Below are 136146 nucleotides of genomic sequence, written 5' to 3'. Positions count from 1 at the left end.
GGGTGACCCCGCGACTCTTGACGTATGCAGGACCCTGTGTGTCTTGTTGTCACCTGCCATTTCGGGAGAAGACGACCCCCTAGAAAGTACTGACTCGATGGTGTCCTGCGTCATAATGAAAAGTGGTTCTATCGATTTCCAGCACTGCAAGCAGCCCAGCAAGGCTTGTGTCCTCGGTCAAAAGCCGTTAACCTTCGCTTGCGACCGAGTAGACGCGCTCGGCTCGAGCCACCCGCCGTTATGCAAGCGAATCTTCTTCCATCTGGACTTGAAAGACCCGGCTGGTTCCCGCCTTTGTTCTGACTGCCATGTACGTTAGACCCTTTCAGACCCTCCTAGACCCCTTGAGACCCCAAGTACCTAGGGGACCCACCTCGATTGCCGCCGAGTTTTCTCTTTCGGCCTTACAGGCAGGAAGGGAACTTACGCACGCCCCTGCTTCGACCCGACAGTATGGTAACGGCGTAAACCTTATTACCCACAAGTTTCAGGCTCACGGCCACACCTTGCGGATGACTGGATGCCGAAATGCAGGGGCAGGCACATAATTAAATACGAGCGGAGAATGGCCAAGCACGTTCAGAAACAAGACCAGCGATGGTCGGCTTGGCAAAGAGAGGACTGAAACAAAACGGTTGGAAGTCGGCATGTGCCCTGCTTGTTTCCCTACACGGAGTCTCGGCCTCACAAATCGCCATGCGAAGCGATGTTTCTTTGTTGCACGGGCTTACTGTCGTAATATTTTGGCATTAGGAATTCCTCAACAAAACAATCTTGTACACGCAATACCGCGTCCCAGCTTAAAATACAACGAACGAAGCACCGGTTAGATGCATGCTTTGCTTTTATCGCGCCTGTTGGTCCCATTCAGTCATTCCATCCCAAATTGGCAGGGCTCATCCCAAAGCAATCAGTCAAAATTTGATTGGCTAATGGAAGGGCAGACTCAATTCTGATTGGGCCAAAGATGAGCCCCGCAAATTGGCGTCAGGGTCGCCGCGTCTTCGACGGCAACAGCAAGTGTGGTCAACTTGGATTCCAACTGGTCCAGTCTACGCAAGATGTCAGGCCACGTCATTCTGGCGATGTAATTGCTCAACGTACAGCAATGTAGTGGCTTTGAAATGCTTCTCGTTCGCCTCTTCTATCTCGGCAACAGCACGTTCGACAGCAATTATGTGGCAAAACCAAACGCTGGGAGGCTCTTGGAACGCCGAAGACATTGACACGGAGCTAGAACTGTCAGCCTTCTGTCGGCGTTCAGTGGGAAAGGAGTGCCTAACACGGACGCTTACTCGAAATCCTGATATTCGCGGGGGTCTTGGTCTTGTAGGCCATTGGAATCGTGCAGGCGTTCTGTTGCCGAGGACATCGGTGGTTTTTGGATGATACTCTTCGGCCAGTCGATGCTCTCGGGGGAGAGGCCTTTGTGCCGTTGGAGGGCTTGGACCAGTTGTGTTGTAAGAATGGTTTCACGATGCCGGACCTGATTTGTGGATACTTGGGACCGGCGCTGTGATCGGCCAGGCCGGTGAGAACGTTGCTGAGGTAGATGCATGGTTGTCCCTCTGAAACTTTAAGACAGATCGACGGTGTCAAAATGGATGGCTCATAGTCCGCCGCTAAAAACGATAAAAGTTGGCGTGCACAGTCTTGTCATTCTTCACGCGACCAGGACGACGCTTTCACTCTTTAATACGGCACCAGACGTAGGCGGCACGATATCGTGCCATGATTCAGGAAGCAGAAGCAGATGTCAAGCGTGCCAATTGCATTTGATACCAGTCGGCTGGAACAATGTTGGTCGGGTTTCTTATTGTTTTTTTCTTGGAAAGGAAACGATGTTCCGGCTATGTAGACATCCGTCGCTGTTGGAACAAAATGGTGCAGGTGCATCTTACTTACCATTTGCTCAGTCTACACATCACACTCAGCCGGCAACAACGTCCGCATATGGCCGACTGGGGGCAGATGGGTTAGGCGACAGACTAACCACCGGTCAAACCTCGGAGTTGGCGCCTGTGCAGTTCCCCGCCAGCCCGTGCACCCTGTCAAGATACCCAAGCCTACAGGCACAAGGGCACGGCGGAAAGACGGAAGATATCGCGCGAGCAGGCCAGAAGGGTTCGCTGGTGGGTTCAATAAGAAGCGGGGCCTCAAATACGAGGGCAATTTAAAGTGCTGATCTTGTGTAACCGCCTGATGGTTATATCTCGTTCCAACAGCACCTGTCTTTCTGAAATACGGGGTGGACTGCATCATCGTATTATGGCATTCGTGTCAGCGCACGACCTTGATAGGTTGGTGCATGATGTCATTTCAGAGCCCCAAAGAAGTTCAAAGTGATCGTGGGAACAGGCGATGCCGTCACCTGACGGTGATAGCACGTAAGTCCGTGAACTGCCAAATAAACAAGTGATGGTGCTGTGTGGCGTTAGAACCGCTACCTCGAAGAGAACGGGTAGAACGGGTGTTTTCAGCTCAGGAGTCTACTACATTCCGCCCCTGCCCCTTGCACCGGAAGGACATCCCCACCATCGCATTCAGACGAACTCCTGGCCCTTGCAGCCTCTGACTACACTGGGATGGCCCTGTTCGCCACGGAGATGGACGGATCGAAGCCGAGCAAGGCCTTGGCTCACTTAGACGAGAACCTGGACCCAGCGTTTTCAGGCTCTGTGATTTGATCCACCGGAGTGGCGCTCGGCACAAAGAACTTTTCGAACTGCGTCCGGCCAAACCTTTCAGCCAGACGGAGCAGAGTTCATGTCGCGTTATTACTAGATAAGTCTAGATGACGGAATCACGACAGATGGCGGCAGGTTCGAACAAGAAACAGGATTACGCTGCTTGCGTGCATAACGGGATCTAGTCTACTTGCCACACGCTCTAGCAAGCAACGACCCTATGTGCTTGGTGGTCACTTTGAGAGAGTTGGAACGTTCAGTTTTGATCTGCGTATGACTATGAACATGTTCTATGTCTTAAACCAAGGAAACATCGAGTTTTGACGCAAGGGCATGGGCAGTAATAGACCTAGTCACGTCTGTCGCGCGGGGCTTGCTTGCACGCATTTCTTCTGTTGGGCTTCTGCTCCATGATGCCGTTGCCTTGCATGGCCTGCGTCCTCGTTGTCATCAGCCTTGGTCTTGTTGTAGTTACTTGAGGGTAGAAAAATCATACCAACGTTCTCGCATTGTCTCTTGCGGTCATGGGTGAAGATCCGCTTGTTGTTGCGGTAATAGACGCCCTGGAGGCCTAGCGTCCCACGTTTGTGGCCTTGCTCGGCGTCCCCAGGGAAGATGGAAGCGTACTTTTCCGCAACTTCTTTCCATGATAGGCGGCAGTCGTCGCGAAGGTAGTCGATACAGCCTACTTGTTCCGGGGTATACCTCACGTTACAGTGGGGGCGGCTCGTTGAGCGGCGGGGCCGGCGGGAGGCCGTTGCGCCAGTGCGGAGGATTACGGGAAGGCAGTCAGGAAGAAAGCCTCCGAAAACCAATGGCGAGTCTTGGGCCCCATGCTGATATTCCGAAGTCGCCTTGGAAAGAGGAAGACCGTTGTAATGTCCGTACGCCGTCAATGGCTTGGATATTCGGGTCTCGGAGGAGAGCGTGGCGGATCTGGGAAAGCTTCCACACGATCCGATGGGATGAGGTAAGGAGGGTTTTGAGTTTGACGGGTCAGCCGGAGGATAAACGTCGTCCAATTCGGGCAGGCGTGGGAGATTGACTTGAAAACGCTTGTGCGAGAAGGACGAAGGGCACGGAGACATGCCCGAACGGAAGCCTTGATGCGTGAGTCGTTTCGTCGTTTCCTACCGTCAAGTGTAGAGGCTCCCTTACCTCCTAGCTTGCCGGTGACATTGTCAGGTGCCCAAGGCAGAGAAATTGGGTTGATACCTGAGTAGTCTGTCACGGAAAAGGTGGTCACTGTTTTCGAGCCGTGACGGTGGTCCGTCGAACGTGTTGGCTTTTTGGGATCGTAGCAGACATTGGTGTCCATTGCGTCACCCTCTACCATGAAGGGAGAGGAAACATGAGAGCGCACGAAAAACGTGACAAGGGCACGTTGGAGCAGAATAGCTTGTCGGTAGCGTCTTGTTTATAATGTTCCAAGCCGGTGTTTTGTGAACCAACGGAAATGATGTCTAGCCCTTCTTGCATTTGAGCATGATGTTGGGCGCCGCAATGAACAAGCCAGGAAGTACTACTAGTCAGCAGAAAATCCAGGTGGTTTCTGTCATGTCTCTGTCGTCTCGAGCCTGACCTTACTCCGTTCCGCCCTTCATCGCTCACTCAGATACTCCCAGAAACCAACTACAAGTATGGTACGTAGTCAAGCGAACTTGGGCGTACTAAGGGCAAGCCAATCAGCACGAATTTCTGCGGCGGGGTCGAGAACGGCGTGAGGTATCCTTTCTTTGTTGGTTCTGTGCAATGAATCCTGGAAATCAGGGGTCGCCTGGAGGGTGATGGGCATGCAAAGCCTCCTCAGTTGGCCGGTTGGGCCATTTTTGTGGGAATTGCAGCCCTTCGGAATCATCGCCATCGACCTGGACCAACAGATACATGGTGTGAAGTTGTTGTTCAACGGGCCATCGAAAGTGGATGGCCAATATGGCTCAAATTCGGCTGCGTATGACAAGGGCAGGGATCAAGTCAAACAAGGGCTCCCTGAGGCAGAGTGCGAGCCGTTGTCCAAATCCAGAGCTGCTTTCCCCATTTATCCCTTCGCGGCAAGATCACCGACCAACAGAGAGGCTAGGCGGGTCTCGAATCACGACTCTTGAGAGCGGGTGCTTCTTGAAAGGGTTCCCCTGCTTGAACGATGCTCATGTCCGCCCTTATTCTACTGCTAACTGCCGATTTATCCCCGGCCATATACCCCGCAATGGTTTTCAAAAGACATCCCGGACTTTCCGGCGACGTCGTTTCAATGCATCATATCTTGCTACCAACGACGCAGCGAAGTGAGTACCTGTATGGATGCCTCAGGGTATCTCAAATCTAGAAAAGCCGTGAAACTGAAACAGGATGTGACTGCCGATATCAAGCTGGCTGTCGGGAAAGTACACCCTCGTTGGCAATGAGGTTATGAGTCTACAATTTTGCCTTGGCGACGGAGTGGATCGCGAGACCCATCGTGCTCAGTCTGGCAGTACCGAAAGGATTCCAAGGTGGTTGCGTGGTCAAACACATCTTTTCGAGCCCGTTGCGACATCACACCAGTCTCGTCTTTCCGCTGAATGGAAAACCCTGCCGACCACTCTATAATGCAAGCATGAACAACTCTACTTTTTTGCCGTCTTGCTTTACCAACAGAGAGGCTAGGCGGGTCTCGAATCACGACTCATGAGAGCGGGTACTTCTCGAAAGGGTTCCCCTGCTTGAACGAGGCTCATGTTCGCCCTCATTCCACTGCCAACTCCCGATGCATCCCCGGCCATATACCTCACAATGGCTTTCAAGAGACATTCCAAACATCAAGGCAACGTCGTTTCAATGTGTCATAACTTGCTACCAACCACGCAGTGAAGAGAGTGTCTGTATGGATGCCTCAGGGTATCTCACGCATAGAAAAGCCAGCAAACAGGATGTGACTGCCGGTATCAAGTTGGCTGTCGGGAAAGTACCTCCTCGTCGGCGAAGAGGCTTTAAGTCCGCGATCGCCCCTCGGCGACGGAGTGGATCGCTAGACCATCGTGCTCGGGCTGGCAGTACCGAAAGGATTCTGAGGTACTTGCGCGGCCAAACACGTCTTTTTGAGCCCGTTGCGACATAACACCAGTCTCTTCATTCCCCTGAACGACAGCCTTGCCAGCCACTCCATAATGCAAGCATGAACAACTCTACTTTTTTGCCGTCTTGCTTTCCGCAACGCCGGAGCAGGGCCGCAAGACACTGGACACCTTCCGCCCTAGTGGCTATAAATCCCCTTGAGCCGTCTTAGATCTGTGCTGACCATGTCCGCATCAGACGGCAATCATCTTTACCCCAAGAATCTTCCACAATTTTACAAAATGTCTCAATGTCCGACTCAGCCAACGTGCCAGCTTGCAGAGTACTTGCCATATCAAAGACAACGGGCCCAGGAACAACCGTCCGCCGTAGGCAGTTTCGAACAGGCCGACGTCTCGTCGGACACCCGAAGAACCGACCATCGATGTCTCACCAATAGCTCGCCGAATACGGATACTCAGTTCACCATTTCGGAATTGCAACAGCTCATGCTGCCGTCTGAAATATTTGAAATCGCTGGTCTATCGGCACAATGCGATGAAGATCCAACAGCAGGGCACTCGAGGCAAGTCACATGGGCCTACCTCAGGTCTGCTTGATGACTGACTCGAAACCAGCTATCTGGCGGACCTCAAGGCACCTGATGCACAACCACGTTTTTTGCCCATGTAAGCACGACTGCAAGGGACATAGACAAATACTTATTGACGACAGCGATGATTTTACGGGTCGGTTGAGCGCAGTCGGTGACCGACTGGAACGAGTCACAGAAGTAGCAATACAAGAAACAAGCCGCGGTATAGAGCGGTGAGTCACCTTGGCTAAGGACACTTTCAAGATACGTTCTTACTTTGGTAGAATTGCACGTCTCGACGCTCAAATGGAAAGGATCACGGATTCCATCGACGCTTTGCTATGGGGGACTCTGCCGGGCGGAGAAAGTGTTGGGAATGGGAACAAACGAGCACAGGAGCGCTCGGAAAGATGACAAAGTAGTTCATCTTCTTTCCGTCACTCTTTCCAGCATGATTGCTGAGTTTATCTTTCTGATGGCTATCTCTGTGGCAGATGTCGATGGCGGTCGCCAGTCCTACTGTATGTGGCATGCGCGCTCAGCAGGTAGCACTTGACACAACATAGTCCTAGCCAGCAGCCTACGAAATGCAAGGCACATCCTGCGTGCTTATGCGTCGAACTCGGCTTCACCCTACCCTCATGACTTGGCGTCGAACTAGCGAAGATCCAAACGTTATCCCGATCTTTCGATCCGCGAGGACCATGCAATCCTGTCATGTTGATGATCTTCACGTGTTCTTGGGTAAGACTGCTTTCTGAGAGGAGCGTCTTTAAGAGACCTCGGGAATGAATGTTTGCGTCGTCAGTGACTCGGATGTGATCGTGGTGTACGCTCTGGTTTGGTCCATCCGGTTACAGGCAACTGTTGTCTGATCGGTCACCAACACTTCTTTCTGCCAGCCCATTGGACCTCATTCCAAGAAGGGATCTATGCATGTCAACAACCACTATTCTTCTTGCTATTTGCGCTTGTGAATGCTGTGCGGCCATGTTGGCATTGATGTTTGTGGCTGGCATTCACAGACGCGCCGTCAATGGACAGACAGGTATTCATCAACCTGGCAGAAGTAGTAGCGGCCCTGGAGCATTGTCTTCGCAGGAACCCAATTCATCACACAGGCAGCGACCTTGTTATGCCCCTAGTGTTCCGCAGTCTCGACAAGGCCATAACAAGCTTCGATGGACATTGCCGCTGTAGGTCGCATCCACAAACCGCGAGATCAAGGAGGTACAGGTAAGCGAAAGTAAAACTTTCTTTATGTTTCACACCCTCTTTGAAGACTTCTCTATGGCCTTTGCGTATAACAATCAATCACGGCGAAAGAACCCAGTGCTGCCATCTTCCCATGCGAAACATGTTTCGGAGATAGGAAACCGACGCAGGAACTCGGCCCCTCAAACGTTGATCTAGGGCTGTTTGTATCGCCTTTCGACGGCTCCGCTCCTAGCTGCGTGCACTCCCTCCTTTTCTCCCATCACTTGGAAAACCTACTCTACCGGGAAAACGGGGTAGCTGCACCGCCTTACGCCTCTTGTTTTTCAACCCAGTCGCGTCCTCAACCAAAGACCAAGCCTCGGTCGGTCTCGCCATTGCCCCCAAGCGGCCGACGACAGAGCGCCAATAGTTTTCCACAAGTCTGCCGGCAGCTTCCCGAATATTCGCTTCTGGCTCCCACGATGTATCAGGAGATCCGACCCAAGCAACTTGCAAGTAGACGCTGCCATCGGGCTTCGTCTCGTGGGACATGACTTTGAAAACGTGCCACAACTCTCTGTCCACCATTGCACTTTCCCGTCCGCCCTTCACTCGTCTCCAGTAGGCGAACAAGGTCAGTGCAGCATCTTTCTGGAGATTGCTCTCGGGCTCCCAGGTCTCTTCGTCTCCCTCCCAACGGACATTGATCTCGAAAAGAGTGTCACAGGTAGGGTCACGGCGGTGCCCAAGCAGCTCCTTGATAAGGAAATAATCGGTCTGCAAGTCAGCCGTGGCTTTTTTGACACTCTCCTCGGCCTCTTTGGCGACTGTCGACAAGTTAATATGGAAGTATGCATTAACTAAACAATGTATCATACCTGGCAGTACATCCTCCCAAAAGACGGTGGTAGCTTCAGGCTCAGGGGTAGAGCTGTCTGGTTCCTTTGAACAGTTCATCTCGGCCACCGGGGCATTGGCAGCAGTTGTCAACACATCGAGACGACATGCCGTATTCGGATCGGGGAGGAGATAAGTGATACGCATTCTGTAGGAGAATCTGTGTTTCGTGCGTGAGAGGATGAGAAGCGTCAAATGCAGGGCGTTGGATAAAAATGAAAGGAACAGGCGGCCAGCCCAGCTATTTATCGGGCTGAGCAGCTGTCCAACTAGGCCTTTTGTCAACAGGGATCTGACGCATCCCCGAAAATGGGCTGCTTTTGGAGCGAAGCTCAGAGACTGGTGTGGGGGGGGGGGTGGGGGGAAGGGGGCACGGCCCAATTAGGAACATCGGTTCATTCTCGCGACGGAATTGTTCGTCTTGTGACACTGATTTCCTGCTGAACATAGAATAGCAAAGACACTCATGGCTATGGTGTCAATATCCTGTCTCGCCGCCGCAAAGTGAGCATGGATTGAACACGCGATTTAGTGGCGCAGCCTCCGTGTGTGTCAATTGGCTGAGCTCCGAAGCTCGGCGCCGGTTCTCATCGGCGCCCGGGCTGGTATCTCGGTCAAATGTGGGGCCATCCGTTCCAAGCAGGACCAGTAGGCTTTCCTGATCATGACCAGTTGGCGCACCCCAATTGACGACTCTGCCGCAGGGCTTCCTTATCCCCGATACAAGATGTTTGACTTGCGTCGTGACTTTCATTCTTGCATGCGACATTCAGCGCAGTGAATCCCTTGTTGCTGGTATATATATATGACGATTGCCGGACTCATGTCGTTGACAGATCTGACCTTCAGCTGGTTGGTTGTCGCGGAATGTAGAACATGATATGCCGGAGGCTATTGCCTGGTAACCATCGTATTTCATGGTTGAGCAAGAGCCTCATCTCCGGTGTCTTCATTGTCGCCGAAGGGAGACCATGTCCTAGACATTGTTGGAGTTCATATGATGGCGAACATGATGCTAGCCGGCAGTACTTTCCGACTACTCAAAGCGCTGTTTGTGAAACATCCTCAGATATGCGACGTTGAACCGCCAGATCTGGATTGATGGATTGCAAACACTCAAACACCCCATCTGTCCATGCTGCAGGACCGGTGGGGTTCAGAAACTCGAAGCTCGTGGGCTTGAACTTGATCTCCCGGCCCCCTTACTGGCGCGCTAGATCCTTCGCGGATACAACTACGCGAGCTGCCATCTTATGAAGCATGGGATGTCCAGGTGCTGAGGCAATCGTCCACTGGGCAAATGTAACGGACGAGGTAAGACTTCCCATGGCCTACCATCACGCTGGTCATACTCGGTGCCTATGACCAGGCCGGTGTTGTCTCGCAGATGGGATGGAGTCCATGAGTCAATGGGTTTGAGGGAGATAGTGTTGGTCTCAGTGTAGGCCCCACCTTCGGCTTCGAGCAGAAGATATCGGAGGAAATCAGATCTCAAATCGACGTTGTGTGGGTTGTCGTACACGCGGAAAATGTCGGAGGTATTCCCGAAGCGCCATTTGAGTAACCCGTAGCCTCTCTTGCTGTCTACTAGCGTACAATGATATCTCAGTTCACGTTCTACCGTCGGCCTTCCTTTCAGGCACTAAAGAGTCACCGCGCAGTTTTGTGTGGAGAGAAGAAGTTAACGTACTCTATGTAACCTTTATTGAGTGCCAGCCACGTGCGCGTGTGCTCTAACTCTGTTTTGTGTATATAGTCCTACTCACCTCTGGATTTTAGCGGCATGATCTGCCAGATACGGGAGGGTATGAGATGCTCTGGTTGCATCGGATGCCACCCAAACTACGCACGCTTAGGAGACCACGAGCTCATCGATCGACTGAGTATCTTACAGGAGCTTGCACCCAAGCAGGCGCCGTCAAACCTGTCGCTTGGTCATCATGCGGTCGGGTGATGGTGGTGAAGAAGATGACAGTAATGAAGATGGTTAGTTGTGAGCATACCGCGACCAGCATCGGACTCTGGTTTTGAAGTTTTGGGATTGGATCTGTCGCAACTGTTTATGAATCTGCCTGTGGGACAGAAACGTTACAAACGTAGAACCCCTGCCACAACCAGAGATGGCTGTGTTGCAAGAGCTTCGGATCAGGAACCGGACATCCACTTCGGTCGCGACGCCAACGAGCCGCGTGGAACATATTCAAGGAATCGGATACTGTGCTGTTTGCGGCTGTACAGTGTGCAACCGGGTGTGGAATCGGCTCCCGCTTTTTCAATATTGGGATAGAATTCATCACCGTGGCTTATGGGTCCTCTCGCTAACTGGGTGTATGGCGATACACAGAACCGTTTGCTACGTGGTTGACAAAACAACTACAGAAAGCAGCAATTGGCTCCTGGCATAATCCAACCCAGCAAGCAGGACGGTTCCTTGGTGGTTTCTGGCTTTCCCAAAGAACCGGTGTCAGCCTCTAGTGAGTACAATACTGTACTGCATACTGACCTTCATGTACGATGTCAGAAAATGCAGCCACAACTGGCTGCGCCGAAAGGAACTCTAGATTATGAACCAGAAACTGATTTCGGCCGGAAGCGTACCTTCCTATCCCAATTGTGCGTTGTGTGCGTCTGTTTTCGGAGCTTTGTGGGTCGTGAGCTGGTACCTACTCGCTCGCCCTTGTCATCAAGCACCTTGGCTTCATGGCTCGTCTGGGAGAGGATCAATCACTGCAGCCACGTGAACTTCAAGGAGCACATTAGAACATTTCTGCACGTTCAAACATGGCCAGTACAGTACTTCCTACAGAGGGATTCGAAATCGGTTTCCATGTTCTAAACACAGAAACTCTTCTGGGCACAGGCATTTGTGGATCCGCTTGCTGACCAGACACATGATGGGGCCCAGAGAGTACATTCTGTGATGACCTCTAAAGTCGGAGCCAGAAATGGATTTTACACTGTGTTTGCGGTTTGGACCCCTGTCGCATAGTCCAAGATCCACAAACGGCGGTGATGATTTATGTCTCGGTTTTATGTCAGTTGCTTATGTTCACTGCAATTCATGCATAGCTCATACCTAGTTCTGCATCCACTTGTTGATTGTCCTATGTCCAAAGACAGTCCTCCGATCTGGCTCCAAGCCTGATCACGCTGGGACTATGGCATCGACTATGGCAGCAAAATTTCTTGTTCAACGCCAGAACTTCGGCTTTGCACTCATCCATCAGCTATTCTGGCTTCCATTAGCCAGCTGAATTCCGTACAAATATGCTTCACTCCATGCAAAGTGCCAATGAAGTGTCAAGTGTGACAACGTTCTAGAAGCTTCCATTAGTTGGCGACGTGACAGGGGTTGCAGGTGCACCTGCTGTCACTGCGACAGGCGGAAAACAGGTGTTTCTCCGTTGATTCTTGGGGCTAATAAATGATGGCTTTACCAAGCATTTGATTTTGGGTTTCACTCCCCTCGCTTCCCCACTTCAATCACTCTCGCAGAATTAGTCTTTGTGATCAAGCTTGTGTGATGTTCAGCCATATTGACAGCATCTACGCTAATCTAAATCCTCCGCATCATTCCACTGCCTGAAAATTGGCTATCACTAGCTATTAGTTACTCCGGATTCATTGCTGCCGGTCACAGGCCCCGCAAAACGGTTATGGCCTTCGGCTGACGGCCTTCGCCTGGTGGCTCGAAGATCGTTATCCAATCCCGGCTCTCTGTTGGCTGGGAAGAGAATGCTGTAGCTGCCCTGGAGACCCCACCTCTCCAGTCCCACCGCTTTCGCTGATTTCAGATGACCCCTTCCCGGTAGATTGTGATGCCAATCAATCGTCGGAATCTCCACGTGTCCTCGCCCTGCCTCCTGCGCTCGATCGTCTGAAGGTCATCATCCGAACTCTATGTATTGAACAAAGGCCATCAACAAAACTGGACCGGGCCGAACCGAGACACGCCGTCATGTGGCCATAGCCTCAAGCCCCGTTCCCACCGTTGAGAATCTAGTCATTCGGTCAGAGTCGTTTATCGTGCGACACCCTTGTCGCCCGAACTTAGGTGATAGTGGCATCTGAGGCATCTCCCACAAAGGCCTCGCGCAGGATTCGAAGCAAACACAATACTTACATTTCACCGGCAGAACAGGTTCTAGAAAGTCATGGGACTTGCAATATCTGGACCTTGTATGGGCGGCCACCATGGCAGTAGCGACGGGGTTGCCTTATCCTGCCATAGATCTCGACACCCCAATACCCACACCTGGAGCAACCCGCAGCCAATCACACCAACATCAGTCATTTATTAGTGCTTATTCTGGATGGCGGTTAGTCCTGCAGGCTGCGACAATGCCACGCCACCACGTCTGACCCCTCTCGACAAGGCTGAGATCATAACTCTGTCCGCGCCAGGTCTCGACGAGGGCACAGAAGTCTTCACAACACGAAAATGTTCAACGCCACGTTGGCTGCTACACCTCGCTTCCTCTCGTGGTTTTGTACTGCTGCCCTTTTGCTGGGATCTGACACTGAAACCGATGCGACATGGCCAAGTCCGTCCCTGCCCGCGACTTTACCGTCGGCTGGGTCTGCGCTCTGCCCATCGAGCTGGCCGCCGCGGCCGAGATGATGGACGAGGAATTTGCCGACCTTCCGTCCCAGCCATCTGATACCAACATCTACTCCTTCGGCCGCATCGGCGTGCACAATGTCGTCGCTGCCTGTCTGCCCGCCGGCCAGATGGGCACGAACCAAGCCGCTACGGTCGCCAGCCAGATGAGAACCAGCTTCCCCTCTCTGCGCTTTGGCGTCCTCGTAGGCATCGGCGGTGGCGTCCCAGATCTCAACGACGACATCGACATTCGGCTCGGCGACGTGGTCATCAGCCAGCCGTCAGGGCAGCACGGTGGAGTAATCCAGTATGACTTCGGCAAGACTGGGGCCGGCGGTCGCGTCGCTCGCACCGGTAACCTCAATGCGCCACCAACTGTTCTCCTCAACGCCTTGGCCAAGCTCCGCTCTAATGACCTTCGGCGCAAGACACAAGTCCTCACGCATCTGTCGCAGCTCTCTGGCCAGCCAGAGTTTGCGTCGCCGGGCCCTGATAACGATATTCTCTATGATGCATCATCGGCCCATATTGGCAGAGCTATATGTGCAAAATGCCGTCCAGAAGATGTAGTAGATAGGGATGCACGCGCGACGACGAAACCAATCCTCTTCATCGGCAACATAGCATCGGGGAACCAGGTGATGAAGGATGGTCAGACGCGCGACAGATATAGTCAGGAGCTGGGAGGCGTCTTGTGCTTCGAGATGGAAGCGGCCGGCTTGATGAACAACTTTCCTTGCATTGTCATTCGCGGCATCTGCGACTATGCAGATGCGCATAAGAACAAGCGGTGGCAACCATACGCAGCAGCGACGGCAGCAGCATACGCGAAAGAGCTGCTATGCATCATTCCACCACTAGTTTCGAGCAATCTAGATAGCTCAGAGAATTGTAAGACAAGTGTATGATACATTAGCTAAGATACTAATGCCTACTAGCCTGTCCAAAGCCCCATTTTGTCGTTCCGTTTGGACGAAACGAAAACTTTGTCGGCCGAGACGAGACTTTGACGCAGCTCCTCAAGAGGATCCCACCGAATATCAACAAAGACGCCTGTCAGAGGACTGCAGTCGTGGGCCTCGGAGGGATAGGTAAAACACAGGTTGCCATCGAAGCTGCCTACCGTGTTCGCGATGCACACCCAGACTGCTCCGTTTTCTGGGTACCGGCTGTAAGCACAGCCATGTTCGAGAATGCGTATCGCGAGATCGGCCGGACGCTCCACATCCGAGATATCGAGGATGAACAGGCGGACGTTAAAAGCCTGGTGAAGGCTGGACTAGAACGGGACGATGTTGGCTGCTGGCTTCTTATTGTTGATAACGCTGACGACATGGAGTTGCTGTTTACTGGCCCTAAGTTGACGACGTATCTCCCTTCCAGTAGGAATGGCTCTATCCTACTCACAACCCGAAACCACCAGGCCGCAGCGAAGTTCAGTCGTGGTCACCCTATGCGTCTAACGGAGATGGGTGCGACAGAAGCCACTCAGCTCCTATGCACCGGCTTGGACGAAGGCCAGATGGGCGACAAGGAAAGCACGAAACAGTTGCTCAACCACCTCACCTCTCTGCCCTTAGCTATACGACAGGCATCGGCTTACATGGCTTCTAATAAGAACGTGACTGTATCCAAATACCTTGGATATTGTAAGGCTAGTGATAATAAGCTGGTGAAGCTGTTGAGCAAGGACTTCGATGACCAAGATCGATACGAGGATATTCGGAACCCAGTGGCCACAACGTGGCTGATCTCCTTTGATCACGTCTCACGAGATAACCCACTAGCAGCAAGGTACCTCAGTTTCATGTGTTACCTCGCAGAAAAAGATATTCCAAGAGCTCTTTTGCCCCCTGCGGAGGACGGAATGGATACAGACGACGAAATGGACACCAATGAAGCGATTAGCACGCTGATAGCCTACGCGTTCATCTTGCAGCGTGATGCTGTGGATAGGTTCGATATCCATCGACTGGTGCGCTTGGTGATGCGAAACTGGCTAAGGGAGCAAGGGAAGGAAGAAGAGCAGGTGACGGAGACGATTTACTGGCTTTGCGAGAGGTTCCCTTGGCCAAACCACAGGAATAGAGATGTGTGGATGGCCTACTTACCACATACGCAAGCGGCGCTTCAAGTTAGAGATTGGTGCACAGACGACGAAGCGTTATGGGATCTCCTGTCTAGGGCAGGAGAAAGCAATAATCTGCTTGGGAGGTATGGCGAGGCAGAGCAGATGTATCGACAGACACTGGAGCTGAGGAAGAAAGTGCTGGGACCAGAGAATCCCTCGACACTCGCCAGCATGAACAACCTGGCAGAAGCGCTTCGAAAACAGGGGAAGTACGACGAGGCAGAACAGATGCATCGACAGACACTGGAGCTGAGTGTGAAGGTGCTGGGACCAGAGAATCCCTCGACACTCAGCAGCATGAACAACCTGGCACTCGTGCTTGAAAGCCAGGGGAAGTACGACGAGGCCGAGCAGATGCATCGACAGGAACTGGAGCTATGTAAGAAGGTGCTGGGACCAGAGAATCCCTCGACACTCAGCAGCATGAACAACCTGGCACTCGTGCTTGAAAGCCAGGGGAAGTACGACGAGGCCGAGCAGATGCATCGGCAGACACTGGAGCTGAAGGAGAAGGTGCTGGGACTGGAGAATCCCTCGACACTCGACAGCATGAACAACCTGGCACTCGTGCTTGAAAGCCAGGGGAAGTACGACGAGGCAGAGCAGATGCATCGACAGACACTGGAGCTGAGGGAGAAGGTGCTGGGACCAGAGAATCCCTCCACACTCACCAGCATGAACAACCTGGCAGAAGCGCTTCGAAGCCAGGGGAAGTACGACGAGGCAGAGAAGATGCATCGGCAGGCACTGGAGCTGAGGCAGAAGGTGCTGGGACCAGAGAATCCCTCCACACTCACCAGCATGAACAACCTGGCACGCGTGCTTCGATATCAAGGCAAGCATGAAGAGACAGAGGAGACGCATCGACAGGCACTGGAGCAAAGGGCGAAACATAGAGACATGTTCCACGTCGGCAGGAGCGCGAGCAACTATGGGCCTTCTCAGGACCATGTAGAGTGGAAGAGACCACTGAGTTTTCTCTATACATCCGCACATAATCCAAGGGAGAAGGTTATGGGATCGGCGAATCCTTTAAGACTTAGAACAGAGCATACCCTGTACGCTAGTTTGAAAGTTGGGACGGACTCTAGTTCTACGGCTTCGGTAGACTGAATCTGCTACAGCATTTGTCACGATATCCTTCTGGTGTAAGTCAATTCTGCCTAGATAGACTCCACCAAGCTTTGTCAGTGACCCGTGACTTCATAAGCGGTCTTGCGGTGAAATACACCTGGATAATTCAAGCCACTTTTGACCTTACAACCCTATTGCATACGGCAGGCTCTCAGCAAACATTACAATCTGAGGGTCTATCTAAAATCAGCAAAAGCGGCTGACCCTGTATGACGTGTGATCGATGGGGCTGGAGAGGTGTGTGCAGTCAGGTGGAAATAAGCAAGTAGCATAAAACCGAGACCGCACTGGATTATCACCGCCATTTGTGGATGTTGGATTATGCAACATGGGTCCGACCACGAACACAGTGTAGAGGCAGTTTCTTGCTTTGCTGGGGAGGTCGTTAAGGAAGGTACTGTCGGGGTCCCATTATGTATCCTGTCAGCGAGCGGATCCACAAATGTCTGCGCCCAGAAGAATTTCTGTGTTTAGAACATGGAAACCGATTTCGAATCCCTCTGTACAAGAAAAGCCACATTCTCTTCGAACTGCAACGCCAACCCATCTTTCACTACCTGTCCTTCAAGTGACAACTACGTTTCACTTTCTGCATACACCGACCACCTTTTCACGGCTCCAAACAGCGTCCACCATGGAAAGACAATCAGTCGACCAAAGCAACAGCGATAACGACGCATCCATGACCGAGTGGCAAGTGCAACGTATCCAAAGACATAGCGTTGTTCGTGATGCAATCTACTACCACGTGGTTTGGAAACCAACCTGGGAACCCGAAGATAAACTTCAACACATGCTACCCGAAGTCATTGCTTGGAACACTTGCCACGGCTATCCTGAATCCAGAAGAAGACCGTCGAATCAGTTTGACCCCACTCTGGAGCATTGGTCGGGAAGGGTCATCGGGAGAAAAAAGGTGGACGGCCTGGCTTACTACAAGATCCAGTGGGAAACGACCATGGAGCCGGAAGCCAATCTGGAGAATGCAAAAAGCCTCGTGAGGGAATATTGGGATACATTCTACAAAGCCTAGCCAAGTCTGAAGGATGTGTAGTGGCTCGAACCGTTGTGAAGGTAGTAATCGATCACTTCCATGTCGAAGCATGCATAGATGGGACGTCCGCTTTTGACCGCAAGAAACCGTAAGGGAACTCCCACGGCTGTACAGTATTCAAAGATGATGCTTTGATTCGATCTTGAAACGATATGGACACAGCAGGTTCTTACCTTCCGAGATGGTTGAAGTCATTCGGCTAAATCGGACAAGCCTATCAGTGAGTCTTACCCATAGACAGGTGCAGCTGTGAGCTCAAACCGCGCCCTTTTTCGGCACACTCACCAGATCTCTGGACACCTTCCACGAAATGCCACGACTAGCGCGATTCGATTGCTCAGGGCACTTTGTGTGTATTCTTTGATGCACTTGTGTTCGTTTTTTAGTCCGTCTTGTGATGACCTGTCGCTGTTCTGAATTGCCAAGTTCTTGTTAATCATCACCAAAACCTGTGGGACTATCGAGAGGAACTATGGATGTTTAAGGTCCCCCAGTCACGTATAACGCACCCGTTTCGAAGCAGCATCTTCCTCTTCCATATGCCTCTTCATCGGGCTTTTGCTCTCGGTCTGTGGCGACTCCCTCGCCTCAGCAGCCCGTCCGGTCGTGTCCTCTGCTGCGGTCATTGCCAACGCCAGCAGCGGAGCGAAAACGTCGTCCCTAATGCTTGCGTTCCCATCGTCGGATGCCTGACCATACGTCTCCTTCAGGGCATCCCCGAACGTTTTGTCCACAAGGCCTGCCTGCAAGTCTACAACGGAGTTGGGTGTCTCCGAGCCTTGTAGCGACATTGAAAACGCCGCCGGCGACACGGTACCGCACGACAGCTCCATGGGAGACATCTCGATAGGAAACATCTCGAGCTCCAAGCGTCTGATACGCTCGTCTTGCGCGTGAATGGTCTGACATTGCGCTTCGATGCGTGCCTTGTCTTGTTGGTTCTCTCGGTAAAGTTGCTGAAGCTGGGCATCTTTAGAGGCGGCATACTCGCGCCAGCGTGAGATGCATATAGTCATCTCGTGTATGATGATTGCGACGAGCCTTGCAGTGAGATTGTCGGCTCTGGCGTTAGGTGTAAGCTGAGGCACGTCCATTTTGATGCAAGTTGGTTTTCAAAGCTCAAATCGATTATCTGGTGTCCTAGACACTGCGTCCTTTTCAAGGAAAGCAATATCATTGGAGCATGTTCACGCGAGCACAAAGCTGATGGTGAGAAGTCGTTGTCATTGCGTAGCCAGAATAAGCTGCGCGTTTTGAAAGACGGTTTCACCGCTAACTAGCCCCGCTCACAGCAGTCCGCCTACGTAGGTGTATTCCGGCAATAGATGGCCTCAAACAATCGAGAGTCACTACTGCACTCCAGAAGAGCACATATGTGGTTTTGCGTTTTCTCCTCATTTGTCCTACTTCTTTGGCAGGCGGAGGTCTTGAGGAAGCAGAGCGTTGAAATGGGGTCAAGTCATCGTGATCCATCCTGTCGCAACGACGCGATGCTTGTGCCGCGGCTTAGCCATTCCCGACTTTAGGTTGTTTTCCTTCAGACCATACACAGCAAGTAAAAAGCTGCCGCTTATCCTCGATGTGGTGAAAGTGCACAGCACGCGTACGTACAGACGTATCAATGGATGACTCCAAGCCACATTTGGATACAGCTACAAACTGCTCAACGAGTGAACTCACAACTCGATATTTTCCGCGTTACAGTACAGAAAGGTACAGTGCATACAGCGAAGGGAAGACAGCAAGAAATCAAACTGCATGCTTCCATTCAGCCACGGTTAAACATACAGCCAGCCAGTCATATGCAGGTAGGGTGCTCTATAAGGCACCCCGGTGAGTTGGTTGTGATACTACATCACTTGATTTGGAAAGTGTCACGGGGAGCCATCGTCACTTGGTCAAATCTTGCCTCGGAAATGCTTCTTCCACAAGCGTATCGACTTTTTCCTCATCACTTGCTTCATCCAAGCATGCCATTCCTTGTAGGTGTCTTCCCAGTTGTTGGACTTGAGCCTGAGGGTGTGGATTGCCTAAAACCATGCATCTTCCGAGAAAGCCTGCTGCAGCTCATAGCCCGTCACAGCCAAAGGATAGAAAACGACCAATCGCCTTCCGAGAAGTACCTTGCAACTGTCATGCAACTCGTCATAGTTTTTGCGCTCCATCCTCGTTGTGACAACAGTAGTGATCATTGGCTCATTCATGATTAAACCACTCTCGTTCTGGTATCACTCCAGTCTGCCTGACCCGTGTGGCTAGGACTTGATAGTATAAATTCACGGTTGGACACACAGGCTATCATCTCTGAGTTTGTCTCTCTTGCCGTCTTCTTTCAAAACCACGCAGCCCATTGTCCTTTTACCAGCGCACTTCTCTCATTCTACTCGTGCTAACTACATCACTCCCACAAGGTTGACATACTGCAATGACCGGCCTCCGCTACAAGAACTCGACGACTGCTCCTTGGGTCGATCGGGTCACAGCAACCGTTGGAGTGGTCGCCTCCTGGTTGAAGACTTTACGTGCGTCGAGACCATTGTTCTGTCAGATCGAAAGCATTCTGATCTTTACCACAGTTACCCCACTCAAGAAAGTCACAAAAGGCTTCAAGGCTGCTAATAACAGCCCCAAAGTAAGTGGTAACACTTTACCTTTTGCCATCGGTTCAGGTTTGACAAAGGTCAGGATGTCCCTCCGCAGGAACCCCCCTGGTGGGAACTCAATGGTCCGGCGCCTCCAGGGCTTACCCCTCATGGTACACGTCAGAACTTTCGCTGAAGGAAATATGTCTTCTGTGGCATCCTTGACTAGGACTTCGACTCCTTGTTGTATACAAACTTAACGTATCAGTTATCACGTCCAGTATACGACTGGCAGCGAACATGGAAGACAGTTGATTCGCTTCTCGCGTGGCTTGGCGGCTCGTCCCTTATCGATGCATGCTAAGACTTCCAAAGACCTTCGATCATTGCTTCTCCCTCAACTTTTCTCACCAATTGTACGAGCACCATCGGGATACAGGGTGACGCCGGTGGACTGCGAGTTCTGCGGGGAGACGTGCGTAGAAACCTGGCCATTTCTATGGCTGCGGCTGTCTCATGCCAGTGTCCTTTCGGGGCATGTCAATTTAAGGAGAGGAAAGCCGCGGAAGGTAAACGAAGTGAGTCTGTAAGATATTTGACGCATACTTGGCGCAAAGCCTGTATGGAAGAAAAAGCGTTACAGAGGGGTGAGGGGAATGAGAGGTTGGTTGACCACAAGCCGTCTCAAACCCCTTGATCGTCGGATTCACTGCGGGACTCATCGAGATCTCACAACGTCATATGTGAAGAGTAGACGGTAGACATTAAAAAGTGCCCATTACGGCGAACTCAAGCTTCCCACGCCTTCCAGACCAGACCGCGAAACCCAAACCCAACCCTGGCTACCAGGATACGACAAAACTTGCCCAGTCATCTAGCGAACAACTACACAGATGTCTCCATTGCTGAACCCCACCTAGAAAGACAAGCGGCTCGATGTTCTTGTGCGGGATGTTCGCGCCAGTCCACCACGCAGTGCTGTCGCGAAAAAGAGTCGACTCGAAGGCATCCATTACAAGACTTTTCCACGAGCGGCAAGACTCTTCCGATGGCTCGATCGAACGCAGGCCGTCTTCGCGCATCCGCTCCAGGAGGCTTACCACCCAGTCAACCTGAAGCTCGATGAAGGGCGGTGCGTTGGTTTGCGTTGTCGGCCCTTGCGGCCCGTATAGCACGAATGCGTTTGGCATATCGGGAACCATCATGCCAAGATACGTGCTGATGCCGTTCTTCCAAGCGTCCCGTAGCCGGACGCCGTGCTTGTCGCGGATGTTCATGTCAAGCAGGCTACCCGTCAAAGAGTCGTAGCCGGTGGCCATGATGACGATGTCCATATCGTGGTGTGTGATGGCGTCCGTGGTCTTGGTAACAATCCCCTGCCTGTCGAAAGACTGAATCGGTGTCTTCTTGAGATCGATCAGTTTGACATTCGGTCGATCCAGCATCTCATAGTAGTCCATCTCAAGATTGACGCGTGTCGCTCCGAACCATTCGAACTGATCCAGAGGCGCGACGATGTCCCTCTTCTCGGGATCCGTCATCCGGCTTCTCGTTTTGCGGACCCAGAAGTCGTACAAGCATGCGTTGGCCGTCTTGTCAAACGCGATGTCGCGATAGTTCGATTGTGTGAGACCGAGGCCACCCCTATTCCACAGTCGCTCAAACAGGCCCGCCCGTTCTGCTTCAGTCGTGCAGCGTAGCAAATCCGTATTGTGATTGTAGGGCAGCGCCGAAGACGAGCCGAATTTGGCCTCGGTAAATATGGCGTCGTAGTAGTTTTTCATCTCTTCCGACTCTCGGTTCGACAGCTGTCTTTGGTGCATGGGGATCGCGATGCAGGGGTTCCGAACGAAGACTGTGAGTTGGCAGTCCACTTTAGCAAGCTCCTGTACGATCTGCAGACCGGACGCTCCCTGCCCGATGACGCCAATCTTTTTGCCCGTAAGCTGGAGATCGCTGGGCCATGCGGACGGATGGATGACGGGCCCACCGAACATGTCCTGGTTTGGAAAACGAGGCATGTACGGTTTGTTCATCGGGCCGCATGCGAAGATTGCGTACTTGGAGGTCGCGCACAGACCCTTTGTCGTGCGAAAATGCCAGCGTCTGCCCGCGGGGTCGTACTTGACCTCGTCCACTCGGGCGTCGAAAACCGTATCCTTGCGCAAGCCGAGAGTGGCATCGACGTGATGAAAATATCTGCGGATTTCTTCGTGCCCGGGAAACCGCTCGGTAAAGTGGAAGTCGGACCAGACTTCGGACAGGCTGAACTGGTAGGAGGGCGTGTCGGAATCGACCCTGGCTCCGGGATACCGATTGAAGTGCCAAACGCCCCCAAAGTCGTTTCCACGTTCAAGAATCTTGGCCGAGTACCCCGCCTGTCGAATCTTGAACAGTGAATAACAACCGCTGAAGCCCGCGCCGACAATGATGGCGTCTGTTTCAAGCGTGTCTGCCCTAGTTCTTTCCATTGCAATGAGGAAGCGAGAAATATGGGGTGGCCGATTGCTGTGGTCGCAGGTATCCGAAGCAGTGATAAAAGTTGCATGGGTGGGAACGAACAGTAGTAGGATCTGTAGATCCAATCTGCTTCACTTGACTTTTTTATTTCCTGCCTTTATATACGTGACTTGGTGTATGAACAGCCATGATGTCGTGTGTCACCAACGAAAGCGGCTTCTGGCTCTTTCGTACCGAGCATTCATGGCAAGGCATCCCGTGGGATGTCGCAAGAGAACGGCGGTGGACCTAAGTAGAAGCAGCGACATGCCATTTCGGACCATCACAGGGCTCGCAGCAAGTTGTTGTTGGCCGTATCCCGCCGCTGCGGCAGGAGCAGTCTCCGGCGCATCGGTTTCTGGCGCATCAGTTTCCGGCGCATCAGTTCACTTGCTGCCTCCCGTGCACAAACGTCAGTGCTCGAAGACCCCTACCAACCCAGGAATGATGGGATGCATGGTTGGGCGAAGCCTGGAAAGGGCCAGATCTCAAGCGTCGGAACTGGCGCTAAGAGGGCCTGTTTTCTCGGGTACTGGCGTCATGCCCCCGATAGGCAAAGGTTGGGGCCAAAACAGCGCCAATCTCGTCGCAAGAGAGACGGACATTCTAGAACTCTTCGTAAAAGTGGAGACCCGGTATCTACTGCTGCGAATGCTAATACCGACAAGCAATCAGACACTCGCGAAATTTGGCGCTGCAGCTTTGTGAAGTGCGTGCAATGTCACTATGGTAAAAATCGTCGGCACCTTGTCGGCCGGCGAATGGCCTGCCCGCCTCGCCGCAAAAATCACAATAGGCTTCCCTACCTACAACACACATCGATCCTTATTGATCAATTGCGCGAGACTGGCGTTCTTTGCATCAGGCGTTGTGCTTGGCCAAAAGCCGTGGTTTCGTCAAAGGCAAGCTCCGTAGGCGGTCAGCAGTTTGACTGCTTCTTCGCTGTTGTTCCGATAGGCAAAGAACAGCGGACGCTGTCCCCACTCCCCTGGGATGTTTGGGCCAGCCCCGTGCTGAAGCAGAAGCTCGGCGCAGGCGAGGTTGTTGTATAGAATTGCAACCCCAAGGGGCGTGTGCATGAACGGTTCCGCCGGGGCTCCGTCGGTCATGCAATACCCGTCATTTTGCGAATCGATCATGGACAGACAACAGGACTTCACTGACGACCCGAAACCGTCTGGCCCAATGTCGAAGAGCCGCTGGAGGATGTCGTAACCCTCGGTTTCCGCAGACAAGTTCGGCAACCCAAAATCGCCTGCCAGGGTATGCAGGATCGTGTCACCGATAGAGTCTCGTAGAAATAGGTTCGTAGAACTCGTGAGGGCATGATGTAACGCTTGCGTCTTCCGCCCACAATCGAGCTGATGCTGGTGCCAAGCATCCGTTGACACCTCCCGTCTGAACAAGCGCTCTGGCGTACGCACTAGAACATGGAAGATGAAATCGTTCTACTAGGTATGTCAGAGTACATCCAGTGATGGGTCCTTGCAAGTGGTACCAAATCTGTCCTATCGGCTTCTTGTTGTTCTTGATACCCATGCCAATCTCCCGATGAGGCAAGTGTCAAGTCGGTAGTCTCACTGCTGCCGTCGAGGGCTCTCCAAGCCGAGGGAGACTCGGATGGATCTGGATATTCGTATTCCAGGTAAGAGAGCTCGTCCGTTGGCACATCCCGTGTTGGTGTGACACCCCGCTCGGCGAGACTGTTGCCGCTGGAAGATGGCGTGTTCACGCCGGACGACCATGAATCAGAAGAGACAGTCGTCTCTTCAAAGTCCAAAGAATACGGATTGGAATCGATCAGCAAGTCCAATGAGTGTTGGTCCAGATGCTCCATTGCGTTAGGCGAAGCTGTCGTCCAGCTACGGGCGAAACGAGTAGTCTTGACAAGACAACCTGTCAATGAAGTACGTTCCTGATGCTGGAGCAGAGCGAGAGAGCATTTCATCATGACAGCATGATGTTTAAAAGTGTGTCCGTCGTCGAAGCGTTTATTCAGAAAGCAGCAAATGGCTCTCATATCCAGGGAGTCTCTCCAAAAGGACCTCTCACCCCATCAACCACCATCGGAAAACGCCACAACGCAATTCGCGTCCGGCAACGGAATTTGCGCGCTATACTGTACAGGACCTATCCTAAACCGGCTATCTTGTGGACCCCAAAAGCTTGTTTTGGCCCTGTTTGGCACACCCAGTCAGACTGGCAACAGTGCAGCCATGCAGTGAGAAGGATCGAAGCCAAACTTCGGGTAGTGTTATAAGTACATCCGTTCCACATCAAAACCGTCATAGCAAAGTATACTTGGAAAAGACTCGAAACATTCTGAACCAGAAAATCAGTGACGACCTTTGACGCTGACATCACTATTTCGTGGTGTGTATTGAACATCGCTATTTACGAAACGCATGACCTGCGTGAAGATGCACGACTCTGCGCCGAAGAGTGAGTTTTGATCGCAGCCCAAGCCCTCGTCAGGTTCATGGCAATAACCCCCGAAGCCGAACTGGACCCATGCGACAGATCAGCCAGCCTGGAATCGCCGCCTTCCGCCCGAAACGAGAAAGGAAAACCTCCAGGGCTACGACTACATGGCCCACGGTACGTGTCTGGCGTTACAGTTTCCATAGAATGAGGGACTGATTGCTTGCCAGCCATCAGAGCCTGAGGAAAAGTGGCCGTCGCAATGTCATTCAGTGTGAATCAATCACACCCGGCGCTACGCTCGGCTGGGTGACGAATGGTAGACTTGTCATGGAATTCGTCAATGGTAGGATGGCGTACTATTTTGTGGCCGACGATGGTCGTATGATAGGTGTCTATCCTGGCGTTTGGAGTTGTCCACCTGTGTTTCAGTGGTCGCCGAATTGAAGGTCCGCGAGCCATCGATGTAGACCGTGATTACTACAGTACAAAGCTGTTATGATGTCACTCATGCTGTCACTCATGCTGTCACTCATGCTGTCACTCATGCTGCCACTCATGTCAAAAGCATCATCACGTCTGGCTGTTTAAGCGGCATGTCATAGATAAAGAAGAACAAGGCTATACTGTAGACAAAATACGAAAGCCGATGCTGTCCGCCTTCGAATCGTCACCCGCTTAGCACAATTTTGACTAGTGCACAAGTTACACGGATGCATGGTAGACTATATCAGCTCCCAGGTGGCCCCCGTTTTGTCGACTGACACTATGCATCCGTGATAGCGATGAAGCTGATCGAAAGAACGGCCGAGAGCTTTCGCGGTGTTTCACTCGCTCCGCCAATCCCGCGTCTACTCTGACCTTCGAAAGATTGACCCAGATCCCCTCGTCACCTCCATGTCTCTAAGGCATACTGTTAGGCCTGACGCCGACGACGTAGCCACTGGGGAAAACTTGCTCTCCGGGCGAAACGGCGACCTCGGATCGTTTCTGACGCTGCTAGCCACAAAGCTGTTCGCTTCTTCCAGCCTGAGTTGGAACGCAGCGGTGCTGTGCAGGTTTCGTGGTTGTGCTGCTGAGGAAAAATGGTTTGTCGCACCAGGGGAGAACAAAAGGTCCTCGTAAACGTCAGCCATTGTTCGCCCGAAGTGGAAAGCAAGTGGCTCTTGCGGAAATAATGGTGTCATTTTTGATGTTGCAAGCTCACGATGGCGAAGGGGTCAATATCTCACGACATAAGGGTCGTATATAACAGCATGCCAAAATGAGCCACATCTGGCAGCGCTCTCATCGCCTTCAAATTTTCGAGACAAACGGAAACGTGCTTTTGTGCACCACGAATACAGTCGTAGGTTCAGAGCCATTTTCGGCTTTGGGAAATGAAATACCATATATAACAGGTGAGTTGAAGGGTTACTTTCCAGCCTCACTTGTGTGTTGAACCAAATCGGATTCCGTTGCAATGGAGATCTGGGCGGTTGCCAATGTGTACACTGCTGCTGCTCCAAGAGTCAGTACCTCCCAGCCGCCGCCAGAAACAGTAGCTGAGCTTCCTCGAATATGCACGTGGGCCACCGAGGGCGATACGTCCACCACGACGGCAGCACATACAACCGCACTACCCAACACCTTGGTATCAAGCCATCGGTTCTGGAATGCTAGTTTCGACCACGAAACATCAAACGCTAGCGCAATTACCAGTTTTACGACGATGACGACGTCGACGACGACGACATCTGGTGGCAACGTTGAACCCTCTTGGATATACCACAAACCAACAGTGCACACCACCGCGACTATCCCCGTCAGCGCAACCGCTTCGCATGGCGCTAGCTGTAGTCACTTTGCAATCTTTGTTGCTTTCTTTCTGAGCATCTCGCTTTGGGACCGTCTTCATTAGACCAACCTTGCTCCTCCTGGTGGCCGGGACACGACGATCGGGCGATGCGGGACGGCACGGATGAGACCTGGTTTACGTCCACTGCTGGATTTTCTATTTAGAGAAAGTGGTCGACGTTGTTTAATGGAGCACGTATCATGATTTTGCCCCAACAAAGGACTTGGAACTCTGGCTTTGAGGGCCCAACAGGATATCTGTGTCATATCTGTTTTGTATGGAATTTGTGTCAGAAAAAGATGACGCTTTCAAGATTCGACTTTCCAAAGCCTCACTTGCTTCTTTATTGGCTTCTGGTAGCCACCCAGTTCGGCCTTTTCAGTGATGGAAAGATACCACAACCGTAACACAACAAGTCATACGTGAATAGGAGACAATGCACCACGCCAACCAAACATACAGACGAACCGACCAGATAACACATGTCAAAGGTAGTTCACAAAGCGGTCCCCAGAGACGTTACCTGCCTATTTGCACGTGTGATGAAGAACTGAATGATTGATGATTACAATTTCCTAGAAAGAATCGCTACCGACATTTTGATCGAAAGTTCCCTCACTCTAGCAACTTAATTTACCTGCGGATGGTCCACTGATATCGGTATTGACGTTCTCTTTATTTCTGTGCTTTTGCACTTTTGCCTGTCTTATACTGCATGGTGTTAGACCAGACAAGTTGTAAGGCTTTTGACAGGACTAACCTTGTCTTCTGTTATCTAGGCTTTGGACGGGGTGGCGGCTTTGGAACGCCAGTGGTATCATATGCTCCGCGTCCTTCGTCTTTGTTCTCGATATCAATGCCGGCGATAGACATATTTCTTACTGGGTGATGCTCCGTTCCGCTGTTGGTGTTGATGATCGTTCTGCGAGGCCTCACGTCGATCGGTTCGTGGGCTTCATATATGTGTTCCTTTTCACTAGTTATTCCACGCACACATAATAAGTTACAAGGGTACCTATGTGGAATCGACTGAATCCCTGTGACAAGAGTTGACAATCCCACTCCTGGTTCGTCAATCTTTTAGTCAATGGCATTTACCCCCGAGTGTTGTCACCCCTCAAGCTCCTTCCGGACCATTCACCCCATACATTAGATGGACCAGCTTGCACAGCGTTTCGACTGGCAAGTGTGATCTTCTGGAATAGGTTCAAGTGGTCTTCCTGTACTTCGGAGCGCTGAAGAGGTCGTTTCCACAGCCACCATGTATGTCAAAGGCGTGATGATTTATTGGCGTCACAGTTGTCCAGCTTGCCACTTCAACTTGCTGGGTTTTCTCCCGACGAATCAACTTTGCCTCAGGTGTGGGTTGGCGAAAGCGGTTGACAGGTTTCTGGCCATGTAGCAAGGACTGGACTAGGTTGAAATTGAGAGCAATCTTGGATCCCCACGACCGGCGGGCGCTGTTCTTAGTGACTTGGTTCTCAGGCAAAGCTCGTGCAACGAGCGCTGTGAACCAAGTCGCAAATCAGTACACTATCCATCTGCCCTCGTAAGGAACATTGGTGGAACCGGGTCTGGAACACACTGAGAGTGAATGTACGTTGCTGGCGCTGCACTATGGTATCGCGGGGGCAACAGGGGAACTTTCCCATGCTTTATGCCTCCATTATTCATGCTATGCAACAATGCGCGCCTAGGAAACGGAGCGGGCGAACGACGTCGGCCAAAGCCGAGTAACGTCTTCGCTACTATCTTTATTCTCGTCGTTACTATTGTGTCATGGAAACTTGTTCACGTCGGTCTCCAGTCTCTAATAGAGAGAGGCAGGACGTCGAGGTCGCTAACGCCAGACCTGTAAACAGTCGCGCCCTAGATTATGTGAGGCCTGAAGCTCAGTTCTTACTCAGGGGATATGACGAGCATCGGATGTACCTTAGATACAGGGCTGGTGCGCCTAACTGATGTTCCCTCTCTCCTTGAGCTGTCTCTTATCATTCTTTGGCATGAGTCAACAGCCGAGAGCCACGTGCTAGCGTGGTCTTATTGTGCCCTCCGAAATGCAAACCGTTTCAAGTATTCCGATAAGCCATCGTCTCCTACGCCGAGAGTCGTGCAGCTCTATCATGACAGAGTCTCCGATGGGCCTGTGTCGTTTCGGAGTTGTACTTCTCCATGTGCCTCGTGGACGAGCTTCCTCACCATCCCTTCGGCAATATCGAGCTCGAACTTGTGAATCCCTATTCGTTATTGATCAGGCTAATTGGGCTCATCAGAGGGGTGACATAAGCGGGTTGATATAACGATGGAAATTTGGAAATGGTCGTTTGCAGGCGAATGGGAACTGCTTGCAATTCAGTCATCATCCGTAAGACCACTCGAAGCCTGTCCCATGGGCCAACACATCCGGAAGAATGCGATGGGGTCGCGTTCATCGCGTCGCCTTGCGTAAGCAGAAATGGTTCAGTGACAACCCGAGTAATGAGGCCAATCGAGTGGCCAGCCTCAACATGCAATAGGCCGGAGCAATTGTGGCCGAGACATCTCTACCAGCTTTTGGCATCCGCGCTTCGGTGCTGCATACCGTATCTTCGCTCCCGATGATCTGCTACAATGTAATTGAGTCCAATACCGGATTCTAGTTGTTGACTTAGAAATTTCTCCACCACAGCCACTTGTGGCTGTTCTTGCTGAAAAGGTACGCGAAATTCAGCATGCAAGACAAACGGCTGCGGTGAAGTGATTTCCAGAAGGCAGGAATCGGAAACCGAGTGAGAAGCCGCTTTCAGCCGTTTGGCTTGCGGTTGGCAGAGCAAAAATCGGCTCAACATCAACGAAGCGCTGCGACGTACGAGCTGCAAGGGAAACAAACCGGTGATGAGAGCTCAAACCGGCTCGCATCACGCCGTACCACAGGGCTCGTAATGGCTTTCGCCCGAGAGAAGTCATATTTGAGGGCGATGTAGTCACATCACGGCATGTAGTCTCGGCCGACACTGTGATGGATTAGATCACATTCGTATGTACAGTAGCTAGATTCTGTCAGAAATTCTCAAAGTCGCGAAGCCATGGCCCCTGTGGCGTCGGACGAGATCGTCTTCACATACGACAAAAAGGCGAAAGAGAAGGTCCGAAAATGCGGGGGAAGCGCGAAACGCAAAGCCGTGCAGCTGGGCCTGGGGGCCCAGGTTTTTTCGGCCGTCGTCCATTTCAATCCAACCTATGGAAAATTAGACGGGGCTGTCTACGTCCCGCAAGGCCAAAGTATTCCTGACGTGAACCGGTTTGTAAGTCTTGGCAACAGAGAAGTCTTTTGGGGTTCGGACGGTTTGAACTGACGTAAGTCTGGACCAGCTAGCGGAACTCGCCAACGGCATGCAAGGAATTGGAGGCCAACGTCGGGTCACACGCCGTCGACGGGGCGAGACCACCCCCAAGCCCAGTCAAACTACGGTGGAGGCAGGCGACAACAAAGTGGGGCAGCTTACAGACAGTGCAACAGAAGAGAGCGTTGCCAGCGCAGCCGAAGCCGCAGAAGCGAATGAAGTCGTGACTGAAGACTCGGATGCTCCTCATGAGATCGAGGCCAATGACAATGGTGTCGCTGATATTTGCGGCATCGCGTCGGACACCCAACAAGGCGACGCCCGTTTGGAAGAAGATCACACGAACCCAGCACAACATGAGATACCCACAGAAACAGCGCCGTTCAGCGAAAACCGCGACGACATGACGGAGGACATCGCCGTGGTCGACACCGACACGGCGGCTCAGACTAACGCGGGCAAGGAGGACTCCTTCATCGGGTTCCTTGAGGTTGGCATGCATGATCTGTTTGAGATGGAAGCCGAGACGACCAGTCGCTTTGATCCCTCTGGACCAGTCGACGACAGCCGGCAGGAAGAACAGCCAAACACCACCATGCCTGATTGGGAAAGTGGGGAGGTGGAGAAGACGAGAGGCGACGCGGTGATGGAAAATACAGCGGAAAGCAACGAGGAAGCCCCTGGCCGAGAGACGAAAACCCAGAAGACGCCAACTGCTGCTGTTGCGCCCGTTTTTCGGATTGCAAAGAACACAAAAAAGATTCACCGCTTCTTTTGGCAAGTGTCCAAGCAGATTCGACTTGCAAGACGGCAGGGAGAGTTTGAGATCGGGCATGTCCGCCAAATCCGGCTAGGTGTCAAAGCAGTCAGGGAAGTCCGAGCAACGGTTCAGAGTCGAGGAAACCGAAATGCGAGGCCGGCTTGTGGTGGCAGAAACCCACCGCGACTATGAGTTGGTAGGAAAACAAGTAGCCACCAAGCAAAGAGGAGCAGTCCATATATACAGCAACCAACCGCCTTCACTGGTCCAACGTTGACTTGGTGTCAGAGCGAGAGGATGTTGACATTCTCAACTGACTTAATTGAGCAACGACTACAAGGGGCGACGAGGGTGACAGCGGCAAGCGACAGAGAATGTTTCAAATCTTCCAGCAAGTACGTACACCTGCGACCGTGGCTTACCAGACATGGTCGCCAGTGTTAATTACCGCCGCGTCAAATGCGGACTTCGTAATTACCTTGGGGGTCAGCGCTTGAGACACCCGCGACAGCATGCCCATGCGTGCCGCGTGCCGCGGCCAGCGAACATGGCCGCCACGGAGGCTCTCCCGAGGGCCAGGACGGGGCTCATAACTTCGCCCGAGTCCGTTGACAAAGGACCGGACATTCAACACATGGGAAGTTGATACCGCTGCGGCGACCTGGGGGCGCCGCTAATTATGGATCATCGCCACACATCTTCGCCGTTCATGCCACGGTGAGGCCAGGGTGGTGGACCATGGTCAGCTGAAGTGACGGCCTGGAGGGCGTGGTCGATGGACGTGATGTTGTTTAACCCATCCTGTTGGCTGTGAGAGCGCCGCTAGGTGTTCTGTATACTGAGCGTTTTCCGACACCACGTGCGAAACTCATTGCTCCCATGCGTTGGCCAGTGCCAAGCCAGCGCGAACCACTGATGCATGATTACAACCTTAATCTCTCGAGTGCTCATTAGGAGGCGATTGGCAGACAGGCTCCGCGGAACCTGACTTCACGGCAGAAGTGGCCATTTGGGCAAGTTTTTGAGATATAACGCGAAGTCACCGGCTACTTCGTGGCCGCCAATCGGAGCGTGAGTGTTACTCCTGGCGAGTGCAACTTGTAAACTTTTAAGGCATCGGTATCCCGAGCTCTAGGCCGGCAACATTGGCAGTGAGCGGTGAGCCTTCCTCGTCTCCGAGTCTTGCATGGCATTCCATAACCCAGTTCGTTGTCTCGGCGAAGATACGATCGGCTCTTTGGCTGTGTTCAAGCTACAGCATCTGCAGTGGCGATTCGCCTGGTTAACATTCATCGCGCATTATTGGGAAATCCTTCGTGGCCGAACCAGGCGCACGCCTGCCGGCCGTTTGTATTGAGAGTACATTCAATTTATGTGGATTGATGTAAACCCATCTGGGAAAACATCGGACAGGAAGCGAGCTGGGCACACGCCGCATGTGCCGGGTGATTCGTTCCCGGACCGCACACATACACACACACACAGACACACAGAAATTTTTGATTACGCCCAGCGACGATGTCGGAAGGGCAATTTAAGCTGATTACAAGTGATGTCTCCTTCTCCTGCTTACTTCGCCTTGTCTGCCTTCTCGTTACGGATTTCCGTGCTTTAGTTGTCGATGTGAGGCAGGCGCTCCCACCTCGTGTAGGCGCAAGTTGGGTTCCTCTAGTCTGTTCTCTGATGTTTCTCTGGAGGTCTGCTCCCTGCTTGCCCCTGGCTTGGAACATCCATTTTTGACCCACATATCCAAATCTTGAGAAAGAGCAGCTACATTTGGCTGTACTTAAAAGCGGCCCCATCTACAGGCCACAGATATTGTCGTACATATCTTGAAGCGGCCAAAGAGCAAGAAATGGACGAGCACCATGATGGTGGATTATCAACAGTACAAAGCAGTAGTTAAATAAGGTTGCGCAATCGGCGCATACGTGTAGTCATGAGGTTCATCATCTTTCCTCAGATGCTCTTTATCTTAGGGTGCACATTCTAAATTTCAAACTAAACCGGCAACCTTCCCAGTAATGACTTCCCCAATAGAGACCAAGAACCACGTCTCATCCCATGGCAAGTGCACCACTATGAATGTTTCCGGTCCGTCGGATTGCTAATTCGACGCAGAGATTGCAGAGAGTGACCGTCTGAAGAGTCTGTACCCAACCGTCATCCTCGCATCTGCCGTTTCTGGCAGTGCTTCCATGATTATGTTGCTTGATAGATCGGCAACAACCGCATCAGTTTTAAACAACATCTCAAACTGCCTCCTCGTCAGCTCAGTCATCACGGCAGTCTTTACAGCAATGATAACGATCATGCTTTCGTTCGAGTTCCAGAGCAGCCACAAGCCCACCCGTATGCGTCGAGCAATGGCATGGGTGCCGATCTTCTTTCTCGACTTTATGTTATTCGAGCTGGTTATTGGCCTAGTTTTTTGGTTTACAGCTGGACATGCCTGGCAGTATGCTGCTCTTCTCGGCCTAGTATCCGGATCACTTTTCATGGTAACGGCAGCTGTAGCTGTGTGGATGACAGTAAAGGCCAGCCCGTTGGGTTGCCTGGGGTAGCGATTGTAGACAGAGTCTGAGGTTTGACTCTGTCAATTTTTCAATCAGGGACCTCAACTACCTATCGAACCACCTGATAAAGGACAGCATGCAGCATTGGCCAGAATTGTATTATGCAGTACTACAGACCCCACTAAGAAGCAGATAAGACCTTCTCGTTGGAATTTTCCGCCAGTGCATTTTGATGCCTAACCGCAGTGGATATAGGAGACCGAAAACGCGAAGTTTGTCGTCGTTGGTGGGCGGCCATTCTGAAGCATCAGAGCGCCGCGCCCTGTGAACTCATCAGAAACTTATAGCACCTGCTCTTTCCACTTGCTTACTACTCCTTCTGCAAGCCCTGCTTTGGTCTGGTTCCTCACAGCATTTTGCTCATAGACAATGTGAACAAAGTATTCTCCCCGAGACAGTGTCGGTGGCGTGGCGGCCAGTGGCTTGCAACTTATCAACTGCCGTGTCGGTGGCGAGGAAAACTACGAAGATCTTCCATCGCAAGATCAAGCAATGCAGTTTTCACGACTTTAGCCTATATGCGGCTTTTCATACCTCTCAGCAGGACGCTTTCAGAATTGGAATTCCTCTCCGTATTGGCGCACCTGCAGAGAAGGAAGCGTTAAGCCGGACGAAGGCCAATTCCTTAAACGCCGATACTAGGGCTATAGCGGTACAAGCAGGAGCGGGTGAAGACATGCAGCACATAAGCAGTAGATATTCCTTTATTAAGACTATGTCAGAGAACAAGAATACTCTACGCAGCTACTTGCAGAAAAGAAATCAAGGTTGGAAGCAACTATCAATATATGAATTAGGATACACGTATCGTCATAGGAGACTTGTGGCAAACGTCCTGTTTTCAAGCGTGCCTTTGCAGAAAGATTCCTGTGCAATAGCAAGTCGCCGCTCTAGATCGCGTAATGTTGCCATGGTCCGAGCTTTCCACTCCTTCAATTCCTCCTCTTCGTCATCCAATATCTTCTGGATATGCCTACTCCGTTCCTCTCTTCGTTTCTTCATCAGTCTCCGATTATGATACTCGCTTGTTAAGAACTTTCTTCTTTTTATACTGCCGTCATGATTCTCCAACCGACTGGTAGGAGCCACAAGGCAACTTTTTCCTTTACCACATCTGTAAGGACACATCTTTGCGAGTTCTGGCCCAAGGGGTTGAAGACATTCGGTGTGAAATACGTGACCTTGGAACCAAGTAAGCCTGCAGAACCTTGGTGTCGAGTAACGGGATTAGACTTACCGCACGAAATGGCTTGTAGAGGCTTGTGTAGGCTATCTTCTTGGCAAATGGTGCAGGCCAACTCGTAGATCTTTCGGACCTGCTGACCTCCATGGCGCGAGTGGTTTTGTTTAGAACAGTACACTTCGACGGTCCCGTTGTATTCTCGGTAGTTGTTGCAGCATGTCGGACAAATGACCTGAGCATGTGTTTAGTCAAGCCTTGATTCCGGGCGTGGGGAACAAACGCATGAACAACCAGAAAGCAAGATATTCTCTTGGAGGGTTGCATAACACCAAGAGCAAAAGTACGAAAGCTCCTCGCCCTCGACCTCGATCTCGACCCCGACCTCGTCCTCGCTTTCGTTGGTAAGGTCAATGACAGTCATCTTCGAATTCGGGTTAATGCTGTGAATGATAGAGAAAGAAGAGAAACGCATGAAGTTGTGTGGCGGGTTTTGGCTTTCTTATAGATCTGGAGATTCACCGCCGCTTTGCACATCATCTATGCCGTTCCATCCCTACCGCTTAGCTCAGTGATTACGCGTATTAGGGACCAAACCGTCTTGGTTTGTACCCCGTTAGTCCTGAGACGCGATCGGACGCATGCTCCAGGCCCTGTCGCCGTTGATGCACGATGAGCAAGCAGATGAGCGCGCTGCTGAACATCGTATCAAACGCCACTCCAAGGCTCTGCCCTGATACAAGGTCTTTCATAGGCTAATAGATGCAAGCATGGTCGCTTACGGCAACATGGTACTGCGTGGACAACTAGCCGTGCCGGGTTGTCATGAAGGCGGCCTCCCCTCAGCTCGGCGCTCATGCTGAGACACTGCTAGAATGACCCCAGTGAAAGCCGGTTCTGGATGATAACGGGATGACTGCATTACCAACTTGGCACTCATCTATACCAACACCGTGAGCCACGCAACACGTTTGGGACACATTATCGGCACTGAGTCATTCTACAACCCCCCGGGCTCTGTTACCATGGCTTCGATACAGATGACTCGCTCTATGACAGTAGGAATCACCATATTCAAAATCGTGTCCCTGGTCGTTCCCTCGTCTCATCTTTCGCAGCCATTCCGTATTCCTTAATTAGGAGAACAGACTGGAGATAATCAGCCCGCTGTGTGGGTTTCCTCTTGCATGCAGCTTTATCATTTTGAAGACCTCAATCCTTGTCAAACTGATGGTTTGCTTGAGCATCTCCGTTACAAGACGAACGAATGCCCGTGGCAACTCTCGAAGAAACAAGGAAGCAGTAGAATCACTGCTTTTGAGCGGCGCGTGGAAGCAGTGAGCATACAAAGCTTGGAGTACGGTTAGAAGCTTAGGCTCTCTTGTCAGCACAGTGACCAACCCCCGATAATTGGTGGCCTCGGCCAGGCGTAGTGTCGTGGCTACGACTCTCCGCGAAACTGCCACTTCCAGCTGTGCACCGTGTCGTAGCAACACTGACGCCATGCGAGGATCTCCGTTTATCAGCAAGAGGATCCACAAACATCCGCAGATCTTGAACCCTCAAGTAAAACTTCGAAAACAATCTCGAACCTGTCTATACGCAAGGGCTCACAAATCGGCATATCGACACCCGTGATTTCGACACCAGATTCCCTCTAAGCGTAGGCTTGCTTGCCATAACGCAGTAACTAGGGAAAGAAGGGGGAGAGTGCAACAAATAAGCATACTGAGAGTGTTTGTGAGAGTGGTGGCGCACCGTTATGGGCCATGATCACGGACTGTTTGTCAATGAGCGCTACCTAAGGCTATACACATGTGGGTCTCTATGCGATGGGAACGGACGCCCCTGTACGTCCCAGTGTCGGCCTGGGTGTGCACCATTGCAATTCTCCTCCTGGGTTTTCGATATTCCCAACGTTGGACGAGCCTGCCTGGTCAAAAAGAATCTGGCAGCCACAACCGACTTGGCTGTGTGCTATCTTGAGGATCAGGGCGACAAGCTACTGTACCACATTACCGTCTCCGTTGTAATTCTGGAGGACGAATCTTCGGTACGAATAGGGCGACTTGGCTCATACGAGATAGTCGGTGAGGAATGGTCCGGTTGGGTAACGAACCACGAATACTGCCCACAACCAATGTCCCAAGACCCGTTTTTAGCCATCGCGTTGCTCTCACCGCCCGCATGACCACCTTTTGATAAATGTCAATCATAACATGAGGGGAAAAGATCATATCTTCCGTGGGCTTACAGTGACTCTGAGCTATTTCCTGGTACGTCCTCGAGCAGCTCTTGGAACATGAACCAGAGACAAAACCCTTGTGTGGCGTCCATTTGAGGTCCACTTCGTAGTCTTTGTAGGTATTCGGAGTGACCGGCGGGCTGCGTTCCTCCATTGCTGGCTGCTGTCTGTTGCCGTTGATATCCACCTTCCAACTCAAAGCATTTGCTTCGTCCCGTTCTTGCTGGTTACAGAATTCAGATACAACATTGTAGTCCCGACCGTAAAACACGTCCCATTGAAGACCACTCGGATGTAACAAGTCACAGTCTAGTTGACCAAGCACAGTGTGAACCATCAAGAGAGTGTTGACAACCAACGCGGTGAAGACAGGGTTCCGAAAAGTTGTCATTTTCGCTGAAGATAATGATTATCAAGGTGAGAGCGACGTACGATCCAGACGAGGAGATGTTTACATATATACTGTATAGTAGTAGCCAACGAAGACGCTTTTATCTATCCTGTGTGCTTAAACGGCAAGAATATCTTTTACACTTTCGGGCCTAAACTTGCTTCATACTCATCATTGTGTGGTGCCACGGTCAGATGCTCGATCTCAGGGTCTCCGCTAGTAATGGAGCGCTCATCTCGATACTCAGAACAGCTAGCCGTGCCGGTAATTAGTCGTTAACCTAGGAAGCGATCATGTGTAAGCCAGTTCCGGCGTTGCCTTAACCAGCCAGCGCAACATCTGGCTACGGTCGAACCCCACGTCTGACTTCGAATAGATGTCCCCGGATCAACTGCGATGTGAAGCCGTTTTCTGTTCTCTTAGAAGCCCTGTTTTTAATTCTGTGTGGAGCTGAAGAGACGACACCGCGACGAAGAGACCGTCCAGAGAAACTTATGTCAACCGAAACACATAGCTTGAGCATCATGTGGGCTGTTCTTGGGTGTTACGCCTGGGCTGGTTCTTGAGGCAAAGTTACTGGCGGCCGCTTGCCAGCCATTCTGGCAGCAAATAGAGGTAGAATGAGCGCATCAGCGTTAGGGAACGCGATGTTGTTCAAAGTTCAAAATCGAATCTCAATGGGCCACGAGTTGGTGTTACTGTAGCGAGGCACCGTTCGTCTTACGAATGCGTTGTGATAAGCCTAGTATTGGGCGGCCTTTGTGACTCTTTGGCCCGAGTTTGTCTAGGAGCGGGGTTGGCTGTGCTGCAATTACCCCGCGATTTGTGGCTGTGAGTCTGTGGCTGTGCACTCTTCACATCGCCATGCCCTTCCCCAGATCTGCCCTTTCGAACTGCTGCTTCTTCGCCCCTTGGCCTGCTTTTGATATTGCTTGTTGTGCCCTTTCGATTCCTGTATATATTTTTTTTTACTGATCTTTCGATCTTCTTACTTACTCCCCGTGCCATCGCTCTCGACGAGGTTAGCGGTGCCATATTGACCGTGCTCGGTCAGTCAGACAGAGCATTTTCGGGATCTCTCTTAGTCATCCACATGACACGTACTCCGTACAGGTATTCTTGCCGCCATCGCCGCCGCCGCCCGCGGCCCCGGCCCCGGCTTGGGTTTGACGACGGAACTGCAGAGCGAGAGTCTGGAAAAAGCGGACCTGTTGCCGCATCGGATCGCGAAACCCGGACTTGACTACTGTCGGGCTAGCCATCAACCCCAAGGTGCCTTGCATACCTGCGTCAGGCTGCGGTTTTCGCCTACGGTCGTCGTCCCAATCGTCCCGAGGCGGTCCTAGTGCTGCGATCTCGACTGTACAAACCTGCCTCGCGAGCCAAAGCTGTTTCGACACGCACACGTTCGAAAAACCGACGTTGGCGCGTGCATTCTATCTGCATGCGCTTGAACGTCGATCGCTCTCGCTCTTCATTTTTGCATAACGCTTCGCTACTCGGGGCCTCCTCCGCATCCATTGCGAGCCAATCAGACACGGCCGGCCCGTTGTCTGTTGAACTGGGCGGCTTGAGCTCAGGCCAGCCAAAGTCACTGTCTGTGCTTGTTTGACACTCGATCTCCTCGTCGCCTATCCTTTCCTGACAGAAAGACCCCTGTCAGCTCCGCAGCCCGCTGATTCGTCCAGACCTTTCCTTATTTGTCGCGTTGCATGCTGCAAGGGTCATAATATTCGTCTCTGGGGAACTGGCAGCTTCGGCGTCGTCGAAGTTGTTGGTGTCGTCGATCAGACTGTATACAGAATTTGCGAGGCTTTCGCGCAAGCCTCCTGTGGTTGCGTTTCTTTCGAGATGGTTCGACTCGTGCTGATCTTCTCCCGAGGCCGGTTGCGGATCCGTATCGGCGTCTTCCCTTGTGTCTTCCCCTGCGTCACCTGTGTGCTCTGCATCAAGCCCGTCATCCGCACCAGTCGGCAGCTCCTGGCTTTTTGATATCGCTCATCTCGAAGGTGATTTCGTCTCCAATCGGCCTACCCTCTCTCCACCAGTGACAGGGGGGGGTGGCGGCGGGCTGGGTAGACCGACTGCAACGTCGACGGTTGATGGGCTGCCGGCCGAAGTACAAATCCAGTAGCTGATCTGCGTCGTAGTCTCTCCTATGCGAAAGTAATCCTTTCCTCCGACCCAGTTGGCTTACAAACTGGTTGACTTTCGGGACGCTCTGACCCTCCGGGACATGGATGGCTCCGTCAAGCTGTCCGTAGGTGGAGGGCACAGCGCCAAAAAGTGCCGAAGCCACTCCACTCGGAAGCGGAGGGGCATGAGACATCACCGGGGTCGCAAAAAGGGCTCGGTCGGCGTGATGGGGATGCTGGGACATGACGGAGTGGATTTTGAAGCGCAGCAAAGTGATGGTGTGGGACCGCATGAGTTGCAGCCTTGGCTGACTGGGCCGATGTCGTTATGGATTCTGCGGTCTATTACTTACGTAGTGCGTGGTCTAGAACGAAAGGTGGAAGCCATCGACCAATTTTGATGCTCGGCGCCGGCTGCATATTGTGATGTTTCTAACTCAGCCAACATTTATCTGGAAATTCGCTCTGGCCAGGATATCCTGGCAGACTAAAATTGCCCTCCGCCAGGCAAGTGGAGCAAACGCTCATCCGACGAAGTTGGCCGACAAGGATCTTCATCGTTTTCACCTCACGTGTCATGTCGACTGCACTCATTTACTCGAGTGCTGCATCGAGTGCCTCTTTTGGAGACTCCAAGTCCCGACATTCTTTGAACGTAAAGTAGTGCTAGGAGTGTGGAGCAGAGCGGAATCCCTTGCTGCTGGCCACCGCCTCTGTAGTAGATCATACCGGTAACTACTGATCTCGATATACGGGTTGGGAACTTCATTTTAGTTGTAAAAGATTGCTGAAACTGTCTGTCCTACTGAAAGCCCGCGTTCCGAGGCAACACCAACTTTCATGGTTGGCTCTCTCCTGCCTGATTTGTCTCATCCCTAGCCTGTTTCAAAAACGGAATCAGCAACGTAGCTCCCGTACCGTGGAGTTCCTCCTGGTTGTTGGGCTGTTGCGAAGTCGGTCTCGATGGCAGGATAATGTAACGAGCAACAACGCTCAAGTGCTTGGTTCTCAGCCCAGTCAAGCTTCTTGTAGCTTGCCTGTATGCTCCCCAAAGTTCCTGGTGGTGCTCGTTCCCTTTGGACAAGGCAACGAGGTCGCGGAGATTGGGGAGGTCGGAGAAAAGGCTAAGAAATCGACGATGAGACCCAGGCATGTACTCTCTCATTTCTCGGAAGAAACATTTGGAAGCTTCATCGCGAAAGTCTTTGGAGGCTTTGGTTTGGATTGGGACATGCTGCACCCCCAGGACGATATCAAGAAAGTGAAAAAGGGAGCTTTGCCCGTTGCTCCCACCCTTGAGCTGCCTCCAGCTTCCTTTTCCAGACCCCTCGTCGTAGAAGATCCCATTGGAGAGCCCTGCTGATTCTTGGCCGCCCTGTAGGAAAGGTCGGATTTTGTGGAAAAACACATCAGGATTACAATTTTCGTGTAATCTTCCCAAGATATTGCCAAGATTGTCAATTTCAGCCGCGAGACTGTGCAAAAGTGCCATTGCAGCTGTGTAGTCCCTCTGCAGCATGTGCGAAAGAGCTGAAGTAGCAACAGAGATGATGCGGCCCCCTTGTGCTTCCATGGCCACCGAAACCAGATAAAACCAAGCCTCATCGTCTGTGCCGGTAAAAGTATGCTCTACTGTGAGACCTTCGAGCTGGACCTTGTCGGCTTTGCTACTTCTGCAGTTCCACAAGGTCAAAGCAGCATAAGTGGCAACTGGAGGTACTTCCAGAAAGTCGGAAATTTCGAGTAGTGGGAGAGTGATGGTTGGAGGCAAGACCTAAACTAAAAATCAGCTTTTGAGTCTTCGCAGCGACGAAGAACGAACCTCCGCGGGCGGATTCGAAGCCCATATGTAGCCATGGGCTAAGAAACACAAGATGACATAGGCGCGTCTCCATTCTGCCTTGCCGTGTAACCCCTTCGTACCGAGAGTTGGAAGTTCATTGACTCTAGTCTGAATCTCTGATGACTTATTCAAGTGTGGTAATTGAGAAATTAACTGCTCCCAAGGTTGATATATCGGGTCGGAAAGTTGTTTGCACGGTAGGTCAGGAGGCAAAAACCCGTGTTGCTGAAACGGAAGGCTTAATGAGGAGATTGCCGATAAAGCTTGGAGAGATGACATTGTTTAGACTTTGTGGTACTGTAACTTGGTGCATCACGGGTAACATGTGATACTAGAGAGCGGATCGAAGACAGGAAACGTCTCGGTTCACGACAATGTAATGATGTGTATAAAAGATCATTCTAAAACTTTTGTGTATGTGCGTGGCCTGTCGTTCATTTATGAGGGTTCTACTCCCATTGGTTACTGTATGAATAGCCTGACTCCAAGAAAGACGATTGTGTCATTTGAAATGTGCATCGGGCACTAATCATCAGCATGGAGTCGCTTTGGACTCTTTGGTTTAGCGTCGTGCCAGGAAACACCACGAGTCATAGCAAAGTTGACCACTTCCTGTGTGGCGACGCGCCACTGGCAAACTGTACTGTCGATACCGAAATCAGCCTCAGAGACAAAATTAGAGCCGCATGCTAATGGAGTGCGTGGAGAGACAGATGTGGCACCTTGGGTGCATGCTGATGACCGATGCTGTGAAAGCAGGAACTTGCTCTTTGCACTAAGTTGCTGGGTCGGACAAACACCTTCTCAAAGCGCCAATCGTGGCTTTTGTTATGGGCCCGCCCCTTCAGCTGTTTGCTCATTTTCCACCTGTGTCGTCTTGTGGCTTGTCGTCGCGAGGATCCACAAACATCCGTAGACCTGAACCACTCAAAGCAAAAGCCCGGAAACCGATCCCAAATTCAACTGTAACGCACTTTTCTTTCCTCTTCATCCCGCTATGTATGTACCATTGTACAGTACCGTGCCTCCATCTGACCCTACGGGTCGCCATGATCCATTCAGAGCCCTAAAGCTGCTCTCTAGAATTTGAATCTACAGAATGAAGCTTGATCAAACTGCCGAATGTGGCTATGCCCGGACACACGGGTCTACCCCGTATGAATTGATGCGCATCATATTCGGTAGCCACCTCATCCACTGGCAATGAGCGTCAATTCAAGACATTCTTCGCAATTTCTGGCCGAGATCGTTGAGCCATAATGCCAAAGAGACGCCTTTGACAGCTTGATTACTTTTATCTCTAATACATGCGGAGTGGGCTGTGTAGGATTTGATACTGTACTGCTTTCTTCGTACGAGCTACGGCCTATCCCTCGATTGGGTTCAAGGAATTGTGATGATGCTCATACTGACAGTTGACGTGACAACTACTGGAAAGTATTTCAAGTCTGCTGCGGAAGTTACAGTGCAACACAGCGTCATGCGACACATTCAATCCGGCTAGTTTACACAAACGGATAAAAAAATTTGTTCACCTTCTGAACTGCAACGTGCTGTTGCTCCCGAGGGGCTACGCGCGCAAAAATACGAGTCCTTTGCTGCACACTAGCGGCCTGTTGGTACTCTGTGGTGTCGTTGAGGGCAACGACGGCAATCGCCAACAACAACTACCGCAGATATGTCGGCACTATCCAAGCGTTATGGAGTTTATGGGGGGCAATACGTACCAGAAAGCTTTATGGCATTTCTGTCAGAGCTCGAGACCGCTTTCATCAGAGAAGCCAGCAACCCGAACTTTTGGGAAGAGTACCGAAATCATTACGACTACATTAGCCGGCCGGGCCGTCTTCATCTGGCTGGGCGATTAACGGCATACGCCAACGGCGCAAAAATATGGTTTGCACGAGAGGACCTGAACCATACTGGATCGTCCAAAATTGTCAACGCCTTGGGCCAAATCCTCCTCGCCAGGCGGATGGGGAAGAGAAAAATTGTGACAGAGACGGGATCAGGTGAAAATGGCGTTGCCGCAGCCGCTTTATGTGCGAAGTTCGGCCTGGAATGCATTGTCCATGTTGGAGCAGTGAGCATTCTCAAAACAATCCTTGACTTGACGCTCTATTGATCAATATTTTCAGAAAGACGTATCACGACAATCGACAAATGTGAGGAAGATGATGACATTGGGGGCTGAGCTTGTTATTAGCAAGACAGGAAGCCAGACTCTCCGGGACGCGATGAACGAGGCCATGCGTGCTTGTGTCGTGGATGATACATCATTCTATTTAGCCAGTACACCAGTGGGACCTTATCCAATTCCTCTTATCGTCCGAACATTTCAGTCGCTTATTGGTGCGGAAACAAAAAGGCAAGCCTTAGAGAAGATAGGGCGGCTACCCGACGCGGTTGTCACCTGTGTCGGCACTGGTGTAGATGCCGTTGGACTTTTCCCTCCGTTCCTGGAGGATACTAGAGTCAGGCTGGTAGGCGTTGAAGCTGGAGGATGTGGTGTTCACACCTCCTTACACAGTGCTGCGTTATCAAGAGGGAGAGGGGGTGTCTTCCAGGGCGCTATGACATATGTGTTGCAGGACGATCATGGCCAAGTCAGACACAGCCATTCAATTGCTGCTGGTCTGGATCACCCTGCCGTCGGTCCTGAACTGAGTTTTTGGAAGGATTCCGGGCGCCTTGAAGTTCTTACAGTAACAGATGAGGAAGCTTTGAGTGCCTTCCGGCTAACATGTCAACTTGAAGGTATCCTTCCATCGCTGGAGTCCGCACATGCCATCCATGGTGCTGTTGAAGCGGCGAGTTCAATGGGACATAGTAACAATGTAATTGTTTGCGTCAGTGGAAGTGGTGAAAAGGACATTCAAATAGTTAGCGGGACAATATTTTAGGGTAGCGTTTAAGCAACACTACCAGCCAGTTTTACCAACCAAAACCCAAGTCTCGTTTCAATGTTTAAGATTGACCACGACTATATCAGTAAAAATACCGAACAACTCAGTCTGAGGAAGGAACACCTCAGTATTCTTGGGAAGTTCAGCATGGAAACATTTACCACTAGGAGCTTCGCAAAAGAGATCGCGGCTGAGAGTTCGTCTTTAGTAGCCCACTTAGTTTTTCGTGCCACATCTCTGGTTGCCCTTATCAAGTGGCAATTGCGTTCTGCTGCGGCCCGTCATTTGCAGCCCCGAGGGAAAGGCCAGTCCTCGCTCGATTTCTTGCCACCCAGCTTCACATACCATTAAGCAGACTTGAATTAACGTTTTGAAATATCCTGCCTTGACATTTTGCATAACCGAAAACGCTGGATGTTATCGATATGGTTATGCCTTCTCTTCATCTGGCCCTGAATTGGTTCCATCGTCTACTGGTCCTGCCCGGTAAATAGTCTGTTAGTCTATCGCTGGGGTGCCTTTTGGAGAGAAATTTTACTTCCATGAACATAACAAAAATAGGAGCCCGTCCCCGCCAAGGTCCAGCGTTACTTTTCTAGCTTTCTTCAGTTTCGCAGAGGCGCGTCCTGGCTGAGTGGGTCCGAACCGCGGATGATCTGTAAGGGCTGTTACTTAACCCTTAACACCGCGAGCTCTCCTACAACTACATTTGACGATATTTCTCCCTTTTTTAGGAAGAGGAGGATCTTTTTGAGGTGCTGGAGTCATTCTTAAAAAAGAAAGTTGCATGTGTACGGTTCTGGAAGCCGTAGGTAGAGAATCAATCGCACAAGATACGCATACAAGTTGTCACCATTTCCCTGACCACCTATCACCTTCCTAAAAGCATAACTACGCAACACAATATATCTCAACTACTGCTTTCCCTTCCTCTGTTTTACTTTTGCTCCTGGGTGGTCTGACAGCTCCAGCTGGGCACCGGTTTTGGCCAGGCCCGGCCACTCCCGCGATTGAGGGCTGTTACCTTCACTATCTACACCACTAGAGCCGCCGACGGCTGTCTCAGCTCCCTGGTGTACCAACATATAGCCTTGTTCTAGCGCAACCTCCCAAATGGTATTGAGGAGTCCAATCAAAGCCACGAAGCCATTCCCGACGCAAAGCCCGCCAAAAATCAATACACCCTACCTCAGGACGCCTAGCTCAGGTACACCCTTGACGATGATGAGTTCAACTTCAGCGTCCTTTTCGGCCTTAGTTTCATCATTGATACGGCCAAGTCGGTGAACGGCATGGCAAATAACGCATATCTTAGGAAGGCAGAGAGGCGGCGCGGTTTGGGCCTGTATATGTATACCCTCCGAACTCCTAGTAAAACGAAGCATTGCGCGTGGGGAGACCTAGAGTAGCTGAAGGCAGTAATTTTGAGCGACGAGGGTTCCATCAAGGGTTGACACCATCTAACGGTAGTGACCTTCTTCCCGGCTGGTTGCCCAGATGATACCAACAGTGCCAGCAACTTCCATCTATAGAGAAGAGGTAAGACTATGGGCCAGAAAGAGCCAGTAGATTAGTAGCAAAGGTAGCGCGGCGTTAATTCAATCATCTAGTCGGACAGCAGCGGGTAGTTAGCCAATTGTTCATACGAACCGGGTGCGTCAAAAGCCTAAGTGCTATGATGTCCGCCTGTAATGCCGTCGGTCCGAGCTCGGGAGAGTACGAAAGGAGATAAGCTTGCCTTGTATTTTCCATAGCGGCGTAAGTATAACACACTATAGGATTCTGTCGATTGAGATCGCAAAGTTATGTATTCAAGTCGTCTACTTGTCACGCGTGATGACCCTGCCTTTGTCTTTATCATTGACCAGCCGGTCTGCTACAGAAGCTCGCAAGCGGCTAGGTTCTTGACGTACTCGGGGACGAAGAAAGCCGGGATAACATCGACAGGAGCCCACCCTTGTACGGTGGTGCTCCGGAGCTATCTGCTGAGCTTTCCAAGATCCAGCAGAACGTGGCTGTTGTAGGCGGCGCTACAGTAGAAGCGTAGTATTGCTAAGTTATTGCATTCGAAGTCTTGACTCCCGAGAAGACATAATGGTGAGCATTCGAGATCTCACCCGGATAGACAGGAACAGCAAGGGTCGAAAGGACAGAGATGTCAAATAAACTGATACCAGAAAAGACAGAACCAGCTTTTGATGTTGCGAAATATTCCTTAGATGAAAAGCTAAAATTGCTTCCTCCCGCCCTTTGGTAAACTCGGGACCGGTCCAGGTCGGCTTCAGATTCGGAAGGCGAGACAGACACGAATGGCTGCGCACCGCCTGATGACTAAATTGATGGTCGGGCCGCTGTAAGGGTAGCGATTGAATAAGAGGAGCGGTCGTCTGACATGGAAGAATTTATGCTTAACCTGCTATCGGATGCTCGAGGGTGAGAAGATAGCCAACTCGACTTGGTCAATAAGCCTCTTTGTTGGCGTCGACGTGAGGGGTTGGTGCTGGGAAGCCAACCACGGACGGCGCTTGTCTCATGACATGCATACTGTGGTATTCTTAGTATGAAGCTGCAAAGGATAGTGATGAGCGACTGCGGCGACGATGAACGCTGTCAAATATCCCGGAAGCGGGGCCAGCAGGGCAGATCCCGCACCGACAATACTCGGCAGACCTGATGGAGCACGACTCACAATTACCAGGCGTCACGCCAATGGCTGCCAGAACCTTGGCCGCCCGCCACACTGCGTGCCAATGAACCCATTCTCGCCAAGAGTGAGGTAAACTGTACAGTGTGACCAGGGAGGTGGTCGAGTTGCCACCGTTCCTTTCACGTCCAGTGAAGCAGACCTAATCTCTGTCAAGCTACCTGACGTTATCCAACCTCGCTTCCCATGTCGCCTCTCTCAGTGACTAAGCGCGCTTGTCTTGTTTCATCCAACACCGGGTCAGAAGTGCTGTAGACGGAAGATCGAGCCCGAAGTCTTCCCACAGAGCCGCTTGTGGCAGCGCATGGCGCTCTGGCCATTTTTTCTTACCGCTTGGCCCTTCCAACAGCCAAGGTTGGGCCACAGCGTGCTATGCCGTGTTGCACCCCGGATCACTCATCTAATACTTGTACGCAGGGGTAACAAAGAGTTCTATTCCGGAAGCTTCGTTTAAGTTCAAGCTAGGCTAGGTGTAATGCAGAATCTGTCCTGTCCCCGTACGGGGACATTGTGACCGAGGATTTGCCCAGCGCCGGGTTAAGCCCGACCTCTAACGCCGACCCGTAATGTGACCTACTCGTACGGTCGTATCATGCCACTATTCCCACATCATGAGACTTTCGCAGGCTTCCCTACCCCTGTTCTGTGTCTTACTTCAGCACTGAAACTGGCGACACAGCAAGGGCAATTATTCTTGATCCGTCGAGTAGAGCCATCAAAGAGCGCTTTCCCTGGAGATTCATCGATATCGTTTCGATCTCTTGACCCTGCTTATTGTTCTCGGTGTCGACGAACCCTCGACCGACATCCGGACCCAGGTTATTTACGACGATGTTGACGAACCCTCGACCGTGGAAAGTTGCCGTCAATTGATGTAGCGGCTGCGCCGGTTCAAAGAGCAAATTGGTTCCTTCGCCTCCAATGTATCCAATCGCGACTTCCTCGTGATATCGTTCAAACACGAAGCGAAGGCCAGAAACATACTCTGTCGTACCCTCAATTGAGAACATCGATACCACGACTTCTTTCACATTGCGATCGGGTAGTGCCACGCATCTGTGTTCCAAAGCAGACTGGAGCATACTTCCGAACGCCTCTCGTTGATTGCTCTGGCGAAGCGAAATAACGCATGCCTCTTCCTGCTCCGATATTACGGGGTGGTAGTACCGAACGCCAAAAAGTTTGTACGTGCTGAGTATGTTGACCATGTGGGCAAGCTCATCGGCTTTGCTCTCAGGCTTGACAGGTCGGATCGAGTCGTTGGTAGCGGCAGTCTTCGTCCTAAGAACTCCACGCTGGAGGCACGAGGACCACATTGCCTGCCATAAAGTCGGGATATGTTCGTCAAAGTTAAGGTCCTCCCCTGTAATACGCGGTTGAAGTAAATCGAAACATTTCGAGTGAATCCCGAAACCTCTGATGACTCCGGGAAAGTGCTGCTCCCTGTCGATTGGGACATCGAACACTATTTCAGTTGGGCCAATATGTCGTTTGATGTACCGGACGCGTCCTGGTTCGGAGATACCAAAATAATGTGTATTCCCCCATTCCACGCTATAAAGAAGACGGTAACCTTGCGTGGATTGATCCGAGAACGCGGTATGACAGATGCCACAGACGCTCGATAGAATGCGATCAACGGTGCACTCTCTACGACTGGGTTGCTCCATTGCGCGATGAGTTGTGCGAGGGTTGCAAAAAAGAGCAGATGGAATTGCGAACAGCAGGTCTACATGTTTAGGCGAGGCGATCTATTTATCGGCGGGTGCTTGGTGCGGAGTCAACGTCTTTTGAATGCCCCCACAGCACCTGTTCGGCCACTCGTTGGAGTCGCCTGACACGAAGCCTAGAGTACGACGACCTAGCGCGGTCGCGCGTGTCGCCGTGGCCGCTGTCGCCGCTGGGCCTCGACACGGCTCTGTTGCTTGACCCGAACTCCCAGGACTCTGTCTCGCTCCGTTATTGGCCTTGGCGGAGATGGCTGTAAATTGAATGATGGTCGATCACACAATGGCTGGTAATGAAACAGCGGCACAAGATGCCGGAAGTTCCCCCAAGCGGAAGGCAGAATGCATCACCGGGGTTGCGAAAAGGGCTCTGCCAATGTGATGGCCATGCTGGGAGATATCAGAGCGGATCTCAAAGGGTAAGGATAGCAAGCGACGATGTGGAGCCGTATGCGGTGCGACATTGAGTTATTGACAGTGTGGGTTCTGTGGTCTAGTTTGCGGTCCAGAGGAAAAACTGAAGACATCAATTGATTTCCAACAGTCGGCGTCAGCTAAACCCCATCGCGTTCTGACTCAGAGGTCGTGATCATCGTCCGGGACTCCAGGAGAAAGCCCCGGCTGGGATATCCTTGCGGATGGAGCCGCTCGCCGACGGGTCACCCGGTCGAGTATGGTGTGGCACTGCACGGGTGAGCACTGCAGGCAATCTTGGTGTTAACCAGCGCATGGCGGTATGAGGAAATCGCGGCCAGTCCGCTTAACTTCCGGGACTTGGCTTTGGCATATGGCATGAAGAGGCTTGCAAGCTTGGCGTACCCCGAAGTCTTGGACGGGGGTTGAGCGCGTTTCGGTACTATCAAAGCAAGCAAGGCCACTTGCACCGCTTCGATGAATCGCACTCCAGCGGCACAGAGCCGAAAAAGACTCCGTGTTTGCCCGTTCGAGTCGTAGTGCAGGCGCTAAGCCATGAAAGCGGTGAAGCAGCCGTGCCTTCGGTCGCTGAGCAATGCCCTTCGCCAAGGAGCAGCCGAGCTGCTTCAATGATTGGCCCGGCTCATACCCCAAACGTGGTGCCAGGGGGGACGCGACCGAGGAGAGCAAAGAGAACGCCGCCTGACCCACAAGCCGTACACACACACACAGAGTTTATTACGCCCTGGCTAAGCCATAAAGGGCTCTTGTACATTGCTGCCCTTGTTGAATTATGACCCTGGTCTCGAAATAAGCCCATGTCTACGATCCACTTCCGTCTGCGTCATCTTTGAATACCCCTTCCGACGATTGCGATTTCCCGTGAAGGTTAGTAGCAGGCCCTCTTGGAGCACTTCCTCCAAGTGTTCAGGTCCCTATCTTCGGCGGCTGAAGCGAGTCCTGCTGTCGGTGGCACGAGGGTGCGTGAGGGGTCAATCGGTGGTTGGTGTTGGTGATGTGATGTTGTGTTACTCTTGTCCTGCGTTTGGTTGACCTGCATATCGAGTCGTCCTGTTGCCACAACAGGCGAGCTTTGGCGATGCCTGGCTTAATTTTGTCACAGAGGCCGGCAGTGATTGCCGATCGCAGCAATCAGTCTGCGCAGCACCCATTAGGAACCATAATGTCGATTGTTGACAGTGAGTAGATTCGTCGGTGGTGACAGTCCACCTTACTCCAGAAGTTAACAACGAATGGTCATCCAAGACATAACTATGCCCGCTTCCTCTTGAGGGTTGCAGTCAATGCAGTCAATCTCGCGCACTTTTGCCGATGGCGATGAGCTTAGAACTGGGATGTCAGTGGATGTGCACGGAAGTACTTCACTGTACACTTTGGGTCTTTTGACATTGCCCTACAAACCCCTGGCTAATTAGCCCCGCTTCGCAAGTGATATTGTCAGCATGCACCTCGAACCGCCTTGTGAGGCGCCCCGCCGCTGCCTACGAACAGCGCTTCCGACCGCCTATTAAAGGAAGAAAGGCCGCTGAGGGTAACACGGTAATCGACCCTTCGCCGACAACTCGTTACAGCAGCACTCAACGATGGAGCCTGCTGGTTTCGCTGTTGGCGTCGTCAAGCTCGCTGGTCTCTTCAGTTCCTGTCTAGAGGCCATTACAAGGTGCAATCGTATCGTTCAGCCCGGGCTGATGCAGACGTGCAAGATACCATTTTCAATCCCGCCAGAGCCTGTTTCGAGCAGTGGGGACGAGGTGTAGGGATCGATCAAGGGAGACTGCTGGACGATCATCACCCCGCGCTGGACAACGGAGGCATATCCAGCTGTGCGCGGCCTTTTGCGCTTCATCATCAAATTCATATGCGATCAGGCATGGGCTTCCTGGGGCAAGGAGGAACACGCAGAGAGGATCAGTCTGTTCGAGAACCTAGTACAGGAATTGCACAACCTTGTGCCGCCACGAACTGCACAGGGTGCGCGGCAGATACGCAACCCGGACCTTAGGCTGACAGACACTCACACGGATGTGTTAGGTAAGGTTTCCAAGTATTACTGAGGCTCTTCTCTAACTGGGACAAGGGACTTTCTCAAGCAGCGGGTTGTCTGCCGAGGTGCTGCAGATCCTGGTACGAATCGAAAACGTAGTTAGAGGTAAGGCCGCGCTTGTATCTTCGAGGCCAGGACTAACGCTACCAAGCTGAGACACGACGAGAAATTCACTCGTGGCTTGGTCAACGCCTCCCGAACGACAGCTATCACGACTCCCTTCAACGGAGACTGGTGGGTACCGGCGACTGGATTTTCTCACGACCAGCGTTCACACGATGGCTCTCCCCAGAGCCGGATACAAACGCGAAGCTGCTGTGGATCAATGGGCCGCCGGGATGCGGGAAAACGATCCTCTGCGCCCGCATCGTCGAGCACCTGTCTTCCACACCCCAAACGCCTGTCGCCCACTACTTCTCTGATCTCGAGACCCGTGATAACCCTTTTTCAATCATACGAGCATGGATCTCTCAGATTGTGTCTCGTCATGATGATGCGTTCGAATACGTCCGTCAAAGGTGGGAAGCGGACTCCGATCCCGTTCTGACGCGTGCCACTACCCTGGTGATCTTCAAGCGACTCTTTCACATTGTTCCTGACTGTATCTGCGTGGCTGATGGACTGGATAAGTGTGTCTCTTCGGACAAAGGAAACACCTCGCTCACGGCGTTCTTTCGATTTGTTGCAGATGCCATTTCTGGAACAAACACTAGGATCCTTCTAGTAAGCCGCGACGAGCAAAAGATCCGATCTGCTGTCACAGACAACGCCCTCGACAGCATCACTGAGTACAAGATATCTCCTGACGACGTACGGCCAGACACGACTGCTGTTGCACAGGAGATCGTCGACAGGAAGCTACCTAACAAAGGCGATGATGTGCGGTCAACTCTCTCCAAAGCAATGGCCATTCGATGTGAAGGCCGGTTCCTCTGGCTTATGATGCAAGAGCCCACTCTAAGAAAAGGTATGAACTCCAAACAGCTGCAACAGACCATCAATCACAGCCCGGCCGGACTCAACCATCTCTGATCTCGCCTGGAGCAAAACACGCAATATGGAGAGCTGGAAGAAGCCCGTGCCTTTGCCCTCCTGCGTTTGGCAGCATTCACACTCCGGCCGCTTACTGTCTGCGAGATTACCGACGCTGCCCTCATCGACGATTCTGAAGACCTGCCGTTGGAGGATCTCCACGACGCCCTAGATGTCGACTACATCGAAACCGAGATTGATGGCCTTTGCAGCCCTCTCTTGATGCTTCGAGCGAGTCGCCAGGCTCAGCCGTAGGGCATCAAACAGTGTGTTCAGCGCACTTTACTGTCCGGGAATATCCTCTTCCCAACCTTCCCCCGCCAACCTGGTTAGGGCAAAACCAACGCCTGCAAGTCTCCTACGAAGTATAACAGAACACATCTATTGAAGGCATACCTTCGTTATCTCAGCTCACGAAGAACTTGGGACGGCAACCCCCTCGATTCATAATCCCCCATTGGTGCTGTACACACACACACACACACACACACAATTCATTACGCCCGGCGGCGAAGCCGAAAGGGCACCTACACTGGTTACATATACATTGCTGACCTTGTGTCCTTGTCTCCTCGAAGCCCATAAGTGATGTCTCCATTTCCTGCTTACTCCTCCATGTCTGCCGTCTCGCTTCGGATTCCCGTGGTTTGGTTGTATTTTTGGCATGCCATCTTGAAGCCTGCTATGTGACTTGAGTCGAAGACTTGCCGACTATGAATCGGCCAACTCAACTTCCAACCGACGTTTACCCTGTAGGGTCGGATGCAACATGGCCGATATGCAAAGTACTGGCTCATCGCATGAGCGGTTGATTAAGACCATAGGCCAGGGAGGTGTGTCACAAGGTACAGACCGCCCAGAGCTGGACAGCATGGGCCGCTTCCCGATTATGTCCCGTTCGTGTTATCTCCGTCCTGTTCTCCAGCGCACCCCCATTCATGGTTGGCCGGCATCCCGACTTGATGCCGGAAGTTTGCTCCACCTCCACTGTGATGTGGGGGAGATGCAGCCATCCGCTATCACGTCCATGTTCATCTCTGTGCATGACATAGCGTGGTCTTGTCACGCACTGATGACGCCAGATTGGAACCTGAGAACATGGAAGCATGTTCTGAACCCAACCCGAGGGATTTAAACACTACAGCTGCGCGCTCTTGTTCCAGACATGATTCCTAGTTCTATGTTTCTAAGATAACGCAATGGCCTAAATACAGCCGTATGAGACTGCATATCCCTATGGCGAGTCAGATGGGGATATTAAGCCGACTTTAGGCGCCCGCGTAGCTGCTTTCGCGAAATTCCAAGAACGAACCATTTTGGGGCGGTTACGATGATTGTCAGCACCAGTTACATACCTGGAAAGTCCACATCGAGGCAGCAATCCCCTTTCGGATGCACCTGCAGTATACTGCTCGTGGGAGGGAGCACCTTCGGTTTTTCTCACTAATCTGGTCCCTAATGGAGCGGTGACTTATGTAACATGGAAGACCGGAAACCGTTAAAATCCAGGACTGAGTTGTCCACCTCCTCCCCTGGTTCATGCACGCATGTCACAACCAAGTCAAGTGCAATGTGACCAACCAGCCATTGGTACCCAATCGGATGATCCTCGGGGCTGCACGAGCGCTCTCCTTGTGAGGAAGTGGGGTTTGCTTGACGGCCCCACTCCGGTTTCCTGCCGGTGCCCGACCGATGTCCCCCCGGTGCCCTCCTTCCGGCTCCTGACAAATAGGCCTGAGAAAATAAGAAACAAGGAAGCCAAACAAACAGCAGCAAAGTGCGATGAGAAAACCAAGTACAACAATGCCAAGGCCAAGACTGAAAGCGATAGCGGTTAGGCCCTTGATCCTTTGTGCCCACGGTTTCTCAAAAAAAAATCAAAAAAAAAAAGGCTTTCCTTTTGGCCCACCGAGTTAGCTGGTTGCGGGTATATGTTTCATAGAGGTTTCGGTGCCACTTACATGCAATAACCATCCTGCATAGCAAGAGGCAGCAACAGAAAGAACATCTTCACCTTTGCGAAGAAGGTATTAAAGTTACTGCACCTGGAGTATTCGCATTCGTTGTCGAGAAGAAATCTTTAGTCCTATATTTTGCGGCGCTACATGCGTTCTTGAGCGTCTTGATTGTTTCAATTACGACAGACAGCTCCGAAAGTTCTCCCAAAGCTGCATTGGCTGGACATCAGTCGGCCCCCCTCAATACATAGAGAGCAAATTGGACTTTGGCGGGAAAAAAAAACCTTCTTTGAAGAAGGAGCAAAGAATTTCCTTGCTTTTTTTATAGCGGCTGAGGCGACACGAATTCCTGCCCGAGCAACACTGCATACTGAGGGGAGGGAACCCATCGTCAGCCGCGGCCTTAATGATAGGATTTGGGGTGTTCGGCTGGAACCGACAAGGAGAATTGTCTACTCATCAGAGCAGAAAGCTTAGTTCCAGGGAGAGTGAAGAGTTAAAAATGAGGAAAGCTGAGCAGACTTGAGGTGGGGGGGAGGATATGCAACATTTCGAAGGGTCTACCCTGCTGATATTCGCAGAAAACACCACTGTCAGATACCTGACCGCAACACTGCTCACTCGTCACGTCCAAGGAAGGCCTGCTAGTCCATCGACCAAGTGAAGGACAGCTTGTATCAATTGAATCACGGGCTGCGCCACGACCTCGTTGTAGCATGATTCCCACCATGAATACGGGCGAAATGTACGCCCGATAGCCCTGAGCCCTGGATGACTTCGGCCCGCACTCCATTGCCAACCCGAACCGCAGTTTTGGTGGGTTTATGCATTCGCCATTAACTGCTGCGCTACCTCTCCCGCCCTTCTTGAACACTTGGTGGAAATATTTATTACCACGTTCCCCCCTATTGATTCACGCTCAACCTCTGAGATTTTTCTCACCCTCCCTCCCACCACGTTCCCGACAGTTTCAGCTTTTACCTTCGCCATGGCCCCCAACCTCAACGATGGTAAGAGGCCACCACTCAGATGTATGCATAACGGAAGAGATAGCGATCGCCGCTGTCGCTCTTTATGAGCTCCTGCATCATCCTGACTCAGACCAAGACTTGCTCAGGTCGACGAGACCGCCGATGGACTGCCTAACGACGTCAATACCGTCTATGGCGCTCATTGTCCAATGCCTGTTCCAGCTCATGGACCCAACCCCACTGCTCCCAGCAATGCCATACACCAGGAGAAGACGAAGACACACAAGAAGCCACCAAAAACGTGCAAGATGGTAGGGGCTTCTGGTCTGGATCCTGATGGCAATGAACTCACAGACACTGAAGACTGTATCGATCTCCAAGTCTCAGTCATAGTTGGCAGTTGAACCAGATCAAATGCTGTGCGCAAACTGTTGGCACTAGTTTGAGACAGTCCTGGTGTTGGGTTCCCGATATTGGCAACCCGCACTTCAAGCATCAATTGCTCGCCGAAGCAGACAAGAGCCCTACCGGAAGCATCTATGATCCGAACAACTTTCAAGTGGATTTGGCGCAATCGAGAGTATATGGTGGGCCGAGGAAACACTCAAGGTTGACATCGTTTTCCAGGATAGTGGCGAGCTGAGAGAAGATCTCTTGCTAGAGTTCAGGTGCAAAAACAACAGGGACCTGTTTCTGGGCTTTTGCCGTGCCCAGGCCATCTATCTGTACTGCACTGATGCGTGAGTTTCCTGTCCCTGCACAGATACGTAACGGCGATTCTGACAAGTCATCTTAGGGACATAATTGAGTCTGGTTGGGAAGCATATGAGTCCCGGGAATTTATAAGGGCTACGGGAGTCTGAGGTGCGCCAGTGTGGGATTGAGCCAGGAGCTGGGGATGACGGTGGCGCACATGAGCCTTCACACGAGCCATCACTGATAGAAACAAGAACCATTTCTGGGTCACTACAAATTTATAAAAGACGACAGAATTACGAGACAACACGAACTGAAAGGAGATGCGGTTAGGTTGCGGAGCGCGTAGAGGCTCTGCCAGCTGGGAGGCCTCGAGGTCAGCCCAGGGTACCTCATGGCAATACATATTCGACCCATCAAAACGCAGTCGCCAAATGGGCGAGCTGGTGGTTTGGGTGATTGCTAAGAGGTCTCATTATTGTTCTCGAATTACCATAACCGCTAGGTACTAAGAGGGTTCTTGATGGCTCTTCTTGCCTGTTTAGGGACATAGGGTGGCGGACTATACCAGATTGAAGAAACCAGTCATCTTACTAGAATGCGTTTGCCCATTGACCATTGCTACGCAGGATTTTTCCCTATTCATGTCATGCTTCTAAAGGCGGGCGTCAGGCAAGGCCGACATGGAACGTCCCCGCAGATGGACATGTGATATGAACCCAGAAGTACCGATGTCACTGGGTCAAAATGTCCAGTTGCTTACTGATTGGACAATGATAGTGGTCCCACTAACGTCTTCAGTGCTATGAACAGATGCAGGAGACCAGGTAGTTCATACTGTTCGGGGAACACGTCCCAGCTTTATAGAAGAGCGAGAAGGTGGATGTCTCTTGAGATAACTCTTCAGTGAGACCATTGCCACAATAGACTGTGATATTGACGGGGACAGGTCATTAATCGATGTTTAAGGAGGGCGGGGCCAAATGGCTATCTCGGAACAATATGGCATTTCTTCAAGCGGATCCTCATCGTACCTTCGTCAAAGAATAGGAGGCTTAAGTGTCTCAGTATTGCGCAGGCAGGGGCAGGTCCTTAGGAATTTAGCTTCCATGTTTGACGGACTGCTTCCGACCTCGGCAACCCTCGCCCGGTTAGTAGCACTAAAGACAAATAGCAAGGCAGCAGTCTTGATACATATCCTGGAAGATTTCCCCCATTCTCTTTTCGCGCTCAAAGCTTCGCTCTCCCGGGCGGGATTTCTGTACATTTCCCTTCATTGCCAAAGACGGGCAGACTCAGAACGAAAGTCTTCAAAATTTCGCCGAACGCAAGGATTTGTGGGGGGAAGCCGTAGCATTGACACTTCCGCTTCGATGACCGCCCTATATCGCGGTCAGTATCTTCGGCATCGTCTCGAAAACCTCAATTTCTCACCTGGCCAGAGGACTCGATCGGTCGTATGGATGAGGCAGGCAATTTTTTTTCACCAAAGCTTCTGACGCCAGGCTTGTCCTGTGTATAGCTGAAGAGCGTCATGTGTACAATACTATAGCTACAAATGCTAATGACCAACGTGTTATCCTCTGCAATCTGGGTTTTGGAAAGTGGAGGCCAGCTTGTTGATGTGGCCGGAGGCAAACAAGCCCTGCCATTCGCGTTGCTCTGCAAATTCGACGAGCAAACGAGACGACCACACCACGAGTGCCTTGAAAGCGGGTGCAAGACCTCTGCGGACAATCACAGCGCTTTCGGGGGATTATGAGCTCCATATGGTCCATTGCACATAAGCAAAAAGAACTCTAAAGATATGAGTTTCGAGGATGGGTCGTCGCCGCGTGCTGACGCCCGTGGAGGCACAACTTGACCGAGGTTTCTCACGCCGACCGAGCCGCTAGACACCACCGCGATGCACCCGGCCACCTTTCAGGCAGATATGCCCATTATACACAACGACAGTGTTCTCCCAGAAACGCGCTATGGCCCAAACCATGCCCACTCGTCTTCGGATTCTGTGGAGGAATCAGGCAGCGTTTCGATAAGAAGCCTTACGTTTCTAAACGTCATAATGGAATCTTCCAAAGGCTTTGTGTTGGTAGATGAACTAGGAGTGGGATCGGGCTTCAAAAAAATGAGTCGGAGTCCTGGCGCAGGTTGGACTCTGGAAACTTGGGCAGCATGATGCCGGCGAGGTTCCAGATGCTCTGATGTGTCGACAGGATTTCGATCAAACATCTTTGGTGTTGGAGGACACTGTTGAGTCTTCTCTCCTTTCCACTGACACCCCCAAGTGTCTGCACCAACCACGGCTCGATGGTAGGGCCCAGCACGACGATGACTGACGGGGCTCAGGGGTAAAAGCCGCCGCCGATGCTGATAGAAAAGCATCCAGCGTACTCGGAACCAAGGAACAATACTACCTCATTCTCTAGCTTATTTGGTGAGAGGCGTTTTTAAGACCTCCAAAACTTGATCTAAACACTCTAACTGCAACTTCCGGTTGCGTGTGGTAAGCTCATCTGCTTCAGCTTGCGAAGCAAAATGCCATCTTTTTCGTATATCTGAACCAAGTTCGAAATTGTTATCAAATTTTTCCTTGTAGGCATCGACATCAGCGCCCAGAACATCAGGTTTGACCCTAAGATTTGTCAGTCTAGGATGGTATGAAAGCACGATGTACTGCCTTACAGAAAGGTAGAGAGTGCAAGAGCAGCCATCCCGAATTCAACGAGTTCCCGGAGCTCGTCATTTTCAGCTGCCGCCGTGTTGTCAAAACGGATGAAAGCGTCACAGGCCATTGCCGCGAAGTCAAGAGATGGGATAAGGGCACGAGGAATGTGTGTTTGCGAAATCCAAAGTGGGTTTTCGATGAAAGACTTGACTTTGGGCCTCAATTCCTCGTATCTTTCGGGAGGTCCTTCCAGATGATCCCTCAGCTTTTGGAAGCATGAGTGGACCCATTCCAGCTTGTCGTTGTCGTCATCCATCACGGAAGCCTTTAGCCTGCAAAGCTTCCAAGGTAGGGAGAAAAGGATGGAGACGTTTAATACCGCGCAAGTAGGGTAGATTTGTCCCAACGACAGATACTATTCGTTTGACCGTTGTTGATAGGCAGCTGACTGTTGCGCGAAGCAGATTTAATCAGTCGAATGGTTGATGGCAAGACGGTTTCAGCCCCATTTTTAAAGCAGCAGTGTCCAGTCGGGTTTCTGGGTGGCGGCTGGCTTCTGTTTATATAAGCAATTAAACGCCCCACTTCTCGCCAAGAGCGGGGTAAAGTTGATAATGTCTGCTGAGATACAGTACGGATACCTCATTGGACTATCTTATCCTAGTGCGGACTCAAGTCATTTTGATCTTTTCCGTCATTTCTCCAAAAACATAGTAGCGTTGTTTTTGAAATTTTCCATTAGGTAATAATCTGTTGGTACTAGGTCGGAGGGATCTCTTGGCCCCAAGTTGGCGGGATCCCATCACTGCTCTCCAACCTAGCCCGGGGCCGACGTTGGTGATAGGGCGGCCCCTGCGAGCCAGCCGTCCTGATCAACGTGCAGCTTCAAGCGATACGCGGAGCGGGTCAGCCGTCGCATCAGGGGCGTCAGGGCCCAATCAGGACAAGGCATACGCGCTCGCCTTCTGTGCAGTATCTGGACACCGGCGCACATCCTCATCCCGGTCCTGAGATCCGCGCCATGGAAAACCATGCGTGGAATTGACTGGGAGTACGTTTCGGAAGACGGCTCGTCAAGGACTTTTGGGTAGGGCGAACTGACACGCCGGTTGGTTTGTTGCTGCTGCTGCCACACCGACCTAGGCTGAGGACGGGTACCCCGCCGCACCACACAAGCCATCGCTATTACTCCATCCAAACATTTGGACAGCCTTCAGCCCACTACCGCCGCCATGCTATCAACCAATCACAGAGCTGGACAACCAAAGTCAGCCCCAATCGCAGTTTCCTTCCTTCTCGAACCAATGCAACACATAGGCGAAGAGGACCGCTTCCTTATCGCCGGTGTTCTTCAATTAAAACCATGTCCCCGAACGTTGGTGTGCACGACTCGCCCTACCGAGCATCTCCACGAGTGCCTCGGCTGTTGGCTCGGATGCCTCTAGTTCTGTTGCTTTTGCGGGTGGTCGGCGCGTACCGAAGCGCCGGGACGTGGTCTTCACCCCGTTTTAACCCCGCCGGCGTGTCTTGTCCCGCCCTTATGGATCCCCCCCACGTCTTTCCACGCTCTCGTTTCTCCTTGAGGCCCATGCACCGCTTACGGGCGTCCTTTCTTTCTTCTTCACGACAGCCAAGCGCCCGACCCTGGTCCTGCTGTTGGCACCGCAGTACCGCCGCCATCTTTGCCAGTTCCAAGAGGTACATGTCGCGAGGGTGGTCTACTTCCAAACCAAGAGCTCGCTCCACAACCTGATGTAGCCAACTCGCGCGGTGCTCTCTAAGGGCATGTTCAGGGAGACGTAGCCGTCTGTCTGTTCTGGCGTGCGGCCGTCGCCGCACGGCCGACACATAGCAGTCAGTCCGTACCAGGGTCCTGTAGCAGTTCTCTCCTCCATGTCTTCGCCATGAAACGGAGGCCATCCTGGGAAAGACGTAGTCGTGTGGCGTCCGGAATTCGAGGGCGGGTCACGTGGTTTCGCGAAGCACCAGAACAGGCTCCAGTCGCACCACTTCCAGCTCAGTGCGACAACACCAAGCTCTCAGCTTGTTGGCCTGCTTCTACTGTCCAAAGTTTCACGTCCCACCGTCTATCTCTTCGCGGCTCAAGGCAACCAAAAGTACGCACGTTCCATATCATAGTGAGGTTGGGGCAGGCTGTCAAGTCGCGGAGGGTGACCTAAATGGTTGGCCAACGCCTGGCAAGGCCTCCGACATGATTTCAGCTGCCGCCTCGCAAACCTCAACTTTCCTGAGCCGTACTGACTGCCTATACAAGGGGTGCGGCACCATGTAGCTAACAACGATACTAGGATGCGATTCCATTACCCTATCTTCAAGTCCTGTATGGCCGACTGAAACCTCTTTCTGGTTCGCACTGCCGCCGCAATCAGTTCCGAGGTCTCTGTAACGAGCGTCTTGTCCCGTCAAAGACTGTCCAACTTCGACTTATGTAACTCCAATTCAGAGAGGAACACATCAATCTTATTCGCCATCTCCTCCAATTCCTCAATAACAACGCGGCACTTCCATCTCCCACATGGATCATAAACCTCCCGAAACAAACGGACCAAGACTGGCTCTAAGACTGGCTGCCTGTCTGGCCAGTGCGCTAGACAGCCCGGATGGAATCCTTTTACTACCCATGCTTCGTGGCCTCGGATGTCGATCTTTTCGGCTCGCCCAGCCTTCGCCTCGTCGATGCTCGAACAAAGTTGCCGCGCCAGTCGATTTGCTGCCGGCCTCCGCACCTCTCGTCCGTATTTGAAGTACCCTTGGTTTCACATTGGCAACACAGGGTTACGTTTGGCTTTAGGATCGCTAAGATATTTTTCGTCAAGTCGTGAGAAGCTTCTTTGGCCTCTTTTCTCGTCTGACCCATTGCCTGCAAGTCTTCATTGCTGAAGAAGCTGCAGATGTTAAGGATGGGGACTTGATCAATAGATAAGTGCGAGGCACCGAGTTGCTCAGATATTCAACGAATTGTATAGCCTTTTATCATTTCCTCGAAAGCCATGTCATGTGTATTGGATGGGTTCTGCAGTAGGATGAGCGGTAGCGGACGCCAGCCTCGGAAGAGGCGGCTGAAGTTGTTCCACACCTCAGGCCTGATCCCCCATCGATCTCGAAACTCTCGAGCTGGCGCAAAACAAGGGTGATCTTCCGTTATAAGCTCGCACTCGGATGTCTTCTCCAAGCTTGGATTTATGACGTGTTCGATGACATGCGCACGTGTCCTACGGGCTTCTGGTATTGACAGCCAAACGAATGATCCGGTGATATCAAGGGTCTGGTCTAAATGACATTACTGTTGGAATAACAGCACCAGCTGGTTGTACGACATGCACGACTCAAGGACACACACCATGGCAAAGGGCCAGACTGGATATTCGGCCCTCGGATATCCAATGAGGCGATCAAAAGTGTATCCATGCCGAACTGACTCACGGACGTACGAGATCATATATCTTGTGTACGAAAGCCAAGTCTTGTAGTTAGAAAGATAATCACGGAAATACATATTTGGTTCACCCCCTACATTTAACCCGAGTACGATCGTACACACGGGTTCTCTCGGGAAGAGAGCATCCTTTCAACAGTAGCCTCTATTGTCGAGCGAATTAAGGCATCGCCATGTGTGGTACATCTGCTCTCCATCTGCTACCCGAAAAGCAGCGAGTTTTATATTCACCTCGTTGGTGAGATCGTTCGGGTTGATTGTGTACCATATACACGGCATTCCATGTTTTAGGCATAGTGACTTCATCTTTCTGCGAGAATAAAGGCGTTCCTCGTTCGACATGTGCTGTCTTTGTCCAAACGCGCTGAGCTCCCTGAGCAGATACGCCACCCTGTCGTTACTAGTAGTCCGGGTGTCACGATATTCCTCTTCTGCCTTCTCAATCTCCTCAGGACTAAGAGACGCTACAATCTGCTCAATCTTCGCAAATGAAGATCTCTTCATACGGAGATAACTGATCCGTCGGTTATCTGCCCGGACAAGCATATTGAACACCAAAAACGGAAAGCTTGGATGTGTAGCAAAGTGGGCTCCTGGCACAGCGTTACCATATGCACCTTACATACGTACAAATAGGGATGTTCCCTACCATGTCTTTGTAGGCAAAGGCGTGCCCAAGTACGGAGGTAAAATCCACTCAGCTTGTAATTGCTGCGTGTAGACTGCTCGTTGAAATCCGCTTCGTCCTCTACGTTATTATCCTCAACCAGTATCGTTGGACCGCCTCGGCCCCAAGGAAACAGGCAAGGGAAAGTCTTAGGGAAGAAATCGGGATCGTTCGAGTCGGCGAACTCTCCACCCCTACGACTCACTATATAGGGCTCTGTGTCCTTATAGCTGAGGTTGATTTCCTCGATGGCATCCTTTGGCTTACGACCTCGCCATTGTCGGGTGCCTTTCATCGTCGCCGTGCGGAGAATTTGAAGCCGTTCCTGTGGGCTATGCTCTCCGGATATCTCGGTAGCCATCAGACCAGTTGAAGTCAATTCCGAAAGCTCCTCCTCTATATGGCGAGGATCCATCTCATATGGCTCGCGGCCACTGGCATGGATTCCTCCTAGCCTGGCGTTGCTTTCGGCTTCAAGTGATGCCGCATTGCTGTCTCTGTCCTCGAGGCTTACGAGGACATCATGGGCATCTCTTAGAGGCTCGTCGGGACGGCCCCGTTCGGCCGGGGGGGACATAATGCCCTGTACGGATCTCGTCTTCGACACACAACTGGTACGATACCACGCTCTCGACGATTGCCTGTGGGACTTCGGTTCCAGGGGACCATTCCCCCCCAGGGCTTAAGGTTATCTTCACTAATGGTGATGTGTCGGTATAGTGGATTGTTGGTCCGAAGCCATACAAGAGCACGCTTAAGCTTTCGTGGGTTGACTGATAACATAAAGCTGAGGTCAGAGGGTACTGGTGTACGAGGACCTACGAAACAGACATGCAGCCGCTCTCGTTCCTCAACCAGCGGATGAGGTAATACATCGGCCGCCACACCTTGAATGTCGTTTGGAAATACCGTAATATGCCCCCTCTTGTGTTTCCGGTACCGCCCACTCGTCGCCTTCTCAATGTCAATAGTAAGCTTCGTGATCCAGCCGCAAGGAGTATAGATCCCAATGAGACGCTCTTCCAACGGTGAAAGGTCTTTCAAAGCGTCAGGGTACCGATGGATGCATCTTAACGACAGATTATTCACCTGACAGGCGTACGGCAGTTTTCCCTGCCGCAAGGAACTTCTGCATTGGGTGCAGATCGAGAACGTTGCTTCTGACGCCCTTGGGAAACACCGCGCACATGAAAAATGCTCTCGGTCTAACTTCGGAATTTGATCCTCAACCTTGAGGTATGATGGCTCAAATTCAGCCCATGTATAATCGACTAGCGACGTGGGAGCCTGTTGTTGGCAGCATAGTCGGCAATAGTCGATCTCAAGCGTAGCGTCATCATGCATGCTTTCGTGAAACGCCTTCGTTTTCTGGAGAATGGTCGATCGGGTTACTGGCAAACACCATGTACGCTTAATGGAGTTTAACTTTTTCTCCAAGTAACAGCGTTCTCTGTGGTCTATTGCCTGCTTGACCGCCTTTTGTCTTGCTTTAAACATCTCTATTGACTGTGGGGAGATATTTGCCTGCACTGGTTTTGGTATCGAGGGCCTGATTGGTAGATTTTGTTTATAGATGGGACTGGGTTCTTTCCTGACAACCGGCGGCGTAGGTTTTGTACTTGCTGTAACTCTCGTGTGGGACTCCTTCAGACTTTCGCTCTGCCGTTCCACATCTGGTGCGATAGACACGATGGCACTTGGCATTGGTCTGGGGTTCCAGGGAAGAAGGTTTGGGCGATTGCTTTGTTCCCAAGCTTTGCGCCCAATGATGGCCTTTCTATCTCCTCCACGGCCTTTCCTTGGAGTGAGTTGAATCGGTTTAGGTGGACTATTCAACCCTTATCTGTATAGTCTCTGTGTTGGCGATGGTCTACTGGTTGACGGTAATTGGTTTCTAGTCGAATGGATGATATTATCGGATGAGGACGGGGGTGTTGGGAGTATCGTGCGGATTTGGCTGACTGGAGGTTTCGACCCTTCCCTAAAGGGTCTCTGTTCTCTCTGCCTTGACGAAGACCTTGATGGTGATGGTGGTCGGGCTTGGGTCGAATGCAGGGCATTATGGGACGAGGACGACGGCACTGGCACCAGTGTTCGACCGAGGTTCAAAGGAGTACTCGGTCCTTCGCTGAAGGGTCTCTGTGTCGTCGACGGTCTTGGTAGAATCGGTCGAGGAACATTGCTGCTGGATGAGGACGATGGCGTTGGTAGTTGTTTCATGCTTAACTGTCAAACAGAATGGATCATTCCTTGGGTTTTCAGGATGGTGATAGCTATCCTACTCTCGATAAGAATGCATACACAGATCAGCAACAATACCGTGTATCCTCTCTTCTCTGCAGACACTGAATGCAGCCCCAACTGGCCTAACTGCTTGCCTCATCCTAATCTTGTTGAGGGCAGCCATTCTACCACCGCGCGGCTCTACGCAAAGTCCAACTAAGTTTGTATTGTAGACACCAAGGCCTTCCCACTGCACTACCCTACCACAACCTGGTATTGTGAGTATCCCAACAAAGTAAGAAACTATCCTTTCCTCCCTATCAATAGGGTGAGTTGACGCCCCCTGTTGTTCCCACTCTATGAAAAAAAAAGACTGCGCTACTGAAACAGGTTGCTCGTCATTAGCTTCAATTAGTTAGACTAACTCCAGATAACCGCCAGACCGGGCTTCTTCCATTGAGTCCTAGCCCAGGCCGCAAACTTAGAGTTTCCCCTGCAATGTCCGCCTCCTCGTTCACAGCTCCAGTTCCTCTTTAAAAGTCTTGATTGTCATGATCTATTTTACTTTTCACTTACCGTTATCACCTCTAGCAGACCCCTCCAATTTTCATTCTGTTTTTCTGGAAAATCCATTGATATCCCACTTCATCCTGCCGTTATGGGTACAGAAAAGCTCGACTTGGTTGCCTATTGGCCAAAGGCGGAGCTGAAGCTGCCTTCGCCATGGAGTGTCCCCCTTACAATGACCGCCATTGGTAAAATAGTAGCCGTCGAATCTCTGGATAGGGATTATCAGGTATTTCGTTACCAAAACTGGTCCGGTCAGATCCACATCCCGATTCATACGCCGGAATGGCTGGCCGATACGTTCCCCGACATACTTGATACCTTACATGCCGGCGCTTTGTCCCTAGACCTCTCTCGCTTCCACCTAGGAGGTCCATTAACGACAGATGAATGGGAGGAGCAGTGGTTTAGCATCATCTGTGAACCTCACTTCAGCTACGTCCCCTGTGGTCTGTCCGGCGAAGACGAGGTAGGCTATAAACGATTGGCATGGATTCAAGATGATGCCCTTACGCCGTAAGTTTCTAGGTCCCTACTGCCCTAAACGCCTTTCCTAAGCCTGCCTTGTAGTATTTCTGAGCGTGCCTGTATCGACCTGCCACCTCGCTTTCCGATTACTCCACCGTTCGTAACCTTCAACGGGTTTGTTGACACCCAGAAGTTCCCCCTTGCCGACAATCCTTCCATCGGTCTCGATGATATAACCAGGAACTCGTCAGCTATTTTCAGGGTGTGGTCGAAGTTCACTGTCACCGAGGCTGCTCATACTCCGAAGACGGGGTGGTACGCCAACTACGTCTACGCTATGCTTCCGAAATGCAAGCCACATATGAAGAAGAAGTATAAAGACTATCGTGCGGACACCACGCCGTTCCGAAGGCACGGTAAAAAGGCCTATATCACTGGCTACTTCCATGGGTTCTGCAATAAGAACGTTGTCTTCTCTGATGGTTGCCCTTACAACCCTCTCGAGTTTGTTCCACTCATCGAGGTCCTGAAGATTGACTGGGCTGCTGGTGAGCCAAGACAGCAGCCGGGAGCCCGCGATCTACTCGCTACACCATCCAAACCAGAGACCCCCAGCCGCGGCAAGGGAAAATTTATCTTTGATCCTTTTGTCCAAATTAATGCAGACGCAAAGCGGCCTGCTACCCCATCCAAATTAAGTAGGTAACGGTTTGACACCTCGAGGGCTACGCTAACACCACTGAAATCACTAGCTTCAGACTCCACCATTTATGACGATGATTCGTTTTCCGTCAATGGGCTTCATGAAGCCCAACCCAACGACCCAAAGCGGTCTGGAGAGATAGAAGTCCTTGGAGACAGCGAGGACGAAGCGAGCCCAACCAAGCGTCCCAAGCGAGGAAGTTGGCGTGGAAGAAGATAGACTATCTAGCCTTGCATACAGTCATAAGCATGAGTAACTTCCTCTCTGAGCAAACCTTCTTTACTGTAGGCATCGGCGGGACTTAAGAGTACTTAGCGGGTCGTACTAATATATGCAAATTGTATGCGAGATGACATACTTTAGGGTACTCTCAAGAACATAGAAGCGCAGCAAGGAGCAGAACCCACAATGCCTAGTGCAGTTTTATTTCAGCAGTACCTGAGGCAGGCTTGGCGGGTACTTCTCAGGATGCACCATGCATCCATTTCGGGTTCCTGATGTATGGACAATCGATCCAGGCTATCTCTCTGCTGATGTGTTCTCTTGCGTTCGGCAACGCTTGATGTGCAAAAATGCTACTATACTGTGTTGTATCAATATCATTGTGATGCTCGCATGATTAGCGACTGTGAAAGTCCGCAGCCAAGTAACGATGGTTTGATCCAACAGATCGCGTAGGCTGTCAGCGCACGTGTAAAGAGAATCCGACGAAGGCAGAAGGGACAAGGTCAGGCCTGCCATTTTGCGATCTGGAAGGTCCTTATGCTTCTCCTCTCCTGTCTTTCCAGTTGCGGTGAAGTTTCAGGTTAGGCCTCGGTCATTGATGTTGGGCCAGGTGCCCGTGACAAGAGCCTTCGTCTGGCTGAGCAAGCCAACGAATAAGCCTTTCACGGAAATCTCGTAAGGAAAAAGAAAAGCTGCCAATGAGCATGCCGTTATGGCATAGGAACGAGTTGGGATGAGGGAGAACAACATTCACGGTCCCTTTCAAGAGGTGGTTGGTAGCTTGAGATGCGAAAGGTGCCTGGAGGAACCAAAGGTCTTACGCGCCATCTATTCCCAAAATCGGATATACCTCGGAATTACACTAGGCTACAGATGCTCGTTAATTTGAAGACCAGAGATCAGGTGACAGCGCGAATATTACATAACACGCTCCCCTCTGAGTCACTTGATTGCCCGCCTCGTCTCGCGTCTGCTGCTCGCGTCACGCAACATTTTGCCCTCCTTTTCCTCCCTTCCCGCCCTAACAAATTGCTTCGGCCGCACCAAGCATTTCCTCCTTCCTACGTGTTAATAAAGTCCTCTTACGGAAGATCGTCAGATTTCTGACCAATATTTGTCCTTCAACCATCTGATCCGTCCTAGGATTCCACGTCTGTCGTGTTTGTCTACGCGTTGCGCAGAGGAAACTTACGAGGAACGATGGGCAGACACAACATACCGGAAGGAGCCTTCTTCGATGGCAGTCCTGAGATTCGAATCCGATGCGGCAAGGAACTTGATCAAGACATTCGAGATGTGCTGGATAAGGAAAATGGAAACCTCGAGAAAAGATTGCAAATGGATTGCTTCTTGCGACCTGCTAGTGATAAAGAACGAGATGGGCACTTGGCCCGGCTAAAGGGGGTTCAAAGGATGGATGATTTCTTGCGTAGGACTGGTGACCAGGCCACGTTGTACCATCATGGCAAGGTAAGTCCCAGTTATTTCCTAAAAGAGATGTTTCGCTTTTGCTTATTCCTATTATGGTAGAAAGTTGGTTGGGACGTCCGCCTGGGAGACCATCCATGTGGAATGCTCGCGTACAACGACAAATGGTGGAGATACAAGTATGACGACACAAATCTGAGAAGATTTGGTGACAAAAAGCGCGAGGAGATGAGCTGCATACCAGTTGACCTCCGCGGTAGTGAGTACCGGTACTCTTGTGAGCGTGAGTCGCGGTATGCCCACTTGCTTCTCGTCTAAATTGCTGACTTGTCGCACAGAATGCCTTTATTGCAATGGGCAGTACGACAACAAGATTGAAACCGAGTTGGGTCGCCGAACGAGCGGAGCAATGACTGGACACGGGCCTTGGATAGAATAGCGACTTGAAGTTTGACTTTGCCGCCGCTAGAAATATAACACTATGTAGGTCTCGTCTACAACTTGGAAAGGTGTTGTGAAAGCGGAAGTTGATTATGTTCATAACTGTAGAGGAGGTTTTGACATAGCTATCTATACATACACTGTCTTATCTACTGAGTTTCTTGTCTGTCTAGTCTTATGGCTGATTACTTCTGGTTATTGTTTTGCCTTGCCGATAACTACTTTTCGCATAGTCTTTTATCGTTCATGTAGCTTATATAACATCATCGTAACCAAGATTTTTTAGCCGGGCAGCATGCCATCTGGGTAAGACCAGCATAGGTCGGGATGCATGCATGGCACTCGGTCTTATTACAGAAAAGCTTGCTATTGCTTCGCATCTGGAGGCTTGACGTGGGGGCGGGGCTGGCCAGAGTACTTTACACCGAGATTGGCTGACGCTTACTATAGTGCCTATGGATGCTTTCTTTGTGACTAAGCATTTATGCCTGTATCAATGATGTGGACTCGCAGGCGCCAAGCTGTTGCTTTCGAGCCTTTCGTCAACCGGCGCTCAACACCCTCCTGAACTGACTCTCCTATCTTCTCTCTTCGCATGATCAAAGAAAAGCTCCCCTTCAGGAATCAATCAGCATGAAAAAGTACCAATACTCCCCGCTCACACTGAAAAGCCAAATCCGCCTCCTGAAGCTCTATGCCGGAGCGGAGGCGGAGGAGTTGTCCGGTGAGCTGGTGCACACCCCCCTCGGCGGAACGCCATTCTTCACCGCGCTTTCCTACGCATGGGGTGATTCGGAGCCCCGAAAACTAATTTTCTGCTCGGGTCTCAAGATGGAGATCGGCCCCAACCTCCACAGCGCCTTATCACATCTCCGACAGCCCGCCTGTGAGACCTTCCTCTGGGCGGACGCGCTCTGCATCAATCAGGAGGATATCCTTGAGCGCAACCAGCAGGTCAGGATGATGGGCGATATCTACGCCGCGGCGTGTTCTACAGCCATCTGGCTTGGCGAGGAGTCGTGTGAGGTTAAGATGGCCGTTGGCTGGTTACGCAGGTTCGCCGTAGCTTGGGACTCGTTGGAGTCTCACCCAGGCTCTATCACCAGAAATCAGGCCAAGGGAATGTTGCATGCGGCATTCGGCAGAAACCAGACAGCTGCCTTCCGACATATTTGGGCTCTCCTCAACCGTCCGTGGTTTACACGGAAGTGGGTCATCCAAGAGCTGGTCAAGTCGCAAATGCCAATATTGGTGGTCGGCAGAATGATTCTCCCGTGGGCGATGTTGGCTGGTTGGGTCAACTTCGTCGAGTGGTGCCCAAACATAAAGGAGGTTTTCATCCGATTCTGCCCCACACCTCTCGAGGCGGGTGCGAAGGTGTTGGGTTTGACTCTATTAAGGGTTTCACTTCTCACAAGCCTCGCGATCCCAGAGGACCAACTCCTGCTGTTTCTCATCGTGAGGGCACTAGAGTTCAGATGCAATAATCCCCTTGATCACGTTTTTGCGATAGTAGGAATCGCATCCGATGCCGACCGCTTCGATCTGATCGACTACGGAAGCCCAATGGAGAAGGTTTGCCGGCAGCTCGCGTATGCTTGCATCTCCGACAGCATGAGCCTCAAGTTGCTGTGGTCTCTTGTCTACCTTGCGCCGTTAAATTGCCGAGTACGTTCTTGGGTGCCAAACATCAAAAGCGTACTGGAGGACCATGACGGAGGCATCTTGGCTTCTCAGTTCCCTGTACAGCAGCACAGAGATTATAACGCATCTGGAGATACAGTGCTGCAAGCGCACTTAGACGATGACGGGGATATGCTGATGATACGGGGCCGCATCGTTGACAGGGTTCAACTTCTTGGGTCGGACAACAGAAGTCTTGGCGACGCTCGTATCGTCGAAGATATGTTTAACGATAATATCCAATTCCATCGAAAAAATGTCCAAACGATGATGAGGCGGAGGTGGCAATGGCTAAAAGAATGTCTGGCCATTGCGAAGACCTCGAGCACGACCAATGTCGAGGAAGCTTTCCAAAATGCGTTGCTGGGCGACTCCCTCATCAACAAAGAGGTACCTCAGAGTTTGGCAGTGCTTAGGAGCGAGCTTTCCACTCAGATACGTCTCCTCAAAACCATGGCCTACGAGAAAGATGATGGAAGCTGGTTATCCGCCATGATAGCAGGCATGAGCCTCCGATCGAGCCATCTCCTTGAAAGCATGATAATGGAAAAGCTGCACCGGCGGTTTGTCAGTACAGAAAACGGAAGGATAGGCTGGCTACCACCGATCACTGAGGAAGGAGACTTTATCTGTGTCTTTGACGGTATGGAGCTCCCGTACGCCATCCGTCCAGCTTCAGACGGCCGATATCTCCTTGTTGGTGAATGCATCATCCTGGGACTCATGGGGGGGGAGGCGGTGGGGTTATCTAGTGTCGCTTCGGAAATCATCGTTCTCCAATAATACCGATTCCTTTACCCACATACATTCTGTCCCGGAATTGGTATGCGAACAGGTTCAAGATTCGGTTGGCTGATGAGCTTGCGCAAATAATTTCTTCAGAGAATGGCTCGCTTCCATTTAATGCAGGAATCCTTCTCTTGGGTGGCAAGATGACTATTCCTTTGCTACTCAATGACATCTGCCGAGGTATCCACCCGCAGATGCTTCTTACACAGGGGGGTCCTTCATCTTTGTTCCTTATAAGCCATTCCCTGACGCAAGGCACTTTAAGTACCGTGTTATTAAGTTACACGGCCAAGCGACTTGAACAGGTAGCTGGTGACATAGTCGATACCAGCTTCATTTCTATAATAGATTCATGTAATCAGTCTTGTCCCAAAGGAAGAATTCATTTCTTGTTCCAGGCAGGAGCAATTCAGACCGGTAGACGGCTACAATGAGATTGAAGTATAGCATTTATCAATTTTCGAAGCATGGTCAATGTGAAGGTGTCTCCCAAATAAACTCAAACTGAATAATCCTGATGGCATTGAGTGAGATGCCGAACGCCACCTTCTGTGAGGCTCGAGAGCCTCGGACAGGAAAATCTGAGTCTACAGGAATGTCAAGTACTTTCAAGATCTTGCCCTCATCAAGAGAGCCACGTTGCCGAGGACAGATTGAAAGCAGCCCGGTCGCTGTCGACGCAAACTCGATGTGAAGAGAGAGTGTATCAATCTGCACATGCAATGGCCCTTGTCCCACCCGCGTGTACCGGTGCCATGGTAGGTCCACCTCTGTGATCTTAATAAAAGGTGGCAGTACGACGGGCCACGAATAACGTCTAGGCAACAAGGGGTCTACGGCATCGATGTGCCGCGTTTGGTGTACTTCCTCCCCAACCTCCTTGCCTCGTTCGGCCAGGCTCGAGTTGGCGCCACTCGACAAAGGCAGACATGCCCGGCTTTCAAGAGGATAACGAGAGATGATTCGTCCCCCGCCTTTGAGGCTTTGAATCACCTCTCGCATTTCCCTGACCATATTCTGGACCACGCATTGATACCTATCCGTCTGTGCGGCGGTCATCCACTCAACATCAGGCAGTGTCCATTTCTCGTAGATCCGACCGTGGGTATGAGACACCACATAACCGCCATGCGTACGAATAAACAGATCGCACAGATAGCAGGCGGACTTGCTGCATCCGATTGCTCGCGGCGCCGGCGTATGTGGCTGCTGTTCTGAATAAAAGATCTGTTGAATCTCTGCGTGCACGAAGCAATGTTGAGCACTACCCGGACGAGCGAGGCCTGGGGGTGATTGCAAAGCCATGATCTCAATGTGTTCGAACAAACGCCGATAGCTTGGCCGCCTTGCAATTCGAGCTAGATCGCTGCATGCGAAAAAGTATCGGGCCAATTTATCAACCTGGCGTATCTCTGGGCTCTCCGCAAGTTGTGTTTGAACGCCTAAAGATTTCAGATGCTCCTCGACCGAGTTTGTGCTGCCTAAGCGTGCGACTTGCGCGCATTGTATGACGATTATCTTGAGGGCGTCCCGTAAGGCATCGGTTTCCATGGGATGCTCGACAAGCTTCAGAGTGCCTACCAAGTCCTCCAGCCGTTCGAGGAGTGCTTTGGTTTGGGCAGAAAAACGCGAATGGTCCCCAATTGTAAGTATGCGGCTCCACAATCTGTCTTGCAAAGGAGACTGCGGTACTCTGTAATGCTGAGGCTGTGCTACCCAGGATGGGCGCAATCGGCTAAGAACGCGGTTATCACTAAACCGGAGCACCATATCCAGTAGGTCCTCTCGAACCGCATACTTTGGACCGTCTGCAAGCACATCAGCCCCGATCGTGGGAAGTCTCTAAGAAGCCATACCCTCTTTGTTAAGCTTGCTTAGGCGTGCCGTGAGTTTCGTGAGCTCTCCAATGAAGTTTGATGATGGTGTAGTGTTGCCTGCGAGTACAAGCTGTAGGCGTTCGGGATATTCGCGCAGAGTCACCGTAGACACAAACTTACCCCCTTCTTCGTGATGAGCAAGGAACGCAATATGGTTGGCCGTCCGAATCTCATCCTCAATGGAAAGAGTGTGAGTTCGGAATTCTGGTCTCACTCCCTCATGGTAAGCTCGTGGTTCGGATGGTGTCTCGGTCAACTGTTGCAGGGACGCAATGGTTCGATGAAACTTTGCCTTCAGCTGTGGGGCCCATAAGTTGGATGAGTTGTTCATGGCCGATTGCGGTCGTCGCGCACGAGCACTGGTCCGAAATAAGTTACTGTAGACCAGGCCTGGCAATAGTCTTCATCAAAGGTGTCGTAGGAGATATTGACTCACTTCATAGATCTATTCCTTTTCACTTGCACCTGTCATATTTGCGCGTCGATGCCCAATGTTGGCTGTTCCTGCTTTCTTTATCGGCCACTTTGGTTTGCTACTACCTCGGGGGCCAGTTTGTCCAATCGCCGCCAACACACCTTGGTTGCTAACACGCCCCACCAGCATTGGACGGGAGCTCAACAGCATGCTGTCGGGCGGTTAGAGGGTGAGACTGGGGGAGGCGTGAATCTTGCCGACGAGGGTCAAATCTCAATGGGGAATTGCGCCTCATCCGGGGATATGGTCAGATGACCGTGTGTCAAGCAGTGATAGCCTGGACTAGGCTCGCTATCGGATACCACTTCCGCCGTACTAAGGCAGCAGGGGGAAAAGCCCCAGACGATCAGTGTAATAAGCACGACGTTTGCCCTCGTTGTGGCTCACAGCCTACAGAAACTCTGCATCCCCGGACACGGCGTATCGCCCGTTGTGGCAGGCACGAACGGCTAGTTGGTAATGTATTGCACTGAACTGCCTTTGCAGTTGCAGCTCGGCAGTACTTGCCTACGTACCACGACGAAAAAGAAACGTGCCGCCACCATGTACAATGTACATCGACACTTTTCACGAACCTTTTTCTCTATTGACATGCTGCTCCAACGGCAATCCCACTGCTTCAACGACCAGTCGCATCCTCAGGTTCTCTCCGCACTGTCTACGGATTCTCATCACTCCAGGTTATACCACCCACGGCGCCGGTGCAAGGACCGACGGATCTTGGCAAGCCATGAAAAAGAGAGTCGCGTCAGCCCCAGGCTCCAGTGACGTGGATTGCCTCTGCTGTTCAGTGCGCGGTCTACCGGCCTTCTACCGAGGCGCAAGTGGTGTCTGGCGATAAAAATGGGTCCATGGGTGACTGTCAGCGACTTGGTCCTCAAGACGAGCATCAATAGGGCCAGGCTGTCGAAGGGGACCGAACCGACTGTTGCGCGACGTTCATGAGCAAGGTCGCCCAGCTGAGCATGGTGTTGCACGCGGTAAGCATCCTAGGCGAGGGCGGTATTGATCGGCGTGTCACGTAACAAGGACCATGCAGCCAGTCCGCTTGACTTTTGGTGTTTGGCTTTGGTTCCCTGCTGACATTTGCAAGTTGGGCATCCACCCGTTTGGACGGTGGATTGACGTTTTAGGGTATCCGAAACAAACGAGGGAACTTGCAGCGCTTTGTCGGTGAATGCAACATGTCCGCGCCGTGATCAATCCTGTGCACTCAGCTCAGCAGCCACAGCCTACCGGCCTGGTAGCCTGCACCCCGCTCAGAAGGAAGCAACCATGCACTTCAAAGGCCGATGAAATTGATAGCATCAACTTGCTTGAGCCCTAACGAGGTACCCGTGAACTACAAAGCTCCATTGCGATTGCCCAGCCAGCCTTCTATGCGCCTATTGGATGCCCTAAGGTCCCACCATCCAGGCTTTCTGCATAGGGTCAGATTTCTTGGTTTCCGACTGGGGCTCATACAACAAGCCTCGCGATTTCAGCCATGCTTTCCTGTCCCAACCTTCCTCATCATGTACCAGGAGATGTCAGGATGTCGCCAGAATGCATTCCGAAAGTGTGCCAGTATAGCCCGATGACTACGTCAATTGGCCGCGAGCTCAAGGCTTTGTATGTTCCACCCTTGCTGGGTTGTAAGACTCGCTCCCTTGGTAGCTTGCTGGAGAACGACATCGGTGCATGGGTGCCAAGGCACTTCTCCAATCTACCAATGAACCGCCTACGCCCGGGTTGAGCAGCGTTCGCCATCTGCGAGAGACATCAGATCCATTCTTCTATGGTACCTAGTGGAAGACATGGACAACAAGCAGTGGTGAAATGCAGGCTAATCCGGGCAGAGGCTGACGCGGTTCTCACAGCCAATGGTTAGACGCCCAAAAAACCGCCTCACTAGTCGCCTCACTGAACGCCTTACTGAACGTGCCAACAGCCCCCGCGCAATTTCGCGATTGCGACGTTGCCGATCAAGAAAGTGGGGTGTTCATTCAGCAATCTGCCCGCAAGAACTTGTTTGGCATCGAATCGGATTACAAGCACTACTTAGGTCGGGTGACCGGTTAGACGTCCTGGAAACGTGCATGTGTGGGAGGCCATCCACACAAGGTGGACTGGTGGGCGGGTGATAGTGTCCGCCCACGCCAGGATCCCCTGACTAGCGCTCCATTTAATCACGTGTCGGGATGTTTGTACTAACAATTTCATGTTCCTGCCAGTTGGTCGATGCTGAACGAACGCTGCGCGACCTACCTTATGTTCCGCCAATCTCCATACTATTGGCCCGGACCATGTGAGAAATGCAGCGTTCTGCTGGGCCTTCACTGTGTATATTTGACAAAGTCTCACTGGAGAGGCTACTAGTAATTGTTGATATGCGCAGTCGAGGGTGGCACCCATTGCAACCGGCTCGTGCTATAGCCCGCAATTGTCGTCAAGGTTGCAGCGCGGCACGCGGGCTCGCGGCAACAAATTCGGACTGAATATGTGACAGGGCGCTGTAGCCAATTAATACCTTGCGCGTTTTTTGGAGGCGGTGGTGAACTAAGCCCAAGTGGTCAGCACGTCCATGCCGGGGTTCTGGTCGACATGGTTTGGCGCTTGGGCGCGTGGGCGGTCTACATGGGTCTACCCACGTTCACAGACTTCAGCTCCATCTCAACGAGCGGCTAATGGTGGGCGGTGCCACCCGTAAGGCCACGTACCTGGGCCCTACGGCACCTTCTCAGAAGTACCGATGGGTGCTGGCGAGTGGAAGCACTTTCTATGGTACCTTGACTACAAATAAGCTACTACTTGAAAGTCGTGTTGAGATGCTAGATAGCAAGTCGGATTTTCTGTTGCGATTCGCCCAGCTATAATGCAGGATACACAAATTTACCGTATCGCCATGGTCCGGCATATGTTATCGGAATGGATTGCTTCAGCTAGGACGATGCCAGGCCTTCTGCCGAATTATAAGACCCTCCGAAAGGTAGTCAGCGTGCAGGCGCACAACAGGATTGCGCATCAGATGGGGTTGGTCCACTAATCATTCGGCCGAGTCGAGTCACGCCAAACACCCTCTCACTGCGAACTTTCATTTGCTTCCGTGAAACATCACATTGAATGAGTCGACCTGGAGAGATGTTCCCTAGAAAAGCGTCTCTCGTTTCAGGATACAAAATGCTGTTAGGCATTTTTGGGTCTGCTTAGAAAACCAGCATAGGCAACCCTTCGGCTTTGTTTCTGTTGGAACAAGGGGCAATTGGAGGCAGCAGGAGATGGGAAGGCACAGGCCTGTCAGCCACACCCGGCGAGGTGGGGCCTGCCCCTCAGCCACAACGAGGGGCATATCCCACTTCACGTGGCCATCGGCTGAGCAGTTAGATTCCCCTTCTCAGTACCTCAATACAACAACCAGCAGCAATATCACCACTTTGACGTGACCGTTGCATCGAAATTCTGCAGAGCTGTATAAAGAAGCTATTCAAAACAACTCTTCCGATAGGAAACTCCAAACCGTTGCCAGCTAGACTCCTTGACTAATAGAGGCGGTAATATTGGCGTATACCCTCACATGGTCACTAGGACTAGCTAAGGGGTGCGGCGGCGATTCGTGTATCAAAGCAGAGCAAACCGCAAGCGCTTCTCTGCACTGCTCAAGCGGCGCCCAGTTGTTAGGAGCAGGTCAGGGCAATCAGCTGTACCACAAAGCAAAAGCTTCGGTATTGATGTTCTGTACTATATAGTTACGCCGGCCAGCACCCCAACTGGTTGGGCCTAATACCAGTCAGTTAATATCACAGTAAGTTTGCGTGTACTGGTTAGGGCACAAGGTAACATGAAAAGAGAATACTGTGTCAAGTATGGAGAGTTTGCAGCCTAGAACACAAAGACCATCTGTCATTCTACTTAGGCGGGAATGCCGCATCCGACCCTGATGACTGGTCGCCATGCATGGACGTCGTAAAAGAAACAGTGAGTTTTGCCATGGCAACAAGACGACTCGATATGCAGATCAAACAAACGTAGGACAAGAACAACACAACATCACATCACCAACACTAACCACCGACTGACCCTATACATACCCTCGTGCCACCGACAACAGGGCTCGCTTCAGCCGCCAAAGAGAGGGACCTGAACACTTGGAGAGAAGTGGCCAAAATGGCCTGCTAATACTATAACCCCCACGAGAAACCGCAAAGATTGGAAGGAGTAATCAAAGATGATACAGATGGGAATGGATCTTGCTTGTGGGCTTATCTGAGACCAGGGTAGACACTTAACAAGGGGAGCATGTAAGATAGATACAAGAGCCCTTTATGGATTAGCCAGGGCGTAACAAACTCTGTGTGTGTGTGTACTGTACAGTACAGCACAATTTGATGATTGTGTAGTTCTCAAGCTTCTACGTAAGCACAACGGCTTATGGGTCACAAAGAGTAGTGATCTCATCGGTACACAAATGCGAAATTTCTACTTGCGTAGTATAAAAATATTACCGTACTCGTGCAAAAAGTAAAGAAACCAGCGGGTGATTCTTACTCAACTTCAACACGGAATCTGTTTGCTTCCGTCACCAATTTCACGCCTGGTTATTTCGACAGCGGCATTGAAAAGCATTAAAAATCTGCTTTATGTAGGTATTCGAGTTTTGACCAGCAAGCCAAGACTAATACCAAACGCAGTGCGAGCAGACAATTTGTCTAAAAAGTCTCTGAATCTCGAGTGTCGATGGCTCCTTTTTCTACCCTTAAGTACAAGCTATGGGTGCTCGCAATGACTGCACAGTCTGCCATGGCCTTACCTATAACATGGGAAGAGGGCCTCATTCATCGGCGGTCTTTGGTGGATTCGTCCTTCAAGACAAGCACCATAGTTTTAGCTGTCCTACTAGCGGTTGAGAATCTTTTTCTGGCTATCATTTCGGTGTTAGGGATCAGATGGCTTAGCGATTGTTTCTCGTACTGAAGAGCAAGGCGTGCTCCCGACAATTTAAAAGTGAATGAGACGTCGCCATCAAAGGAGGCAGTGGCTCCGAGACACTGCTTTGAAAGAACTTGCAACTAAATTGAGATGTTTGGAAAGGTTCTGTACTTCATGCCCTATTGTTGAGTAATGCAAGGTTTCTGTTGGATGGGCAATCGAAGGCAACATGTAGATGGGAGGCACAGCCCGGCCAGCCACACCTGGCAAGGTGGAGTAAGCCACCCAGCCACAACGAGGGGCATATCCGACTTCACCTTTACTGGGCAGGGCACAGGGTAACGTGAAAAGACGTTACTGTGTCAAGTATGGAGAGTTTACAGTCTAGAATACTGAGCTACGATGTTTCTACCTCATTGTTTGTTCAGGGACCGTGGACACAATCATCCTTTTCAGCTACATTGCCACACTGGAAACCTGCTCTGAAATCGATGAAGCGCACCTGCATCTTCTCCTTGGCGTAGAAACGAGACACAACACACCTCCACATTATTGCAGTCGAAATCGTTCTTTGATGATAGTCCCAAGAGCCTGCAAGACCTTGTTGGTTTTGCTATCGAGGAATTCCACTCGGGGTCAGTATTTCCACCCACTGTGTTTTTTTTTTTTTTGAAGCATCCCACTGGTCTCAACACGGACGCCATGAATGACGATTATTGTAGAACCTGCAAGGCTACTTCTCGGGATTCCCGACATACGGTGAGTGCAGCAGGAGGAGCCGGAGGTACAACATTAAGTCCGTAGTCCCTTCTTTCCAGTCCACGGATGCGGGGTTCGAGTTCGAGTGTTTTTACCCAAACCATGCGTCTTGCCTCGGCAGGCAGTTTCAGGAACGGGTGAAAGGTCGGATACAATAGCCGCAATGCTCCCGCATGGTTCGTGTTCGGCTCATTTGGCATATCGCCAAGCCTAAGATTTTGATAATCATCCAGGTATCCGTCCGTCCGTTGGAACCGTTGGTGAACAGGCAGATACACTCTGTCAATGACGCCAATCAGGGATTTCGCCACAACAGAGTTGTCTCCTTGACTATCCATTGACCTAATAGTCAAAGTCCGACGGAGCGCGTGGAGTAGTCTCTGGAGCACCACTTGCGCGTTTGGCACGTTTTCGCCTTGCAAAAAGTTATCGAAATCCTCCAGCAAAGATCCGGATATCGGACTGTTGACATTTTGGGACCAGGGACGAAGATCCAGAAGAGTGAGCATGGACACGAAGTTGCAGACAAGCTGCGACCATGTCTGGCTTTGCAAAGCATCCCTCTGTAGCTCTATCAGAGCATCATGTCCTTCCTCAGAGGTTGACCAATCACAGAGAGACTGAAAGCTGACAGGCTGTGTTGACGACCAGAGGAGCAGAGGTTGGATCTTCTTGGCGGGATCCCTCAAGTGAGGACACAAGTGCAAGAGGTCATTGGTGAATGTGCGGAGGCTTTGGATTTGATTCGTACTCAGCTCCATGCGTAACTCGTCTATCACCCACTGCGGAATGTTAGTGGGAGGTAAGGCTATCAGCAGAGGAAACTTACTAGATCTCTGGGGGTCGCAACAGGGAGCGTAGACTCGACCAAGTCGACAAATTCGGAAACAGATTCCACAGACCAGTTGAGAAATGCAACCGTTTGCGACAAGGCCGTTGCCGTATCCGAAATAAAGTTATCAAAGTGTTTGTCATCGTCTTCGCCGAGGACAGATCCGTAGAAGCGGGCATTGAGCCCGTGAGCAATGTCGTTGCTAAGCTTTTTTGATTTCCAACCTGGATCGAAGCTCGATTCTCCCCCGGAGGACTCCAGAGCATGAATGAAGAGCGCAATACAGTGATAGTCTGTGCTTTGATCACATGTAGGCATTGCCTCTGAAAATATTCGCAGCGCACGATCCAGGTCTCTCAAGCTAAAGTTTCCGAGCTTCCAGTGAGAAGGAGAGACTTTGAAGCCAACCACAACCAGGATGCGTAGGAACATCATGCGAGTTTGGTCTGTACTGTTCTGCGATGTGTCAGTCATAAATTCCGATCAGTCTACTTTGGGAAATGTCACTTGCACGTAGATCGCGTCGGAACACAGCCCATAGAAGCCCAGGACGTTGCCAGTCCTGGCATCGAGCCATGAAGTACTTTGCCATTTCATGGCCTTCCGTACCACAGATCTCTCTAGAAGCGGTCTCGAGGAAGCGTGTTGAGGCTTTGACTATTACACTTTCGAAGTCGTAGTAGTCGATTTCCCACTCATATGGCAAGCCCAGACCATATGTCGGCCCGGAGAGAAAAATATCGGAAAAGGGGAACGGGAACGGCAAAATGCTTTGCGGGATGGCAAATTCAGAGTACCTCCCATCGTGAGTGACGCCGACAAATTTGATGGACGGGTACCGTTGAAAAAAGAACTGAAGTGTTTCCTCATTCGAACAGTTCTTTCTCGCAACATAATGGGGTAAAAAAAAAGACGGCTGGGGCCTTATGTATTAGCTTTGACGGCCTGACGAATGGAAGGTTATGAGTCCTACCGAGCAACGGTGTTCAACACTGGTGACTGCCGCCATGCTGACAGATGGAATGTCACTGACCACAGAGCTTGTAACGTAAGTAAAAGGGGTAAAGAACCCGGAAGAGGATCGGATGCATGATATGAGTTCTTATACACCCTGGAAATCACCCCCGCCCAGTACAAGAATTAGAACCCTCCGTCCGGACAAGGTTGATTCCATGGATCCTCAAGTATCACTCTTGATTCTTATTCGACTAGGTTCAATCGAATGAAGCTGCCATCGACCATGTCACCAGTTACCTGGTCAAGTCACTTGGCCAGGAACCTGGATACTAAGAGTGCCTTGCGCCAGGGGGTATCTCCTAAGGAACGGAGATGAAGGACCCTCAGTGCCAGAAGCGTTCACGGATGCCTCATTAACATCGTACGAATTACGGAACGCCTCGCCGTATCAGCTCCGCTTGTGTCGGTCCTTTTCAGGGGCTCAGCCGCAACATAAGATGCATTTGAACGTCATGGCTGCCTAGACACAGGGGCAAAGGATCTTTGGCGGTGTCATGGGTAGAGATGAAATCAATGCCGGAAGCGAGGAGGCGAGGTTGAAGCAAGACCATTGGTAGATGATGGACTCGATAGAGCCGGCGGTCAAGGAGCCAATATTGGTACTCAGCTCTCCTCAGATACCTGCCATATGCGGAAGCCAGACCGGTTCATGGACCGGCTCATACGATAGAGCTCGATCTATGGCCGCGTCAATTTGGCACACCTTGTTTAGTCTGTCTTGTGAACGCTTTGGCGAGGTCGTGGCGATACAACGTACCAGTGCTCAGGTGGCAGCCCGAATACTGGCTGTTGGGAAAAGAGCGGTGTTCCCGTCTCATTCCAAGGGAGTCGGATAGGACATTCGGTCAATCTAAGTGATGTTTTCATACATCTGGCGTTGGCTAAGGACTCTTGCCTAGCAACTCTCTTGGTGATCGCTTTAGCCGTTGAAGATAGAGCGGGCCAGAGGTTCTCTCTCTGCTTGATTCCGCGTCCGTCATGACTCCAAGAGTCTTGACGTGTTCCTTGGCCTGAAAGACTTAGTACTCTACGATAGTCGATTCAGATTGATATTCACGGCATTACTCGTCTCATAACAGCGTGTCTCTTTGGATCCTTTTCCATATTTGTTCCACAATCCCGGACAAGGTACTGTAGGCTTAGCGTTCACTTTCCACTTATCAACCACATTCGGGAAGCCTATCATTGGCTGTTGTTCTCCATTTGAGTAGGCATTTCGTCAGCTACAGTTACTTATCTGTCATGGCAAGGTAGTGTATGAGATTGACAAACGTTCACAGTCAGCGTCAAGGGTCAGAATCTCCTCAGAGAGGCCCAGAGAACCTGCTAATTTTGGAACAAGAATGACATAACATGCACAAGCCAGATACGCCCCTTGAAAACTCCAGGCCTGTCAGCCACACCTGCCAAGGTGGGGTCAGCCACTTAGCCACGACGGGGCATATCCGACTTCACCTTGCCGCTGGCCACGCAGTTAATTAGTTTAAGTTGTTGTTCTAGCCACCCATAAGCGGTCTAGTACAATTCACCCTCTAGGGAAATAAAGTCACAGTACGTATAACCTAATAAAGTAGCACCTCTGATCTGTGCTGGATCTCAATATATCAATACGGTACGAAATACCCAACAACGTGGAACGACTACTGGCCTAGATCTCACTTCAATCATGGCCACATGCGGGGCAACAAAGATGGCGTGGTTAGTGAGCGTACGTACAAGCAGAAGCATCAGCCACAGCCCTGACAGTGATGGCTTCATTCAAGCTACTGCCACGGTCGTGAAAACCTTGCGGCTTGGGCCACGTTGAACGGCGATGGCTTCAGTTCATCGAGTCTGCTACCAAGGTTCTGGAAACCTTATGGCGGGCCACGCAGTTATAACCCATCTCGATATCTCAATACAACATTCAACAGCAAAATCACCACTTTAAGGTTATCATTGCTATCAACTGTACGATTATCGCCTCTTGTGAGACCAACAGTCGCATGTAAATTCCGAAGGGACATTTGGGTGATCTTGCCCCAACACTATATCGTATTTGATTTTTGAGTATATTCCTCCGTTGGGTTGTCTTTTGCCCTTTCTTTTCCGAGCTCAGCTGTTTTCAGAAAGACGGACGATGATGTGCGTACCTCGTAAACCTTCGGAGTACGCACTGGCATGTTCTCATTGAATCCATAACCTGTTCTCATACTGCTGTCCATGGCACAAAGCCTAGCTTGAGCGGGTACAGGTCGTCGTCCTGGTGTCCGCTGCAAGCCTTCCTAGGTACGCTGAGTCTATGCAATCGATGTACCTACCAAAAGTTGACAGATCTACCTGTATATCCCTAAGTGAAACGGGAGGTTTGTTCTCAAGGGAGGCGCAGCAGCTGCCAGTGACCGGGTTGCGTGCGTGCGTAGTGTGAATAACTGAGGCGGTAACAAGGAACGGCGGCAAGAAGGGGCCGGCTGGGCCGCAGGATAAAAAAGGAAACCCCTCGCCGGTTGCAAGTATGCATATACCGGGGGCTGCACTTGCATTGGTGCGCTGTGTGGTATAATACAACCTGCTGATAGCCCTCGACCAGTGGGCTGAGTTGCACCATCCAGGGGAAAGGCAGATTGGAATAACAGTCAATACCCACCCCTACCTGTGCTTATCGTCGACCTCGTTACTCTGTACGACCCCAGCCTCTGACAGAAAGCCGAATTCACGGAAGTGAATCTTGCTTATGTGTTTATCCGAGACCAGAGTAGGAACTCAACAAGAGGGGCATGTAAGATAGACATAAGAGCCCTTTATAGCGGTGTTTTACGCACCCTACGGCGTCCAGGTTGCTGGCCGATGAGGTTCTACTGTTCAAGTGATGGCCTTTTCTAACGGTGTTATACCCCTTTGTTTCTGTAACAGTCGCTGAAAGTGACGCCGGTCGCAAGGACCTCTTGACTCTGCGATCAAACCAATTGGCCCAACGACCCAAAAGATCCACCAGTGCTTGCAATCGTGCAAGCCCTGCTGGCAGCACTGGTCCATATACCCTTCAGTAACGTACATCCTTCGGCTGGGGAATTGCGCTATTACAGTTTCTTAATACGTCCCTGTCATGTTTGCTGTGAAGGCCGATTGTACATTATCTCGACATCCGGTCCGCCGCAGCTGCTCCTTATATGCCCCCCAGGTCCCCCCCTTGACCGAGCTTAGTTCCCCTGGCTATAAGCACTAATCCCGCGGCGTTGTGCTATCGCCGATCTCTAACGTTGGCCCTAATGGCTAGCCTTTGTTGTCGAAGTTTGCGCTGGGCGCTTGGCTAGAATCCCTTTATGCTCCCTTGACTATGTGCCTGTGCGGTCCCAGCTGCCCGCCTACGGCCCCACTAGTGCCGCGCCGGTGCCCCCCCTTCTGGGCACCTGACACTTTCCCACGGTGCCTTTGGAAACGCTTCGACGGACTCTAGTCTGTCTACTGTTACTGTAGGTGTTGATATGCTACGGCCATCTTCTGGAAAGGCGAGATGTGCCTTTTGAAGCTCTGAGGTCTGATGCGTCGTAGCGGGTGTCTTATGGGTAGAGTCTGGAGATGCACCCAGAACTTGATCGCTTTCCTATCGCCTCTGCTTCGGCCACCGTATTGAAGGTCCCAATGGTTGCTTAGGCTCCCATTTTCTGTACCCTAATGATGACACCTCATCTGGGCTGCTCTGCACCTGTGTTTCCAAACGTTCGATGCATAGTCCATTGTCGGTGCTATTGCCGCCACGAAGAGTCGCCTTGCCGTCGACGGAGATAGGCCCTTTAGTCGTCTGAGTTCCAGTCCGGCTTCGAGGCCTTTCGTCGCCGCTTCTGCCACATGTTGTTCGAAGTCGAGTTTCGCGTCCATAATCACACGGGGCTGGTCAATTTGGTAACCCAAAGCTACATGTAGAGATAATTCAGTAATGACAGTTCTAGTCCTAAAATGATCTAACATCCGTAAAATAACTGCCATCTTCCAGAAAGTATTGACTAAACTGAGTATCGTTCAGTGAACATTTCCTCGGCCCGGAGGATATTCATGAGGAAACCTTCCTGGTCGATCTTCCCGTCAGTAAAAACCCTGGTGGGTATTCCTGTGTCAGGGTCCGGAGGGCGTCGCCGAGGGGGCGCGGGGGGGGGCACCGGCGTGGGCCCACCTGTGCGGAACATCATTAATGCGAAAGATGGGATCCCGGAGGATGCAAACAGCCAAGTGGTGATGTGGACAGCACGCGTTGCGACATTGCTGCATTGGTTGAGTTGTTGACATTATGGGCTCCAAGGTCTAGTCCGCGGTCTACAAAGTAGAACTGAAAACGAAGACATGTCTTAATTTGATGGTCGGCGACGGCTGAACCCATGATGTGCCTGAATCAGTCAGCCGTTGTGACAAATGTCCGGGAGGAAGCCCCGGTCGGGATATCCTTGCGGGCCGAAGCCGCTCGCCGACGGGCGAACGGGGCAGACGACCCCACCGCTGAGTCGGTGGGGTCGGCGACTTGAGAGCCACAATGGGACAGTCTCCGGTTCTGGATTTTGAACCAACAACGAGCAATTTGGGGCGGACTGGGGGTTCTTTGCGACCGGCCACCGCCGCTGTTACGCAAGCACTGATCCACGCGTGGGCGAGGTCAGGGGTTATAGGGCCTGGCAGGGATGTTGACTCTCTACACTATGAAAGTCTGGCCCGTGAAGCTCCAATTCTGGCTGTGGACAGGTTTGTTAGAAGTGTGGATGTGCGGTGCGGATCTGTTGGTGAGGACTCGTTGGTGTGAGGGCAGGTTGTAACGACAATCGAGCCATTTCAGGCTCCCCATGTTCACGATGGTTCCGATGTTCACAATGGGACACTCTGCGATGGGCGAGCCAGAAACGGCTTTGAAGTCATGTAGAGATAACTGGCGCGGCAAGCCGGCGAACCTCATTCCGGCCGAGCAAATGGCAAAGACGAAAGAATCCATTACTCGATACAGTACTCCGCTGCACCGTCCTGAAGACCATTTTCCTGCTGTGAATTGTCAAAGACGATGGCGGTCGTCTCCTCGGACGACTTCGTGTAGGAGTATGACAAGAAGACCAAGGAGAAGGTCCAGAAATGTGGCGGCAGCGCCAAACGCAAGTCGGTCTGACTGGACAGAGAGGCGAGGGTGTTCTCCGCCACAATACACTATAAACCGACCTACGGACAGCTCGACGGAGCTACCTACGTCCCCGAGGGTCAGAGCATCCCGGACGTCAACCAGTTTGTAAGCTCATTACATTTGGGGAAGAGAGGGGGGAAAATGTCTTATCGTAAGAGGTGTGACATAGACTAAGACGTACGTCAGCTACTAGGTTTGTATAACGGCCTGCAGTCCATCGACCGTCGACGCCGCAGCCGAGTACCCGGTCTACCGCCGCCCATCGGCGGAGAGAGAGCACGCCGATTTTGACGAGATTACGGTCGAGACAAGCGACTGCGAGGGTCAGGCGCCGTCGACCGGTGCGGGACGAAGACGACACAGAAGAGGCAGAACACGCAGAGGACGTAAGGGAAGACGCCGACGCGGACCCCAAACTGGCCGTGGAAGACGGTCAGCACGACGCGGATGCGGGAAATTTGCGGAGATGCCGCCCATAGCCCGGACGTCGTCAACAGCGACAACAACGACAACGGCGACGCCGCCAGTTCCCCAGAAGCAATCGTCGTGACTGCTGCAACAGGGACAGTGACGAAGGACGAAGGTATGGACGAAGGGAACGAATTCGCGGGCCGCGGCGTTGACAGGGTGCCTCCTGTCAGGGACGAACCCGCCCCCGAACGAGACATGCGATGTGGTGGCCGCCGACTGTCAATTAAGCACGATAGGCGACTTGGACTGGCCCGAGCTTGGGCTTGAGTCGGCAACAGAAAGCGAGCCGTTCATACCCGACTGGCTAATGTTGGGAGTGGAGGGGACGGAGGGGACGGAGGGGACGGAGGTCGCCCCAAATGGCGAGGCGCCGCGCGTGGATACGGAACCCACGACGCTTTTGGGGAGTGCGCAAACAAAGAGCGTCATGAACCGACTTTGCTTTCCCAAAGTGTGTCGCAGCAGCTTCGGCGCGCGAGGCAGAATCGCATGAAGAACGCGGCGACACACGACGCCTCGGCCGATGGCGACAGCGCGCAAGGACCGTTCGAGCATGTTTTCCGTGGTGACCGTAAGCAAGACTCGCAGGCCGGCGCGGGAACACAAGGCGGAATGGGGTTGATGACCAGCCCAGCGGCAGCCAAGTCCAGAGCGGGTGCAGACGCTCTGACGCAGGGACAACTCTGCTTCTGCTTCCTTCAGGCCCTCGGCCGGCAAATTCATTTTCAGACCCAGGCCAGGCCCAGAGAAAAGCGGCGCACGGCGGCGGCGGTCGCAGTGTAGGCGGGGTGCGAGCGGCCAGCTGGGAGGCTTCGTGTCGGATGCGTGCCGGCCTGACTCCGGCGTAGGGACACAAAACACAGAACAACAACGAGAGATCGAGATTGTTGGCTGAATCGCTTTTCTTATTTCCCTTCATATCTTCCCGACTTTGTTGTGTGCGTGGATAAGCTGAAGTACTGACGTAATCATTCGCCGATAACCAGCCTCGGAAGGCAGGTGGTGGTGGTGGCTTCTTCAGGTCTGACGGGTTTCCATTCCTTCCTTCTTGACCCAATCAATTATCCAGTCAGCTCGGCTGGCAGGCAGCTACCTCTCTCTCAATAAATTAACTGCTTGGCGCTTATCCTCCATCGCCATCATCACCACAGCCGTCTGCGCGATCATCCTCGATTTCAACTCTTTCGTCCAAGCACAGAGTGGACGACCTTCCGCTATACCTTGCGACAGGATTTTGTTCGGCTCTTCGCTTCGCTTGGGTAAGTCACGTCGGCGAAATTGTACCATACTCTAACTGTCTGTAGGTCGAAACACCCTGCGCGGTGCGCCTCGATATTGTCTCTCGCCGTTGCAGCCGCCGTCTGTCAAAATCCACCCTCCTCCGCGTCCACCTTTATTTCCTCCTTTCCTGCCGTCCCGATCATCGCCTCCTTACAGCAGCCAACTGCCCTTTTCCCTTCGAAGAGGCTTCTCGGTAGCCAGCCCAACCTTCACCTCCGAATCGCTCCTTCCAGCCTTTCGAGTGCCGCCAGTCAACCTGCCAACTCTTCAACCCACGCCGATCGCAGCGAAAACGGTCATGGCGCAGCTGCCCTTGGAGTTGTAGTGCGACATCATCGGGCAACTCGAGCCGTCTCTGCGAAACGCTGCGCTCAACAACCTCTTCCAGTGCTCTCGTAAGCTTTGGAGCCAGCTCGACGGCACACTCTACCGACGAGATGCTCCGAACGGCTTGTCCGTACTATGGGCGACGGCGCGAGGGGATGCCGTTGCTCTCCAGAAAGCCATCCGTCATGGCGTCCCCGTAGACGCACGATGGCCAAAGAAGTGAAGGAGCCCCTGGAAGGAATCTTGCCCGGTAAAGTGGCTCGCCTTCAAGCACAAGGTCAAGGGTTACACGGCGCTGCAAGTCGCTGCTGTGCTTGGTCATACCCACCTGATCGAAATCCTCGTCAGTGCCGGCGCCGACAACGCCGTCACAGTCTGCTGCTGGCGTTGTGAAGCCGATGCGGAAACCGATGCGGTTCACGACATCACACCTAGAGCAGCCAGAAAGACACCGCTCCACTTGGCCATATGCCATCACAACTGGGACACGGCTAAGGCTATCGTACGCTACGGGTCCCTCTGATAGTGGACGGTCCTGAAGGCCCAGAGGATGTGCTCGGCTGGATCGACTACAACGGACCAAACATCCGCAACCTGTCGGCTCTTCACGATCTGAGCCGCCGCTGGGCGCCTGGACACGACGCCTGCGACTTTGCCGACTGGCTAGTGGCACATGGCGGCATCGATATCAACACAATGATGGACCAAGGCATGACGCCTTTGGCGACGGCGTGCGCTGCCGGAGAGTTCAAGCTGACCCACCGGCTGCTGTGTCTGGGCGCGAACTGCAACGACAGCGTGCCGACTCGGCCTACAGAGACGCTGATCCACGTCGCGTTGAGAGCCTGCAACGACATGGGCATGCGACGGTCGGCGGCGACGACGAATATTCGCTTTACCTCTCAGGACGAGACGAAGCCTTCGACACGATACTAGAGGTGATGCGGCTGCTGCTGCATAAGGGCGTGGCCGTCGACGCGACAGACGGCGCTTCATGTCGCCGCGACCTTTGGCGGGCTTGGTGTCATCGAGCTCTTGCTGAGAAGCGGAGCGAACATGGAGTTGCAGGACGCCTCCGGCGCGACGCCCTTGGATCTTGCAAAGAAGCAGAGCCCGCTTGTGACGCCGGCCCGATGGTCCAGACACCCAGGCTGCGGGCCGTCGCCGTCCCCTACCACTGGCGACGACATCGGATTTGTGGCAGCACGGTACCGCCCTCTACTCGCCGCGGCCTAGGCGGCACGCGCGTTCGACTCCGACACCCCGCAGTTCACGGATGAGGCTGGCAGGGTGGTTTTCGAGTTCAGCGAGATCCATACATCGCACGCTACGAGCAACCTGCGTCACCAGTGCTGGGTGGTCGTCGACGGCCGGGATCCGACTCTCGAGCATGTCTCCCCTCTCTCTTCGACCTACCGGGGTGGAAACCCTTCTCTCGGGTTCGCCCTCAGCGGAATATCGGCGGTGTTCTGGGCCGCCGAAGGCAGGCCCCGAGTCATTCTGAAGTTGAAGACGTACGATAACCATGTCAAGGCTTTACGGAAGCACATTGTAAGAGTGGAATTTCGTGACTCCCGCAACAAGACCTGCTTCTTGCGATTCGTCCTCCCGTTCGTCCTGACTATGGAGGAGAAGTCCAGGTAAACAGTCTAGCTAGTTGACGCAGCCATCCAACTAACCGACCCTTTCCTTAGATCGTTCGTTCGCCGGGCATGGAAGAAAGGAACTACGTAGGAAGGTGACGCGGGAAATACTTGCTGGATGGGATGGCTTTGACTCATTTGCTTCGATATCGTACTTGCACTTTGCCGGAGGCCAAGCCTGCGAAACACTATCATATGTATACCCGCCGTAGCATGTTCAAGCTGTAAGTGTGCTTTACATAACAACTCTTGCTTAGGTCCTCACGAGTTTCTGCATCCTGCCGTGAGTCGCTGTGACGCAAGCGCCCGAATCTGACGAACTTCGAATTGTCGCCCTTGAAGAAGCAGCGACGTAGATGATGGCGGCGACGACGACGACGACGACGACTATGATGATACAGCGCTAGATGGTTGCCGCGGTGGCTTTATCTCGGCCTTAGAGAAACGGGAGCAGGGCGCGCCTCGTCGCACCTTCTCCGTCTTTTTTTTTTGTCGCGCCTTCCCCCTCGGCCCTTGTTGCGTCTGTCTGATATCTTCCCCTCCCCCGACTCGAATCACTCGTCGTTTTCTTTTCCTCATGATCAATTTGATCGTGCCCTCCTGCTGGTTGACACGTCGCGCCGTTATCAACTTATTGGCTGCCGCTGGCGATAGCAGCTCTAACTCCACCGCCAGTAACATTTATCAAAAACTCCTCTTGAGCTCCAAATGGCTGACGTCGAGCAAAATCAACGACTAGAACAGATTTTCTCGCAACACCACCCGGAAGACGCGCACTACCGACGACGGCGGCCACTTGCAAGGCCAAAAACAGACCACCTGTAGCCGTGGCATGCATGACAAGACGACTTACACACAGCGTGGTCCGTCGGTGAACCAGATAAATATCCCGGCTTCCAACTGTTTACCGTGCCGCAGCTGATTTTCTTCCAGGCGCCAGCGCTTGCTCCGGATTCCGAGATCCTTCTTTCAACAAACAAGCCCGAGACGAATAAGCCCGTCGGAACCCTCGACCGCCTCCCGTTCTTTCCAGTCGAAATCATCATGATGATCCTGGAGAAGCTCGATTGGGAATCGCTCCTGCAGGTGATACGTGTCAACAACTTCTGGTTCCGGTGCAGTAGCGACATCTTGTAGCACAGGACTAGCATGTCCCGGATCTCGACACCTCACATGATACTTCGAAGAGCGCAGTTGTATGCCGACGCAATCACCACCATGTCGACTTCAGATCTGGACTCTAATACCAAGCCTCATGCGATATACGGCCAGCCGGCTGAAAGCACTGCGCTTCCCGAAGCTGCTCGCGCTCCAAGGCCTCAGGGTTAAGGGCAGCGACCAGATATCCTCCTGAAACACCTTGCGCGGACCGCGCCTGGCCTCGGCACGATCGAAATCGAGACATGGCCGCAGACAGCGCGCTAACGGAGCTCAGTGTTGTGCAGCGCAAGTCGATCCCTTGGGCTGCATTCCCGCTTGCAGCCCACCACCTCTTGGAGATGGCCACGTCGACACGGTCAAGAGCAGACCGCCCTGCATATCACCCAGGCATCTGATCGCTTGGCCTCTTGTGGCCTCTCGGCCATGGCGCCGGGTAGCCGGTATCGATATGGTCCCACAACACGTGCGAGCCTTGACTTCGACGACATTGGGCTCGTCGCAAAGCGCTATCACTTCCTCCTCAACCCGACACAGTCCACGGTCATCTTTGATATCAGCAACCGGTCAAACATCGAAGCTGGAACCTGGGTCTTCAAAACCATCACCATGCGGGCGCCGCAAGCCTCCTGTGCCATACACTATCAATACTGGGTGAGCGAAGCCCTGCGCTCACGCATCGTGTATCGCCCATCATACAAAGAAACGGCCATCCAAGCCTGGAATTTCCGGTCGAGACTATTTGCGCTGTCTTTTGGGCACCAGGAGGGCGAGTGAGCCCTGGAACATCAAAGCTACGACTATCACATACCAGCCCTCCGGAAACAGATCCTCCGGGCGCAGTCTCTGCGCCGTCACCTGCTTTGGCTTCTAACTCCCCTCAACGTTTCAACCCGCTGTCTACTCTGCCAGTTGCCTTCTCCCGAACCCCCAATTAGAGTCCAGGTCTCAAATGGGGGCCATCGTAGCAGCTACGCTTGAAGTGTGTTATGCCAAGAGCGCCCTGCCAAGAGCAGTTTAACGGCTGCGATGACCGCTTTACGCCATGATTTGGGCCGATCTTCCGTCCTAGCGTTATAAGGAGCTGGTCAAGCGCGCTTACAGAGTTCCGCGAAGAAGAGATGATACGAGAAACGAAGTTGGAGACGCCCGAGATTGTTAGCAGGGACGAGGTCTGCTTCGCTGGATGTGAAAAATGCTGGTTTCTGCATTGAGGTGGGGCGGCCTCTCACTTTTACTGTTCACCGTCAATCCAGTATCCTTATCTGAACACCGCTCCTCCGATGCTTGGGTTGCCACAGACTCCTCGGCCGAAGAGAGAGCGCGAGCCGATACCGTAGTCGTCGCCGCCGCGATTCGCAGAGTAGTCGCCTGCCAAGCATCAGGCAAGCCTTGAAGATCTGACGTTTTGCTTTACTGAATTTCCCATTAAGTTTTACTACGTCTCAACAAGAACCTCAAAATAGAGTTACTGAGGTCTGAACATTAACAGTGGTTGGGAAAGTCAAAATCTGAGATCTTGAAGTGTAAACATGCTTCTTATCTGTGTGGGTGCTTTTCTGGAGATACCTTTTTGTTAATAGAAGGTTTTAACTATCTCATGATCCAGAGGCCGGCGAGAATGTTTGCGATTGTTCGTTGGGATGCACATCCCTGTCAGAAGGTCGCTTTTTGACAGAAGTGACATCGAATTATTCGTCCTCCTAGCTGGAGATCCTTTGTAGGCTTCATACTGTCAATACAGCCAATCTGGCTTCGATTTTGAAAAAACGTGCCGTTCTTGCAGGCACAGTGCAAGCGCTAGTGGTCACTTCTACAAGACTGCGATCTTTGTCAACAGTTTCAGGATGTCTAATTAAGTTTATGAGGTGGCAATAACAAGCCGAAACTGTCAACTATTGAAGAGTCAACAGCTCCCCAAGTAGACCATTGTCCACACCGAGCCCCAAACTATGAAAATGTCTTCCTCTCTTCTCGCCGACTAGAAATTTTTTCACAGTATCATCACTTTGTCATGACTTTGACCATGGCACCTGGAGGAACCGGCTTGGGAAACCAGGCCATATTGGCCAAGATTGACAAGCTAAGAGAGTTGAACATTGGTGCGACAATCCCATTGCCCCAGGTAAGTCAAACTAGCATGTTTACTTTCAGATAGCTTATGTCGTGATAGCTTGTCGTCGTTGGAGATCAGTCGTCTGGGAAAAGTTCTGTACTGGAGAGCCTGACAGGATTCTCTTTCCCTCGCGCCCCCGGTCTCTGCACTCGCTATGCGACTCAGATTACATGCTGTCGCGAGCCGGAAACGTCCATCCGCGTCTCTATCATTCCTCGTCCTGGCGCAGCTGAGATTCTCAAGGCTGAGCTTCTTGAATTCAAGCGCTACTTATCGAGTATTGATGGCGATGACTTCGTCCAGGTCTTCAAAGACGTTTGTGATAGCCTCATTGATTTGTTTTGCCTACACTAATAGCGTTTCAGGCCAACGGTGCTATGGGCATTCGAATGGATGCAGCTCAGAAAGATGATGGGCTTGCGGCGTTCAGTGAAGACATCCTCAAGATCGAGATCAGCGGACCTGACGTTAGTTCTTCCCAGCTTCCTAGTTCCTTTTTCTTTGACTCACCTTTGATTAGCAAGACCATCTAACGGTTATTGATGTCCCGGGAATTTTCCGTGTGCCCACGCCAGGTAAACTACATCTAGTCCACTAGAAGTAGGCACCCACCGGTTGACGGGCGTGCAGGACTCACCACGGAAAGCGATATCGTTCTTGTCGAGAACATGGTGAAGTCGTATATGGTTAACCGCCGAACTATGCCAGTCTCAAAGATTCCACCTAAAAAAGCGACCAGCTAACTTGTGGCAGCATACTTGCAGTCGTATCGTGTAGCGTCGACATTGCCACTCAGGAGATTCTTAAACTTGCCGAAATCGCTGATCCTGAGGGTGTGCGCACGATGGGTGTACTCACGAAGCCGGATCTCGTTACAGAAATGGCCACCCAAGGTATGATCATTGATCTTGTTCTTGGAAAGCGCAGTACCCTCAAACTTGGATACTATGTTGTCAAGAACCGTAGCGCAGATGACAATACCTCGACGCTCTCTCAGCGTGCCGCTGCCGAAAAAGCGTTTTTCATGGCACCTGCTTGGTCATCCGTCAAGGATCGCTGCGGCACGTCGTCCCTCAAACTCAGGCTCCAGGAGTTGCTCTTCCACATTTCCAAGCAGGAAATTCCCCATGTTAAGTCGGATGTTGAGCAGCGTCTACGTCAGTTTAGGGCTGATCTAGAAGCCATGGGGCCTTCCCGAGCCGATCCGAATTCCCAGAGGATGTATCTGGGTAAGCTGGCCTCTAGATTCTTGGCCGTAACTCAGGCCGCTTTGAATGGATACTATGCCAGCGAAAAGATCTTTGGAAGGCTGCCTGACCTGAAACTCATCACGAAAATTATGAAGCTTAATGAAGTCTTCTCGAACGTTTTCTGGAAACGCGGTCACAAGCAACACTTCGGCCCTACGTGGGACGATGAGGGGGAGGACTCATTTGGACGCACCATCGACCAGCTTCCCTTTGAGATCAACCTCGCTAGATACTCTGAACTTGGATGTATAATTTGTACGGATGATTATCAATGCCCCAAGCCCTTGAAGGGTCCTATCATGAGCCACATCGAGGAGGTCTTTGAGTCAAGCCGTGGACCCGAACTTGGAACAGTAAGTGCTGCTGGCTGCGGATTGCATCATAACTAATTCATAACATCATTTAAGTTTGGCGGAACGATCCTTGCCACAGTCTTTGAAGAGCAGTCGGAGAAATGGGAGCAACTCGTGTTGTCCCATGTGAGCAACGCAATTGCGCTGGTCCACGAATACATTTTTCAGCTTCTTACTGAGTTGTGCCCAGAGAAGCAGGTTAGAGACAACCTATGGGACAATCTCTTACTCGACAGGCTGGTGAACTCGTACCAGCGGGCAATGAGCCACTCTCGCTTCCTTCTAGATATCGAGCGTGGAGGTACGCCGAACACTTTCAACCATTACTTCAACGCAAACCTTCAGAAGAAGCGATGTGAGCGGATGACCAAAACGTTCAACGCTATGACAATTGACTCACCCTGGGGGGAAGAGAATGAGCGATACGTGCCTATGAGCAAAATAGGTCAGCATGCTGTCAACAAGGATAACGGGCAGCAGGTGTGTGAGGATATCGTTGATACTCTAATGAGCTACTACAAGGTATCTCGCAAGCGCTTTGTCGATGTCGTTTGCCAGCAAGTCATTTTTCACCTCCTGCTTGAGGGTGGCGGCAGCCCGCTGAAAGTTTTTGGCCCAGAGCTGATCATGAATCTCGACCACGACAAGCTTGAGCAGATCGCGGGGGAAGACGCGGAGTCGAAACACCAGCGGCAGGCCTTAAAAAGGGAGGTGGCAAGCTTCGAGGAGGCCTTGAAGGTCTTGCGATCTTGAAAACAAGACAGATTACGAAGCCCAGCCTCCGCGAAGTCTAATGGGAATCGGCGTGGCCGGGCGCGGCTGTTCAACACAGAAGCCAGATATAAGAATGCAACTGCTATTGTTCATTCATGATGTCGCAGCCCGGAAAACTTGGGCAGGTGTGCCACTGGCTAGGCCTTGGAGGTACGACTAGTGATCATGAATTCAATATCGTTACACTGAATTGAACCAAACAGGACAAGTGACAGATCTTCAGTATGGTCAACAGTGGCATAATGAATGGGGATAAGTGTTGTTGTTTTAGAGCGATCTGCTGGGCACGCAGGTGATTTATACAAACGAGTGGCATATGTCCCTTGCCACGACTAATGACATAGAAACCCTATACCGATTTGCTGAGGACTGGGAATACCGCATCGGTAACAGCGCCACGGTACGGATCCCGACATACAAGCTGACACACGGCATAAGTACTACCTCAATAGACATGGACCGCGCTCCACGGAAATAAGAGGCGACCTACTCCAGGACGTCAGGTGCCCGGAGGGGGGCACCGGCGCAGCACTAGTGGGGCCGTCGGCGGGCAGCTGGGACCGCACAGGCACATAGTTGAGGGAGCATAAAGGGATTCTAGCCAAGCGCCCAGCGCAAACTTCGACAACAAAGGCTAGCCATTAGGGCCAACGTTAGAGATCGACGATAGCACAACGCCGCGGGATTAGTGCTTATAGCCAGGGGAACTAAGCTCGGTCAAGGGGGGGACCTGGGGAGCACATAAGGAGCAGCTGCGGCGGACCTAGGTGAAAGGCAGATTGGAATAACAGTAAATATCCACCCCTGTTCTGTGCTTATCGTCGACCTCGTTACTCTGTACGACACCAGCCTCTGACACAGGACAACAACGCATTCCTCCCCACCGCAGAGATCAAGTAGGTAGGCTGGCTGACCCGCTCGGGCAACCAGGAAACCGCTTTATCTGTGGTAGTTCAGTTCTCTAAGGCGGAAGACGAGGACTCATCTAGTAGGGCCAGGTACTCTATTCCACTGCGATAAATACGACAGATAATGCCGTTTGAGGCAATGCTTCAATTGATGCATACGGCCACATAGGAATCCATTGCAAGGCAACAACAACATGCGGTCACTGCGCGCAGGAGCATGAGACCCGAGACTACCCCTCGAGGAACGACAAAACGACATCTAGGAAATGCGCATGCTTCTTTATTAGCAAGAAACTTGATCACTCCAGATGGCACTTCAGAGAGAACAGCAGAGACCTCTACAGTCTGACAATCACAGCAAGCGACGACATGGAAACAAGCATAGTATTACATAACGGATTTAACCCGTCGCTCCAAGAAGACGGCCAACATAGAGTTTCAGAGAGAAACTGAGGGCAGCACTAGAAACAAACCCACATGACGAACGGATTGTCGTCGGGGAATTCAACCTCCACCATGAGCTGTGGGGAGGCAGCATCCGATCAGGAGGCCCCGAAGCGAACGAACTTATCGAGCTCATGAACGATCTCGACCTCATGAGTCAACTGTTTTCTATTTACCGATGGTTCGGATCCCCCGCTGAGGAGGTTAGCTTTGTGTGGTGCTTACTGTAGATGAATATTGTAGACTCTCTCTGGGGGAAAGGGAAAAAGGAGGACGGGCCATGAAAAAAATAAGAATCCAGCTATCTTGCCTCCACAGCACCTACCAGGAACTAGGGCCTCGATCGCCATGCGGACGAAGGCTGAAGCGGCGGTGGCCTTCTAGACCGGGTTTCTATTCGTATCAAACCCCGTTGGTTGTGTCGTCTTCACAGACGGCTCCGAAGCCCCCAAGGGAGCCAGGGGATGTGGTCCGTTGTCTTCCGAGACAGCCGGCTTATAGCCTGAGGACCTTCGGCCCATGACTGCGGTAGGTCTCGCCAAGGTGTTCTGCCCTGAGGCAAAAGCGACCCAGGCCCGAGCTGCGGCGCGCTTTGCATAACGCGGAAACACGTTAAGATTTACAGAATAATTCGGCCACTATCCGGTGCCTTCAGGAGGCCCTCGGGCAATCTCAAGGGTAGTCTTCTTCAACTGCCACCCAGTGACCGGGGTGCGCAGTATACACTGTACTGTCTGTAAGTCGCTAAAGGATGAGAACAACGAAGGGTCGAATCAAGTTGAACATTCCTTCACTGTAGCAGACTCGCCCTACTTGTATGTTCTCTGATTACGATACACTCAAGGGCGAAATGTGATAACGTGAAAATACAAAGTAAAATAATGACACATGCTAGAGATCACCATAGGATCGGCTCGCCACCATCCAGTCCTCGGGTGTGCAATTGGAGTCGATCCCTCCTCGAGCCTGCCGCTCGCATCCGCAAATTGACCGTCTTTGTCTCATTCCGTAGTGGCTCCGGACTGGTCGTTGTTTTGGTAGGTGACAGCGCGCCGGGAGATTTTTGTGCAACCCAGACATCCCTAACTCCTGGCGCGATCACACACTTCCGCTTCAGCGAAGCTTCCTACACATGTAGCGTGCAGAAGCGCTTGCGCTTGGCACGGTTACAGTATACCCTTTGCAGAGCTCTTGGAATAAACCACCCCTCAGCGAGCATCGGTGGTTGCTGGAGGGTATGTCATAAACCAACTCATCCGGGAAAATCTCCTGACCGCTTAGCTAGCGTATCCGCAAAACACATGTGAACATTGTGGGCGGCAAAGTGAGGGACAGGCTACGGTCAAAGCTTTTCCCACAATGGGACAGCTGAGGGAATATTCTTTGGAGTCCGGCAAAAATTTCCTTTATCGGACGTGGAGGACAACGGAGACACTTGCTTCGACGTCTGACCCGACCCAGCGGCAAAAAGGCTGATCGGCCTCTCGTAAAACTGACGTCACCAAACAACTGTCAGTCTTTGCGTAAGCAAAACATTCTTGCATCTTGGTCAAAAAGCAGATCGGGCGCTGCGGTGGGGCGAGACGTAAAGCATCAGATGTAGGGTCACGGACTGAGCAAACAGCCACATTTGGCTCCGGTTGAACTAGGTCTAGACCGGGCGACGAGTTTGTGGGATGACCGGGGTGCCGGGGCTAGACTGGAGACGAAACTGGCTCCTGCGGCCAGATCTGGCGCTAGCATCTGGCACTTGCATCCTGCCGTTTAAAGTGGACGGACCACTCAAGTCCGCGCGCTCTTTCGCCGACAGGTGCTGTTGCTGCGGCTGCGGGATTGTTGCGCCGTTTTCGCTCTTCGATAACGGTATGGACATATTCTCGAAAAGGGCGGATTGCATAGTCGCAGTCGAGATCAGTTTCCAGTTCTTGATGGAAAACCCCATTTCAAGCGCGCCTTTTGTGGCTGCTCTCGCTCGCATGGAATATGAAGGTCAACTTACACTCTTGGATGCAGTTATTTTTTGGCTGCTCCCTCTAACAGGGTACGGAAAGGTCAGCACACGTTAGGGTCGCAACGGAAACCGGTTTCTGGTTCTTGACCTTTGAGAAATCATTTATCGCAGCCATCCATAAACAGCCGCGATGAATTAAACCCCCAAAGCCAACGACCGGGAGTCGACTTCGTCCACAACTCTAGAAGCTCCAGTCGCGACCGAAATCAAATTCTGGTTCCTGATCCAGAAACTCTATCAATTCGGCCATTTGTGGCTGCTCTCGCGGACATGACACGCCAAGGTCAACGTGAAGTGGTCGCTGGAAGCTGACGCTGTAAGCTGACGCTGTTTCTTCGTGAAAGCCAGAAACATCGTTCTCATCGCCCTAGTTGCTAAGTTGGATTGTGCTCAAAGTAATCTATTGCTTTCTCAAGATGGTGCTGTCAACCATGTCATCGCATAAGCTGAAAAGACTCTGGAAAGCGTAGTCCTTTTGTGACTTGCCTCATTTTTGTTTGAGCAGTAACACTGCTAGCCTGTTTTCACCCTCCAGTGGATGAAGATTGTAAATGAAGGATTCCATTCTCACGGCACCAGCATGACACCATTTTCGTTTTCGGGGTCTAGATCTCTCAAACTTTACTGTACTTAATCACTCCTCTGGTGCTTGAGTCCGCCGGCCGCTCCGTCCGACACTCGAATCCTTCGGTATCATCTCGATAACTCCGCCATGGACTTTGACACGTCTCTCTTCCACAGTGGAGCCTGGGATGCCACACGAGACGGCCGCCACGAACCGTCTGCCACGAACATCCCGCTGCACTACGAACGAGCCAGAATGCTTTGCTTGAGCAGAGGTGCGGGGCCAAGATGCGCCGGTGACGGCCGACGAAAGGCTGAACGCTAAACGAAACTTAGGCCTGACTGTCGACGACATTCTCGAACTATCGCCGAAGTTTTGGAAATTCCATTTCGATCGTACGTTCTATTAAGTGTGTTTGGCGCGAATCATGCTGACCGAGCCAATACTAGCTGTCGCCGCTCGGGATATGACGGCGTTCGTCATCGCCACCATCCACCTCAACTTATGTGTCGGCACGATTGCGCGATTCTCCCGCCAAAGACCTGATCTCAAGGCCACACTTGATGACCTTCTGAGTTTCAGGGCATGTGGGGAGTTCATGTTGACAGAAGTAGACCACGGTCTCGATGCCCGAAATCTGGAAACGACTGCGACGATGGAAAGCGATGGATCCTTCATCCTGGATACGCCGACGGCGGGCGCCGCCAAAGCGATGCCTCCCACGTCGCCGTTGGCAGGCATCGCTCGCGTCGCCGTTGTTTTCGCTCGTCTGATTGTGGATGGTGACGACAGAGGGGTGAAGCCGTTCGTCGTGCGGATCAGCGATGTAGGAGGGATGTGTGCCGGCGTTGTCTCGCGCGTTCTACCCGTACGACCTGGGACCAAGCCGCTCGACCACTCTATCACGACGTTTCGCCACGTGCGGCTTCGCCCCGGAGCGCTTCTCGGGTCGGCGCTGCGGGCCGACAATGCGCGAGAAGACTTTCTTGCCCAGATCTGGAGAGTCTCTGTCGGCACGCTTTCTCTCTCCATCATGGGGGTATCCGCCATCAGGGTTGCCGGCTGCATTGCTGCCATGTACAGCCAGCGCCGGTTGGTTGGAGATGTGCAAAAGCTGCCCATCCTTCAGTTCAGCACGCAACAGCGGCCGATCTTGAAAGCGCTGGCGCACGGGGAAGTCCTGCATGCCTACGCATTATGGAGCGTTGGCGAGTTCATGAACCCGAAACACGACGTGGACGTTCGCAGAGGGATCGCCACGGTCTTCAAAGCGCTGGTGGTGCGGTCGTCCCGTCTGCTTTCTGAACTGGCAGAGCGATGTGGCTGGCAGGGCTTGTACGCGTACAACCAGATAAGCGAACTCGCGTCGACCTTCCAAGGAAACTCCGTGGCCGAGGGTGATACTCTGGTAATAAGCATCCGTAGGTTTCCCCCTCCTGGAGTGTGAGGTCGCTTACTGATCCTGGCGCCTACTAGGTCTTGCTTCCGAAATCCTGACGAACAGATATCGTCTTCCACAGGCGGCCGACCCGACGCTACCTCTTGCGCTGTATGAGAAAGGCATGTTTGAGGAGGCCGCCGGCAAGATCACGCTCGCCTCTGGCGCATCCGGCAGCCTGAGGGGCACATTCTACAACAACAGCATTCTCCCTCGATGTAGGACGATGGTAGAAGCCATCGGGCAACGCATGGCGCACGAGGCCGCGCAAGCGCAGGGCGACATTGCGCCGCAGGTGCTCGATCTATTCGAGAAGTCTTGCATTCAGGAGGACCTTAGTTGGTTTGTCGAACACGGCCATGGAACCCGATCTAGGTTGTGGGATGACGAGGAACAAGCATATCGCAACCTGTTGCCCCTTCTACCCTCGTTGGTAGAGAGGGCGAACGCACGCGCCTACATCACGGCCCCGTTGGTTGATGGGACAGCAATGAAGGGGTTCATCAGGGCACTACCGGCGTTCGGCAACAGTGAGGATGATGTTCTGGCAGAGAGGGTTCTCAAGTCGAGACTTTGAGTTGGGAAACCAATTTCGATAGCTCACAACCCATCGCTCGCCACCAATGTTGAGTGGTCCTTCTGACGTCGTCTCCCACGGTAGACAAGCCTTGTGAGGGGAGGATACTACGTATGCTCTATCTTGGTGATTCGATGCTTGATGCACTCTCCAATTGCATCAGTATGTCTTACATTGCTGGCTGCCACGCTTTCACTTGACACCCTGCCAGCCAGGCATAGCTGCTGACATATTAGCGGTTACAAAATCATGTGAGAATCAATCAATCAATCAAGCCACCCGACAATATGTTAGATTTCCTCACTCGAGTTTACTTCTAGCTATGTTTTAGAACAGCAATGAAGATGAATGTCATTTTATCTTTATCTTATATTTAAGTTTTTGAAACACTTGTCTATAAGGTAATAGAGCGAGGGACTTGACGCCAGTTCTTGGAACTTAGAGCAAAAAATTCCATTGCCAGAGAGTCTCGATCCATCACCCCAATGCTGCCTCTCCGTATTGTCTTCTCGCCCCTCAGCAGCGATTGTCTTTCCTGTTGACCGTACCCATCTATGGTTTCGGAGCCCAAACACGAGTGATACCCTTACATCCTTCTCAACTGTACCATGCCGAGTCACCTCAGAGCTGCCAAGGCCTTCCTCCTGTGGAGTGCATAGGCTTTTTGGCTGTCCAGACAAAACTGCCGATCATGTCAGCGCTTACGATTGCTTTGCATCGCTAACAGAGTGGGAAACCCACAATCTGAAGTAAGTGTGGAGTTGGCGATAGCGAATCTCTTCTCTCGCTTGCGCCATCAGCCCTTCCAGCCCTAGCCTGGTGTCTTGCGAGCCCCAGTCATAAAGAGAGAAGCACCGAGTATGCAGTACCAAGTTCAAGAAACTATTGAACCAATTGCCAATCTCTTTCTCCTCGTCAGACGCACCTGAATCCCATGCACTGACCGGAAGTTTAAGAATCTCTTCCGAGGCAATAAAGCCAACAGCTTCAAGTTGACTTTTTGTGTTTTCAAAGTCCAAATCTTGTTTGCCAACTTTGCTCCCATGCAGAATCCCAGCCCAGCGACGCAGGGCGGAGTCATTGGGCAGGGTGCCGTCATCGCTTTGCAGAATCCACTGAACTGCTTCTATCTCAAGCAGACCGCCTGGCTTCAGGTGATCATACGCATCTCTGTAAAACTTGGGCCAATGTCGGCTGCCGTCAAGGACTGCTCGCGTATGAACAACATCATACTGCCGGGCCTGCCTCCACGCGTCATTTTCATCACCCAAAAGGATGTGGAGGTTTTTCGGAAGACAAGACCTGGGATAGAATTAGCAAAGCAACGTAGTGCAGTTCACAGGGAGCGTACTTCTGCGGCTGCAGGCAAGTGGCATCGAAGCCAAACACTTTACCACGCCGTCCGTCTGGACTTCTGCGATGACGTGTCGTTTATTAGCGGTCTCAGTCTCCAGGGACGAGAGGCTTTCATACTCGGCAATTTCTCTCGCCCAGATACCAGTGCCCGTTATGTAATCCAAAACTCGACTGTTAGGTCTCAAGTCATAATCCCATAGAATGCTGCAGTCTTGCCGCCCCCGGGCCAGCCTTGCAAGATGTTGGAACAGGTCGAGTGCATCCTTGACGTCCTCCTAGTCTTCTATTAGAAGGGGAAAATGGGCAGAGAGGAGAAGCAACACATTGCTGACATTTGCCTGCCATCCAGAAATAACGGGCTTGATGGGCTCCTGAGACGGTCGGAGGGCGGTAAGGTGACTTGGGGAACGATCAGCCACGAGCACACGGTTTAGTGAAGGCAGTTAGTTACCTTTCCTGAGTGAAGTCACTCTGGGGTAATCCTGAAAGCATTAACGTGGTTTAAGTAAAAGAGTAGCAGCGCCTTTTGCACCACTCTCGCAGCAGAAAACAATTGACAGCAGAGGATTTTGCAGCTCGAAATGTATGAGGAGGATGAATTTTCTATTCTGTGGCTGAACGCGCAGCTTGATTAGTCATGAAACCCCAGGTCGGAATTGACCGAACATCGGGCCTTCCGCAGAAATGCTTTGCTCACGTGATCACGCATACAAGTAAGCTTGGCGTCAACGAAGTAACAGCCCTGGTTGAGGTACTGGACAGCCTGCCGTGTGACCAAGGTCCTTTGGGGGCATGGCCGTGGTGAACAGAGAGCCAAGATTTGTTGTGTGTGGAACGCCCAGGAATTTAGGTCAGGCCTTGCCGGACCGAGACCATCTGATTACCCCTATAGCCCCGCTGTTACGGCTCAACCAGCGGAGTATCGACGCAGGTACACAACGAAGAAGTAACAACGGTGCCCACTCTCATTCTAAGGTCCTTTCTTCTTGCTGTGCGCATAATGGAAATTGAGTGGGTTCCTTCGTCGGAAGACTCATAACTGATATTAGAGGATATGTCACTGTGAGGGGTGCTTCGTGCCAGTCAGGGCTGCACAAACTGCCTTTCGTTGCAACAAGGATACATGCATGCTTGCCCTGATACCCTGTCGCGTGCTGTTGGTTGTCTTATCCTGATCCTCATCAAATGATTTGGGCGCAGGGTGTGAAGCTCCACTGCTGTCGGGTCTGCTGACAAACAATAGTAAATTTTGAATACTAACACTTGGATGGCAAGGCAGATTCAGCTGAGCTGGGGTATGTATTGTAAATGTGGCGAACTACGCATCATGCGTGTGGGTTGACCCAATCTCCTCCCCGGAAAGGCATCCGTCTGATTGTGATCAAGCACTATCTAAAGCCAGTCCCGACTGTACGGTAACTAGCGCTGGCGCTAGAGCAGACTACGCACTGGTTGGAGCACTATGGCGGAAAAGATGGGTGGCTGCAGGGGATGGAAAGAAAGGCAACCTCGCCACATGATTCCCTCGGAACTAGGACGCTATTTCCGTCCCCCTTGGTGTTCGTCACAATTTGCGATCGGTTGCAACCTCCAAATGATCCTCTCTCATGGTTAGGCTGCCATAGCCACAATTTCTCCGCAGAAGAAGATTCCACCCAACCGGGTAGCGTCTTTCATTTCCCCGGGTGATGCTCAAATAGCCCCAGAGCGGACGTTGAAAATTGAACCCAAGGCTCATTCGTTACTGGGCCATTCCCTCTTCCGGTAATCATGTCCGGAAGGATATTGCATGGAAGTGACGCCAAAAGAACTAAGAGCGTGTAAACGCACAAAACCATACCGTTTCCCGTTATGCGCAGTGTCACGTTGCCATGTAGAGTAGATGGACTTGGAGGTCTCGCCAATATGACACGCCGTTCGGTCTGCAGCACTGTTCCCATTGAAGAGGTGCGGCGCGTAGCACAGACTCAGCGGCAGAGCATCACACCACCCCCTCCCCCCCTCCGGATGGGCCATGCCAACAGCTTCTTGAAGACTACTTGATGCTTGAAATTGCCTTCCCTCCATTCCGATGCACCCTTTCAATTTGCGCTTCTCTCGTGAGCTTCATTTCGGCGGCCAAAGCAGCGGCGAAAGAGAGCACGGGAAAAGGAGCACGCCGATAAAGAAGCCAACCAGGGTTTACTCAACCACGCTCAGAAATGCATTGAGGAGAGCAGAGAAGCCTTGCAGGTTACCAGAAGGGGTAGGACAGTTCTCGAAAAGGGCTGACGCTGCCCTGCCGGGGTATCACACACGGCAACTGTACGACTCGATATGCAGATCAACCAAACGTAGGACAAGAACAACACAACATCACATCACCAACTCTCACCACCGACTAACCCCATACGCACCCTCGTGCCACCAACAGCAGGGCTCCCTTCAGCCGCCGAAGATAGGGACCTAAACTCTCGGAGGAAGTGCTCCAAGATGGCCAGCTACTAACCCTGCACGAGCAACCGCAATCATTGGAAGGAGTAATCAAAGATGACGCATACGGAAGTGGATTTTATATATGGGCTTATTTTGTGACCAGGGTAGACACTCACGCGCCCTCAAGAAAACACCGCCGGTTCGGGAGGGCAAAGTAGGGGTAAAACCAGCGGTGTTTTCTTGAGGGCGCGTGGACACTCTACAAGGGGCGCATGTAAGATAGACGCAAGAGCCCTTTATGGCTTAGCCAAAGCGTAACAAACTCTGTGTGTTCCCACCCAAGGCTACCGGCCTTCACTGCATTTTGAGCTCCACCTAAGCCTTTGGAAGCATGACTGCTAGCTTGTAAGCTTCACATGAGCTTATCCCAGTATGATTGATTAGCCAGTTGCTACCCGAGCCAATGTTTCCGCGCTTGCAATGGAGGATTAACTAAAAGCGACAACGTATCAGCACCCCGCCTTCGCCGCTATTACATCAATTCCGACAACCTACGTGAGATGTTCAGCAATTCAAGAGGCTTCGTGGGTGGCTGTCCGCGACGTGAACTGAAGGTAACCGTCGACGACCGGGATGCCGAAAGAGGCCGAGCCTACCGCCAGGCGGCATTCGTGAGTAATGCAGCCAGCCCGCTGGCCTTCTGGGGCTTGGCTTTGACACACTGCGTGAAGAGACCTGCAAGTTTGGTGTCACCACGAGGACTGGGGGGAATGCGCATGGTTCGGTACATCCAAAGCAAGCAAGAAAACTCGCGGCGTTTAAATGAGGTACCTACGTTCCAACGACACGGAGCCGAAACAGACTCCTCCGTGTTTGCTCATTCGAGTGGAATTGGCCAGGAGTGGAGGCGCCAAGCCCTGAAATGGGGCACCGCGTTGTGCCGGCGGTTAGAAAATGAGCAGCGCCTGAACCAGCAATCATCCAAGCTGCTCCAATGATTGGTCCGTCAAATGTGGCAGGTGCCAACGATTTGATTCCACCCCAACAAAAGCACACCTGTCACCTGTCGAGAACCAAAGTAACATAACATAGGGGCTACGTCTCCCCGAGCGTGGCCTGAGAGAGCAACGCGGGAGTTGGCTGCATCAAGGTGAGGAGCGAGTTCTTGGTTTGGAGGGAGACTACCGTCGTGACATGTACCTCTGGGAACCGGCGAAGATGTTGGCGGTACTGTGGTGCCAACAGCCGGGCCGGGGTTCGGGCGCTTGGCTGTCGTTAAGAAGGAAGAAAGGACGCCCGTAGGCGGTGCATAGGTCTTAAGGAGAAACGAGAGTATGGAAAGACGTGGAGAATCCACAAGCACGAGACGAGGCACGCCGGCGGGGGTTACGACGAGGTGAATCACAAGACCGTCGCTTAGTTATGCGTCGACCACCCGCAGGAGCACCAGAACTGGAGGCATCCGACCCAACGAGGCGGTCCTCTCCGCCTATGTGTTGCATTTGTTTGAGACGGAGGGAAACTGCGATTGGGGCTGACTTTGGTCCTCGCAGCCGCAATGCTCTGTGTGGTTGGGTTGGTAGCATGTCTGCGGTAGTGGGCTGAGAATGTCCCAATGTTTGGATGGAGTGGCGATGGCTTGTGTGGTGCGGGGTACCCGTCCTGAGCCTAAATAGGGTGCAGCAGGCGAGGAGGTTTGGCTAACCATTTGATCAGTCACACAGGCTCAGTGTGCCACGCACTGAGGGTAGGCCAACAATGAGCTATTGTGCTCGGATGCCCTACGGAGCTCGATTCATATTCGGCAGAGGCTATAATGGCCCCGCGCAGAGATAACCGACCGCTTCATATTGCCTTGTGCTGGCTGCTGCCGCAGGGCGACACAGGCTACCGTAGGCAAGGCGACATGCGGGGCGATCAGTGACACACACAGAGTACTCTGCCAGCAGCAGGAACCTAGCAAAAGAAGACTTGGTCGGGATTGGGTAGTCCCTTAAGGTTCGAGACCCTCGGCTGGACGGAGGAACAATACACCATTACAACTTTCGGGCCTGGACCTACGCAGGCCCGAGATATCACCATGAATCCAACAAGCGCTTGAACCCTTGAAACCCGAGTTTCAAAGCAAGATAAGCAGAAAACACAAGTATCATCATAGGGCGGCAAGAAAACCAACAGATTTGAAGGGGTACCTAATCCCCTTTACAGATGACGCAATTCAACTGGTAGATCTTCCAAGCCTGCTGACCCCATGGCGCTTTGGGTAATAGAACCCTTCAGCTGCCAACATGGCCGGGCATTGATAGCGGCTATCATGTAAACATGGTGACTTGTAGATATTCTGCAGAACATTTGCTGCGGACAATTCACGCTGTCTGGCAGCGAATGCTTCAGCTGTTCCTTGATTTCATCGGAGATTGCGCCACAAAAAGACTTCCGTGCAGCGCAATAAGCAAGGGAAATAGCGACCACCACCGAAACTTGGGTAGGCAGGAGTTGGGTTGACAGAAGTCAGGTCTTGCAAGAATTCGATGCAGCAGAACACGGGCTTAGCACAACTAGAATTGCTAACATGACCGCGGATCACGGCCGGATCTAGGGAAGCAACCGCAATCCCAGCCGTCTGCTACCCTATTAGTGCTGATGCTGGTAGTTGGTGTTGGACTGCCCAAGAGATTCTCCTGACCAGACCTTCCTCTTCTGGTGCTCATACATCCCGTCCCCTGTCAATGAAGTATGCGAGCCAAGCAAGGATCACCGTGCGGGATTATGGGGTTTCTGCCTAGAGACAGCGCTGCCAATCGACCGCTGCTCGTCGCGGTTGGCTTCGGAACCGAGTATACAAAGGAACGATAGATATGGCGTGTAGTTCAATTTGGTTTCATGACCCCTGGACTACTCCTCCACGGGGTGCAGCCGCCCTCGTTCTCAGGCAGGGGATATTTTGTCGCGTAAGGCAGCTGGAGAGCGCTAGCCGTGGTAGTAATAAGATCTTCTATCTGTAGCCATTTGTCGACTATATAAGTATCAGCAATTTCCAGCGCGGTCTATCACCGAAATGCCAAAAGAAAACTGTAACATACTTTCACGCTGAGAAAAATTTCCTTTCTTTCTATTTCGACAGCCCCATCATGAGCTTAATGCTGGACCCTATTCTCATCAAACTTCGAGACGATGCAGAGCGGCATGATGAATGGGCAACCGTTAAGTTTTGGAATCACTTGCTTACGAAACACGTTTTCACGGAGAATCATTTTGTCGTGTCTACCGAGCAACCCCCCGTCCCTTTGGGAAGTCTAAGACGGGTAGACGTTGTCATTGAATCCTGGAATGGGTCTCAATTTCATCTTTTGTTATTTCTCGAAGCAAAGAAAGGCCGAGCCGGGCCCGTCGACATTGCCGAGGTTGAGGCTCAGGCATACTCAGCATGTCTCGAACATTTTCAGGAGAACACAACAAGAGGACAGATATGGGCGATGACTTGTTTTGGTCCCAACGCCCGTTTTTGGGTATTTGACTCTCAATGGCCTTACCTCGCACCATATTACCCTATCGAAGGAGAGCATGGGCAAAAATCAACTTACATCGACTTCAAATATCACGAATCTGCGATCATGGACACTTTGCGCCACATAAAACAGAACCCTGTTCCTCCCGCCCAAGTGTTCAGGGGACCTCTGCAGGGTGCCGAGTCTTCAGAACCAGCTCTCCTAAACCAGGACTCTGTCACCATGGTACGTGTGACGAGAATCCGGAAGGCAGGCCCAGAAATTGAGACCTTTGAGGGAAATAAATTCAAGACGGTTACTGCTAGATGGTCGCGAGCACAGTGCATCGTGGATGGACAGGTTGTCGATGGCTTTTTTTACGCTGGCAGCTCGGGTACTGGTTACTTTACGATTAACAAGATCAAAGACTGATATGCGCAGAAGGGGCGCAAGATCTGGAACGCTAAGGGCATGTTCTTTCTTTTTTCTTTTTGAGAACTCTTCTATCAAACTGTCATAACCATTTCCGTTCCCGTTGCCCAAACTTCCAAAGTGCATCCGTTAGAGCAGCGTGTCCAATCTTGACCAAGGTAACCACCATCTCGCAGCGCTGTCAATACTTTTACCTTCACGATGCGGCGGGACAAGCCATTCTCCATCTTACGTTCGAGAGCGGCAAATGCGAATTGTGATACATCTGCACATCTCTCGGCAGGATCATACCCCAGTCGACAATATCCGAGGGCTTGCTCTGAACCATTTGCATACTGAATAATCAGCCCACGGCAGAAATCTGTCTGGCTTTCACGAAACACCCAGATGCATGTAACATCTGTCAGGGTTGCTGATGCATAACTGGCGTTTGACAGAGGAGAAGAAACCGAGGGAATAGAAGGACGAAGTCCAGAGCACTTATGGCCCTCCGTGATCGCCCCTAAGAACACAACAGGGCCGTGTTCTGGAATGGCGTATACTAGAATGGATCTATCCGGAGTATAAACGGCGTACTCCTGTGATGTATCCTCGCTGTATGGGCCGATAGCAATGTTTCCCCTGTGGGGTGTACGGATCTTCTTCCTTGTTAGTCATGCCTTTCACCGTAATAACGGTATAACTTACACAATGAGAACGACTATTGAGTAGAAGTTGCCCACTGGGAAGGACCGCAAGCCGAACGCCAAAAGCGGATATTTTATCTGCGGTTGGATTTGGCACGTAGAACCATTGAACTTGTGATCGGATTGTTGGGGAAAGCCGTGCAAAAGTTACTTCTGCGGAAGGCGACGTCTGAGTGTGGGCGTGGACCGCAAGCAGGTCGCTTGCCAATAGAAAAAATGTTATTCCTGAGCAAGAAGCTAGATCAATGCTAGCAAGACGTGTTGTCGATGCTTGAAAAGGAAAATAAAACCACTTGAACTTCGAAAGGTTTGGGATATCTGTGATTTGCAGTTGTTTTGGTCTACATGGGGATGCCAGGCGGCCAATGCCGAACTGAAATGATAATTAGCAACAGTGTCATCACCGAAAGAAAGAATTTACAGACTCTGAAGTCGACTGTCAAATTCTGACTAGCCTCAATAGTTGTGTAAACAGTGAACCGAGATCGAGACTCCTGCACTGGGGATGCAAGCCTCGTGATGCGTGCGATGCCCTTTGAGTCAATTGTTAACTCAATAGGACAGTTTGAACCAACAGTGTTGGTGATAGGTTGGCTCCCACGGTGCCAGACTTCGATCCTTGCTATTGGTACCGAGGTTGGCTCATCCGAAGCTGTGGAGAGATAGTCGACAGCTTCGAGAACGGCGGAGAAACGCAAGAGAGAGTGCTGTCCCAGGAAATTCCATATAATAGTGGCAATCTCGTTTGGAAGGCTAGCCAGCCTTCTCAGGTTGTATCTGTCAGCTGCAAGCTGACTAGCGCGGTCCGCTTCTAGTCTTGAAGGCAGTAGAAGAGCCGGGCATCTAGGCCATGGATATTTTGCGAGTGAGTATGACCAGAGCCGATGAAGTTTGTCCATGCAGAAGGCTCGTGACATGTAGAGATTGAAGCAATCCACATGAATAGTTGCAGTCTCTCCAGCTTCCTCGCATCTCAAGCATCGAGGATAACGACAGAAAAGAAAATTTTCCCGATTGTTTCCATAGCTTGTCAAGGGAAAGTCCATGGCATCTAGGACCTTGCAACAGGATATCGGACCCCCGGTATGAAGGACTTCAGACAAGGTGTCAATGGTTAGCTGTGCGCCCAAACAATGCGGAAAACGGGTATTCTTACGGGCAACTAATCGGTCTCCAACATCAAAAAGAAATCCACAAGCACCACACTGACGATGGATGCGCACATGTTCAAGTTCACGCTCTTTAGGATCGGCTTGGTTTGCAGACACAGACATTGTATGTGAATCAAGTATCGATAAATATTAGGGAGAATATGGCATGCAAGGCATCTTAGTCGATTTGTTCGAGGACAGTTGCTGTGTGGAGACGAATTGATGGGATTCTGTACTAAATGAAACAGGCAGGAATGGTAAGATTCTCTTTTTGCCCTTCTGGTGCGGGGTGGAAAAACAACGTGAAAGGTGTTTGGAAGCAGGGACTAGAAAAACTGGCATCCGTTGTGGCACCAGCTACAGCGGGTAGTGGCTTTTTGGAGGTGTGTCGGTGCGGATTAACATTGATACGGACGAGCGCAACATGCCAACTAGACGTTGCCGCAGCAAAACATTGACTACTAATTGACAGGCTGTGCAAGGAGGTGCGGAAATGTTGGATTGTACGATGTACTAAGGTAACTGGTTACCTAGAGGTCCTTTTGTGGACCACGACTGTGGTTCCACCCAGCCATATTCGGTGTGGCGGAAATATGCCACATACCATGGATGTGTGTTTGGGCCCTTGGATCACGTGATCTACTTCACCCTCTGATTGGCCAGCTCAACCCAGCCACTTCACCTCGGCCAGCAGGGGACACGATCGGAATGCACAGTCACCCAGACGCCCATAAGATTCAGGTACAAGGTACCCACTGTTAGTATTTGTTAGGATTGTAAAACGCTCCGGCCCACCACACTATTGAATCCCACGATCATGGCCGCCTCCTAGATGTGGAGCCATCGATCACCGTTTACGGTTTACGGGGACGCCAGTACATCTCGACGGTCTGGACGAGTCCGGAAACGACCGGAAAGAGCAGATTGGCCGAGCAGGTTAAATACCAGGACAATATTGAGCTTAAAGACGAGATCAACAAGCTTGCGAATCTCGTCCAGGATCTCCTACGACGAAACGCCGAGAGGGAACAATTCCTGGAAGACTGTTTGAAGAAGATCGAGTCCTTGGAGAAGGAGCTTCAGGAGGGGAAGCAGCGCTCAGGCCGCCACCAACGCGGCCTAGCAAGGTCCATGCATGCTATTGGCACATGTCCCAGTGAGACTGCCCAGAGTCTTCCAGGGCATTCCTTACACACGGCACAGAACCAGTTGCCTCCAGCCCTCTCATACGCCGCGGCGGCGAGCCAGCCACCGACCAGGAAACAGGATGAACTAACGCCAGCAAAACAAACCGCAAGACAAGCTGCAAAACAAGTTGCAAAGCAGATTGCAAAGCAGGCGGCCTTGAATGACCTGCGCGTCTTCGCGCGTCTGCCACCTGACAGTCCGCTTCGTAAAGAGAAAGCCTACGACATAAACGCTTTCGTTCGAGAAAAGCTAAGTCCCCAAGCTCGAGAAGCCCTCAAGGGGATTGACCATGTCAAGACAGGATTGGCACTCCTACCTTCGTCAGTGAGTGGCGCAAAACTCCTGCTAGATAACAAAGAACAGATTGCCGGCCTTCTCCAGGTGGAAGCCATCGAGCAGCGCGATACCTGGATCCGAGCCTATATCGCAAACGTCCCCTACACTAGGCATTGTCTAGTAAGCAACATAGAGCTAGAGATCACGCCCGAGGAGCTATTCGAAGAGATCCAGCTTGCATGCTTTTCCAAAAAGACGAAATCGAGCCTATTTCAAGGCGGAAGCCGTAAGGCAACTACCAAGGCGCCTCCGTTTGATGGGGGCCAGCGTTTTTGTGAACCTGCAGTTTCCGAAGGAGAAGAGGTCTCCCCAATGCCACCGCTGCGGCGGCTTTCACAACGAACGAACGTGTACCAGAAGGAAGAGATGCCTCAAGTGCAGCTCGCCTTCCCACACAACCGATCAACACCAGGCCCCTTGCGGCGGCACCGAGGGTCACAATGGCTGCGACTGCCCCTTTAAGTATCCATCGTGTAACGGGCCCCATGCCGCCTTTGATACGACTTGCCCTATCAAGCCCAAGCTGGTGAAGGGTGTAGACCAGAGGAGGAACAAGGCACAGCTACGGGCCATCCGGGCTGAGGGAGAGAGATCGTGGAGAATTGCGACTCAGCAATCGCATCAACAGTCTCGAGAAGGAGGAGAAGAGATGGACTACAACCAAGCAAATGAGGGACACCATGAGAAGGCAACCCTCTAGAGCCCTGCAGATCATGCAGGCGAACGTAGCCAGACGACCACTCGCACACGAAACGGCACTGAATCTGGCCTACGCGGCCCATGTCGACATCCTCCTACTACAAGAGCCCTCTATCCGGTCGGAAGAGAGAAGGCCCACAAGATACCACCCGGGTTTCGAGATTTTCACCCCAGTGGACAACTGGGTTGAAGACAGACCCAGGGTGCTTACCTATCTCCGCAGAGGAACGGGGCTACGGGGCGTACAAATACGGCCTCTACCCGATCCATCCACGGACCTGCTTTTCCTACAACTCCTGGCAGGAACGCAAGAAGTCCTCACAGTCATCAACGTGTACAACGCCCCTTGTGGCTCGCTGCGACCCGGCCAAGCGGTTAGGGATATCACAACAGCCTGGCAGCCCGGACACCAGGAACGAGTGCTGCTCGCGGGTGATTTCAACCTCCATCATTGGACCTGGCAACCCGAGGCGACAAGCTCCTCTGACGCTGATGATCTGGTAGAATGGGCAGAGGCCGCTGGCCTTGTCCCCCTGTCGCCGATAGGTGAAGCCACGCACAAGGGCGGCAACACGCTAGACCTAGCCTGGGCGTCCGGCAGCCTTTACGGGGCATTCACCAGCATAGAGACATCCCTACACACAACGTCAGACCACGAAAGCCTGCTTACCCGGGTCCCCTTGGCCCTAACCGTTTCGCTCAACCCCACCCCGGGGAGGTTCCGGTTCGACACGATGGACGAGAAGCTCTTCCTCGACATCCTTCAGCGAACCGTACTTCCCATGCGCCATACTGCGAGTAACGCAAGGGACCCACAGGCGTTGGATCGACTAGCACAGCAGCTCACAGATTGCCTTGGAGAAGCGCTTACGGCTTCTACAAGGCGCACGTTTGGCAGAGGACCTGGGAGGCCATACTGAGAAGAGAACTGCACACGCAAATACCGAGCCTACACGACCAAGAGAGCAACTGTGGCAAGACTGTGCGCTTTGGGAATAGATTGTCAATGGGAGCGAAACGAGGAGGAGGCTCTGAAACAGGACTTTCTCCATCAGGTACGGCACTCCAAGGACACGTACTGGAGAGGAAAGATTGCCGCAGCCTCCTTTATATTACCCATTCAGTACTATGCATCAGAGGCATGGTGGCCCGGCAGGAACCAGACTAAGAATGGACACATCACCTCGAACGGAGTCAACGGTCTACTTCGTTGACTTGACACCACGCAAGCCAAGGCCATTAGAGCGGCACTTTCTGTGTATAAAACGACGCCTGTACCGATCCTACAGCGCGAAGCAGCCCTGCCCCCAGTGGAGGTGATGCTGGATGCAAAGCTTCACAAAGCCTCTATAAGGGTTCATCACCTTGACGAACAACACCTCCTCTGAATGAGGCTCAGACAGCCCCGGACCGGACTCAAGGCTGCGATGAATGGCAAGCCTCACTGATGTAAATGCTGAATATATAGACCCGCTAGAACCACCACCTTGGGAGCGCTTAGCTGACTGGCACACAGCCCTCAGCATCGTCGGCTATGAACCTAGGAAGACCCAAGAAAAATTGGCCAGCGCCTTTACAGACAGATTGGGAACATTCTCAAAGCGGGATATTGATATTTATACTTACGGCTCCCAGATGTTGGACGGTAGCATAACCGCCGCCGGAGCAGGCTGGGTAGGGTACCAGGCCACACGGCAGATCTTCCGAGGATCCGAACCGTTCGTCCACCAGACAGAGGTCTTTGACGCAGAGGCAAAAGTCGCATATCGAGCCTTGTTGGAAGCCATATGGTCTCCCACGGCCCGCATGGCGGATAAGGTTCATATCTGCCTCGACAACCTCGCAGTCGCAGCCAGACTCTATACCCAGAGCGCTGGAAGCAGCCAGGCTAGGTTTAGGTCCTTTAGTAAACTCTCCTCCTTTGGATACAGAGAGAACGGACAAGCTGGACGATTTCCGGCAGGGTAAACGTATGGTGGTACCCTGAACACACAGGTATACCAGGAAACGAGGAAGCAAAGGCTCTAGCCAAGGAGGCCTGCAAACAGACCCCAGACTCACAGCCTCAGCCTACACTAGCGCACTTGAAACGGCAGTCAACAGCAGTAGCTTTCCAAGCTTTCGCTAGGAGATGGCCGTCAATCTGCCCTCGGCAGTATGCTGACCTTGGGATAGTCCCTCATCCCAAACCCCCCGAACTTTGCCTTCCTCGACATCTGCTCGGAAGGCTGCTCCGCTGCAGCTGCGGAAGACGCAAGACGCCAGTACATTCCTTCTTCTGCAAGAGTGGCCGGAGGGCCACGCCACGCCATTTCCGCCAACGTGTGGCGAAAGCAAGCATAGATTTTCTGCTAGGCTCAGCACAGGGAGCCTCCCTTCTATGCGAACGGATGGAGGCGACCAATTTCTGCTCTGAAATCTGCCCGAGTCATTGAACAGGAACGTTAGGTGAAGACGGCATCCTGTAAAATGGTTTAGATTAGCATCGACCATGTCGGCACAGCCTGGCATTATTACCCTGGACGTTAAATCATCATCATCTTCTTCTTCCACCCACCCCACTTTGGCCTAAATATATTCTTCGTATCTCACCCGTTGACCTCGTTTTTCTTCCAACAACAATTCGGCGGTTTTCGGCCTTCATCGCATCACTATGTCCGTCGCAGAATCTCCTCCGGGCTCATCTAGCCTGCTGTCCGTATCAATGGGTCTGCCAACCTACTTCTCTACTTCCCTCTTTCCTCTTTCCTCGATTAACGTCATACTAGTCCCTCCCGACGTTGCTGAAGTAGGTCGCTTTCTAAAGCACTCGTTGGGTTAGAAGCCCTCGAGCCCAGACAAGAGACCGAAGACATCTACCTCGACAACACTCCCGAAGGAAACTTCGAAGCGGGCGATGCCACCGCGCCCTCCTCCCCGTTGACCGCTTTCAACGAATCGACCCCCGGGGCTGATTCACGACTGCTTCGATCCGTCATCAGCCGTGACACGTCGCTCGCTACGGTTTCGCCATCCGCAATCAATCACCTCCTCTTGGCGCGATGCATCATCCAACGCGGCGGGCAGGCTGCCGACGAGGACCTGATGCAAGTATTGTTGGGGACTGACGCATTCCGCACGTACTACGAGCCGGGGCTACTAGCATACCACTACAGCTGGGACAGCTTTTAGGCAAAGCTGTCATCCAGCCGAGTTCATTTCGACAACGAGTACGAGGTTTTGTATTTATGCCTAGAGTTCGTCTACCGACCCCCCACACCAATCGAGTACGATGGCCAGTTCAGAATCGCTCTGGACCAGGTGCTGGCTCTCTGCAAAGACCGGATCGCCAACGAGGCCGACGCGCGCAAGGCCACTCTTTACTGGGAGATTCACTCGCGGTATGATATTCCGTCGGAGAACGCTCCGTCGGAGCAGCAAGATGCGGAGGACTCTCTTCCTGACGCGAGCCATGAGCCGAGAGCCTCTGGCAGTAACAAGGATGTCGACGATGTCAACGATGCCGGCGAAACCAACGATGCCGACAAACTCGATGATCCATGCGACAAAGACATCGACAACAAAGACGACGATAACGATGACGACGTCGTCTTCCTCGCCGCCGCTCCCCTGGAGCAGCCCACGCACGCTGCCGAGGTGGAGCAGCCAGCCCACGCTGCCGAGGTGTCGGTCGACGACCTCTTGGAATCCTCGGATGACGCCGCCGGCTGGCGCAGGACGTGCCACTTCTTCGGTCATGACGAACACCACAAAACCATGGATCCGGAGCACTGTCGCCAGCTGCCCGGCACGAAGCGGAAACTGCGACCATGTCAACTCGACGATGTTCGGCGTGTGATCGAGCGGGCCGCCACGGACGGACGCCTCGGCGCCTTGCTTGCGCATCCCATGGGCGTCGGGAAAACCATCACCTACCAGGCCGTGATCGCGGTATGTCGACTAGCGCACATCAGCCAACTGCACGCCGCAGCCCAGCCCGAGCTCCACCACAGCCGGGATGGACCTCACCGCTGTGCCCTGCGTGGGCGGCCCTTCGGTATCCAATGCGCTTGTGAGACAGACGGCTTGACGGCCCGGTTTCTTCGGGAGTTTCCCGAAGGCGCGACGCTCATCATGGCCCCAAGCTCTGTCGTACCTCAGACGATCCAGAATGCCAAGGCATAATTCCGTCGTGCCGTCACCATCCACCTGCCGTCGGGTGAGCCGAACAAGCCCGACCACACGGAGACATTCGATTTCATCAAAGTTGTCGACTGGCGAATCGTGGCAAGTGCCAAACACGTGGAGGTCGCAGCAGCGCGGGCTGTGTGCGAATACCCTGCGGCGGCGGACTTGCCCACCAAGACGCGGATCTCCCAGACGTACGTGGAGTGGGAGGAAAACGGCTCGAAGCTTCTCCAGAACGCCAAGGTCCACCCGACGATGACAGCTCCGGCCGTGGACGCCACCCAGCTTGTTTTGGTCGTCGGCCAACAGCGAGTGAGCGTTGACAAGAGCTGGCGCAGGCTTTGGACCGAAGTAATTGAGCTGCCGATACGTAACGGCAGACAGGCGAGAGTTTTGGCCGGCGGCACATACTTCTTCGGCCTCATCGTGTGGGACGAGGCCCACCAGGTTCGCGGCCTGAACACGACCACCGCAAAGGTCCTGTGGGAGATGCTGTCGCGGCAGACGCGCAGCCCGATGGTGGTGTTGGCCACCGGAAGCCCCATCACCAGCGGGTTCAAGGACCTGGCGCTGATGCTTTCCATGATCCGCAATCAGCCGGGGCAGCGGCAGGCGCTTGCTATCCGGGCCGATCTGGCCACCCTCGACACCAAAACGGCCAGTCTCCAGAAGGGAGCCGGTGAGCTCATCGTGGCCGGGGAAAATAGGTCCCTCGGCAAAGATGTCATCGCGGAGTGTGCCAGGTTACTAGGACGCGACATTTTCAAGAGGGGCCCTACCAGCTTGTTTTTTGGTCATCCGATTATGGAAAAAAAGGAGGTTGTTACGGAGCGAGTCGAATGCCCGATCGACCCCGAGTTCCGGGACGCCATGGATAGCCTCGTCGCCAAGGTGGGCAGCGCGGTTGTGCAGAAGCTACAGGCCGCCCGGGCAGCAGACGGCGGCGGCGATGACGCAGCGCCGCGTCGATCGAAGGGCAAGCAGAAAACGACGTCGCGCGCCGACGGCGACATGGCCATCATCAGCAAGAGCCAGGAGGTGCGCCAGCTGGACCTCGCCACTCACCTGCCCGGCCTTCTGCGGACGTGGAAGACGACGCAGATCGAGACTCGCTGGACGGACATCGTCGATGCGATCGGATACGGCAAGGGCCTGCCTGTCCCGCCGACGTACCTCGACAAGGCGCGCGTGCCTCCCGGCATATGGAACAGCCTGAACGACGTCCTTGCCGACTGCAGCCGGACGGCGAACCTGCTCGACATCTGCACGAAAGCTTTCAATGACTGCCAGATCTATCCCGATGATGTCGAGTGCGGGCCCGGATTCGGCGGTCCCAAGAACGTCGTCATCTTCACCAAGTGGCCTGTTCTGGTCTATCTGGTCCAGCTGTGGTTCGAGACGAGGGGAGACGACAGGTTCCAGACAGCGCTCGTGCACAGCGGCGTGCCGGGAGAAGAACGCCAGAAGATCATCGACTGGTTCCGGGAGTTCAACGAGCCACGCGCCGGGGCCAGCGGCAAGTACGACCTCAAGCGGCTCACCAAGGTGTTCATCACCACATACGCGGTCAGCGGCACCGGTCTCGACGCGCTCAAGGTGGCCAACTACTGCGTCCACTTTGGCGTGATGAAGAATGTCAACGAGGAGAGGCAGGCGACTGGCCGGATCGACCGACAGGGCCAACTCCTCACGAGCTTCGTGTACTATTTACAGTCGATGGCCGAGCCTCTCGATCGGCTGACAGCGGGGATGAGAGATATGAGGAGCGCACTTTACGGGGAGTGGGGACTGTTGGAGGAGGTCGTCAGGCTGTTCCAGCCGCAGTGTCAGGCGGTCCAGACAGGATCGCAGTAAGAAGGACGATGCGGCCATGCTTGTGAGAAGGTCTGGTAGATGCTTGCTTGGTATGATAGCTGGATTAATGAAGACTGATTGTTGCCACGTCCTGTCCCCATCTAACATGGTGCTCTGGCTCAAAGACTCCAATGCTTTCTCGATGGATTGGGCATCGAATTCCCTCAACTGACGGGCCCAGCTGAGCAGCCACCTGGAGTCGAGAAACAGTCAAGGTTGCCTCCTATTGTCACTTAGAATTGGTGTCGTCCATTAATTTGAACTCCTCAAATCTCCATTCCTGAGGCGGCTCTTCCTTGAGTGAGATGTACTGGAAGGTGGTCTTAACAACTTCTTTTTAGTGTTCCAAGACCTATTGCGAGTGTCACTATTTGAAATCAAAATTCATGCAGTTTCCGTTGGTTATCTTAACTCTTCTTTCAAGTCGACCCTTATGTAAAAGAGGTTGACGGATCCGGAATAGGTGGAAGAGAACGAGGCCCTCAAGTTCTCGGCCCATCCCTTCTCATGGAGTTAGGCCATAATGCTGCCTGGGGCCTCATGTCCAAGTAGATGACATACGTACCGGCCAGATTGTAATAACACGATCATATGTCTTTGATCGGGGAATGGGAAACATATCTGCAATTTTCAGATGTTCTTGACCGTCTTGGCAAAAGCCAGGACGCCAAGCTCGCTCTGACGAAAGGGCACCCCATCCCAGTGATTTGGAACTAGGTCATTGTTGGACCTCACGAGAAATCACGCCTCGTTACCCAAGGATATGCCGAAGATGGGAAGGAAGCGATTCTTACACAGTCCCCTACTATACAACAAGCAAGCCAGCGTCTGATTCTGGCACTCGCCCCGTCTCTCTTACGTGACGGTCATTAGCTGGAAATGATTACATACTCCGAGGCCCTGGCAAAGTTAACGGTTGGTCGTGCTTCACGTTCGCCTGGTGTCGGACCAACTGGTCTTTTCTTGCGAAACCGTCCTTGTTGGGGCACCCGGGTAACATGCACTTGTGAGGTTTGGAGTGCTTCTGCAGGTGCTGCCTGTCGTCCACTTTCGGACAGCGTGCCGTCAAGAGTTTGGAGGAGTGGCAGGTCGAATGGGCTATAAGGATGTTGCCCAAATCGAGTAAGATAACAAAAGTTGGAAAATGGGTCGTGGGTTCGGGAACGACTGGGCAGTGTTGCTCCAAGGACAATGTCGAGGCGCTCCAAGCGTGTCGTTGAAGAGGGAGGGAAACGTTCCGGAGTAATCCAGGCCACAGTGAATTAAGAGGCCGTAAGATGAACGATGGTGTTGGCGATGGCGAAGGGACAAGAGGAGTTCGGTCACAACTCAACAAGAGGATGTGGGCAAGGGGGCAAATGGAAGATGGAGGATCAGGTGGAGAGGGCGTCGACCTTGAACCAGGTGACGGGTCGTGGGGGGGGGGGGGGGGGGGGCCGAGAAAAGAGACAAGACTACAAGACACGAGGTATGGCGGGAGAAGGCAAAGACAATGAAGGTCAAGACAGTATTGGTGTTGTGGGTTCGGGGCAAGTTGCGAATGAGAAAAGGGGCACGAAAGAGAGCGAGGAAGCGTGAGACAGAGGGAAATGCTGACGCAGACGCGGTCTCAGGCAGAGTGCCATTCCCTTACCTCTTTATGCCCGTATTGAGCAGCTGTGCAAGGCTAGGGACTGGGGAGAGACGAGGAGGAGATTCGAGAAAAGGAGAGAGGACAGGATGAAATGGGCCGCCCGGGGAGGTGGGGGGAGCAAAAAAGAGGCTCAGCAGGCAGGCATGGCAAGGCAACGAGTGCGGGTTAATATTCTGCATGTTCCATTCCCTGCATGTCTAGGAGGGCGCAGGCCAATGAGATCGTTGTCTGCTGGCTTCGCGAATATGGGCTGGCAGACTGAGTATAAGCAGAGAGACAAAAGAGGGAACGGAAATGGGGTGTGTGCCAGAAAGAAGCAATTGCGCGGCTTGAGCAAACAGGGCAAGTCGAGAGGGGAACATGGCCGATTTTTACGCAAAAGTCGTCGTCTCTAGGATGGGGGCAGAATGGTCGTGTTGCTCATCCTCTGGCAGGCTCTCAACACCGCCTGAACAAAAGAAATGCAAAACAAGTGCGGTGAAGCTAAGGCCTTTGATTGTAGTGACCAGCAGGCTGGTTGAGAAAGGTTAGAAAGAGCAATACTTGCTGGCTGTGTGGGTGTACTTTAATAGACAGCGAGGATCCGGGTTGCGGTCTGTTCGTTTTTCGTTTCCAACCCAAGCTCCCCCGCTCGTGTTATAGAACAGCGCCGACGGGAGAACTCAGGCAGCAGCTGCCTACAACGAACTCTTGCAAGTTGCATCTCGATCTGTTAGACAGGTCGTGTCCATTTTTACCTTGTACCGGACTGGAAACGAAAAGGACTAACGGCAAGGTCTTCATAGGGAGGTGTGACATTGGGAGAGTAGCATAAAAGAGAGACAAGTGAAGTGTTTATCACCAGTCAGCCTGATTTCACCATCCCGGCAGATTCGCCAAGCCGTCGCCCGTAGCGGAGGGGGAGCAGGTTGACATTTGCCTCAAAATGGCTGATCTTTTCCAGGAATGTCCATCGATGCTCTTGTACGGACTTTGTTGTGTCATCAGTATCCGCCTGCAAGGGTCAGGTTTTCCTCCAAGAAGATGGCTCTGCAGACAATTCTCGCTGTACTTCCACACCTCAGGGTGTCAGTGTACAACAGAACACCTCTCGGTGTGTATCCACCCACCTGCTTTCACGCCGCCGCATCCCATCAAAATCCTCATTTCGCTTTTAATATCCACCTCGCTCACAACAACGACAGCGCTTACTTCCGTATCTCACGAAGGCAGCGGTAGCTGACTCAGAGCCGAGTTCGCAACACACTTACTATCATCACCACCACTCGAACGACATGGTACGGCTTGCTTCGACGCTTCCTCGACGCTCTAATCAGCCCGTGAGCCGTGGCCCTGCAAAAAGGAACTAGAGGAAGATCCATGGGCCGTTGCGCATCGCGACAAACCTCACCGCCTCCGCGCGCCTTATCCCCACTACGTGCGTCGCCGACATCGTCACTACTACAACTACTGTCACCTCGTCGTTGCCTGCCGTCGACACAATCATAGACAGGATTTACTCCACAGCGGCTTATACCACCTGATCTGTGACCTATCTCACCACCTTTAGTTGCGACAACTATGAATGCGTCGGTTGTTCAGACTCAGTTGCAGTGCTCCGCTGCAAGAGATGGGTACAATCCTTATGACATTCCTCCGCACGAAAGCCCCAAATTGGAAGCTTTAAATCCCAGGAGAACGCCCTCACCAAGCCCTTTGCCCAAACTCTGTGTATGATCGATTGTGTGGGATTTCAATGGCGATCTACCTGTACAAGCAAGAAGCTTCGAAGTCGACACTTACGAGGTTGGCAGTGTGAGGTTACGTGCCCGCTACGAGAGTTGAACATTCCCCTTGGCTTACTGCAAATGACTCGGATACTCCATCCGGCTAATTTGAAACAAATTGACACAGTCCTCTTGACAGCCGTTCCGGATCTGCGTTGAAGTGCCGGGCGGATTACACAGCAGCGTCTCGAAATGACACTGAGCAACAGTCAAACAAGACAGGAAAAGAGAGAGCAGGGAAACAAGACAAGCAATACGCAATACGACGATCAAAGGTAAGTCAAGCTATTAATAGGTATTCATGGTTGACCTTTCTCTAGTGAAAGTTCAAGCTTGAGACTGGCTGAATACGCTGTAAACAAGTGACATTATACGTCTATGGAGCCCACGATGGCTTGTGACATGAGTGATGTCTGGATGGTTCGAGCGCCGCATTTCCTGAACCCATGCTCCCACGTCTCTGACTGCTGTTTCCGGACAATCTTTCTTGCCTATGAGATAGTTCTGTATGGCGGATGGCGAGAACTCATTTGTGGGGACCGCCTTTGCGAACTCTTCAGCCAGGGTCTCAATCTCTTCTTTCTCACCCGACACTAATGAGCAAAAGAGGGATTTTGCGCAGTCCTCGTCTGCTAACTGGAGGTTGTATGTTTTGTCGATTCTTCCAGGTCTGATAAGAGCTTTGTCGAGTGTGGCGGCACGATTAGAAGTCATGACGAGAAGGCGGTCTTCACGTGCCCCTACGCCATCGATGAGATTGAGAAGTGCGGATAGTGTAACGCCCACCCTTCCTTCGATGGATGATGCCTCACGGTCGATGACGCCGGACACGTCGATGTCCTCAAATAATAGCAGGCACTTTGACGGCAGTCTTTTAAATAGCTTAATCAAGTGGTTGTTGGTCATATCAGGGGATCCCAAACTGACTTGATAGATTGGCAGTTTGAATTTCGTTGCCAGAGCCATACACAGAGACGTTTTCCCGGTGCCTGGGGGACCGGCGAACAGATACCCGCGTCGGTGAGGAACGCCCCTGTCCTTATACCATTTTGCCGTCTTAGGACTGTAGAAGTCATCCAGATCTTTGACCAATTCTTCTGTCATTCTCGGAGGAAGGGCCATCGTCTCTAGTCTCCGGGACTGGCTCGCAACATGGTCCCACCCGGGCGTCTGATCCTTCGGATCAACGACTGCTTGGTATACTTCCACATCCTGGCTCTTCGACGTCTTGAACTCTTGATGAATCTCTTCGACGACGTCTCTAAGATCCAAGCCCTTGGAATGCGTTCTGAATTGAAACGATTCCTTTGGCTCCCCCGGAATTAATCGGTTGCTGACTCTCGTTATGCAGACGTCATGGCCCTTGTACTGAAACCAAACCGAGCCCGCATCTGGGGTAAACACTAAGTCCTCGCCCGGGGACCAGTCTCCAGAAATGGCTCTTCGTATTCGCAAAGGATACGAGCCTCGGTCAGCCGTAGCGACCAGGTGCTGAGAACCTAACAGCTCATGCTTCCAGCCCGCCCAAGCGATTACGCTCTCAAACAGCGAGTCGTCGTTGTGGATTTTGATCGTCTGCGTATTTCTTTCCCAGTACTTCTCGAGAGAGGTGATGAGTTTGTTCTCCAATTTTTGGTAGCCGGGGATGCTGCGAACGGAGGTAGAGATTACATAAATGGCTCCCAGAACCCACGACAAATGATGTAACATCTCCATCCCCAGCATGTATGTGGGCAAAAGAGAAAGAAAGCTGAATTCGGCCATTTCAGTTGATGCGGTGGTGAACAAGATGAAGATAGTAAACACGATGTAAAGTCCAGCGACCGAAACTGGGACTATTTGTACACGTATGGGTTGCCCTTCAAGAGTGGCCAAATGCCTGAACGCAGCAAGATCCAAGCGAAGGAGGCTCCTAGCCTTGGTGCTCTTCCAAGGAGTGAGAATCCCTGCCACTTGGGTTGGTCCAACCGGACTTGCCTCCCAATACGGACATTCTATCAGGCAGCAATGCAAGTTGCCGATGCGATTCGGTGTTCCATTGAACGCCGATTCACAGCGCCATGGACGGGCGGGGGGAGATGGAAGCGGTAGGTACTGAGGAATACGAGAAAGGCTAGCGGGAGAATTCGCGGAGCCTCATAGCCGCTGTCAGTCTGGCTAGCGGGTTCCTAGAGCGCTGCATTGTGATATACTGGGCAGGTCTTGGCCGGACCTGCCTTAGAGCTACAGGTTGTCAAGGCTATGGTCTATGACTTTGCCAATAGCGCAACCCACCCATTGTCTGAAATAGTGCCCCACTGGATGCCGGCTGAGAGAGCAAGGCAGAAATAATGCAGAAGACAGGAAAAGGAGAGGAACTGACGTTAGGACTTTCGGTGGGGATATGGTATTAGGAGAGTAGTCTACGAGAGACAAATGAACGCAAGCCAGCCTGATTCCACCATTGCGCCTAGCAAACTAGCCTCTGGGTGTGGTAGTAGGAAATAAACAACAATAGCCGGTTGTTTCCAAAAAAGTCCATGAACTCATGGACATACGCAACAGGATGTGTGGTGGTATTCGCCTGCAAGGGTCAGGCTTCCCCCCAAGATGGCTCTGCAGTCAATCCTCGCAGTACTTCCACACCTCAGGGTGTCGGTCGGTGCATGACAGAGCACCTCTCGGTGTGCATGTATTGGCATCTATTGTGCACTAAAGTTGGGTGCTCAGGTTCGCACGGTACGTTTGCCTTCCCTGCTTGGCAAACAGGTGTCTTCTTATCTCCTCACACAACTCTAGGAAACGTCGATTTTCGTTCCTATCTTGCGACCAGGCGCAAGGTGAAGTGCAGATGCCCCTCGTTGTGGCTGAGTGGGCGACCCCACCTTGCCCAGTGTGGCTGGTGCTGGCCCGCGGCTATCTCATGAGAAACAAACGCTGAAATGTTGAGGAATAAGGGTGGATTTATTAGGGACAGAAATTCGAGGCTTCCAAGCCATAACGTGCCGGTTCTTGCGTTCTTCTGGCCAAGAAAGAATGCCAGAGCCAGAGCTGTTGCAGAAGAGGGAGTCTCCTAGGGAAGAATTGAAAGTAGAGACTAAGCGACTTTGCGCAGAGAACCTTGACCCTCTGAGTGGAGATGTGCACAGTGTGCCCTCATACTTTCCTACGATGCTGGACAGGACATGGGGCTTTACGCCACCTTGGGCTCGGCTTGAGCGCAAGACTTGGGGCAGTTCGACCACTCGCACCCGCTTCGCAAGAGACTGTGCGATGGAAAAACTGCTAAGGCTGGGTGCCAAAGAGGGCTGAAGATACAGTGGATCGCTAGCGCGAAAGCTCCCAGAACCCCATCCGTCATTGCACGTTCCTGGCCAGAATTGAGACGAACGAAACGTCCCGCAGGCCCCTTATTCCCAAGAAAAGCGGCGCTACGCGCAGGCTTGGCCACGTGTACCAAGTACTCTGTCCCAGCGCTTCACGTTCCGGGGTCACTCCTCCCAGAAGCCAGGCCAACCCAACCGCAGCAACTGGCCAGGAACCCTTCTGCGGACTGGTCCATGCACCGGCTCGCTCCCCGCCTGCTCGTTCAATTGAGAAGTGGAGCCCGGATAACTTGACGTTCTTTTTCGACAGGTACGATGACATGTCACTTGCGACAGCTCGATTTGGCTGCATCTCGCGTACAGGGATTCCAGCACAGCGAGACAGCCCTCACCGATGCCACCAGGCCCACTCCAGGGCGTAGAATTAGTAGCAAAGGGCATGCAAGTTCCGTCTTGCTCCGCGAAAGGGTGCGCTCCAACAGGACCGCAGAGATCACCAATCGACTTTGCGCTCGCACGCCCTCCTCCAAACGGATGGACACCACTTGCAAGCGAGCAAGCAATGCCCACTCGACACTTCCACCCCAGCTGTGATTCGACTCGTCTTGCCCCGTTGTCAAGTCGAGCTCACTCAAGCACTGCCGCAGCATCGACACGTCTTTTCCACAGGTTCAAGCCAATCTACTTCGACCGCCCTCCGACGGCAGCCTTGTCAGGATGTCAATCACTCCTCTGCTCTCCACCATCCACAGCTGCCTGACATGATCCTAGTGTAGCCCCGGCAAAGTCCCATCAGCGCTACCCCCCCCCAGGCCTTGAAGCTGCACCTTCTTGGCACGCCCAGTGTTTGGCTCTCTCTGCCATCGCCAAAGGTCGTGCGCCTCTTTCTTCCCAAGTATCACAGCCACTATCCGCTTGCACGGGATTTTGGCACACTATATCTAGTCGTATCCCATCATTCCTTACCTTTCCATTCCACTGGTCGATAACACCTGCTGGCTGCTGTCCCTCATTACGCCCACCCGAGACGCGCGACAGCGACAGGATACGTCTTTGCTGAACTGGTCAGGCTTTAGTCAATTACGACAGTGCGATGTCCGACAATTCAGTCAACCAGCATTTCCGCGGACAGGTTCGCTCTTGGGGCACCGCCAACAAGCTCAATGGACGCGATGGCGACGCCAACGAGAGCTCGCCGCTCCTTGTAAACGGCCACCACCCGGCGAACCAGGAGAACCACGTCGCCAACGGCGACGGCGGCAACAAGACGCTCAAGTTCCTGTTCAACTCGACAGGTACCCCGGGCACCGATAGCCCCAACATCGCCGTTAGGTATTCCTCGCAGGCGTGGCACGTCACCAAGGTGTCGCTCTTCAGCAGTAAGTCACCGCATCCATCCGCGCTTTGGTGAAACAGGCGACATTGCGCCGCGATTGCTAACAACCCGCTCTCGTGACAGACCATGTCAACTTTCTTCTTGTTATGGTGCCCCTTGGCATTGTTGCTGGAAAGCTTCACTGGGGCCCGACTGCCGTCTTCACCATCAACTTCTTCGCCATTATTCCACTTGCTGCTGTTTTGTCGTTTGCGACCGAACAAATCTCAATGAAGTCGGGCGAAACTCTCGGAGGATTGCTCAATGCCACCTTCGGAAATGCTGTCGAACTGATTGTTGGTATTGTTGCCCTGAAAGAGGGCCAGATTGAGGTTGTCCAGTCGTCCATGCTCGGCTCTATCCTCTCCAACCTGCTTCTTGTCATGGGCATGTGCTTCTTCTTCGGTGGTATTTTCAACATGCGCGACAGGATTACTGGCCAGGGCATGGAACAGAGCTTCGCCTCTGCTACAGCGCAAACCACCTGCTCGCTGATGACGCTCTCTTCTGCCTCGCTCGTCATCCCCGCCACGGTAAGCATCCCAGCGCACTCACTCACTCCTGCTCATTGACTAACGACGCCTGTCAGCTTTACTCTGTGTTCCTCGAAAAGGTCGAAAGCGTTGAGAATGAGCGCAGCATTCTGATCCTCTCCCGCGGTACTGCCATCGTCCTGCTGTTACTCTACATTCTTTACCTATGGTTCCAGCTGCGCACCCACCCCAATCTTTTCGACGCCGAGATACAGCACCACAATGAAGAGGAGGCCGAAGAGCCCATTATGGGCCCTATCGCTGCCGCCGTTGTGCTTGTTGTCACCACTGTCCTGATTGCCATTTGCGCCGACTACCTTGTCGAGAGCATCGACCCCATTGTCGAGACGGCTCACATCAGCAAGAACTTCATCGGTCTGATTCTCATTCCCATCGTTGGCAACGCGGCAGAACACGTCACGGCCGTCGTCGTGGCCATCCGAAACAAGATGGACCTCGCTATGGGTGTTGCCATCGGCTCCAGCATTCAGATTGCCCTCCTCGTTACTCCGTTACTTGTCATCCTTGGATGGGCTGTCTTCGACAAGCCCATGACTCTGCACTTTGAGACGTTTGAGACGGTTGTCTTCGCGGTCTCCGTGCTGGTGGTTACGTACACTGTGCAGGACGGTAAATCCAACTACCTCGAGGGGGCTATGTTGCTCGGCCTCTATTTTGTTATCGCCTTGGCTTTCTACGTCAGCCCCAGCGATGTCCTGAACATGCTTTTATCCTTTTAAAAAAGCCTAGAACGAAGTTGTATTCATCATCATGGTGGGAGTCCTTTGGGATCGAAGTATCATCTTCTCAAAAGGGAAGCGAGCCTGCAAAGTCTGTTGAGGGAAACAATTGTTTTAAGTCATGGCTTGGGAAAGATTCGTAGTCAAATGGCGAAGCAAAATTGGGTCTGAGACCTACACATGAGGCGGTGTCCGATGCTACGACAAGTAAAGCGGTGTCACACGGGATGGTTGTGTGGCTGCGCTGATTCTGGGGAGCGCATAGTGGCAGAGATATGAGGTGCTGATTTCTTTCTTGGCGAGTGTTGCTGCATCTTCGAGAGCTGTCGCCACTGCCTTGTGAAGCTGGTGGGTGGCACTCAACTATGAAGCCATAAAAGTTGATGGGAAGCTTCATACATCAAACAGGTAGTCATTATATGCCACTTCTTTACAGCCCATATTCTTTTCAACACAATGCTGTGGTTGCCCACTGAGTAACCTCTTGCTATGTGACGAGTTTCCGTCCATCCAGGCTACGAATTTTAGCCAGACACTGGGTCTTCCATCGTGTCCGGTACTGTGCACCAACGCAATGAGAATATCATCCTTCAACAACCTAGAGATTAAGGCTTTGTGACTCTCAACATGTCTCCCGACTCTTCGTCTCTTGGCTTATAGAACCGCCACGTTGATTGCATCTATCATCCCAGATATCATGGGTCGGCGGTGCAGGCAGGGCTGCCGTTCACCACAGGTTTTGCCGGATACGAAGGCACAATCTGTAATACTGATGTCTTGGGGCGGGTATCTCATAAACCAGGGTGTCAATCAGCCAGTGGCGATAGACAATCTTAAAAGAAGGTCTTCAGCCACCGATTTCGCTTCCGTACCATCGAAGCGCAGCACTCAGCAGATTCGAACTTCGGCGACAATACCACTGCAACTGGATTCTTACTTCGCCCACCTTTGCGAGTCCACGACCGTGATATTCATTCTTGGCACGGACAAGGAAGACACAAATCACGAAACTCAACAAGAAGTTGTCGAGTCTTGGATGGAAAAAATTCTTCGTTAGCTGTTCTAGAACATGGATATGTAAACAAAAAGCCCGAAACCCGGTAATTCCTGGCAGCCGAGAAATAGGACTTACGCGCTTGCCTGGCAGCGACCTTGCACACTGCAGCCTACAAACTTTTGACCTACATCCGTCGCAGGATCTAGCGGGCCGGCTTGGGAGTTGGTTACAATTCCAAGCGGTAAATGAGCTAGTGAAAGAAATGGAGTAGCGCAAGGAAGGATATCTCGCGGTAATGAAAGAGGAAAAAAGTACCGAGTGGTACGCGACAGCTCTCTCGGCACCAGCTTCGGCGTGCAACGTCCTGGTTGTCTTCCGTTTGTAAATTTGCCCATGACCATGTCACGTCTGTCATTGCTGTTCGCTCAGTGTCTAAGGCATTGATCGTGAGAAAGCACTCAAGATGAAGATCTTATGGTGTCAGTTTTACAACTGGCTTTTTCGAGTCAAAACTCCGTTGGGCCACCTCTCAGTGGAACACAGGTAATAATTAGTTGGATATGCAATTGATGAGTAGTGAACTGACGTCGCAAGTATATGTTTTGATTGGCCACGAGGACGCTGACCAGTGAGTGGGGCACAACGCCGTCTGATTGGTCACAAGCATCTTCTCAGCGTCTGCTCCGCGGGCCATCCATTTGACACCGAAACGGCCTCTTGTAGCGTCACACGGGCTAGGTTACCCGAGTTTGCAGTGCTACCTAAGCACTGTATGTTGCTGCCGCAACGTTCGGCATGTCTGCGTAGGTACCGGCTACTTTAGGGGGAGCGTTTGCCCATTAGTACCGAGGAAGCATTTCCAGCGCGTTGTTCGGTTAAGTTGGGACCCGAACTGGCGAGCGTCGAGAAGTAGATCCCGGTGGGATTCGCGTCACTTAATTGAGATCTCTAAAAATCGAGAAACAAATCTCTGGTTAGTAGCAATATATAACCGAATGTGCACTATGATGTTTCATTGTCAGGCCCTACGGTTATTCGCGCTAGACCACCTCTCGGGTACGTCAAGAGCAGCAAGCCAAGGTAGGCAAAGGGCCCAAACGGCGAAATCTGATTGCAAGTGCTCGTTTCTTTGTTTCTCGCCAGTTTTTCGGCCTTCTTCACAACCTCGGTGGTGTCTCAAGATTGGCTAATGAGGACAGGCTTCACGGAGGATGACCGGTCGAGCGGAGCGACCCGTGGAAGGCGGTCAGTTATGGCATAATTATGTGCACCAGCTTCTGGTCGCTCTGTGACACTTTCCTGAAATCCGAGAATGAAGGACAAAGCAGCAAGTCGCATCCTGGAAACGAGCAGACAATAGAGGGCGTACGAGACCAGGCGACAATGAGAAGTACCTTGTTCGACGGCCACTTGGCCTTGACGACAACTCTCGGCAAGTTGCCAGCGGTTCTCAGGAGCCCAGCAGGAGTAAAGACTGAGGGACGTGTACTGGCAGAAAAAAGCAGGCGCTCTCCTGCAGAATGATTGGTGCAATTCTTGGCGCTTGCAGCTGGGACCAGGGCAAATGACGAGGGTGTTGGTGCTCATGGAGGGGTGAACCTAGCAGTTCTGCTACGCAAACCCTTCGACGCGCCCAGGGGCCCAACTTCCGGCCTGTTCTGGTTGGTGTGGACAATTGAGCCAATGCTTTATTCCTGGAAGTCCAGCACCAGGAACGCAGCTTTGCATCCGCAGCCAGGGATGCGGCGCGGAGTGCGTCACCGCCGGATTGCTACCCATCGCCCGGGAAAGACACTGCGCGAGCCCGGATTCGCACTTACGCCGAATCTGGCTCTCACTGGGCTGAGTTACTAGCCCACCCCCTCAAGCATTGCTGCATCCCCACAAGTTGAGATTCGCGCCGCCTGTATCTTCTGTCTTCTACGTGTGAGGAACGAAGGAAAGACACCCCAAAGAGACAGACATTCTTGACCCCATTGTCTCCCGTCACCACCAACGGCGAACCCGGTTCTCATCGCCACTCGCGGCCTCATACAAGACAACCTTCCTTCCTGGCCTTGGACGCACTTCGTATCCCATAACGATCTGAAAGAGAAAGAAATTGGCCGAACCATCACTCATGACGCCCGTGCTCCTGTCAGCATGGCACGAGACATTGTTATTGGATCAAAGTGGTCTGACCTCAAGCGCGGCTCGACAAATGTTATCGTTGCTTACTAGGTATCTGAATTGTAAACAAACCAGGCTAAGGTTGAAGATGTCGTGTAAGTCCAGAGAATCCGCGACGTAGGTCATGATCTCGATGGGAAGACGTTGCATCTTGGTGAGGCTGAAGGGCAAATCTCTTTGCTATGGAGTAAGACAATAGATTGTGTAAACGGGGTCGAGTCCATCCAGGAACACACAGAGTACAGTAATCACCGTTGGAAGCATGCCCGTCTAAACAGGCGGAGCAATTGCTGCTTCCCCTTAAGGAGGCACGTCTTGCAGAGCCTCATTCTTGGCAGACCGGTGACATGGGCCAATCATCGTTAGCCTTGGCATCCGCTTTGGAGCCAATTGCGTGTACCACAAAAGCGCACGCTAGCATCCGACAAGCTGATCAGGGCCGTGGGCTCCATCTGTCCCCTGAATGAACACGAAACCATGCACCTCGCGCGACTGGTGAGATGCTAAAGTGAGAAGCCGTACCAGGCACTTTGCATCCTGCCTTCTGTCCTTGCATCACGCCATCATCACTTCCAGAGGGATGCAGCCGCATGAGGAAGGACATGGGCTTCGTGAATCCGTAACTGGAGCTCCAACGCGAGCTCCCATACCCAAGCGTCGACGTGGCCTGGGCGCGCGGTGGTTCAGCCTGTGGTCAAGCACAGATTATTCCGCGTGGTTAGTGTCATACTGAGGTGTCGGGACGTCGCTTACCCCAAGATAATCCAACCGCGAGAGCGGACGGCTGGCGTCGGTCTCCAACGTCTCCCCCCGCTGCCAAAACAAGGCCTTGGGTTACATTTCCCGTGTTGCATTCGTCGACTGGATGCTTCTAGGCCCAGCCTGGCGCGATTGAGGAGCTGGCTTACACGTCGGCGTGGGCCGCTTACACGGTCATCTCACCCACATGGAGCATGGCGGAGACATGGGTTACAGTGCCAGTGCATAGCGCAATGAGGTGCCGACTCACCCTTCGGAAAGTAGTGGTACACTCGTTGTCTGTACATGAAGAAAGAGTGCTTCAGCCGGAGTCGACGAACCCTGGTGACATTGGCTGCAGCTGCTCGCCTTACGTCCAAACAAGATGTGCCATTTGCGACACGCGCACCCCTGCAGAACTTGGCAACGCTGCAACGAAGGCAATGTGGCACGTTGTTTGCGATCCACTCAGCTTTCAGCATGACACAGGGATCGGCTCCTTCCAACCAAAAACGCAGGGGTCCAGCGATAAGATGGAGAGGGGTGTACGTATGAAAGACAGGCGCTCGTAGCTACCAAAAGGTACATAGCAGGGATCACAGCCCGGTGCCATGAGCAGGAAACAAGGTGGTGGGTAGCAGATTGGGGCGACTCTGAGTTCGGACGAGACGACGGGCAAAAGGCCAAGGGCTATTTCGCAGTGCCTGCCGAGGGATGTATCATCCGCCGGACCAGCGAGCCAGAGCCCGCGGCAATTTGCAGGGTTCTTCTTTGGGAGCTTGGCATAGTACGAAGGCCATCGCAGCCGCATGAAAGTGTCAAGGACTCGGCGGCGTCGTTCAAGGTGTCGTTCGCTGCAGATCGTCCGACCTTCACCGAGTTTCCATTTCGCCCACACACGTTCCAACACGCCTCAGCTCTTTTGCGAGCCTTGTTCGACCAGATTGACAATGTTGGCGTTTGGCTATTTGGTTCGCGGTTTAGGCTAGCGGTGCGGCGTGCTATCCTGGAATGGGCCGCTGTTATTCAATGTAGCCGAATCCTGCCGAACGCAAGCCCTGCACTTCCGCCTGCTACTACGCGACCGTCCGTCTCCCAGTGCAGAAACTTCATAGAGGTTTCTTTTTCTGTGAACGCGTCACTCATTGGCTGGCGCCAACAGACCGAGATGAACTGGGAGGCTGGCACAAACGGATGAGCATCCCAAAGGGGCACGCATTTTGGGAGTCAAGGGACGAGTGCGATCGCCTCATTTTGCCCTTCTCGGCGACGCGCGTATCCCTGTGCAGCCGCAGCTGGACCCGTCCCCACTGCCTAGCTTTCATTCGAAATACGTCCAAGTCATCACCAAGAACTCTCTGCACCCGCGGTCCCAGGCATCCCCTCGGCGTTTCGCAAGCCCGTCCGCATCATCATTGAGTGGCGCGGCAACGGTGGGAAGAAGGTTAGCGGGTACTGATTAGACGATTGAAGCCCACCATTATGCATGGATCTTGAACGAATTTTCTTTTGAGGAAAACAAATCGCCAGCCTATGTTAAACACACTGCCCCGCTATTTGGTCAGCAGCAAGCGCCTTGACCACTTAATGTCTAAGCATCGAAGAGCAGATCGATGTGAATGCATGGATATCGCTGAGAGCCTGCCGTACGCAGTAGGGTCATTGGGTTGAAAGTGGCTTGTATTCTCTAATTATAATTCACCGCGAGGCCGCTTGTAAAGTCACGGGTCGCTGGGCGAGGTTGCGTGGAAAGTCAAGACGGTCTATCCAGGCAGAATCGACTTACCACAAGGATATCGTGACAATAGACCAACAACATAAAAGCACTGACCAATCGCTCCGGTTGTTGTGACGTTGAAGTGTTGATACAAGTCGAGATACCCTGTTAAGGCTTTCAAGAGGTTGGTCATAACAATCACTAAGTTTGTCGGCCAACTTAGTGGTTAACTTTGCATAACAAGTTCTAAAAGAGACTCGTAACATGGAATCAGGCAGTGTCCTCCTGCAAAGTATTGCCTCAAGTAAACTTGGCTTACTTTCCAAGGCAGAAGCATGTTCTCTTGCAGCCAAACGTTCCAATCATGGCGGCTTGTATTAGTGACGGCAGTGCGCGGACGTTGACGACTGTCCATGTAAGGCAGCCGCGCTAAGAAAAGAGTGGGACGAACTGTATCTCACCCCGAGCAGAGGCTGTTTGCCACACCTTCTCAAAAACGCTGGGTCGGTCACAATGAAAAGACGGAGGGTATGTCGAATGTCTGTCGTTACATTAACAAGCTCGCTTGTTTTCAGCGTCGACATCCTTGTCAATTTGATATGTAGATACTGTACAGTCTATTCCCCTTCTGCATGAGTTTGGTTGCACTCACCCCACCTTCCGCTCACTTCCAAGATTCTCCCAGTTTCCTCCAGAGCGACACTGGGGTGCCCCATTCACATAACGGGGCTGCTGCACCAATTTCCCCGCTGTTTCCCCCGAAAAACAGTTATATAAACCATGGCCTCCATTTTCTCTGTCATCCGGGCATGGCATTGTTCCTGATTCTAGCCACACAACGAACCTTGTTGGTCTAGTTTCGCATTTTTCATCATTGTTCTGTACCCCTTTGTCATCATCCCGTCGAAAGCATCACGATCATTTGTCCTCTCAAGTCCCGACAGTCCCGTTGACCAGTATGAACACTCGCGCAGGGGAATGTTCCAAAGACGATCCAATGGCCCAGAAGTCCAAAGATTGGCAGCTCACCACAGAAAAGGTGATCAAAGCAACTGTCAACATACACTATGCCTATCCGTTCCCGTTTGACGGGGAAGAAGCAATGGTGGGTCAAGCGACTGGTTTTGTCGTGGATGAAGATAAAGGGTTCGTCGAGACCTGCGCTAATACAGACAAATGGAAAACGGATGGCTGACATTGAACCGCTGCAGATACATCTTGACGAACCGACACGTTGTTGGACCTGGACCATTCTATGGACATGCCGTGTCTGCTGATCACGAAGAGTTCAAAGTGTTCCCAGTATATGAGGATCCCGTACACGATTTCGCTATTCTTCATTTCGATCCCAAAGCTGCCAAGCATGGGAAGTTACCAGCCCTGAGACTTCGTCCAGATCTCGCGAAAGGTGAGAAAGAACCTTGATCACTAAATCTTCCTAGCGGTCTGCTAACTTGTTACAGTCGGCTTGGACATTAGGATGGTTGGAAACGATGCCGGTGAGAAGCTCAGTATCGTGTCTGGGACCATCAGCCGCCTGGATGGGGACGCGCCAGAGTACGATGATGGATATCAAGATTTCAACACCTGTTATCTCCACTCTAGCACTGGCTCGACTGGGGGTAGTTCTGGTAGCCCCGTTGTGAATGTTGACGGCTTTGCTGTTGCGTTACAAGCAGGCGGACGATCCGACGGTGCCTTGACAAACTACTTCCTCCCTCTCGGCCAACCGCTGCGAGCTCTAGAACACATCCGCCAGGGCAAGACCATTCCTAGAGGCGATATTCAGTGCCAATTCGTCCTCGAACCTTTCGACGTGTGCCGACGTCTCGGCCTGACCTCAGAGCAAGAGGTGGAAGCTCGAAGCATTTCTCCCCAGAGCAACGCAATGCTTGTCGCGAAGCTTGTGCTTCCCAAGGGTCAGTCTGACCAGAAGATCAGGGTGGGCGACATTCTCATCAAGGTGAACGGCGAGCCCGTAGACAAATTCACCAAGCTGTCTTGTATTCTGGACTCGAACATTGGCAACTTTGTTCAAGTTCAGCTCCAGAGAGGCGACAGAGATATCAAGGTCGATATTGAGGTTGGTAACCTGCATAAGATTACGCCTGACTGCTTTGTGTCAGTCGCAGGGGCTATTTTCCACAACCTATCTTACCAGCAAGCCCGCC

General features: G+C 52.2%; 21 protein-coding genes across 21 annotated transcripts; 16 read left to right on the top strand and 5 right to left on the bottom strand.

The window, feature by feature from the left end:
• Positions 1-12945: 12945 nt before the first annotated feature.
• ColSpa_12210 (kinesin light chain) lies at positions 12946-16256 on the top strand (the record flags this gene model as incomplete). The annotated part of the gene is made up of 2 exons (XM_049278422.1): positions 12946-13903; positions 13951-16256. The coding sequence occupies 2 exons, from the start codon at positions 12946-12948 to the stop codon at positions 16254-16256; spliced, it is 3264 nt and encodes a 1087-aa protein (XP_049134379.1).
• A 1569-nt stretch (positions 16257-17825) lies between these two features.
• On the bottom strand, positions 17826-18425 carry ColSpa_12209 (uncharacterized protein; the record flags this gene model as incomplete). Its single annotated transcript, XM_049278421.1, has 1 exon — positions 17826-18425. One exon carries the CDS (start codon positions 18423-18425, stop codon positions 17826-17828), a length of 600 nt encoding a protein of 199 aa, XP_049134378.1.
• A 2330-nt stretch (positions 18426-20755) lies between these two features.
• Positions 20756-22384, bottom strand: ColSpa_12208 (baeyer-Villiger monooxygenase; the record flags this gene model as incomplete). Its single annotated transcript, XM_049278420.1, has 1 exon — positions 20756-22384. One exon carries the CDS (start codon positions 22382-22384, stop codon positions 20756-20758), a length of 1629 nt encoding a protein of 542 aa, XP_049134377.1.
• An 8012-nt stretch (positions 22385-30396) lies between these two features.
• On the top strand, positions 30397-30945 carry ColSpa_12207 (uncharacterized protein; the record flags this gene model as incomplete). Its single annotated transcript, XM_049278419.1, has 1 exon — positions 30397-30945. The coding sequence occupies one exon, from the start codon at positions 30397-30399 to the stop codon at positions 30943-30945; it is 549 nt and encodes a 182-aa protein (XP_049134376.1).
• A 16438-nt stretch (positions 30946-47383) lies between these two features.
• Positions 47384-48049, bottom strand: ColSpa_12206 (uncharacterized protein; the record flags this gene model as incomplete). The annotated part of the gene is made up of 1 exon (XM_049278418.1): positions 47384-48049. One exon carries the CDS (start codon positions 48047-48049, stop codon positions 47384-47386), a length of 666 nt encoding a protein of 221 aa, XP_049134375.1.
• Positions 48050-51842: 3793 nt separating this feature from the next.
• On the top strand, positions 51843-52226 carry ColSpa_12205 (uncharacterized protein; the record flags this gene model as incomplete). The annotated part of the gene is made up of 2 exons (XM_049278417.1): positions 51843-51906; positions 52045-52226. The coding sequence occupies 2 exons, from the start codon at positions 51843-51845 to the stop codon at positions 52224-52226; spliced, it is 246 nt and encodes an 81-aa protein (XP_049134374.1).
• A 13127-nt stretch (positions 52227-65353) lies between these two features.
• ColSpa_12204 (uncharacterized protein) lies at positions 65354-66568 on the top strand (the record flags this gene model as incomplete). The annotated part of the gene is made up of 3 exons (XM_049278416.1): positions 65354-65694; positions 65749-66344; positions 66405-66568. The coding sequence occupies 3 exons, from the start codon at positions 65354-65356 to the stop codon at positions 66566-66568; spliced, it is 1101 nt and encodes a 366-aa protein (XP_049134373.1).
• Positions 66569-68146: 1578 nt separating this feature from the next.
• ColSpa_12203 (uncharacterized protein) lies at positions 68147-68441 on the top strand (the record flags this gene model as incomplete). Its single annotated transcript, XM_049278415.1, has 2 exons — positions 68147-68261; positions 68341-68441. 2 exons carry the CDS (start codon positions 68147-68149, stop codon positions 68439-68441), a joined length of 216 nt encoding a protein of 71 aa, XP_049134372.1.
• Positions 68442-69076: 635 nt separating this feature from the next.
• ColSpa_12202 (heterokaryon incompatibility protein 6, OR allele) lies at positions 69077-70909 on the top strand (the record flags this gene model as incomplete). The annotated part of the gene is made up of 1 exon (XM_049278414.1): positions 69077-70909. The coding sequence occupies one exon, from the start codon at positions 69077-69079 to the stop codon at positions 70907-70909; it is 1833 nt and encodes a 610-aa protein (XP_049134371.1).
• Positions 70910-79642: 8733 nt separating this feature from the next.
• ColSpa_12201 (uncharacterized protein) lies at positions 79643-80195 on the bottom strand (the record flags this gene model as incomplete). Its single annotated transcript, XM_049278413.1, has 2 exons — positions 79643-79663; positions 79761-80195. 2 exons carry the CDS (start codon positions 80193-80195, stop codon positions 79643-79645), a joined length of 456 nt encoding a protein of 151 aa, XP_049134370.1.
• A 6166-nt stretch (positions 80196-86361) lies between these two features.
• Positions 86362-87168, top strand: ColSpa_12200 (uncharacterized protein; the record flags this gene model as incomplete). Its single annotated transcript, XM_049278412.1, is given in 3 exon segments — positions 86362-86497; positions 86541-86836; positions 86848-87168. 3 exon segments carry the CDS (start codon positions 86362-86364, stop codon positions 87166-87168), a joined length of 753 nt encoding a protein of 250 aa, XP_049134369.1.
• Positions 87169-88200: 1032 nt separating this feature from the next.
• ColSpa_12199 (tankyrase-2) lies at positions 88201-88929 on the top strand (the record flags this gene model as incomplete). The annotated part of the gene is made up of 3 exons (XM_049278411.1): positions 88201-88212; positions 88250-88495; positions 88543-88929. The coding sequence occupies 3 exons, from the start codon at positions 88201-88203 to the stop codon at positions 88927-88929; spliced, it is 645 nt and encodes a 214-aa protein (XP_049134368.1).
• A 120-nt stretch (positions 88930-89049) lies between these two features.
• Positions 89050-89637, top strand: ColSpa_12198 (uncharacterized protein; the record flags this gene model as incomplete). Its single annotated transcript, XM_049278410.1, has 2 exons — positions 89050-89190; positions 89230-89637. 2 exons carry the CDS (start codon positions 89050-89052, stop codon positions 89635-89637), a joined length of 549 nt encoding a protein of 182 aa, XP_049134367.1.
• Positions 89638-91220: 1583 nt separating this feature from the next.
• On the top strand, positions 91221-91571 carry ColSpa_12197 (uncharacterized protein; the record flags this gene model as incomplete). Its single annotated transcript, XM_049278409.1, has 1 exon — positions 91221-91571. One exon carries the CDS (start codon positions 91221-91223, stop codon positions 91569-91571), a length of 351 nt encoding a protein of 116 aa, XP_049134366.1.
• A 1249-nt stretch (positions 91572-92820) lies between these two features.
• On the top strand, positions 92821-95266 carry ColSpa_12196 (interferon-induced GTP-binding protein Mx1; the record flags this gene model as incomplete). The annotated part of the gene is made up of 5 exons (XM_049278408.1): positions 92821-92919; positions 92968-93225; positions 93276-93377; positions 93650-94513; positions 94568-95266. The coding sequence occupies 5 exons, from the start codon at positions 92821-92823 to the stop codon at positions 95264-95266; spliced, it is 2022 nt and encodes a 673-aa protein (XP_049134365.1).
• Positions 95267-99642: 4376 nt separating this feature from the next.
• ColSpa_12195 (acyl-coenzyme A oxidase 2, peroxisomal) lies at positions 99643-101230 on the top strand (the record flags this gene model as incomplete). Its single annotated transcript, XM_049278407.1, has 2 exons — positions 99643-100623; positions 100736-101230. 2 exons carry the CDS (start codon positions 99643-99645, stop codon positions 101228-101230), a joined length of 1476 nt encoding a protein of 491 aa, XP_049134364.1.
• A 13373-nt stretch (positions 101231-114603) lies between these two features.
• Positions 114604-114789, bottom strand: ColSpa_12194 (uncharacterized protein; the record flags this gene model as incomplete). The annotated part of the gene is made up of 1 exon (XM_049278406.1): positions 114604-114789. The coding sequence occupies one exon, from the start codon at positions 114787-114789 to the stop codon at positions 114604-114606; it is 186 nt and encodes a 61-aa protein (XP_049134363.1).
• A 1948-nt stretch (positions 114790-116737) lies between these two features.
• Positions 116738-117050, top strand: ColSpa_12193 (uncharacterized protein; the record flags this gene model as incomplete). The annotated part of the gene is given in 2 exon segments (XM_049278405.1): positions 116738-116911; positions 116925-117050. The coding sequence occupies 2 exon segments, from the start codon at positions 116738-116740 to the stop codon at positions 117048-117050; spliced, it is 300 nt and encodes a 99-aa protein (XP_049134362.1).
• Positions 117051-117131: 81 nt separating this feature from the next.
• On the top strand, positions 117132-119002 carry ColSpa_12192 (uncharacterized protein; the record flags this gene model as incomplete). The annotated part of the gene is given in 2 exon segments (XM_049278404.1): positions 117132-117179; positions 117194-119002. The coding sequence occupies 2 exon segments, from the start codon at positions 117132-117134 to the stop codon at positions 119000-119002; spliced, it is 1857 nt and encodes a 618-aa protein (XP_049134361.1).
• A 3591-nt stretch (positions 119003-122593) lies between these two features.
• Positions 122594-123175, top strand: ColSpa_12191 (uncharacterized protein; the record flags this gene model as incomplete). The annotated part of the gene is made up of 2 exons (XM_049278403.1): positions 122594-122676; positions 123070-123175. The coding sequence occupies 2 exons, from the start codon at positions 122594-122596 to the stop codon at positions 123173-123175; spliced, it is 189 nt and encodes a 62-aa protein (XP_049134360.1).
• A 3624-nt stretch (positions 123176-126799) lies between these two features.
• On the top strand, positions 126800-128354 carry ColSpa_12190 (vacuolar cation-chloride cotransporter 1; the record flags this gene model as incomplete). The annotated part of the gene is made up of 3 exons (XM_049278402.1): positions 126800-127085; positions 127166-127614; positions 127671-128354. 3 exons carry the CDS (start codon positions 126800-126802, stop codon positions 128352-128354), a joined length of 1419 nt encoding a protein of 472 aa, XP_049134359.1.
• Positions 128355-136146: the final 7792 nt, after the last annotated feature.

Source organism: Colletotrichum spaethianum (genome assembly GCF_022836535.1).
Source record: "Colletotrichum spaethianum MAFF 239500 DNA, contig59, whole genome shotgun sequence".
In the NCBI taxonomy this organism is placed as follows: domain Eukaryota; kingdom Fungi; phylum Ascomycota; class Sordariomycetes; order Glomerellales; family Glomerellaceae; genus Colletotrichum; species Colletotrichum spaethianum.
Note: the sequence above shows the minus strand (reverse complement) of the source record. Positions and strands in the feature narration are given on the sequence as shown.